General features: G+C 40.0%; 13 protein-coding genes across 13 annotated transcripts in view; 8 read left to right on the top strand and 5 right to left on the bottom strand.

The window, feature by feature from the left end:
* The window catches only part of tmem63a (transmembrane protein 63A), a 13165-nt gene extending 11054 nt beyond the window's left edge, over window positions 1-2111 (bottom strand). Inside the window, exon 1 of the mRNA XM_054618200.1 lies at window positions 2006-2111. The gene's annotated coding sequence lies outside the window, so the exon portion shown is untranslated. The remainder of the gene's footprint in view (window positions 1-2005) is intronic.
* A 29418-nt stretch (window positions 2112-31529) lies between these two features.
* Window positions 31530-32894, top strand: pou3f2a (POU class 3 homeobox 2a). The gene has a single exon (XM_054618873.1). It carries the CDS (start codon window positions 31530-31532, stop codon window positions 32892-32894), a length of 1365 nt encoding a protein of 454 aa, XP_054474848.1.
* A 15486-nt stretch (window positions 32895-48380) lies between these two features.
* faxca (failed axon connections homolog, metaxin like GST domain containing a) lies at window positions 48381-54799 on the bottom strand. The gene is made up of 6 exons (XM_054618970.1): window positions 54540-54799; window positions 51687-51822; window positions 51162-51358; window positions 50759-50976; window positions 49660-49776; window positions 48381-48766 (listed from the first exon to the last, which is right to left on the bottom strand). The coding sequence occupies exons 1-6, from the start codon at window positions 54797-54799 to the stop codon at window positions 48462-48464; spliced, it is 1233 nt and encodes a 410-aa protein (XP_054474945.1). The 3' UTR covers window positions 48381-48461.
* Window positions 54800-56892: 2093 nt separating this feature from the next.
* ccnc (cyclin C) lies at window positions 56893-65449 on the bottom strand. Its single transcript, XM_054618421.1, has 12 exons — window positions 65321-65449; window positions 65010-65116; window positions 64409-64493; window positions 63845-63914; window positions 63687-63738; window positions 63518-63573; window positions 61365-61400; window positions 61172-61263; window positions 60992-61059; window positions 60815-60894; window positions 59744-59862; window positions 56893-58732 (listed from the first exon to the last, which is right to left on the bottom strand). The coding sequence occupies exons 1-12, from the start codon at window positions 65350-65352 to the stop codon at window positions 58678-58680; spliced, it is 852 nt and encodes a 283-aa protein (XP_054474396.1). The 5' UTR covers window positions 65353-65449; the 3' UTR covers window positions 56893-58677.
* On the top strand, window positions 65239-70684 carry ngs (notochord granular surface). The gene is made up of 12 exons (XM_054618420.1): window positions 65239-65290; window positions 65858-66067; window positions 67176-67341; window positions 67634-67783; window positions 67880-67999; window positions 68107-68202; window positions 68614-68748; window positions 68882-68992; window positions 69079-69189; window positions 69321-69445; window positions 69592-69876; window positions 70393-70684. The coding sequence occupies exons 2-12, from the start codon at window positions 65874-65876 to the stop codon at window positions 70484-70486; spliced, it is 1587 nt and encodes a 528-aa protein (XP_054474395.1). The 5' UTR covers window positions 65239-65290; window positions 65858-65873; the 3' UTR covers window positions 70487-70684.
* A 123-nt stretch (window positions 70685-70807) lies between these two features.
* On the bottom strand, window positions 70808-76409 carry pgm3 (phosphoglucomutase 3). The gene is made up of 13 exons (XM_054618419.1): window positions 76346-76409; window positions 75536-75744; window positions 75059-75243; window positions 74801-74868; window positions 74536-74669; window positions 74193-74388; window positions 73624-73781; window positions 73455-73538; window positions 73275-73373; window positions 72969-73088; window positions 72743-72865; window positions 71589-71762; window positions 70808-71497 (listed from the first exon to the last, which is right to left on the bottom strand). Exons 2-13 carry the CDS (start codon window positions 75740-75742, stop codon window positions 71408-71410), a joined length of 1638 nt encoding a protein of 545 aa, XP_054474394.1. The 5' UTR covers window positions 75743-75744; window positions 76346-76409; the 3' UTR covers window positions 70808-71407.
* A 1705-nt stretch (window positions 76410-78114) lies between these two features.
* On the top strand, window positions 78115-100125 carry snap91b (synaptosome associated protein 91b). The gene is made up of 22 exons (XM_054618888.1): window positions 78115-78244; window positions 83544-83686; window positions 84202-84277; window positions 85022-85124; window positions 85284-85377; window positions 85481-85592; window positions 85688-85794; window positions 85916-85957; window positions 86431-86504; window positions 86694-86699; window positions 87252-87264; window positions 87361-87485; window positions 88016-88089; window positions 88258-88272; window positions 88856-89026; window positions 90400-90498; window positions 93643-93708; window positions 95894-95980; window positions 96409-96470; window positions 97525-97602; window positions 97716-97828; window positions 100077-100125. The coding sequence occupies exons 1-21, from the start codon at window positions 78115-78117 to the stop codon at window positions 97800-97802; spliced, it is 1764 nt and encodes a 587-aa protein (XP_054474863.1). The 3' UTR covers window positions 97803-97828; window positions 100077-100125.
* A 3161-nt stretch (window positions 100126-103286) lies between these two features.
* Window positions 103287-105323, bottom strand: LOC129107436 (serine protease 23-like). The gene is made up of 2 exons (XM_054618923.1): window positions 105309-105323; window positions 103287-104727 (listed from the first exon to the last, which is right to left on the bottom strand). Exon 2 carries the CDS (start codon window positions 104721-104723, stop codon window positions 103287-103289), a length of 1437 nt encoding a protein of 478 aa, XP_054474898.1. The 5' UTR covers window positions 104724-104727; window positions 105309-105323.
* Window positions 105324-106881: 1558 nt separating this feature from the next.
* Window positions 106882-107820, top strand: LOC129107566 (leukotriene B4 receptor 1-like). The gene has a single exon (XM_054619070.1). The coding sequence runs from the start codon at window positions 106882-106884 to the stop codon at window positions 107818-107820; it is 939 nt and encodes a 312-aa protein (XP_054475045.1).
* Window positions 107821-109194: 1374 nt separating this feature from the next.
* Window positions 109195-110142, top strand: LOC129107565 (leukotriene B4 receptor 1-like). The gene has a single exon (XM_054619069.1). It carries the CDS (start codon window positions 109195-109197, stop codon window positions 110140-110142), a length of 948 nt encoding a protein of 315 aa, XP_054475044.1.
* A 1964-nt stretch (window positions 110143-112106) lies between these two features.
* Window positions 112107-113045, top strand: LOC129107564 (leukotriene B4 receptor 1-like). Its single transcript, XM_054619068.1, has one exon. The coding sequence runs from the start codon at window positions 112107-112109 to the stop codon at window positions 113043-113045; it is 939 nt and encodes a 312-aa protein (XP_054475043.1).
* Window positions 113046-115093: 2048 nt separating this feature from the next.
* Window positions 115094-118433, top strand: LOC129107563 (leukotriene B4 receptor 1-like). Its single transcript, XM_054619067.1, has 2 exons — window positions 115094-115969; window positions 118251-118433. The coding sequence occupies exons 1-2, from the start codon at window positions 115094-115096 to the stop codon at window positions 118431-118433; spliced, it is 1059 nt and encodes a 352-aa protein (XP_054475042.1).
* Window positions 118434-137243: 18810 nt separating this feature from the next.
* LOC129107006 (terminal nucleotidyltransferase 5A-like) lies at window positions 137244-143369 on the top strand. The gene is made up of 2 exons (XM_054618329.1): window positions 137244-138306; window positions 139860-143369. Exons 1-2 carry the CDS (start codon window positions 137881-137883, stop codon window positions 140673-140675), a joined length of 1242 nt encoding a protein of 413 aa, XP_054474304.1. The 5' UTR covers window positions 137244-137880; the 3' UTR covers window positions 140676-143369.
* The last annotated feature ends 54 nt before the right edge of the window (window positions 143370-143423 follow it).

The following is a 143423-nucleotide window of genomic DNA, read 5'->3' as shown; positions in this document are numbered from 1 at the left end:
TCATTCCAACACCTAAAGATTAAATCAGATGATGTCAGTAATTAGTATACTTCAGACCAGCTAGGAGGAACGGTAAATATCAGATGTTTTCTTGATTGCACTGAAAGCCTAGCAGCTCTTGATACCAGAGGCGGAGGTAGTTTCAGTTTAGCAAAATTACTATGCAGAAATACAAAAAAGGAGTCCTGTCGTCTTAAGCTTAACTAAGCTCTGACATGATATATATCCCACCTGATTATACAGCAGGAGGGCTCTTCTGTTTTTTTTTAATAATATTTAATATCCTTGGATTATTTTTTTACAGATGAATATACTGTGAGCAGCTTTTTGTAGCTGGTGCAGCTGAAGCTGTATTACTTTACATGTTGTTGGGTAGTTTTTTATATAACGTTGCATTATATTTTACAAACTAACCACCTGTTTTGTATGTTGAATCTAATTCTTCAAAGTAGTTAGTCAATTTAGAGGTGGTAATAACCCTCATTATGATGAGCATTGTTTTTATTATTACGAAAATAAATTGTATATTAACATATATTTAAGAAACACCGCAAATTCCCATCATAAATGTTCGTAAATGTATTCAAACATCTTTTGAATTTGTAAATATTGAGTGAAATCTTAGCAGAACATTTATTCAACTCAAGTTTGTAAGTAGTCGAGCTTGAAATTAATAAAACAAATATAGTAACATGAAGTAAATAAGAAAAAAAGGTGATTCCACTAAGTTCCTGTATGCTTTTTTAAATTTTTATTTTATTTGTGAGCAGCTTTTTGTAGCTGGTGCAGCTGAAGCTGTATTACTTTACATGTTGTTGGGTAGTTTTTTATATAACAATACATTATATTTTACAAACTAACCACCTGTTTTGTATGTTGAATCTAATTCTTCAAAGCAGTTAGTACATTTAGAGATGGAATACGTACTATATTTACATCTGAATTGTAATCAAGAAGCACTACCTTGAGCCTTCCTCGTAGCACTTATTGCATTCGTATTTGTTTACTGCACTTATCCTATTCGTAGTAGTTTGTAGCACTTATTATATTCGTATTAGTCTGTTGCAATTATTGTTTTCGTAGTAATTTGCCTCTGCACTATACTTTTGCTCTGGCTTATGCTTTAAGATGCTTGTTTAAGAAAGGAGATGCACTTATGACTTCTGGTGACTAGTAGTTCTCTTGAATACCTATGTTGAATACACTCATTGTAAGTCGCTTTGGATAAAAGCGTCTGCTAAATGACTGTAACGTAATGTAATGTAATGTAATAGAGCAGCACACAAACATAAAAAGAAACACTGAAAAATCTAGTTAAGTACAGCAATTGAGTGCATTTATTATTTCTTCACTACACCACTGTTTGTTAAGTTTAAGACAACGTGTGTCTATTCTGAAGGACACGTGTATCATCAGAATTACTGCTGTGTTTTCTTCATTCTTCTGTGTTTGTACTCGGAGTTAGGACATTTGGTCATGCTCTGTGTGACTGTGTAGTTCCAGGACTGGAGTCCATATCAAATCCAACTCGTCACAAGTTATTAAGAAAAAGCTGCTCCATGAAGTAGATCAAGCACGCTCTTAAAGAGTCACGCGGGCTAGGTTAATAATAATAATAATACAATGTGACCGCTGACATTGTTTCTGTAAAAAACTGATGCGAAACAAAGAACACAGAACAGATACCTCATATATCCTCTTAGTTTGAAAGGGGCCATTTGTTCTTCCCTTTCTACAAAGTGAAACCAATGTTTTGTCTCAACAGCTGTTTTTCTTATTCTGAAAAATGTAACTGAACACACCCTGTGACCCTTAATAAATCCACCCAGCTCAAGGTGAAACAAACACGCATCCTTTAAAAGGTGTGTTAAGTCATACACGATATAACTTGCGCCAATGCTAATGAGGTAAGCAAAGGTTCTGCAAACAGGATATGTCAACATCCGCTTATTTAACTTCATGTACTATGTGTCCGGGTGGGTTTGTGTCATGTAGTCTGTCCTACCTGTAAGCTTGTTTTTTTTTTTTTGGTTTTTTTTTTTTTTATATTCCTGCGAGAGGGAAACTTCTTTCTACTGTAAATACTAGAAATGTGATGATCTCTGCTTCCTTCCCCTTTATGTTCCGCGTATGCGCAGACGCTGCAGATCATCGAGCCTCTACAGAGAGAGAGAGAGAGAGAGAGAGAGAGAGAGAGACACAGTAGGACCTCCCTCTCTTTCCCCTGTATACTTCTTACCCTTACACCAAGTAGTTGTAGGAGTTTCCACTGTCTTCAATATTAATCTACAATGTAGAAAAAAATAAAAATAAAGCAAAAACCATTGAATGAGAAAGTGTGTCCAAACTTTGAAGAATAATAATAATAAAACGATATTACTGCTTGTTGAGCATTAGGACCTCCTCTCTTTCCCCTGTATGTTTGTTTACCCTTAACCAATAGTTCCTTAGGAGTTTCCACTGTCTTCAATATTAATCTACAATGTAGAAAAAAATAAAAAAATAAAGCAAAAACCATGACTTTTGCTGGTACTGTACTTGATTATGATTATAAAATTAAGTAGGCCTACTTTAAAGTAACCTCCATTATGCAGCAGGATAGTCCCTGTCAGTGTGGATTAATATTACCCTAAATCTATGACAATGTATCATTCTTTATTACTTACTACTTCTTATAATAATAATAATAATAATAATAATAATAATAATAATAATAATAATAATAATAACACTTACTGCTATTTTTAATATTATTATTTTGTTATTTATGAAAACTTTTACAGATACTCGAAGACACTTTATTTTAGAAGCTAATTATATGTTTTATTATGTACACAAATAATACTTATGGTCATTGCAGTTGGTGCCACTTTTGTAGCTGAGTTACATAAACAACATGTGAGGTGGTAATAACCCTCATTATGATGAGCATTGTTTTTATTATTACGAAAATAAATTGTATATTAACATATATTTAAGAAACACCGCAAGTTCCCATCATAAATGTTCGTAAATGTATTCAAACATCTTTTGAATTTGTAAATATTGAGTGAAATCTTAGCAGAACATTTATTCAACTCAAGTTTGTAAGTAGTCGAGCTTGAAATTAATAAAACAAATATAGTAACATGAAGTAAATAAGAAAAAAAGGTGATTCCACTAAGTTCCTGTATGCTTTATTTTTTTTAAAGTGTCTTAATTTGGGATCATATTTAAGTAATTTATAGTTGCAATTTTTATTTTTTTTAAATAGAATACCCTCTGAAGGCAGATTTCTGTGAGTTTTTTTAGGGCAAAAACATTTTACCTTACACAACCACATCCCCAAGTGACACCTCACCGATGAGGCTAGCTGTTTCCCCCTGTTTCTAGTCTTTATGCTAAGCTACGCTAACAGACTTTGTGCTGTAGCTTTAAATTACCGTACAAATGTGAGAGTCGCATCCATCTTTTCATCTAACTCTAAAAGTAAATCATACTCACTGGTGATGTGTTTTGGAGAATTATTACGGTCAGATTATTTCCCACAAACCTTAGTTATAACTAGTCTTGAAGAAAAAAAATCTTGAAGTCAAAACAAATCTTCAAGCCTCATGAACAATTGAATGATTTATACATCGCAGACTCTGTGAAATTGGTATTTTCTCTTGTAATCTTGGCGGGAAAGGTGACCGAAACTGTTTCAACTGATGATCTGTTACTAGTATTTAGTGTTCAAAAGAAAAGTGCTTGTTTTGCATCTTTTGTAAAAATGAAACAGTTGGTGACTCATGGTGCTACTCATGTTTCTCTTCCTTAATTCTGATTAATGAAGAAAGAAGCAATTTTTCTGCGGTTGAGTTTTGTGTTCCTTGTAGGCCAAAAAGAGAAGAAAAGGAAAGTACGTGGCACGTTGTGTAAGACATACCATAAAAGGTCAAACATAAATCATTGCTATTTAATTGCTTTAATGTTAATACAGTGTACACAGCCACTCCTCCTGTAGCTCTGCAGACATTCATCTGAGTGATCCCACTCAAGGAAGTTAGCAACACTCACTGCCATTAATAGAAACCACAGCAGATCAGTCTGTCTTCTCCACTTTCAACCCGCTGAGCAGGAGCTATAATATGCTCTTTGTGCCTTCTCCCATCGCATCTGATCAGGGATTTGTCAATGCTTTGCTTTGCTGAGATATGAACAAGAATTATCATAACATCAGACACAGCGGGGAGAATCCGAATTGTTCCACATTTAAGACATCATAGAAGAGGTGTTGTTGTGGTTTGTAGGACAGAGCATTGCTAACCAATGTCACAGGCCCCTAGCAGATGTGCCAGTGGTCAAATTAACGAATCCAATGCAATTAGTCATTCAATTTACTGTGAGATTCTGGAGTTGCTCTGAGTATGTGTCTCTGCTTTTCTTTCTCTCTCTTCTCTGGTTTTCCATTATGGGATTTTCTATTTATCTGTTGTGGTGTCTTGACTGTTCATTTTTACTTCCCATGTCTTGCTGTGTGTATTTGTGTGTGTTTCTCGTCTCTGTGTGAATGTGAGCAAACAGTGATGTCCGTGTTGTCAGTGTGTATACACCAACATCAATCTGTGTGTGTGTGTGTGTGTGTGTGTGTGTGTGTGTGTGTGTGTAGTGACTGTTCATGCCTCACTGTGGGACGCGTTGATTAGCGCTCACCGCGGCTCAGCTCCCAGCTGTCCTTGCGGCTGGCTGCTGATTGAAACCAATCAGGCTTGCGATGGCCCCATCGCGGTGACCCCTCACCCCTCCCACCCCCGGCCTAATCACCTGCTGATTGGCCCACGCAGGGCCCCCTCCCGTTGGCACGGAAGGTTAATTTGACCGGTGGATGAAGGCTCCAGGAGGGAATAGGAACGTGCGCTGGGTGATATTGCATGGATATAGCCCACCTGTCAATCACCGCCACTTAAAGGGGAGCAGCAAGGGAAACACTGACAACCAGAGAGAGACAGATATGAAGGGAAGGGATGGTGATGTTGGTGTTAAAAACCTTTTTTTAGCAGAAGTTTAATCTTTGGAAGCAGCTTTGTTTTGTCATATGAAAACAAAGACAACAGTTGTCTTTCCAGACCATCTTGTTCTGTTAATCGTTAAATGTTTGCTCATTAATCTCAGTAAACAGTTAGAGTAGTCTGATATAATAACAACTGAGCCACCACCCTATACTATGGAAGACAGCAAGATGTAGTTGAAAGATCAGGTAAAAACTTGTGTGTAGGCATTATAGACAACGGTAGTTTCCAATATCAAGAATTAACTTTCATGCTTGTTTACTCTCTTTTTTATTTTTCTGTATTTTTTATTTTTTCACTAACTTCTCTCCTCTATCTCAACAGATGACTTAAATCATCTATACTTTTTGTTAGATTTTTGGAAATGGTTATTTTAAAATGAACTATTTGAATTCAGGAGATTTGAGCACAACAAAACTATAATCTTTTGACAATATTTCATAAAGTACAGTATCGTCACAAAAAACATACAAGTCACCAGAACAATAAATTATTACGTTAACGTGATCTTTTATTTATGAAGTGCATAGTGGTATAATGTTATGTTTTTTAATAGACAGCTTATAAACAAATATATTGATAAACTCACAGGATCTAAATTCCTAAGCCACACTTCCTCTTAACCACCATCCAGGTTACAGTGTCGATGTTTATCCAGAGGGTGGCAGTGTTGTATTCAATGTAAAAAGTTGCAGCCTGTGTAATAAAAGGTCTATTAATAGTCCACTACTTTATGGTCAACTTCTCTATTTGATACTATAGACTATATATATATTAATAATAATAATATTCTATATTTGAGCTCACAGGTTTATTCTTGACCTTGGAAAAATAGCTTGACAATTTATGTTTTTTAAAGTAAATGTCCACCTACTAGTTTTCTTGTCTTGGGGATCAGCGGATGAAGTTTGCTCAGTTGTCATCAAAAGCCTAATCACGGGAGCTGTATTTAACATTGTAAACATTAATAAAGCAGCAAACAACTATTTGCTATGTAAAGATATGCCGTGGAGTAATGTCTACCTGAGAGAATACAGTTATCAGAGCTTATCCTTGCTTTGCTTTCATAGCCGGGCTGGCTGTGAGCACTTTCATCATAGTTTGCACTGTTAGCGCTGTTAGCACTGTTAGCTATGAGTCGCCGGTCGACATGTTGAGAGCCGTTGAGAGTTAATCGAAATGCTCCCAATCTCGGAAATTTCAAAATTAACAATTTCTTTCATCACTTTTAATATTTAGATTTTCTTTTCCTCAAAGAGCAGCACTAATTTTCATTTTAAAGTTTTGAAAAGTGGTGCAGTTTGCCTTACAATTAACAATTTACTGCTTAAATGGTGTGTGTACTCAACTAAAGACACTTCCTCTCACCATCAACATTTTGACAACAGCACACCCCTTCCCCCACATTGGTCTTACCCTCTTCAGCCATGTCGGTCTATAGATTTCATCTTATCCCTGCACGTTTGTGTTTGTGTGTGTGTGTGTGTGTGTGTGTGTGTGTGTGTGTGTGTGTGTGTGTGCGTGTGTGTGTGTGTGTGTGTGTGTGTGTGTGTGTGTGTGTGTGTGTGTGTGTGTGTGTGTGTGCAGTTTGTGGCAGGTTCTTCTCCCTCCTAGTCTCTGGTGGGCAGAATAATGTTGCCAGATTACCATATCATTACCATATCATTTCCATGTCATTACCACACTTCTGCCTGCGATATGTGTCTGTTGTGTGTGTGTGTGTGCGTGCACGCCATGTGTGCATGCGTCTGAACTTTGCATCAGATCTTCAACTGTTTCTCTTTGTGTTGCTCTCAAACACACATGTTCACACACCCACACACACACAAACACGCACACACAATCTCCCATAGGAATACACACATCCCTCTGACACGCTCCCTCTGTTTCTCACTGTCATAGACTCTATCTCTCTATCGCTGTCCCACACCCATGTAAGCACATCATAATTCTCAATAATCTGCCATTCCTGATCCGTGTTTGTTTATTTGTTTCTGTTAATCTACATGACAATTAAAATGAACCTGTTAGTGAAAGGCAACAATTGCTAACACTTTTTTTAGAGAAAGAGGAGGACCTGTTTTGTTTCCCTATAATAGCAAGAATCACATTTTTGCTGGCTTAGTGATACTGTGTGTTTCTTAAGAAACTCCCTATTTAACTGTTATTGGAACTAAAACTATTCAAATTAATTGATAAAAATTTTAAATTTTCAATCAAACATGCCAGAAACCAATTGGTTCTGGCTTCACAAATATGAATATTTTCCCGAGTTTTCCATGATTGCATATTACGTATCTTTCGATTTAGAACTGTTGGTCTGAAAAAAACAGACATCCATGGAAGACGGGAATTTAGGCTTTGAGAAATTGTTGTTTTTGGTGGGCATGTTTCATTGTGGGTTTTTTTCAATTATAAGAATCAACAAATCAAGAATTTTTTTTGCAGATTAACAATATAATTGTAAATTTAAGCCATAAATTTTATTGATGGGTGAATGGAAAGATTTGGACCATTTGGATTCAGACGACATCAAAATTTGAGATTAGATACCCCTTTTAAAACATGTTTCAATGGTTCTGCATTTAAAAATAAAAATGTATTCAGTTGTCCTGATATTCCATCAAACGTTTCTTCATCTGTCTCCAGATGTGAACAAATGTTCAATTTAATTTAACCAGGAACCGCTGTTCCTTGCTCATCCATCCTCAAAGTGTTGGAGCGCTGAACTCACTGCTACTAACACATTTTTGGATAAATGACAACCGAACATCTTTTGTACACAGTCAGAAGTGCTGCAGTAATGAAGAACAGAAGACCTCCCCTGTAATACAGTCAGTCAGCCATTCTGGCTCCAGTTCGCACCCCACAAGGTCAGCCATTTTGGGGTCTGCAGCTGCCAGAGAGAGCCCATTTAGTGAGGGGAGCATGTTTGGGGTCGCGCCCTTGTTTACATGGAGAGCCAGAACTGATGGTTTTAAAATGGCGTCCAGATGGTGACAGAGGCTTGATTGCGGCAGAGGGGGCTTCTGTGTCCCGCCCACTCCTGCTGTCCGGCTACTTTAGCTAAAGCTGCATGTCTCTATCTGCTCCCTCTACACCTCCTATCATCAAGCTACCACTCCTGTTTTTATCACTCCCTCCATTATTCTGTGTGTTTCCTCTGTGGATGTGACTCCTTGCCTTTTATATTACACTCTCTGCTATCTCTGCCATCGTTTCCTTTCTTTGCCCCCTGTGTTTCCTACAGGTTCACTCTTATACTCAAACACACCACATCTAGAAAACGCACACACACACACACACACACACACTCTCGCCTGCAGGTGATGTATAGCAACCGTGTGTGTACATTGTCTGTGTGATGGATTGGACAAACCGTTGTGGAATTACACCGCCGCCACCGCCACCCTCCCCCTGAAAGAACAAGCTTAAATAAGAGTGTGCTGTATTAAGAAGGAAAGGAGGGAGAAAAAGAGGAGAAAAGAGGTTACACAGTGTGATGAAGGGAGACAGATGGAGAGGTGAAGCAAAGAAGAGTAGGGTGAGAGGGGTGTCAGTCTGGAGCTTTTCTATCTTCGATGTCTGCTTTATCGCTCCAGAAATGGCAAAAAGAAAGTGGACAGAGATGATAGAGAAGGAAGTGATAGAACACGATGGAAGGGGCAGCAGGGGATTGAGGTGAAGGATGCAAGGGGGGAGGTGAGGGGGAGGGAAGCTTCTGTGCACTGGAGGAAAAGGGGGGAGAAGAATGAGAGGGCGGGCCACAGCAGATACAGATGTTGTGATTGTGTTTGTGTCAGTGTGAAATATGATTACTGTTCTCTCTCATTAGGGAGCTGATCACCCTCGCGCCCACACACACACACACACACACACACACACACACACACACACACACACACACACACACACACACACACACACACACACACACACACACAGAAACAGAAACAGTAGGAAAGCAAAAGGCGCTAAACGGGTAAGCATGAGCGTGTCAGGATGTCTTCAATGTGACCTGCGTGTGTGTTTGCAAGTCTACATTTTGCACATTTTTTGACTTGCCAACGGGTTCGTCTGTATCCATGCATGCACACATTTGTGCCAAAGTGTCTGTGCGCATTTGATTTCTTGCATTTGTGTGTGTATGTGTGTGTGTGTGTGCACGTCGACATGTGTGTGTTCTCTCCCCCGTCGTGGTAGCTGGTAAGTGATTCCACAGGCTGTTGGCAGAGCTCCAGACCCGCTCAGAGAGGAGGGAAGGCAGAGAGAGGAGTGAAGGGAGAGGAGAAACAAGCACACAGAAAGAGAGGTAGAGGGAGAGAGGGAGAAAGAGGGTGAGAGAGAGAGACAGAGTCAGAGACAGAACGAGAGAGAGACAGAGAGAGAGAGAGAGAGGAAGAGAGAGGCAGTGGCTGTGTAATTAGAAGCAGGTTTTCTCAGCCCTCTACTTCTGTTTAATTAAAAATCTGAAAGAGGGAAAGAGGAAACAAGGAAGGAGAGGGAGCCCACAAGAGCAAAAGAGAGTTTTTGCATAGTTATTTTGTTTTTGCCAGGGGCAGGTGTGAGACCGGCGCTGGGAAAGTTGCCCAACAGCCCAAGGCATCTCCCACTAGGCTTTGGGAAGAATAGTTAAAGGGAGGAACCGCACCAACAGTTTGATTCATTCAGAAAGTGAATTAAAAGTGAATATGTTGGCTTTCTCTTTGAATGATAAACATGACGGATTTTTATCTGGTGCAGTCGTAGCGATGAGGCCGATGAGTGATAATGGAGGTGATGATGTTAGGGGCTTCTTCTTCTTCTTTTTTTTCTTCATCCTGCAGCTGTGTATATCCAGGCGATGATGACTCAGCGATATCGGCACCACTCAAGGTGCTGATGAAGAGTTCTCTCTCTGTCTTCACTAACCCAGGGCTATGGATCCATATTGCTGAGCACGCTCTTTCGCTTTCACCACAAACTCCTTTGTCTCTATACTCCACCTCAAGCTTATCACCAACTTTGTTGCTGTCATTAGTTTTGGCTTGTTGGGGATTGCCTTGTTTTTTCTGTTTCTCAATTTCTATATGTCCTTTGTGTTCCTGTTCTGTGCCTTTCCTTTATCTTCCTCCCTCTGGTCAGCCACATATAGAAGCTTTCACTATCAGGATTCTTCACACAGTTTTTTCACTTTCACACAATCCTCACCTTAATGAAACACAGAGGCAGAAGCTGCTGTAGTGTTGATTTCCCAGCTACCCACTCAAGATGTTTCAAAACCACCTTTTTTATTCCTATTAACCTGTACTAATTGTTAACGAATAACCATTTTTTTGGTCACAAGGGGGCAGCACAACAAGCTGTAAACACAGCATTGACATATTGTCAGCTTGGCAAGTTTTTATAACAAACATGTTCGCAAAGTCAATATTTACTCTCCTTTTAGCTCTGTTTTGGTCTCCACCAACTCCTGAGGGGACTTTTTGACCTTTTAGTTGAAAAATGCTCTGTACGTTTACCAGTTAATCTCCAACTCTGTCTGTCTGCTGTACGATGCTGCACAGGTAGTGTTTCGCCGCGAAAGGGAACCAAACCAGTGAAGGTGCGAGACGTAAATCCAAAGCTGAAAGATGCTGAAACTCTATGTAACACAGGGCAGCTCAGCTTTGGGTGATAATTATTTGTGAGTTTGTCACTACAAGCAACCCCTTTCACATTACACATACTGTGTAAACCATGGTAAATATAAAAAAAATGATTTGTGCAGCTTTAATGAGGTTAACTCTGGTTTAAAGCATATTTTTAAGATATCTGTCTCTGAATTATAATCAGCCTTCACCCCAAATACATTGAAAGCAAATGGAATTTCATTTGTGGTGCTCACACTGGATTAATCAAAGATGGCACTGTCAATAGTCATTGTTTAATTTAATTATAATTGTCATTATAACTACTTTCTACCAAAGAAAAATTCCCTATGAAAACGGTTCACAGTGTTTTCTGTGGATTAGAGAATCAGTGACACACTGTTTCTAGAAAGAAGGAATCACAGAAGCAGATATCTTAAAACAAAATGATCTTCTCAAGAAGAACGACAGCACCAGTGATTTCAGCAGGTGCCCCGAAACAACGTCACAGCAAAGGAGGAGTCAGGTGATTCTAAAGTCCATATGGAAGAAGTCAGGGTGGATGAATGGATTAACCAAACCTTGGACTTTAAAGCAGACAACAGTTCATTTCTCTGAACAATCAATGTTTGTGTATTTCAAACGCATTACTATGATCGTTCTTAACCTTCTTGTAACCATGAAAAAGACGTTCCCTTAACCCTAACAGAGTAGTTATTTCAACGCTTTCCTTAAACCTAAACCAAAACCTTACCCACATTGTCATATCACAAAACTGATTCCTTTTTCGTGATATGTAGCGGTTTTGCAAGGCACAGGTCCTGCCGATAGTGGCGTGAGATCAGAAAAAGTCTTCTACGTGTTGTTCTAGAGGGCACAAACAAATTAGGTATTTTGTTATTTAATTTGGAGGACTTGTTGCTTAAACCCTGGAGAGATTTAATCAAAACCATCCGCATAGCTATCAATACCACTACAAGTGAGAATATATATTTTTTAATTAGTGTGCATCAAACATTTTTTTCTTTTTGTGGTTACTTTATGGTAAGGGAGTAGATGAGTGGTGTGTTGCTGCAGAAATTCAAACACTTGGAGCTGCACAGCGAGTCTTGAGCTGCTGGAGATGGCTTACTGTATCTTAGTCACATTCCATTGATGCAGCCAAAACCCAGAAAACTACAGGCTACCTCTGCTCATCTTCTCTGTCTTTGCCTCTTCTCTTTCCTCTTCTCACTTTATATCAAAATATTTGTTTTTCTTTGTTCCATACAGTGATTTTTTTGAGGAGTAAAATGTCTCCATGACGTTCTCTGCCTCTCTTTCTACTCTTTGCATTTTCTCTTTCATCTTTTGAGTCTTCCCATCCTTAGAGGTAAATGAGAGAGACGAACCAGCTTTCGGTCAGGTAGAAAAATAAAGAGAGGAGGAAAATATTGATGGGGGAGAGAAAGAGAGAGAGAGAGAGAGAAGGGGAATAGAGGTAGAGAGAAGGGGAGGTGAGTTGTGGAGTGAGGAGCTGCTGCCAAAGCCAGTCAGGTGGAGGAGAGTGAGGAGTAGTGAGATAAGGAGACAGCCAGAGAGCGGGAGCTAGCAGGCACCCAAAAGAAAGACACCGATACCCCTCTCTCTCTCTCTCTCTCTCTCTCTCTCTCTCTCTCTCTCCCTCCACCCCATTGCCACCACCTCCTCCTCCCTTTCCTCCCTCTACTCCCAGCCTCCTCTGCTCCTTTGTGCAGTGTCTCAGTGGAGCTGCGTTTGAGTGGCAGGCCGTCACAGATCAGCTAGCAGCTAAAGCAGAGGGCTCTGTGTGTGTGTGTGTGTGTGTGTGTGTGTGTGTGTGTGTGTGTGTGTGTGTGTGTGTGTGTGTGTGTGTGTGTGTGTGTGTGTGTCAGCCAAGACAGGGGGCTGCCAGCCCAGAGCGAACAGATCAGGGGAGAGTCTAAGTGGGTTTATCAGCGCCGCCGAGAGCCAACACACACACACACACACACACACACACACACACACACACACACGCACACAAGGCATAAACATGAACGCACAACTGTCGCACACAACAGAAAGTAAAGAAACAAAGAAGTCGAGAGTATGACACACATACAGGCAGATTTCGGCATATGCTCATGTGTGCGCGCGCACACACACACACACACACACACACACACACACACACACACACACACACACACACACACACACACACACACATATACATACACATACAGGGAGAGAAAGGGGTATTAGACCCAACCAAAGCAAACCTGTGAGCGTGAAAGCGCCTTACTGCCTGCCTGCTAGCAAGAGATGTGACTGGATTCTTAAGCAGCCAGCTAGAGAGTGAGGGCTGCTAAGCACACTCAAACACACACACACACACACACACACACACACACACACACACACACACACACACACACACACACACACACACACACACACACACACACACACACACACACACACACACACACACACACTCCGCTCATATCTCAAGGTTCAGGCGAAGGCTCGTGCCTCATTCCTCTTGTAGCTTGGTGCCTCGGATGCCCCAGCATGCTTGTTGCTGTAACGATTAAGTGTGTTTGCTTGCTTCTGTCTGTGATTTCCCAAGGTAGCATATCTTTGTTTTGATCACATTTATTGACTTTTTTAAGACTATTTTAAGGAGGTAACATTTTTATTAGATGGCGCAGTTTAGATAGAGGTAGAGGAGGATGAAGAAGGGGGGACGTTAAAGTACATGCAAGGACATGTACTGAAACTAAACACACAGTTCTTCATAGCTTCTTCAATCAATGTTTTTATATTTGAAAAGGATGAAATTACTATTTGTATTTGAAAGGGGTCGCTTGTAGTGATGAACCCACAGACAATTATCACCCGGCTCTACGGAGCATTTTAGCATCTTCCAACTAATTATTGTATTTAGGCCCCACAACGTACCCATTTACTATCTCCACTCTCATAAGTGTAATTTACAGATGCAGAAATCGACTGTTATGAGAAACGTTCAGCACCAAACAGCAAACAGACAAAGTTAAAAGCAAGCTGGGGGAACATAGTGGAGCATTCAGCAGCTTTAGAACCAAATATTGCCCTCTGGAGTTGGTGGAGGCCAAAAACATAGCTAAAAGGAGAATGAAAGTTGTTCCACATCTGATGTGTAAATAAGCAACTGTTTGCTAACAACTTTTATACAGTGCTAATATATCAGTGTTGTTTTTCTGATGTCCCTAACCGTCCAAAAAATCATATTTGCAGGTTAAGGAAAAAATATATATTATTAAAGTATATTGGCTATTTTGAGAAACACACATTATTTTAAGAAAATTCTACAAATATAAAAGACAAGCCGAATTGCTGCAATTCAAACGCAACACAACAGAAGTTAGTTACAACACACAAGTTTCTGAGGGACTCTATGAGAATGATGATAAACACACTCCGTTATCTCTCAAAATCTGATGAGTGAGTGACAGAAAATCTTGCATTTGGGTCCTAATTTGCTTGCGTTTTATTTATTTGCATCATATTTTTCTCACGTGACATTTATGTTGTTAAAGCCGTTAAAACGTTGTTCTTTGAGTCTTATTCATTTGCATATATTTTCTTAAGCTGCAGCGCATTGAGTTCTCTATTGTGAAAATTCAACCCATAGCACGTAAAGCCAATAATAACCCATTATATTTGTTTCCACGTTGGTTTCCATATATGTTAAGTGTGCACGATTAATATGTTAATTAAAACGCGTGTGTGTGGGTTTTCTTGCCTGTGTGTGAACCTTCTTCCTCCTGGTGCACTGTGTGATATCTCTTTGTGTAGCAATGGAACAGGCAGGCCTAATTACGTCTTTAAGTGTGTAATTAGGAGCGAATGTAATTGGTGGTTTGCACACACAACACACTTCTGGTTGGAAAACACAAATCATGTCTGACACAATGCCCTAACATGGCTGTTTGCTGCAGCAATGACAGGTGGTATACGCACAAGCATGGAGGTTCTTTATACACATTAACACACATAAGCGCACACTCAGATGTATATGCACTATTTATTCGTAGTAAAGTAGGACTGAAGGATTTTTTTGCTGTGAAATTAAGTGTTGATTTTGTGGAGGACATGTGTTATTTATTTGATAGCTGAAAGTGTCAATACAGACAGAAAATGTGGGGGAATAGACGCATGACATGCAAAAAAAACCCTTGATATTGCATTTATTTGGTGTGTGTCTTAACCTCTAGGCCACCAGGACTGTTAGATTTTTTATTTCTTTTGACATGTTGATACATCCCTATCACATCTTAAAAAGCTTGTTTGGTGCAAACAAACTATATTCAATTTAGAATTATATGATACAAAGAAAGGCTTTAAATCCCACACTGAGAAGCTGGAACCATATAATGTTTGGTATTTTTGCTTGATAAATGACTCATTGGGATTTTCAACTCTAAAAAGCTTCTTTGATGGGTGTGTGTAGTTTCAAATCCTGTGAGATGATGAAACGTATCAAACACCAAAACTTTGCACAGAAGTTTGTAACTTGGTTGTAATTTTACAAAACTGGAGAGTTGCATATTTGTAGTTCGCCATGACACCTCATTGTTTTCATGCATAATGTCAAAAACCCATAATGCAACTCTGTAGTGTATTTCATGACTAGGAAGTGCCCCTGTCTTTCTAATTCCATGCATCCTACAGTTGTTAGTCACTTGCTCCGGCTGTTGCTTAGTCACGTGGATGCATTTAATTCGTGTCTCTACCACGAATAATGCTACTCATTAACTCTCCATTGGCATTATTTTCTTGCTGAGTGACACGAAAAAAACAGACAATTTGTGTCCCTGCACACAAACCAATAGATTGAATTTCGTCATTATTTCACGAACTTCCATGATACTGGGCTGCTACAGACCCACAAAAAACACCATACAACTATTTTAAAGGGCTGAGTAGCACTCCTCATGATGAGTAAACTGATCTTTAATCAAACATGACAGTTCTGATACTGTACTTTCGTGGAGAAGGACGGAGGGAGAGGTGAGGAGAGAGATATTGACGGAACAGGCCTCCAGCCTCTCTCCTGTCCACAGAAATGCTGTTTGTTTAGCGGAAATGACACGTGCTGCAGAGGAGGAAATGATCTGCTTGGCCCAATGTAAGATCCTCCCTGGCACCAAGACTACTGCACTCAGCTCTTTTTTTTTTCTACTCCAACACGCCCTCACACACACCCAGAGAGACACACATGCACACGCACGCACACACACCCCATTCGACCCTTTCTTCCCTTCATCTTCTCAGCTCTCCATCCATCGCGCGTCTGTCACGGCAGGAGTGCAGCCAATCCATCACGGGTCGGAGCTAGGCGAGCCGTTAGGGCATGTGTGTGTGTGTGTGTGTTGTGTCTTGTGTGTGTGTGTGTGTGTGTGTGTGTGTGTGTGTGTGTGTGTGTGTGTGTGTGTGTGTGTGTGTGTGTGTGTGTGTGTGTGTGTGTGTGTGTGTGTGTGTGTGTGCCTGTGTGTGTGTATGTGCGTGCGCGTGTGACTGAATATGTGACTTTTTGTTTGTGTATCAAAGTACCACTGTAGCCCACACTGAACACCCTCTGTGCGTGATTCCACTTTATGTTTGCATACAAGCTTTCACACTCTTTTCACACACACACACACACACACACACACACACACACACACACACACACACACACACACACACACACACACACACACACACACACACACACACACACACACACACACACACACCTTTCCTCACTCCTTCACCTTTAATAAACAGTGTGACTGGTATATGTGTGTGTTTGTGCTTGACACCAAGGAAGTGGATTGGCCCTGCTTTCCCTTTGCTCTGCTGACAGATCGTTGGACCATGGCAGGCTAGAAAGAGCCACACCACGCTGGGATGGAGACTTATGATGGAATATCAAATTATGTAGCAGAGGAGAGTCTGCGTGGGGGCTTGCATGCACACACTCACACATGCACACACACAATAAACCTAATCGAACTGTTGCTGTATTCCTCTATAAGTCTCCCACTGAGTCATTATGATCTGGTGGCGGCAACAAGCCAGCATTACTGATGGCCTGTTGTTTTATTTACATAATACATCTTCTTTAGGCTGCTGATGTGGTCTCTGTAAAACCACTTTGGATTTATGAGGCCATTTTCACGCTTGTTACCACAGGAAATATGAGTGTCTATCAGCATGTGTTAGAGAGGGAAAGAGTGAGAGTCCCAGCTACAAACAGCGCTGACAGCTTCACACACACCAATGTGTGAAGATACACACACACACACACACACACACACACACACAGGTCGCCGCACATTGTTTGCTTGTGACAGTGAATTGTAGCTGTGTGCTGAAAGCCAAATTCAGGCTCATAAAACATACCAGAGCTGAAGCTTTGCAGGGCCCTGTGGGAAGTGTGTGTATCATGAATGTGTGTGTGTGGATATATGTTGCAGGTTAACCACAGAGCATGTCTCCAAAGCCATCCAGGGGCCATAGGGATCAACCTAAGCCCAGCAGGGAGCTCTTGGCTGGGCATCAATATGCACCACCACAGCCTCTGCACTGGATTTCATCAGCCGAGTGCGTATGTGTTTGATGGTAAGTACGTCAGTTGTGTGTCTGTAATTATCTTATGTAAAAGCATCAATGTGTGATTTTGAGTGTTTGCACTTGTAACAACAATCAAGGCTGAAATGGGCATAGTGAGGTTCTTTGTAGAGAGTCATGATAGTATTAAGTCAATGGTTACCAACATAAGGGTTGGGACCCTGTCAAAGGGTCGCAAGATAAATCTGAGGGGTCACAGGATGATTCATGGGGCTGCAAAGTAGGAAAGCTTAGTTTGGTTGTACACATTTATATGTCCTCGTCATCATCTCAGAATTTTTCTGTGAAATGTAAAGATATAGTGGAGTAATGGCTAATTGAGCAAGGACACCATAAACACTGATCAACACTGTTAGCTCTGTCAGCACTGTTACCTTAGTTGCACAGTTAGCGCTGTTTGCATCGTTAGCTGCGAGCTGCGGGCTCAACCGTCGCCATGTTGATAGCCATGTTGATAGCCATGTTGATAGCTAGTTGATAGCCATGTTGAATCAATAGAAATGCTCTGAATTCTGTATTGAGCACTTTTTAACTCCCTCTGTCCTCTAACTATAACTGAAAAAAACTAAAAGACGTGCAATGTTGGTAAAGGGTCACAAGTCAACACTGAGGCACAGTATCTATCAACAAATTATATCAATCACATCATAGAATCATATCTTACATACCTCAAATATAAATGATGCAAGCAAGTGTTTGACAATTTGAACGAGGTATAAGAGGTAAACAAATTTCACATCATTCAATAAGCAAATACAATTAAAATGTATCACAAAATAAATCGTTGAGTGTGCTTATATATTGATGATTAATGACCAAAATCACAAACAGCATAATCTTAGAAACTTCAATCATCACTGCGTCAAAACAAAAAACAATCTCACCCCATTGTTTTGAGGAATAGGGAACAGCATGTTCTTCATCAGCAAGTGATATTTGCTCATTGTCATGGGATTGTTTTATTTTTTTCCCGAGCGCTTTAACATAAATTAGTTGTTGAGAAAAAATAGATATTTGAGCATCTACAGTTGTCATGAGATGTTGCAAATTCCATCTGCTGATGAAGATCATGTGTAATGAATGAAAGCTCCAGAATCGCTATGGACCTTGCGGTGAAATGTTTGGGCAACTGATGTTTCCAGAGTCGAGATTGAACCTCAAAACTTTGAAATTTGTTTTGGTATTTAATATGAATAGTTAAACATGGCTCATAAATGTTATTAATAATAATCACTATAATTTTTTTTAAATTAAAGTCAAACTAAATTTGTTTTTCATTCAACGTAATAGCATCATAACAGGAACCCTAGCCAATTTCATTTAGTAAATATCTGATATTAATTTGTATGAATTGGAATGGTTACTCCAGCTATACGCGAGCTGTGGGATTTATTTGCAAAACTCAAATTATGACAAGAAGATGACTGAAATGAGAATCAAATGCAGTTCATAGTGTTCACTAGGGAAACAAACACACGGAATCAAAAGCAATTTCATTATCGATGGCTCATGTTTCCATAAAAATCAATGGTGCTTGCCTTGTGTCAGGGAGGGTCAAGTCTCCAATTCAATTTCTCCTGAGGTAGAGCTGCATAGACAGGGGTTAGAGGGAGGAGGGTGTGTGTGTGTGTGTGTGTGTGTGTGTGTGTGTGTGTGTGTGTGTGTGTGTGTGTGTGTGTGTGTGTGTGTGTGTGTGCGTGTGAGAAAGACAGACAGAGTATGTGTGTGTCCTGAGATCACACACTAACACGTAGAAGACTAACATGGACTGGTCGTAATTGCCTCAATAAAACTCCTCCAATTGGCAGACAGCGACACTGATAACAGTGTTGTTTTTTTGCAAAGATACATTTTCATAGTCTGTAAAAAGAGCATATTTTTTATACTCTCCTGATATGTATTGTAGCTTACAGCTTATTTGGGTTTTACCCAGTTTTACAGTTGCTGTCATAAATCATGTTTTTTTATACGGCTATGAGCATTTAGCCTTAACGATTTGCTTATTTGAGAAGTTTAATAGAAAATTATGTAATCCATCAAAACAGCGTCTGACTACATTTGAGGCCAGAAATTGTGACGATTTTGCCAACTTTCTTAATTGTTTTTTTTTTTATGATGCAACATCACCCAATGAGAATCTCACCATTTTACAGGTAAGAATATAAACATCAGACAAACAAGAGTTCTCACATAAGCTTATAAACATTTTGGATAGTTGGATTTTAAAAAGTGAACTGATTGAGACCATACACTCAGTATTGGAGCTCCATGTAGGCGTAAAGCCTGGACTTCACTGTCTGCCCATTATTCCATGTTTTCTTCCTTTTTTTACGTCACAGGCTATTGTTTGTGTTGTCTGTCGTTTACAGAGCTAACATATTTTTTAGGGGAAACCAATACGAAGGTGCGATAAACTAGCAAACCTTTTAATGGCCATCAGCTTTTACGCTTTCGCAGTATGTTTTCTGTTCATGAAAGTTAATTGTAACATTTTGGTCGCTTAGAAATGTCGGTTGTACTAAAAATGTCGGCTGCAAAAAGCAAAGATTGCAATAATCAAAAACCAAGATGGAGGCAGCCAAAATGCTGAACTCCAGGCTTAAAAACCATAGTACACAAACCAATATGTTACGTCATAGTGACCATGTCCACTTCAGTCTAATCAATGTACACTTACGTCACTCCAGGCTCCTCTTGTGCTGTGAGAGTACCTGCTCGGAATAAGGAGCTAAAAAAAAATTCCTCATGGCGTCATTCTTGGAACTATGATCGTTCCTAGTTCCTTAGGTGTGAACAAAAAACAAAGAGGGATTCTTAGAACTATTAAGTAACAAATAACTAGGCTCACAGGATGTACAAAGTTCTTTCTTCATCTTCTTATATTTATATAGCCTGAAATTAATAATCACACATTTTTCAGAACATATGACACCCATGATTCAAGCTAGGAAAAACTCAACAACAACCTTTAAACCTTCTAAAAAAGAGTCAACTCAAGAAATGCCTGAACAGCTTTAATTCAAATCTGTTACAGTGAATGCACTAGCATGCATAGTTAGTGTTAGTATAAGACAAAAAGCATTACCTTCAGCAATACTCATCCTACAAAGAACCACATCACAGAATCAAACAACCACAGTATTGCTTTTACAACCTCGTATCCCACCCTCTCTGATATTTTTCCTTCAAGCTTAAGATTTTGTACAGAGGTCCCTGTAAGAATAAAATAGCAAGGTTACTTTACATCAATAATTCAATAACGTCTCCTCCATTCTTCTCTGCTGTACAATTGTCCCCATCATGTATTTCTCTGCTTGTCAATGCTGGAACAGCATTGGGCGTGTTTATGAAGGACAGCGCATTTGTAAGTCAAAGTTCAATTTATTTGAAAAGCGATGGCGCTGTGCCACTTGTCATTGAAAATAATGGTCTTACCCTATCCAAAGACTTGGATATTCGGTGTGAAGGGAGTTGCACGCTCTCTGTTCTCTTTCACAATACACATATTCATTAAACACAAAATCTGGGAATTGTTGAGGAATTGGCAAAAGGTTTTTAAATTGTCCCCTGGGCCCATGCGTACGAACAAAACACACACACACTCTAACATTCTTATACATTTGGGATGTGTTGTACAATTCTAATGGGCTGTATATTTACACATACAAAATACATCACAGATGAAATATAGCCCTTCAAAAGGATGGCAGAACACCTCCCACTTCCACTCAAAACCCTGATCTCTCTCTCTTACACACACATAGAGATACACTTTACCCTGGCTACGTGCTGATTGGACTTGGTCAGGGGTTTGCAAACAGAACTGCTTGTGACGGGAACTACACTGAGCGAGAGAGATGAGAGGAGCCCCTGCAGTGCTGAGGATTGGGCCGCAGTCCTTCGTGCTCTTTGCGATGAAAACATAAAAAAAAAAGAAACAAGACAAATTGGGGAGGACACAGACAGCAAACGTCTTCATGCACACATAAAAATTCTGTCAGTGGCCTTGGCGTTGGCAAGGTTTTTTCTGCACACCTTGTAAATCAGAATCTCTCTGATCATGTGAGTTTCAGGGGTTTATGAATGTTCAGGTGCTTTGAAGAAAGAAAAGGGGGAAAAGGAAAAGAAAGGTGTATGGATGACTGACCCCCAACCATCCCATTCCATTCAGATTGTGCTGCTATTTCCCGACTGATCTATGCCATCTGGCAGCGGATCTAAATTTTGGCACCCCATCCGTGTGGAATGCCCCATCGCACGACTCGGCTCGCAGTGAAATGAAGGGAAAATGAAAATGAAATGAGCTGAGCTTCTCTCCTGATCCTGGTCTCAGCTCCGTCCTCTGCTCAATCTCATCACCCCCTCCTTCCCCCCTCTGTATCATCATCCTCCTCCTCCATCCTCTCATCCCTCCCACCTCCCTCACCCTCCTCCTCCTCCTCCTCCACCCCTCCCGCCCGCCACCCCTGGGTAATCAGTGTGCTCTCTCATTCCGTGGCACACGGAGACACATTGATCTGGCAGTGTGCACTCACACACGCAGACACACACAAACACACACACACAGGGTTGTCTCTCACACACATAAACACACACACACACACACACACACATTGATCTGGCCCGCAGGTCAAGTTCAATAGGAACAGCCAAGCGGACCTTTTTTTTTTTTACAGACTGGCTCTGCGGTATACTGCAAGGAGCTCTCTCTTTCTCTCTCTCAATATCACACACATACACACCAATGCAATACATACACACTCTCTTTCTTTTCATTTTACGTGCACAGACCGTGGTAGCTGAATTTGACAAAAAAATACACCAAATAAATGAGCTCACATATAGCTGCATGATAAAATGACATTCTCAAGCATCCATCACCTCTAATTTTAACATCTTCAGTACCAAACAAGACAGAAAGAAATGACATATCCACGGGGTCATAATTCAAATTCAAGGTTAAAGGTTAGGATTAAACGTATTTTGGTTAATGTCATTGTGAATAAGTCTGGATAAGGTTTTGGTCATGGTTTAACTTAACATCTAAATAAAAAAACACCCGAGTTGGTCTGCTTCTGTTTTAGTACATATCAGACACAAAACATGTCTTTTATTTGAACAAATAAACACTTTTCCTGTGAAATCAGGTTGATAAGAACACACAAATGCTGCAAATACATGCATTGTACAACCAAAGACATACACAGAAAATCTGAGAAACACTCATAACACGCCTGAGACACATAAGCCAACATCTCAGTAAGCAAGAGCATGCTGGGATTGTTTGGGGAGGGGGAATCCCACTTGACTAAAATCTCTCTCTTCCTCTCCCTCTGTAATTTTTTTTTTTTTACTCTTTTATGATTCTGGAGTAATTTATCCCTCAGAGAGAGGGAGACAGACAGACAGACGGACACACAGAGAGCGAGCGACAGCAGGGAAGAGAGAGCGAGAGAGAGAGAGTCACATTTAGCACTACACTTTGATTTAGCGAAGTAAATTTAATTTGTTTGCTTGATGCAAAAAAGCAGAGTCGGCCTCGACTTCTGTTGATTTCCACTGGAGGCAGAAACATCGCTAATGGGAGCTAGCGCCGCACTCACCACAGCTACAGGGCTACGACACTAACCGAATTAGCCTCATGCATATATTTAATACAGACCTGCTACACAAATTAGCCGAGTAGTATGTAGCCTAGCACCTCTCCAGTGAGGCTTTGAGATCTGAGCTGCAAATTAATTGGCTAGGTTGCCTCCAAGAGTAGCTCCTCTGTTTTTCCTCCACCCTGAATTATGCCTTCCAATTGCACGAAACACATTTGATATGCATGGGTGGGAAAAAAAGCGTGCAAAGCAGTGTTCCTTCACAAAAAAGCAATGCTTGCTTTCGTTCCTTCACGTTTGTGCATCTGCCACTCAGAGCAGGGGTTATTTGTACATGCTTGATTTCCTGAACATATAGGCTAATAACGTGAATAAGTACAGGCCTGAAAATTCAAAAATAATCATATAGACCTACGGTGCTGCTTTAATTTAAAATTAGTTTCTGTGTATATTCATTAGGAGTCACACAAATTCCACATGCTGTGAGACACTGTAATTAATTTGAGCATCTGTATCCTGGTTACTAGTGACAGGAAATACTGAGGGGGTCTGTCACTGCAAAGTGGAGACACAAGAGAGGTTTAAAAAAATCTTGATGAGAAAGAGAGATACTACATTTGTGCGTATGTGTTAGATATTGAAAACAAGTAAGAGAAGAAGACAGGGAGTAGTTTGATTACCACTCTGAGAACAACCATTATTGCTCCCCGAGGTCTCTCCCCCATCCATCTTGGTTCGATCCCTGGACATACATCTTGGCTAAGTTTCAGGACAAGATCTTTAAATGTAGTTGTGGTTAAAGTAAAGCCTCACACCATTACAATTTTGGTAGGTCTCATTGTACTTTACATTTTGACCTTGAACATGACATTGGACAATGTTAAGACAAATTGGTAGCACTTGCGTTAATTTCAGTATGCCAATATTAGGTGCACAAAAAAAGGTCACTAGGATTGAATATAGATTATTAAGAATGACGACAAATAATAGTGTGATGTGGAGGAGCACAAAAAGTTTTTGGGTGCATTTTTTAACAGTAATTGAGGTTGACAGCTGCTATTTTATTTTCTGTGTAAATCCATGAGAACTTGTCTTGTTTCAACAAACTTCAGCTTTTAAATGTGGGCCTGCCGTGGGTGCTGCATGTTGCAATGGGCAGGCGGTCGGGGGGGTTGGGATTCTGTGTGTTTGTTAGCGTATTTAAAAGGGCAACACAAAAGTAAGAGGTCCATATAATAGAGGGCTCCCCTTAGACTTCTCCCCCACTTTGTAGACACATTGTGATGGAGGGACAGCTGGGGTCTCTGGTGGAGCGACGGAGAAGCAGGCTACAAGTGTGGTTAATGCAGAATAAACAATACAAATGATGAAGCACATTGCCTGGTTATAAAAATTAAGATTCTTCTCATTAATAAGTGTTTTCGTTTATTACATTTAATTCTATATTGTAGTTTTATTAATTTATCTTAATAGGGTGTAAACATAATTTTTATTGCAGTTTTTGTTACTTAATCTTGATGTATAAATGTCACATCATAAGTGTAATACAAAAACAAGCAAACTGTCAAATGAACACAAATTTCTATTGACACAAATAGAAATATACCCTGCTTTCCAGATACCAGTGGAGGAAGAAGTACTTTTTACTTAAATAAAATTAGTGATACAACAGTGTGGAAGTCCTCCGTTACAATTAAAAGTCCTGCAATAATAATGAGTAGCAGAAAATGGAAATGTAATTGCACTTTTTTACTTTCAATAGTTGCCAAAAACATTACGCAATAAAGTGAAGTGAAACTACAAATAATGTGTGAGTGAAGTGCCCAGCTTCACATGATTGACTACAGTGGCCCAGACCTCCATTCAAGATGCAACTCCCTCTTCCTCTTTTTTGACATCCTCCTCCTCTCCTTCATCTTACTTCCTCTCTCCACATCTCTCTGCATCAATCCATTCATCTCCAAAACAGGAGAGCTCACCTTAGCCCCCCCATGCTCTGGTTTTTAATTGACCAATTTAGTAACTAGTGTTTGCACCTGTGAGTCATCACAGTGGCCAATTGATCATTCCGCTTCAGTGTTTTTGAAGGACAATGCTCTCCGCACAAACACAAGAGACATTTGTTTGGAAGATTGTGTCAAATGGCGTAAATTGTGTGCAGGCATTTGAAAATAAAAAGCGTGATTTTGAATTGACATCTGAGTGAAAAGCGGTAAAATCTGCCTGTATTTTTTGGAGAACTGGTTTTAAGGTTTTAAAAGGAGGGTGTCAGATATTTGTTATTGTGTTTCAGGTTCATGGAAACAGTACAAACAGGAAATGAATTTAAACAGCTGTAAAACAACCAATACTTTGTTGAAAAATTTCTGTTGATGCCGATAATATTTCAACACTCATTTTAGCTTTGTTGCTGAGCGTCAGATCTGTGTGTGGTTAGCTTATCTTATCTTAGCATAAAGATAGTTAGTCTGGCTCTGTCGAAAAGGAACAACAATCAGCCCAGTAGCACCCCCGAAATCCCAAGTTAAATCTTTCATGAAGCATTCAAACGAAAAGTTTTGGTTTCATGCAAGGATAGCTGATTTTAGTCTTTGTGATAAGCTAGGCTAACCTGCTGCTTGCTGTAGCTTCATATTCAGCGTACAGTCATGAGTCGACATTATCAATTTGACTGTTTTTTGCTGAGAAATCTGGCTCTAACCATTTAAGAAAGAGACATACGTCTCTGCATTCGGTAGAATCAGCTGATCTGAATAAAGGTTAGAAGTGCAACAGTTTCTCCTTGCTGTTGTCTGTCCACAGCTACATTGATTGGTATCGGTAATTGATACGCACACCTGTGCTTGTAAGATCAATCGGAGCAGTGATGTCCGTCCTCTATTAGGGTGTGAAACAGTCAATCATGCTTGTCAGCTCTCTGTCTATAAGTCATTTTCTCCTCTATTATTGCTGGGCTGTGTGTGTATAACTGCATACTGTTTGTTTCTCTCTTCCACACACTTGCTGCACTTCCTCGCACACATTTATGAGAGCTTTACTCACTCTGCTCATCCCCATCGACGAGCCCAAATTTACTGCCTCAATCTCCTAACTAGACAGAGTGTATATTCACATAGATACAACTAGATATGTCGCAGCTGAAAGCCCATACGGCACTCATTCATATCGACTACACTTGCACGGTAACCCATTGTGTGTCCATTTGCATGGATAGCCTCAGATTTATCTGTACTGTAGGCCATAGTGCCGACTTGTGTATGGACATGTATGGAGATTTACTCCTGTTTTAACCCCAGGGTTAGCCATCAGTATTGATTGGAACAGACTTAGCCTGATTTTAATCCCTGCCTGGTCCAAGACTATCGATCAGGGCGCTGAGCTTTCAAGTGGGTTTAACGACCTACCTGCCCCTCCTCCCATCCCTCGCTCCCCTGTTTCTGATGCGCTTTTTGCCACTTGGGTAGAAAAAAGAGAGAGGTTTGTTATAACACCCCCAAAGAAGAAATGACGTGAGGTGTTAAGCTTGTACCCAGGGCCATGAGTCCACTCACTCCCTCTTCCAACACCAATCCATTACAGTAGGCTGGGACATCAAGCTGCCTGTAAAATATGACTGCACTCATACTTTTCCTATCTAGAGTTTGTGCTGGACATTATAAACCAGGAGGCGAGATGAATCTGTGCGCCGCGACAGCAATGTCACGGTAAAAATACCTGCTGGTGAGTTATGACCACTCACCTAGAGGTAGGAGCGTCCCTTTATGTCTTTATGGGTTCTCAGAAGACAGTTATATGGGACAACATGGGAAGTCTTGGTACCTTGGGAGTTGGGGAGTGTTGTGAATTTATAGTTCTCCTTAATGGTCACCACTCTGATTGGTCCAGGACAGTGACACTAGAAATGGAGAACCTAAGCTTTAAAAACTGTGTGTGTGATCATGCGCACGTATTTGCTTACCAGCCCTTTGCAGAAATACGAATTTGAGTGAATTTCTGCTTGTAGAAACATTTGTCATTGTGTTTATGGTGTGTGTGTGTGTGTGTGTGTGTGTGAGAGAGAGAGAGAGAGGGAGAGATAGAGAGAGTGTGAGAGATGGTTACTGTGCTTGGCGTTTCTCCTCCATTTGTCCTCCCAGAGGCAGATCAGGCGAAGGGGAAATAAATTGGAGAAAGAGAATAAATCAATGCTAAACTGAGCACCAGTGAGACCTCCTAACCCTGAAACTGTCACACACACACACACAATTACACGCACGCACACACACACACGCACACACACACACACACACACACACACACACAAAACCAGACACACAATGTGAAACGTGTCCAGGGAAAAATGGTGTGTAAGTCCACATAACCATACAAACCTTAACTCAAACCTACAAACAAGGAGAGAGAAAGGGGGTTGGTTGTGTTAGTTGCTGCACTGGTGTGTATTGCACTTACTTACACTTACACTTTTTACGGTGCACACACTTCAACTATCACTACCACTTCAACAGCTCCAGCAGAAATTATAAATGCACCCAGCCTCTACACACCAACTGACACTTCATCCAATTTTTTATTCTTCAATTGACATTTCAGCTTCTTTTACTTCTTGCCTACCAACTGACGCTTCAACTATTCACAGTGGGCTTTAATTATCTCTGCTACTTCGACTTCTGCTTTTTAGTGCTTACTTACACACTGATAGCTCAATTGTGAATAGTAACTTTCTGCCTCTACCCATCAACTGACACTTCATCTCATTTTTACTCTTCAGTTGACATTTCATTGGATTTTACTCCTTAAAATATAATTTAAATTTAAATTCAATTTGCTTTACAGTCAACTTTAAATTACTGCTTTCACTGCTTATGCTTACAGTGTTTTTTATGCACTTAAGAGCTTACATTTAAGAGCTTTGATTTTAAATTCTAGTCAACTGAAAGTTAAACTGCTTTCACTGCAGGATTAAAATTTCAAATGCTTTTAGAAATGTCACTTTCAAATGCCACTTCAAACCCTTTCAGTGCTTTAACTTCAGTGCACACTTCAACTGCTTTAAGTGCTGCAACTTAAATTGCAATCCTGTTCAACATCTGAGATACAAGCAATTAACATTTTAAGTTACTTTAACCTGTTAACAGTGTTTGCACCTGCATCTTTCACTAGCGAGCACAATTTAATCTGGCCTTTTCTAGTATGTTTTATAGGATTGTCTCACACAACACTTTCTCTCTCAAAAAACACCACCACAAAAACGCCTCAGTGCACAAGATATCTGTAGAAAAGAATGCCTTAGTGAGTGTGAGGAAACAAGTTGGATGTATATTCTGACCACAAAACCAAAACATTGAGCACCAAAACAGAACATCCTGAGATCGCTCTGCAGATTTCACAGACACAAACGGCACAGTATCGAGCTGAGGCTGCACAGTTCAGGCTACAGATGGGGCCGAGCACTGGCGGTTGTGGGGTAGAGGGAGTGTATAGATTGGGATTATGGGGGTGCATTGGGGAAAGGCTCTTCAGCGGGTTTTTCTATTCAGCCTAAGTCCTCTAAGACCTCCTCATCTCTTCTGAGAGCAGCAAGCTGAGATCTGATCTAATGCCGAGTGCCACATGCGAGTGTGTTTCTGGGAAAGACACAACACTTTGATGAGAGCCTGCTGGGGATGTGAGTGTGTAAAAGTAATGAACGAGTCCAGTGTGTGTGTGTGTGTGTGTGTTTGTGTGTATGCTTGTGTGCTTGCGTTTTGGAGTAATGAAGGAGTTCAGAGTTTATATTTTTCTGTGTGTGTGCCTTGTCACTTTGCACTCTCCCTCATCCCTGAAGGGCTGTTTAGGGTATTCTGTGCAGTTTCTTGCTCAGGGGGGAGGTGAGTTTCTTGGGGTCTTGCATTCAGACGTAATTAGCCCAGACAATGGCCTGGTTAAAGCTGGAATCCTTCGAGCCCCCTCTCCCTTTGATTGTTTGGGCCAGCTGTGGAGGAATGGCCATTATCTCCCTGTGTCCAGCAGCATAAAGAAGCCCCCCCACCTGCCCCAGTTACTCCTGTGTTAGTGTTCCCACAGGGGGAGGGACATGGGCCAGTAACACACTGGTCTGGAGAAAGTGAAAGCGACAAGAATACTGGTTTGCTTGCAAATATTCATTCACATAAATGGCTTCACCTCATGCTTGAACCACTGTTTCTAAAACTATCGACAGAAAGCAAGTCGCAATATTTACACATGAGCAAAAAAATGGCTTTTCAGATTTGGATTTGTCTTCAACACAGTTTCAGTGCTTTGCTTCTACACCAGAGGTAAATCACTCTTAAAATTGATATGTATAAAGCCACAGATGCTATAGGTGTATACAATGTGTGTGTGTGTGCGTGTGTGTTTGTTTGTTTTTGTTCCATCTGTGTGCGTCTCAATCATAAATATCTCATAGAGCGTGCTGCCTGCGCATAGGGACACTTAGGCCCATTAGACTTGCGAAGAAATTGAATCTTTACAGCACTGGGGCCATATAATTACTGTTAATTTAACGCTCAGATTCTTCATCATTAACTCTCACTCTTGAATGCAGAACGAGGGACACGGAAACACAGACGGTATACGTGTGTGGAACCTCTGCATGTGTTGACAGCATAGCCAGCCCTTTGACTGAATTAACAGCGACCTCTTCGTCTTGTAAGAACAGGATTCGCATCGTTTATGCGTTATTAAGCCCTGTAATTGGGCAGCCAGTAGTTTGCATATTAGTCTATTAGGGTAATATGTTTTGCCCCTCTCAACACACGGCTTGCCAGAGCCCCTGGCGACACATTTGGTAATTCTCAGAATTACACCCTAATCATAAACCAGTGTTCTTTCGATCCCCATAATTCAATGTGCGTCAGTTTATGTCTGTGCATCCTCTGCTTGATTACATTCAAAGTATTAATCAATTAACCTGTCTTTGCCAATTGGAACTTTACCATAGTATGGTTGTTAATTATCTGTATAAAGTGAATTATAGTGTCTTTGTGTGGATTGGGAATAGCTAGGACTTTAAAATTGACCCTACCCCCCAAAAAAATACACATATTTTGATTGGTGCCTGAGATGTTGAATGGCACTTGTTGAAGTTAAAACATGCATATTTTTTCATCCTTCAAGGTTCCTTTAACCTCCTAATAGCTCTATGTTTTTACAGCCGGTGTCCCACTTCGAGCCAATAAAATCACATCTCCTAAATACCAGTAGCGTTAGTTGCCAAAGTAGGTCCAGGGGCCCCCCAGGGGTCTAAAGGGTTTCAAGGGGGCTCAGCAGAATGAGGATTAGTTTAATTTCTGTATTGTTGCATTCATTTAAAGAGCATCAGCAAAAAGGATACTTTTATGAAAATGCACCTGTTATTTTCTTACCAACAGTGCCAAGAGACAAACATGTTGCATTACAATCAACAACTTAAAGGTCCTGTGTTGCAATGATACAAAGTCAGCACAAAGTAAAACTTGCATTACACCAGTGTGTTGGCAATACGCTTGATTATACCGAATCAACTGTTTGAGAGAGTAAAATTAATATATATGCTAATAGTGAAGCTAATAGTTACTAGTTTATGTATGTTGGGGTCGTTTAATCAAAGACAATTCATCATATCTGATGAAGGCCATCGTGTGTTTTGCATGTCTCCAGTTAGTCTGCAAAATAATTAGAAAAAAAAACATGCAGTGGAAGAAAAAAAAAATGTAATGGATTAGTAGAAGTAGAAATCAGTATAAATGGAAAACACTAAAGGAGCAGTAAAGGTATACACCTAAAAGTATCAATACTTACTCTCCAGCGCTATATGAGGCAGATATTTATGGAGTAAATTGGGAGCCCTTCTCTATTATTGTGCATTAGAGGAAAGCTATTTTTTTTTCTCCCTTCAAATAATTGAAAATCAAGGCCTGTTTCTGCCTCGCGTGCCACTGTGTGTGTGTAAATCCATCTCAAAGTTTACCCAACAAGCAGGTGGAAGGGGGCACGGTGCGCACAAGAGCGGGCTCAGGGATCCATTCTTCCAGCCTCCTCTCTTTAGCCCCTAGCTGCCCTCTCCGCTCGGCCCCAATGAGCCCTTTGGAACGAAAAGAAGGAGCGAATTGCAGCTGTGACGTGGGCGTTGTTGTTCCATTCACCGCTTTCGCCATGGTAACTGGGCAGAGGCCCCAGAAGCATGCAGCCCCTCTCTCTGGACAGCGTCCTGAGGGCAGAGAGGCAGCTGTAAGTTTCTCCCCATGATCACTGATTACTGTGTCTTGGCACAAAAGAAAAAAAAGTCCCAAATACTCTCCTTCAAATGCATGAATGTTGAATGAAAAAAAGGTTTTGCAGTTTTTAACATTTTGAGGCTCAAAAAAAAAGCATTAAAATCAGTTAATATGCGGATGATCTCTATCTTGGGTAACTTTTACGCACAGCTTTGACGCACGGAACTACTAATCGTGACCCACTGACCCAGATCAATGTCAATTAAGAACTTTTTTCTTTTTCCTCATGAGCTTAGTCAGTTCTTCCTCTTCACACTCTGCAGCCCGGGTTTTTTTTTTCCTCCCTCCACTTTGCACTCATGCATGCTGCAGGACTGCCAGTATTGTTGGGCAGAGTGATTGGGGTTTCTGTACAATCTCCCGTGACCAATGAGCGGGGTGCTGTCAGGGGTAACCACATCTGTCAACCATTCTTGGCCAATAAAGAGCGTTGCGAGGCGGACCACAGGTGCGCGCCTCTGCGTCCCCTTGGCACAGCGCCCGGGAGATGCTGGAGAGAGACGCCTATCTGCCCCGTGGCGCAAAAGAGTTACTGTCAAAGGCAGCAGCCTCCTTTTAACTCCAGCCATCACTCTGGCTCCGATAGTTATGGCGACCGCAACATCCAACCACTACAGCGTCCTCAGCACCCCCAGCAGCGCGCCGCCGCCTCACTCGGAGTCCGGGAGCATGCAGCAGCCGTACAGGGACGCGCACACCTTGCTCCAGACCGACTACAGCTCGTTACCGGGCGGTGGGCATCCTCTCAGCCATGCGCATCAGTGGCTGACTGCGCTGTCTCACGGTGACAGCGGGGCACCCTGGCCGTCGAGTCCCCTCGGAGAGCAGGACGTGAAGCCGGTGTTGCACGACAGTGACCGAGAGGAGCTGCAGACCTCCAGCAGTCTGCAGCAGCAGCAGCAGCAGCAACAGCGACACCCTCACCTCCCGCACCAGCAGGCACATCACGACGCCAGAGCATGGAGAACCAGCACCGGTATGGCGACGTCTGAGGGCCAGAGCCTGGTGTATTCCCAGTCCGGCTTCGGTCTGATGCCAGGTGGGGAGCAAGGGGGGATGCACCACCACCCCCTGCGGGACGAGGACCACCACAGCCACAGCCCGCACCTCAGTGACCACGGAGGCGGCCCTGGGGCCCACCAGCAGTCCCTCTCACACCATCACCAGCACGGGGGCCATCAGGACCACTCGGACGAGGACACACCGACCTCCGATGAGTTGGAGCAGTTCGCCAAACAGTTCAAACAGCGACGCATCAAGCTTGGTTTCACGCAGGCGGACGTGGGACTGGCTCTTGGGACGCTTTATGGAAACGTCTTTTCTCAGACCACCATTTGCAGGTTCGAGGCTCTTCAGCTCAGCTTCAAAAACATGTGTAAACTCAAGCCCTTGTTGAACAAGTGGCTGGAGGAGGCGGACTCCACCTCGGGGAGCCCGACTAGCCTGGATAAAATCGCCGCGCAGGGAAGGAAAAGGAAAAAGAGGACCTCCATCGAGGTGGGTGTCAAAGGGGCTCTGGAGAGCCATTTTCTTAAATGTCCAAAACCTGGAGCAGCGGAGATCACCTCCCTGGCGGACAGTCTGCAGCTGGAGAAGGAGGTGGTGAGGGTTTGGTTTTGTAACAGGCGGCAGAAGGAGAAGAGGATGACACCCGCTGGGGGACAGATAGCAGGAGGAGAGGACATGTACGGGGACACTCCTCCTCACCACGGAGGACAGACTCCCGTGCAGTGACCCCGGTCCAGAGCTGAGCAAACAGAACCTTAAAGGAGGAATAAAGCCTCCTCATGTGTTTGATTCTCCGTGATGGACCCACTCGGAACTGGACCCCAGCCAGTTTAAATGTTGGACCCACACACACACACACACACACACACAGAGTGGGGTGGGGGAGCACTGAAAATACGCATAGCAGAGGGCTGGATGGAGGTTTGAGCGTTTTTGGGGGATACGGCTGGTGTGTGCTAACCAAAAAAAAAAAAAAAAAAAAATATAGCGAGATTCACACGAAATGCTTTTCCATCCCTTCTACCGAGGCGCAGTGTGTCGTTATGTAATGTGTCATTTAGGAAAGGCAGAGTGGGATGTGGACATGAGGTGTCCGCAGGGCTGTGTGGGGGTGTGGGGGTGAAACAAGCTCCGGGCTCGATGATAAGTCGCAGTCAGTGTGGGTAAATAAACGCCATCTTTCCATCATAACAAAAGCAACAGGGGTTCTGAGATGGCAGACACCTGCTGTACAATGTTCAAAATCCAAGCTAATACCAGCCAACTGCTTTTATTATTATTCATATTATTATTATTATTATTATTATTATTATTATTATTATTATTATTATTATTATAAATGTAATTTGAATGTGCTGTATTGATTGTAGTGTCAACTACACCCATTATTTATTTAACATTTCTATCCTTGCTTTTACATTTTTCACTTTAAATAATAATAATAATAATTATAATAATAATAATAATGATAACAATGTTACCATAGAGACTGAGTATTGGTTTACTTACTTACTTGCTTTCCTTTCTGTGCAGACATGTCTGTGCGCCTGTTTACAGTGTGTTTTAGCTGTTTGTTATTTCTGTACTTTTCCAAAATGCTGTGAAGAAAAAGACCGAGACTGTCCGGCTGGAACACTCAAAGCAATCCAGCCCATTTTGCCTTCCTTTTACTAAGAAGAAAAAGAAAACTGAATATATCCTGGTACCAGCTCTGGCCGCAATGGCTATACTACTACTACTACTACTACTACTGTATGACTCATTCATCCACCCAGGAGACTATTTGTGGGATGTATCTCAAATCGTTTTTATGTATGGCTTCGTTTGTTTGTTCGTGTGTTTGTTTGTTTGTTTGTTTGTTTGCTCTGTTTTTCTTTCTCTGTCATTCTGTGCCAAAGCACAAACACAGACACGTGTTCTTGTGCCACTTAAACCCTGTGATTGATAACCTGATCTGATAGTGGATAGTGGGAAGGTATTGAGGGAAATCCACGAGTTGGGGGATAAAGTCTCTGACTGGAAAAAATAAAATAAACAACACTGAGAAACTAAAATCCACCTGAAGGATGTAGATTATTGGGGAGGAAATGTTATATTTTGATTGTATGAAAATGTGGACAATCTTTAAGAGACGTTTTGCATTTCAAAAACTGTCTGAATGTATTAGACCAAGTTTACAATGTCAAAGACACATTTTTTTGGATTAATTCATTGCCAATCATTAAGAATGAAGCATAGCAATATTGTACGCATTGTTTTGTAATTCGCCCACCACGGTATTTTACTTATTAAAGGGTACAGCTAATAATTCGCCCTAATTTTTTTTATTGTAACCAAAATTTATGGAATTCAAAAAAAAAAAAAACACCTATTATAATCCTGACTTTATCACAAGTAGGCTCATCCTTCAGCTGGATTTAAGTTTCTGAGGTTGACAAAAAAAAAAAAAAATCTAAACCAAAACAAAATAACATCGACCTGAAATCTGTGATCAAACGAAGAGGAAAAAAAAAGAAATCAACGATTGCACAATTTCTACATGCTTTTTTGTCATTAAATCGTATTTGTTTTCTACAACTCTGCAGTCTCTGCACGTTATTATGCCTCAGGGAAATTCGCAACTCTGGCGACAAGCTTCTTTATTTTTTTTTTTCTTGAACGCGGCCTTGTATTATAATTATGGATTTTATCAATCCGTCTCGGTTGCTTAAAATCGTCCTTCAGCTGTTTCGGTAAAGTGTTTACCACTGCTGATCTGCACTGACACTGTTGTGAGGCGAGTTATCCGTGAAGATGCTCAGACAGACGGCCAATGGCCTGGAATTGAAACACACCGTGTCGTTAACTAATATTTTCATCAGGATAAATGTAAGGAACTAATTGACGATTATGAGACGTTATTTAGAACATCAAAACAATTGAAGCTTGTCTGTTTGCACACATGCTTGCCTGTAAAAAAAACAAAAAAAAACTACAGATATAGGACAGAAGGTGATGCATTATAAACAAGCCTTATGAATGTGTTATGTGTAATCTGCCTTCATTATACATACAAAAATAATTATGAACATATGTTTATCATTTTGGTGTGAAATAATCTGAGTAATCGTAAAAAAAATGCTAAATAACACACTGAAATATTGAGTGGAAATTCAAATTGTTTTTCAAAAAGAGATCTGAGATACTTGTGACTGCAGTGTGCATTGGAAAGAGAAACAACAAATCTCACCCTTGTTTTCAGACCTTTTTCTGGAATTTGCTGCAGTAGGATTTCTGGTGCTAAACCTGTTAGAAATGAGCTTTCATACTCTTCAGCACATGTCCTTCCTCATGTTTGCTTTCTCATATGTTCTGCATGTTTGGGCTGATTGGTGGCCAAATCAGAAACAGTCTGCTGGTGCCACCTAGTGGCTGTTATAGGTCAAGACTTGGGTTGTATGGATGGTGGTTAATTCATCATAAATTAATGTTTGTATTTTTTTTTTTGATGTGACAATACTCCTGTCTTAATTCTAATTCATTGTTAGCTATACACTGAGTCTGAGTCATACGCTTTGCATTTTACTCTGAAATTTTAGGACATAATAGGAGTCATACTCTACAGTTAAAACGAACACCCTTCTTAGGCTGATTCCAATATTTTTCCATCAAAATGCTTCATTACTCCACCAGAATATAATTCTTGGCAGTGTGTGGAGGGAGTTTCCTAGAATATCATTTTGTAATCTGGTATTAATTAAGGGGAAAATAGAAACAAAGTTCAAAGAAACAATTATTTGTTTGGAGTTCAGTTACAGATTCAATTTTGTATCTATTTCAAATCCCTATTTAAACAACTAGAAAGAAATCAGGCGATGACAGACCTCAATTCCCCTATTAGGAACTGTGTTTTTTGAAAGCCTCATCTATACTTGTAATAACCAGGCTTTTATTATGCAATTTTAGACAAATTGTGCAATTTAAGAGAATATATATATATCATTTATATACTTTATAAAAACATTTTTTAGAAACATGAATATAAGTGGTTTGTGTGGGTGTAGATGTGTATGTATATCCGTGTGCGTTTGTTTGTGTGTTCTTTACACCAGGTCTAAACCCAGCTCTCTGGAGGACCCTGTTGCCTGGATTCTGTCCTATCAGCAGGCGACCATCTGCCCTCCTCCCGGCCCTCACGCTCGTACAGGCATCCTCTGCATTATTCATATTTTTTACACACACACACACACACACACACACACACACACACACACACACACACACACACACACACACACACACACACACACACACACACACACACACACACACAAAGGCACATTCACTCTTCCTGCACACAATGTCCCACCTCACACATCATCCACACAACCACGTGCTAGACAGCCAGCCCCACATGCACACACACAAACACACACAGCTGCTACCTCTGACACTGTATGCCTCTGACTCACCAGAGATGGTTTATGCTCTGGTGTCATTGTCAGTTCTGAATTGTCTCGTCTGTCTTGTGTGGGAGGACATCTCCCAGGGACTCTGCACAATGCCCACATGTGAGCCAAAATCATGAAATATCATTTGACTGTTTGTCTCCTTCTCTTTTCATGCCCTCTCCTCACCCAAACCACGTTCAGTCTCAGTGGTGCTCCCACGACTTTCTCTTTCTCTGCCCTCTTTTTTTTCTCTCCGTTTCTCCAGAGCTCCAGCACAAGCACAAAGAAAAGGGCAGAAGGCTTATTCTTCAGCATTGTTGGGTAGGCTTTATATTGTAATATGGTAGCAGGTACAGAGGGACAGGGATTACGTGCAAGATGTATGCCACCTCTAAGTGTTGATATCGAGCTGAGCTTTTCTCAGGGTTTCTTTTCATGTTCCATTTAAAAATTACAAACTAATTCAGAATCAATTTTCCAGTCTTCTCTGTAAATTTTGTAATCCATATTTAACTTTTTTATTTTGGTGGCTTTTAGAGCGTGTATATGTTCCCTCAGTCCTATTTTCCCTCAGTCCTTTGTTCCCTCAACCCTATGTTCCTTCAGCCGTATGTTCCCTAAGATCAGTACCTACACTGTCGCCACACCACTGCTCCAAATGCCGCTTGTTTCCGAAACCCAAATTTTCCAAAAATGACCCATTGGACCCAAAGCCCATTTGCCTTTGTCTTTAAAAGAATACTTAAAAAAAACAATTGTATACCATAAAAAAGGTCTTGTAAAAGTCAAAGTATAGTATGTCTTAGTAATGTTATTATAAAAAGTCATGGAATTAAAAGTAGAACTATTTAAAAGTTGTTTAAAAATGTAATGAAAAATACATGGTATAGTATGGTATAAAAAAGTCATAAAAAGTCATATTAGATGTCTTCAAATAGTCATAGTATATAAAGTCAGTATAGTCCGCCATAACAAAAGTCATAGTATTCTAAGTCATAAAAAAGTAATAAAATGTTAAAGAAAGTCATAGCATATTATGCTATCAGTCATAGAAAGTGTCATTGTAAAGTTTGCCATGAAAAGGATTTGAAGAAGTTATATTATAGTATAAAACAAAAAATGTAATAAGAAAGTCACAGTATAGTGTGTCATAACAAATGTAACTGAAAAAGTAATAGGGTAGAATGCCATAAAAAATTCATAGAAAAGTCAAGGTGCAGTATGCCATAACAAATATCACAAGACAATCATAGTAGCCATAAACCATGAATTTAAAAAGTCATTAAAAAAGTCAAAGTGACGTATAGTATACCATTGAATGTCAAAAAAAAAGTTGGAGTATACTATAGTGTATATTGAGCTTAAAATGGCATAGTATAGTATCCCAAAAAGAAATAGTAGAATAGTATGCCATAATAATGTCATAACTAGTCATAGTACGTGGCATAATAAATGTCAAAACAGTCATAGTATAGTATGACTGAAAAGAAGGTTGTGAAAAAATGTCATAATTTAGTATGCTACACATGCAAAAGTCATAATTAAGTAATTATTTAATTAGGTATGCCATAACAAAAGTCATAGTATTGTGGACCATTAAAATATCATACTATAGTCATAGTTTAAACCATAAAAAGTAATCAAAAGTCCTAGGATAGTATGTCATAGAAATTACATTTTAAAAGCCACAATATAGTTTTACAATAACAAAGCCATAGTAAAGTCACAATGTTATAGTCCATAAAAACATCTTTCAGAAGTCACAAAACGGTCATATTATTAAAAACAATAAATTATATTAACAGGTCATAGTTTAGTATGACATGAAACATTCATAATCAGAATCAACTTTATTGGCCAGGTTTGTTTACAATAACCAGGAATTTTACGCTGATAATTTTGTCTCTCTCTTTCTATGTACATACACAGATATAGAAATACAGCTAAAAAGCAAGGACAAGAAAGCTGTAGAAGAGTAAAGGAGGCCTTGAGAAGATCCCTGCCCAGGACATCTTCCAACCACCCAGCCAGACCAGCTCCATCATACACCACAGAGGGCACAATGACCATCTCAAAGGAAAGGGAGGAGAGCCTGGATGGGAGCTTCGCTCAGCTAGGTCCTAATGCTATTCCACTACCCAGTCTGCTCCTTGATTATGTTCATTCACAAAAATAAGATGGATTCAGTGAGACTCAGGCTAACCCAGAAATGAAAGATCAAAGACCGTCATGCCCACATTTTCAAAGAGACGTAGCATCACAGAGCATGCTACATTTGATGGTCCGACCTCAAGAAAAGGCGCAGGACTCCGATGGGACGTGAGGAAGAAGACTATATCTTCCCAGTGTTTCTATTCATGCTTTTTACATGTTGTAAAGTTTTTCTTTTGTAGCATCAAATGACAACAAATGTATTAATTGTGCAACCCTGTGTTGTAGACTGACAATAAATAATCCCTGACTGCTTGAAGAACAAAGTAGAAAAAAACGTTTTCATGGCCACGAAAAAGCCATGAAAATGTCTTAGTATAGAACATCGCAAAATCTAAAAAAAATGACATGAAAAAGTCTGATCATAGAGTGACAAAAAAATTCATTAAAAAAAGGGATAGTATGTTGAAAATTGTCATAAAATGTCATAGTGTATCATATGATAAAAGGTCTAAGTATAGTATGTTGAAAATTGTCATAAAAAGTCATAGTGTAGCATATGATAAAAGGTCTTCGTATGTCGGAAAAAGTCATAGTAAAGTATTTCGAAAAAAATCATCAAAAAGTCATAGTATAGTATGCTGAAAAAAATCATAGTATAGCATGTCGAAAAAAGTCATAAAAAAGTCATGGTATAGTATGGCGAAAAAAGTAAAAAAAAGTCATATTATAGTACGTCGAAAAAAGTAAAAAAAAACTCAGTATAGCAGGTCGAAAAAAGTCATAAAAAAGTCATAGTATAGTATGTCGAAAAAAGTTAAAAAAAAACCTCAGTATAGCAGGTCGAAAAAGGTCATAATAAAGTCATGATATAGTATGCTGAAAAATGTCATAGTATAGCATGTCGGAAAAAAGTAATAATAAAGTCATAGTATAGTATGCTGAAAAAAGTCATAAAAAGTAATAGTAATGTATGTCGAAAAAAGTCATAAAAAAGTCATAGTAATGTATGTAGAAAAAAGTAAAAAAAACTCATAGTATAGCATGTCGAAAAAAGTCATAAAAAAGTCATAGTATAGCATGTCGAAAAAAGTCATAGTATAGTATGTCGTCATAAAAAGTCATAAAAAAGTCATAGTATAGCATGTCGAAAAAAGTCATAAAAAAGTCATAGTATGGTATGGCGAAAAAAGTCATAATAAAGTCATAATATAGAATGCTGAAAAAAGTCATAGTATAGCATGTCAAAAAAAGTAAAAAAAAGTCATAGTATAGCATGTCGAAAAAAGTCATAAAAAAGTCATAGTATAGCACGTCGAAAAAAGTCATAGTATAGCATGTCGAAAAAATTCATAGTATAGTAAGTCGAAAAAAGTAAAAAAAAAACTCAGTATAGCAGGTCGAAAAAAGTCATAAAAAAGTCATAGTATAGTATGTCGGAAAAAAGTCATAATAAAGTCATAGTATAGTATGCTGAAAAAAGTCATAAAAAAGTAATAGTAATGTATGTCGAAAAAAGTCATAAAAAAGTCATAGTAATGTATGTCGAAAAAAGAAAAAGGTCATAAAAAAGTCATAGTATAGCATGTCGAAAAAAGTCATAAAAAAGTCATAGTATAGTATGTCGAAAAAAGTCATATAATCGAAAAAAGTCATAAAAAAGTATAGAGCATGTCGAAAAAAGTCATAAAAAAGTCATAGTATAGCATGTCGAAAAAAGTCATAATAAAGTCATAGTATAGAATGAAAAAAGTCATAGTATAGCATGTCAAAAAAAGTCATAAAAAAGTCATAGTATAGCATGTCGAAAAAAGTCATAAAAAAGTCATAGTATAGCATGTCGAAAAAAGTCATAGTATAGTAAGTCGAAAAAAGTTAAAAAAAAACTCAGTATAGCATGTCGTCATAAAAAAAAGTCATAAAAATGTCATAGTATAGCATGTCGGAAAAAAGTAATAATAAAGTCATAGTATAGTATGCTGAAAAAAGTCATAAAAAAGTAATAGTAATGTATGTCGAAAAAAGTCATAAAAAAGTATAGTATAAAATGTCGTCATAAAAAGTCGAAAAATAGTATAGTATGTCGAAAAAAGTCATAAAAAAGTCATAGTATAGCATGTCGAAAAAAGTCATAAAAAAGTCATAGTATAGTATGTCGAAAAAGGTCATAATAAAGTCATAATATAGTATGCTGAAAAAAGTCATAGTATAGCATGTCGAAAAAAGTCATAAAAAAGTCATAGTATAGCATGTCGAAAAAAGTCATAGTATAGCATGTCGAAAAAATTCATAGTATAGTAAGTCGAAAAAAGTTAAAAAAAAACTCAGTATAGCAGGTCGAAAAAAGTCATAAAAATGTCATAGTATAGCATGTCGGAAAAAAGTAATAATAAAGTCATAGTATAGTATGCTGAAAAAAGTCATAAAAAAGTAATATTTTAGTATGTCGAAAAAAGTCATAAAAAAGTCATAGTAATAATGTATGTCGAAAAAAGTCATAAAAAAGTCATAGTAAGTATGTAGAAAAAAAGTAAAAAAAAAAGTCATAGTATAGCATGTAAAAAAAGTCATAAAAAAGTCATAGTATAGTAAAGTCGAAAAAAGTCATAAAAAAGTCATAGTATAGCATGTCGAAAAAAGTAAAAAAACTCATAGTATAGCATGTCGAAAAAAGTCATAAAAAAGTCATAGTATAGCATGTCGTCATAAAAAAGTCATAGTATCATGTCGAAAAAAGTCATAATAAAGTCATAGTATAGTATGCTGAAAAATGTCATAGTATAGCATGTCGGAAAAAAAAAAAAGTCATAGTAATCGAAAAAATAGTATAAAAAAGTCATAGTATAGCATGTCGAAAAAAGTCATAGTATAGCATGTCGAAAAAAGTCATAGTATAGTAATGTCGAAAAAAGTCATAAAAAAAAATAGTATAGCATGTCGAAAAAAGTCATAAAAAAGTCATAGTATAGCATGTCGAAAAAAGTCATAGTATAGTATGTCAAAAAAGTCATAAAAAAATGTCATAAAAAAGTCATAGTATAGCATGTCGAAAAAAGTCATAAAAAAGTCATAGTATGTCGAAAAAAGTCATAAAAAGTCATATATAGCATGCGAAAAAAGTCATAATAAAGTCATCATAGTATAATGTCGAAAAAAGTCATAAAAAAGTCATAGTATAGCATGTCAAAAAAAGTCATAAAAAAGTCATAGTATAGCATGTCAAAAAAAGTCATAAAAAAGTCATAGTATAGCATGTCGAAAAAAGTCATAAAAAAGTCATAGTATAGCATGTGAAAAAAGTCATAGTATAGTATGTATCAAAAAAAGTAAAAAAAGTCATAGTATAGTCAAAAAGTCATAGTAAAAAAGTCATAGTATAGCATGTCAAAAAAAGTCATAAAAAAGTCATAGTATAGCATGTCGAAAAAAGTCATAAAAAAGTCATAGTATAGTATCGAAAAAAGTCATAGTATAGCATGTCGAAAAAAGTCATGTATAGTAATGTCGAAAAAAGTTAAAAAAAAAACTCAGTATAGCATGTCGAAAAAAGTCATAAAAATGTCATAGTATAGCATGTCGGAAAAAAGTAATAATAAAGTCATAGTATAGTATGCTGAAAAAAGTCATAAAAAAGTCATAGTAAGTATGTCGAAAAAAAAAAGTCATAAAAAAGTCATAGTAAGTATGTAGAAAAAAGTAAAAAAAGTCATAGTATAGCATGTCGAAAAAAGTCATAAAAAAGTCATAGTATAGCATGTCGAAAAAAGTCATAGTATAGTATGTCGAAAAAAGTCATAAAAAAGTCATAGTATAGCATGTGAAAAAAGTCATAAAAAAGTCATAGTATGTATCGAAAAAAGTCATAAAAAGTCATAGTATAGTATAATGCTGAAAAAAGTCATAGTATAGCATGTCAAAAAAAGTCAAAAAAAGTCATAGTATAGCATGTCGAAAAAAGTAAATAAAACTCATAGTATAGCATGTCGAAAAAAGTCATAAAAAAGTCATAGTATAGCATGTCGAAAAAAGTCATAAAAAATGTCATAGTATAGTATGCTGAAAAAAGTCAGTCATAGTATAGCATGTCGAAAAAAGTCATAAAAAAGTCATAGTATAGCATGTCGAAAAAAGTCATAGTATAGTATGTCGAAAAAAGTCATAAAAAAGTCATAGTATAGTATGCATGTCGAAAAAAGTCATAAAAAAGTCATAGTATGGTGTCGAAAAAAGTCATAAAAAAGTCATAGTATAGCATGTCGAAAAAAGTCAAAAAAAAGTCATAGTATAGTAATGTCGAAAAAAGTCATAAAAAAAAAGTCATAGTATAGCATGTCGAAAAAAGTCAAAAAGTCATAGTATAGCATGTCGGAAAAAAGTAATAAAAAAAAGTCATAGTATAGCATGTGAAAAAAGTCATAAAAAAGTCATAGTATAGCATGTCGAAAAAAAAAAGTCATAAAAAAGTCATAACTCATAGTATAGTATGTGAAAAAAGTCATAAAAAAGTCATAGTATAGCATGTCATAGTATAGCATGTCGAAAAAAAGTCATAAAAAAGTCATAGTATAGTATGTCGAAAAAAAAAAGTCATAAAAAAGTATAGTATAGCATGTCGAAAAAAATAAAAAAGTCATAGTATAGCATGTCGAAAAAAGTCATAAAAAAGTCATAGTATGAAAAAAGTCATGTCGAAAAAAGAAAAAAGTCATAGTAAAGTCGAAAAATGTCATAAAAAAGTATAATGTCTGAAAAAAGTCATAGTATAGCATGTCAAAAAAAGTAAAAAAAAGTCATAGTATAGCATGTCGAAAAAAGTAAAAAAAAGTCATAGTATAGTAAGTCGAAAAAAGTGAAAAAAACTCATTGTATAGCAGGTCGAAAAAAGTCATAAAAAACTCATAGTATAGTATGCTGAAAAAAATCATAGTATAGCATGTCGAAAAAAGTCATAAAAAAGTCATAGTATAGCATGTCGAAAAAAGTCATAGTATGGTATGTCGAAAAAAGTCATAGTATAATATGTCGAAAAAAGTCATAAAAAAGTCATAGTATAGCATGTCGAAAAAAGTCATAAAGTCATGGTATGGTATGGCGAAAAAAGTCATAATACAGTCATAATATAGTATGCTGAAAAAAGTCATAGTATAGTATGTCGAAAAAAGTCATAAAAAAGTCATAGTATAGCATGTCGAAAAAAGTAAAAAAAACTCATAGTATAGCATGTCGAAAAAAGTCATAAAAAACTCATAGTATAGCATGTCAAAAAAAGTAAAAAAAACTCATAGTATAGCATGTCGAAAAAAGTCATAAAAAAGTCATAGTATAGTATGTCGAAAAAAGTCATAGTATAGTATGTCGAAAAAAGTCATAAAAAAGTCATAGTATAGTATGTCGAAAAAAGTCATAATAAAGTCATGATATAGTATGCTGAAAAAAAGTATAGCATAAAAAAGTCATAAAGTCATAGTATGTATGAAAAAAGTAAAAAAAAGTCATAGTATAGTATGTCGAAAAAAGTCATAAAAAAGTCATAGTATAGCATGTCGAAAAAAGTAATAAAAAAGTCATAGTAATGTATGTCGAAAAAAGTCATAAAAAAGTCATAGTATAGCATGTCGAAAAAAGTCATAGTCATAGTATGGTATGTCGAAAAAAAAGTCATATGTCGAAAAAAGTCATAATAAAGTCAAAATATAGTATGCTGAAAAAAGTCATAGTATAGCATGTTGAAAAAAGTAATAATAAAGTCATAGTATAGTACCGGCAACATGCCGAGGTGTCCTTGAGCAAGACACCTAACCCCAAGTTGCTCCCGGGCGCTTCATTGCAGCCCACTGCTCCTCCGGGATGGGTTAAATGCAGAGAAATAATTTCCCCATTGTGGGACTAATAAAGGCTTAATTATTATTATTATTATTATGCTGAAAAAAGTCATAAAAAAGTCACAGTATATTAATGTCGAAAAAAGTCATAAAAAAGTTATGGTAAAGTATGTCGAAAAATGTCAAAAAAGTCAGAGTATAGTATGTCGAAAAATGTCAAAAAGAAAGTCACAGTAAAGTATTTCTAAAAAAGTCATAAAGTCATTAAAAAAGTCATATTAAAGTACAACTTAGAAAAAGCAAAAAAGCCATAATTTAGTATGTCGAGTCAAAGGTCATAGCATATGTCTGAAAAGGTTATATAATAGCATGTTGATTAAAGTCATATTAATTATTGTGTAGGACGTGGGTTTTCTTCCTTAGGAACTTAATGCACATTTCATCAATAAACACAATAACTGAAGCAAAACAAGAGGAAAATACCACAGCTATATTTAATGAAATAGAATGAGTAATCCATTGTCATACAGCTTTTTATCTCTAAGTATGATACATTCATAAGTATCCTTTTTTAATGAGTACAGAGCTATTTCATTTACATCGTGTTATTTAATTAGACTTTTTTTCCCCCTGGATCTCTTATTTACAATTTGATTAGATTTCACAAGTGTTTTAGTACACACAACACCGCGAGACAATATGGCTTCTATAGTCTACAAGCAGAAATCTCCATAGAGTGACATACACTGCCGGGCTGAACCCCGACCCCTGACCTCTAACTGCTGACGAACACTGAGACAATGAAGTAGCCAACAGACACTGATCTGGAAGGACAATTTCTCTTGTAATTGGTGAGCTTACAAGTAGGGAAGCTGATCATCAGCTGATCAGCAGGATGGCTGACCTCACCATGCTGATCTGAGCTCCTGCAGTCAGTTTGGTATTTCACCTTTTTATTGTTTTAACAGGAAATGAAGCTCTGCTGAGTAAAATGTTACACTTTCGACAGTAGAATTGGCAGCAAATGAGGGACTGTAATATTTTAACACAGCGACATCGATATAATGTTATGAATATCACATTTACCACATGACATCTCAAAGCATGGACATACATGCAATTACGGCAATGACTAGCAACGTGAAAATATGCACTTTGTTCAGTGGAAGTCAGACAAACCTACAGTATTGCACGAATACAAAGATCAATACACTTGATTGACTCTCGGCCATAGAAAGACAAAGAAAAACGTGTAAACAGAAGAAGTGCAAAATAATCAACAATATTATTGACTCTTAAATCAAAGCACATCCACCTTCAAAATCAATAAATATAAAAAAATAATTAAACAAATAAATATATAAATTAAACTGAATTAAGATGACATATAAAAACATAAGTCATATGCTGGCACTGAAATAAAGTAAACAGTTTAAGGAGTCAGGTTTCATAATCTGACTGATGATGAGAGAAGGCAAGAACATGCAGACGAGGAGTTTTAAGACACAGAATGAAATTCTTTCAGACTCTATTATTGTAATTAAATTCATCTGCAGCACACACACATAAAGGCTTTACTGTCTCCCTACCAGAGGCTTTGATTTGACGCCTAATGTATTCATGTTTTTGAAATTATAGTTAAACAGATAACCCAAAATGTCTTGAAATGAAGTAGGAGGGGAAAATGGTGATATTTGCCCTAAACAAAACATAATTATATTCGTCTTCACCATGCCACTGTCATCAACATCAACCTGATTATCCTATTTAAACAAATGACACCAGAGTCATAATGACGCCTTACTTATTTCACAATATACTGCTACATTAAAATGCTACTATTTCTTTCATTATCATTTTCAATTCATGTCGCATCTTCACAAGGAGAGCCTGACTGATGCTAGAGTTTAAAAAAAATAAACAAGCAATATTTTGGCCAATATTATTTTTTTAAACACATAAATTGATTTTTTAAATAATAATTCCTTAATTTGGTAATAAAATAATTGGTAAGATGTCCATTGAGGTGTCTATGTGACATTTTGCAGTTGTAATGAACTCATCAATGCTCTCTAGTGGACACATTATGTAATGGAGACTCTGTTTCTGAACTACCTCAAACATATTTTTGACAATTCTGTGCCGTTCTCATTCCCACACAAATCCTGTAAATCTGCAGGGATTTCAATTAATTCCGATGGATTCGAGTCCTGCCACCTAACTGGACAATATTAATATCATGACATTTTGCGAGCGTGTGCTTTTAGGCTCGGCTGTGACGCTTCATCAGTGGGCCGTCATTCGTACACAGAGGGTGACTCACCCGTGTGCATACATACTGCTTGCATCCATATTATAGCCTCACCACACAATGTGTTTTGTTATGTGCATTTGCTGAGTGACAAACACACAGATAACCTGCAACCATGACACCCCCCCAAACACCACGCAGCCTAGCATCACATTAACATGGGTCTGCTCTGTTATTGAGCCACATAACGTTTTCGGAGCAGTCCATCATTTTGAATCTTTACAAAACCAAACTGCTGAAAGGTGAAAAAAAAAACCTTTTTCAGGATCAATCGGCTACATCTTCATACGGCTGAATTGGTCCAAGCCATCTAGAGACAAACTGTACCATAAAACTTCATGAATAAGCCAGCTAAGAAATGTAAATAACATTATCTATGTGAAGTGTAAAGGGAGATTTCATTGGCACGTACCAGCCATGCACTTTCATTCAGACTGTATATCTATGTCATCTATTTCTACATGATAGTTTCACTCGCTCTCAATGCTTGAATGCATGTATAATGTCTGTTTGACCTAAAGCTGCTGTCCTCAATGGCAATCCAAACAAACACATGCGCCTGACAATGTATGTTGTCACATTATGGTTCTAACATAGGAAAATAAAATAAAATTGGCAAAATGATTGTATTAATAAGACAAAAGATAGTTTCAAAGTGCTAATGGCAGATTGCAGTTTAGTATCCACTACCTTCCATGAACTTTTACTGCACTATTTTTCAATTTGGGCTGCAGGCATCACTGTAATATCCCAGCTGTTTGGACAGATACATACAGTACAGGAGGTCATAGGGCTCCTCATACTGATCCTAGACCAGCAGAGTTGGTATTCATTAAGACTACTAGAAGACGATTGGAGTCATTGTGTCAAACAGAAAGGAGAAACACCTACAGTATATACACTTTATGACAGAGGGGGTGATTCTATATATGCAGGCTATCTATACTATTTATACTCATATATAAGCAAATATTCTATCTATTAAATCTAATCCATTTATATATTTACACTTCATTCACATGAATCCCTGTACAGAACCCTATGTGTCGATGTCATATCAATACAAGGCGTTAAGGGTTTAAGTTAGTCCAAACACACACAAGGCCGGGTGGTGCAAGTTGCTATGGGTGGACAAGGGGGGGGGGGGGGGTCACGCACACATATAGTTGCCATGGTTCCAGGCAACGTGACAACAGGTAGAAGTTGTGACTGCAGATGATGTCGACCACGTGGAGGAGTTTCTCAGCAATGGCGTCATTTACTCCTGGTTTTGAATGTTGCTCTGCTTCTCTTTTTCTCTTTTCCTCCACTGCAACTTTTCTGCTTTCTCGTTCTTTTTCCCTCCATCGGTCACTTTTGGTTTCCTTTTTGACCCGATCTTTCCTCCACTACAGTGGTGCAAGTTGGACCTCAACTTCTCCTCTGACACAGGAGGCACCAACAAAACTCCCCAGTTATTTTCTGTTCACAGAGGTAGGGTGGGGGGTGTGTGTGTGTGTGTGTGTGTACAGGTGGGGTGCTGCTCCCTCCCGTGCTGTGCGCTTATGTGGTGAGTAGCCTACTACACCTGCATGTTTTGTCAACACTTGAGCTGGTCCATTTCAGAGCACTCCGTGTCCATGTCAGAGTCATACAGCGAGTGACCTGTGGGGTCGCTGTCGGGCGACATAGGGTCCTTCGGCGTGTGCGTGTACGAGGTGTGCGTGTGCGTATCGTCCTGGAAAGTGTCTGTGCCGGAGTAGAGGCCCAAATCGGGGAGTCTAGAGCGCGAGTCGCTGCCCTCTGTGGTGTCGCTGTAGCAGAAGTCCTCCAGGTCCACGAACCACTCGGGCCAGAACCGCCGGCGGATGCGCTCGCAGTACATGGCCAGGTTGATGAGCTCACCTGGAGGAGGACACACATCTGAGTAAGGTGCTCTGAAAATGCTACACGATCCCTTTTGATAAAACACTGTAGAACTAAAATGATGTGTTTGTTGACAATGTTTCTGATCCCCCTCTGCATTGTGGAGATATTTCACTTATACAACCAGACTGTTAGGAATCCACTCCATGATGGTGCTTTTAAAGCCAGACGACTGGACACAGGCTATTCTAACTACCTACACTACTCTCACTGCAGAACACTGTACAGCACAATTGAACCTCGCACGTGAACTCCACTGGCAACTATGTTTTATAGGCACAGAGGAGGTTCTGTCATGGTTTGGGCCAGAGTGTGCTTGGGTTTCGTTCAGACCTACACGTGTTCAGCAGAGAATGCATAACGGCTGTAAGATTAAAGGTGAAATCCTGGTGCCTATTGTCTGACCATTTGCTGGCGCTGTTGGTGATGACTTCATCTTAATGCAAGATAAAGCACATCCACAGCTTGAACTTCCCTGAAGTATCTCTGCAATGGACTGTCTCTTGAGGTAAACCCAATCGAAAAATGCCTGAGAGATCCTTTCCAGGCGTGTTAGAATGGTAAAGTTAAGAATGGCAGCCAAAGCTCAAAATGACGTTGTATAGAACAACGTACAATCTATAATGCAGTTGATTTTTTTCTACTGCCAAATCAGGCCTCTGTCATCCATTCTTTTTAAAAGATACACTAGTATATGTCTCGATCTGTAGCCTACATTTAGTGCAAGAGTTACAATTTTAACCCAACAGCGTATACATTAAAAATTGATTCAGGAAGGAATTTGTTCTCACTTTATAAAAGTAAAAAGATAAAATAAGTACTATGTATACATCGAAACACATATTTTGTGGATTCCATTTTGATGAACTCACCTTTGATTAGCTGCTCCGGCCGGGTTCCTGGTAGCGTCCACATAGCAGGAGCCAGGTGACTGAACACTGCGGCGTCTACTGTTGAAAGCTTTGAGCCCATAAGATACTTCTTATCACCTTTAAACAGCACACAGAAAGAAAACGTATGTCAAATAACAACAAACAAATACAATCCATATGTGGAGACTTTCTTTTCCTCTTAAAGGAATAGTTCGACCTCTTGGGAAAATGCCCTTATTCATATTTTTGCTGAATAGACAAAAATACAACTAAAGAGCCAATTTGGCTGCATATTGAGCACTTTTCATAGATTTTTAGCATAGATTTACATGCTTACTTTTTACGCAAGTCAGATTCTGAATGCAGAACTTTTACTTGTAACAAAGTGTTTTTAAATTGTGGTATTAGTACTTTTACTTAAGTAAAAGAGTGTAATACTTCTTTCACTCCTGCCGTCCATACAACAATCACATCGAGCCACAAAGTAAAATGTATCAGAGAGCAATGGATGCCTTCAGGGTTATGAAACTTTAACCTTCGAAAGAACCATTTGTAAAGGTACAACACTTGCCACCACAGCTCTATTTATAATCTCTAAGATCTGTCTCTCTCGTATCTCCAACCATAAACAGCCAGAGGTTGTGTATTGATTCTAGGTTGCAATGTTAACTTTTCACCACAGGAGGTCAGTATTGTGCTGTTATTTGTACCAACAGACGTCCTTGTTATCGTTCTCATAGCACAGATTGAAAAGACATTGTTATTGTTCTACTTTTCCAATGAAGCTGTTCATCTGCTTCCAGAGTAAACAATGTGACCACACAACTTGTGACACAGTCTCACAGTTCTAAAGCTAATGACTGTTATTCTCTTTGCATACAGACTCATAAATGATCAAAAAAAAGAAACTCATTGTGCTGTACTGAAGACCTACACATGGTCAAATTTCAAATGACTGGCATGTTTTTTGTTAACTCACATTCTTTTCTGCAAATCACAATAACCCCCACAAATATATTATTATAGTTTCTAATCTTCCAAATGACGAGCATCATTATTTACAAGTTAAAAATGATTATTATATTTCCAGATTTGTCACCTAGTAGAGTGGCCAGGGTGCGCATGTCCTTCTCCATCAGGGAGTAAACCTCCTCTTCAGAGAAACGTCCGATCCCGTGTCCATACATCTCCCTCTTGACGATTCCACCCGTCAGGTGACTCAGGATCCACTTGAGCAGGTCACTCAGCGGCCCGCTCACAGACAGCATCTTCTGGGTCTCCTCCAGGTTGTCCACCCACTGACAGTATGCTATGGTCCTGCAAGAAAAAACAAACATGTGCATTTGTACAGACAAATATCACGATGAATATTTGAGAAAAAATAGAAAGTATCCTATTAGCCCTGTAGGAAAATAGGCTGCAAATTAGTTAAATATCAAATCATTTGTGAAAAGACTAATCTTTGAAACAAATGCTGTTTGAACTTTATGGTGGTTCCTCACCAGTAGAAATGCTCCTCCACCATTTTGGTGATGGCGCGAGACACGGCCTTCTCCTGTGGCGTCAGGCTCATGTTGAGGCTCACGCCCAGCCTCTCCTCCAGGAAGTCGATGATGAACTCCGAACCACACACCAGCTCCTGGTTGTATTCAATCCACGGCATCTTTCCCTGTGGGGAAAGCTTCCCATCAAAGTAGTTCTGCGAGAAAAGATATTCAGGAAAGAAGATACAAACAAAAAAAAATACAGAAATTAGAAAAGTAGTTGCTGATTGGTATTAAGTGAATTTTATTTTAATCAGACCCAGACAAAATATCTAATTATTCTTGCAGGAACTTGAGTGATGGTAGCAACAAACACAGTTGGAAAATAATTAATCACAGATAAAGTAATTACAACAAAAGAACAAGCTAAGAGGAAACAAAAATTGGGATTAAAACGTCCTCAAACTCAATTGTAAACATGCAGTTTAGGAGAATAAAATAGAAAACAGATGTAGTGATGCAGACACTTAATCACAGCTGTACCTTGTAGGGCAGGTCAACCATACGGAGGTACGTCTCCATCTTAAGGCAGAAAGGGGACAAGGACGGGACACCAGTTTTGGGCCTGGAGAACTGGTGAAGTATGATGGCATCTTTGGAGTCCAGCTCTTCATCTTTTCTGTGTGGAGGAGAAAAATGACAAGAGCTGCAGTTCACGCAGAAGGCTTGAAAAAACAACAACAAACGTGTGTGTGTGTGTGTGTGTGTGTGTGTGTGTGTGTGTGTGTGTGTGTGTGTGTGTGTGTGTGTGTGTGTGTGTGTGTGTGTGTGTGTGTGTGTGTGTGCGTTCTTATCTGGTTGCGGAAACATCATTCACGATTAATCAAGAAAAAAATAGTAAACTGAAAAAATATTCAGTTTACTATTAAAGAGGACTAAGAAGCTAGCAAATATTCACATTTAAAACCAGAACGAACACTGTAGTCAGTGAATCTTCTTCAGAAATGACTTCATCAATTAACCAGTTATCAAAGTAGTTGCAGATTAATTTTCTATCCATCAATTTATCATTTAATTGAATCATTTGGCCACTAGTAATGGCTAGACTAAACCAACCAGGCTCTCCTGCCAACTGCCGAAGGCCACAGTCCCAGAGGGGCCCATAAACTCCCAGGTGCTTTGCATGACAATTGGTTTTAATAATTAAGGGAATTGCAAATTTGCAAAACTTAATTATACTGTCAAGTCAACTTAACTTAATTTATTCATTCTTTTTTCTTGTCCCTTTCTTTTATAGAGGCTCCAAGTCCAGTTTTGCAACGTTTATTATTTTTGTTAGTATCGGGCTCCCATGATGCATAATAATGAATAAAGTTTTAATTAACTAAAACAGAAATTAAGTTGTACGGCCGTTGAACTGGAGACAAATGAAAATATTTTGGAATTAACAATATTTCTATTAGATGAGAGGATTGATACCGCTCTCACATCTGTGCGTTAAGCCAGCTAACCCGTTAGCTTAGTTTAGCAATAAGACCGGAAACATGGAAACACCTTGCCTGGCTACCGGTAACAAAATCCGTCAACCATCACCTCTAACATTAACTAATTAACACATTATATCTCACTGGTATACTCCTTGCAATCTCAAAGATTAAAAAAGTCAAAATTGTGGTTTTTACAAGGGTCAGACTCGACTCGTTGACCTCCTGGAGTCTCTGCACCCTCATATCACAATCATATGTATCTTATTATATCATCACAGCGCTATCACATCAATGAATAAATCTAATTATCTGTGACCGAGGTCCTTTAACCTGCCATGAGTGATTGCCATTTATACCACCCAAGGAATGACTGCAATGTCAAAACAATGAATCACACCCTGGTGAAAGATTATGGTGCACTCGTGGATACTATTTGAGGCTATTTCACAGACAAGGGCAGGCCCCCTGTAAATGGCAACAAACTAACGTGGGCACAATGCAGAATTAACCGGAGCTGTCCACTGGGTGAAGTGCTGAAATGTGGAAAAACAAGCCTCAGAGTGAAGGAGCTGTCTATCTCAGTGTGGTGCTGAACTGCGCACCCCTGCTCTTAAACAGGCTGGTTGTGGTGCAATAAACCTAAATCGAGGGTTCAGTACAATGAAGCCTACAGAGACAGAGCTGCATGTCCCGACAGCTGACCCGCAGGTCCGGATGACCTCCAGACACATTAATATTTAACTGCACAGCAGACAGCCTGTATTTCTGTATAAAAATCGACCTCGCATTAATGGCAGCTATAGTACAACGGCATAATGTAGACGACCTACACACACCAGAGTGTCAGTTAAGTTAAAATCATACCCTTTATAAATAATTATAATATTCAAAGGAGGCTTTTATTTTGATACCGACTGTTGTAGCAGGCCTATTGCTGTAGGCCTGGACTGCAGGTAACCCGAGATATGTTAAAGACAAAAGACTCCAATCGCATTCCTGACAGTGAACAATCAATAATAATAATAATAATAATAATAATAATAATAAACACAAATACATTAGTAATCCATCATTTTATCATTTTGTAAATATCAGTATGTTTGGGGGCTTTGGTGGTAAGCTGTTTACATTGAAGGTTGTTTTTTTTTTCTTCTTCACATAACTGCAGTGCTTTTCTGACTGAAACCAAACACCGGATCGTGTGTGTGTGTGTGTGTGTGTGTGTGTGTGTGTGTGTGTGTGTGTGTGTGTGTGTGGAGCAGGAGGGGGGGGGATCACTATAAAGCAAACACAAGATGAACCTACATGTCACCTCGCCCTTGAGAATGCAGACAAATGAAAGTGACCTCCTGTCAAAGTCTATAATGTCAAGTCATGTGACAACAGAGCTGTTTTACAATAGGCCAAAAGACGAACCTCTCCGACAAAACAACAACACTATAAATTACCCATTATCTTTTTTTTTTAAACAGCTTTGAATGACCTAGTCCGAAACAAAGCCTAAGCCATGACCCCCTTTGCTGTATTATCACCTCTGTTATTAATCCACATTTTAAGCCAATAAATAAAAATGTCCTCATGTTTGTTTGTGAACAGAGAGCTGGGGGGGGGTGATGGAGGGGTCTGTTACATCACAATCCACCCACTCACGACTCTTTATTCTCCAGTGACTCCGCTCTCCCCCCCCACCAGCCTGATAAGATTAAGTAACATCAAACCCCAGAGAGGAATAAAAAGGACCTGAGAGGTTTGGAGTGAAAACATGAACACAATAAGATGAGTTTTGGGGGGGATTGATCTGGCCCATGGAGGCCTGATCTCTGCAGCTGACACCTCCTCATCATCCTCATCCTCCTCCTCATCCTCATCCTCCTCCTCTCCTCCTCCGGCCTCCCTGTGTTGTTGGTACCTGATTGCCATCAATTCGTGCAGCAGATAAGCAGCAGCAGCGAGCAGAGCCCCTCCGGTCAAATACAGCGTCTTCCTCCACCACGAGTCCGAGCCCAGAGCTGACATGATCCCGCCGTAGTCCTGCAGAGGGTAGGCGACGATGTACCCATAAAACGAGAGCTGCTCATCGGAGCCCAGCAGGCCGGAGGAGAAGCTCTGGTTCTGGCTAAGATCGACCACACAAGACCGCGTCCAGGCAAACCCGACGCGCCAGTACATGCTCTCTGTCTCGGGCCACTTTCCGCCTCTCTCTGGCAGCTCGGGGCTTCATCAGCGGGGGCTTCATGGGTGCAGGGAGCGGAGGGTGCGGAGGGTGCGGGTCGGCCGGAGGGTCCCGCCCGGAGCTTGTCCCCGCAGCGGGGTAGACATCCTCCGCAAGCCCGCTCGGAGCTCGCTGCTTGGCTGTAGGGTCGCACCTAACACTAGTCAAGTCAGGCACAATAAGAAAACAGTGCTTCTGGTTTATGTTTCAAAATAAAAGTAGATGTGTAGAGACTTGGATGGGCCCCCTAACTCAAATTGTCAAGAGAAAATGGACATCAATATATAAATACAGCTTCATCCTGCAGCCTGCATGTAGGTTACACAGTTTGTATTAAGATAAGATAAGATGAAATAAGATAAGATGAAATAAGATAATCCTTTATTAGTCCCGCAGCGGGGACATTTACAGGAAGGAGGCTCTGCTCCCAGTAGACAACATGACACTAATACACTGTGCAATACAATATATATAATATTTATAATATTTATAATACTTATTTTTGATCTTGTTTTTCTTTAAAATAAGATAAAATAAGATAATCCTTTATTAGTCCCGCAGCGGGGAAATTTACAGCAGCAAAGAGGATAGTGCAAACAAGAGACATAGTAAAGGATTCTCTATTGTTCTTTACTGTTTTTTACTGCTCATTTGCTTATTTATAATACTTATTTTTGATCTTGTTTTTCTTTTTTACTATGTCTCTTGTTTTGCACTATCCTCTATGCTGCTGTAATCCTGTACATTTCCCCACTGCGGGACTAATAAAGGCTTATCTATTATCTATATCTATTATTTTAAAGAAAAACAAGATCAAAAATAAGTAAGTATTATAAATAAGCAAATGAGCAATAAAAAAACAGTAAAAAATTTACAGTAACTGAAATATTATATATACAGACAGAAACTATTATAACTATTGTATTGAACAGTGTATTAGTGTCAGTGTATTAGTGTCATGTTGTCTACTGGGAGCAGAGCTGGTTGTGCAACCTGACAGCAGCAGGAAGGAAGGACCTGTGGTACCTCTCCTTCACACACTAGAAATGGGCATTACTTACCAGTCAAACTGATCCTGGACTCATGACAACACAGTAGCCACAAAAGTCCTTGGTTTACTTTTGATGGGTTGTGCTAATTTGACAAACACCAAACCTAGAGTTTGATTGATACAAAAAAATGATGGCAATAACACCGATACAAAGTAATACATAGTGTAGGCCTATAGATCCACTGCTACTACTATGATGACAATAACTATGTATCAAAACAAGCAGGAAAATACTTTTGAGAGTAAAAAGTAACGAATAAAACAACTTTATAATAAAGAAATTGGCTGTTTTAGGTTAAAAAAAAAAGTCAATGTTATCCTTTGATGTGGCACAGATGCTGCATATATTGTTTGGCTTGAAATGTCTCTACCCACACAGCATTCTCCCCAATTCACTGTGTTAAAAATCTATGCTACTGTAACATGAATAAGGCCTACCAGTTGATCTCTACATTTTTACTCCTTATTCAATCTGATAATTCTGCTGGTTTTGCTTCTTTACTTTTTTCTCCACTGAAGTAAAAAAAAAAAAAAAAAAAAAAAAAAAAAAAGATTGGTTTTATTTTGAAGGGAACATGCTGCAGCTTGCGGTGACGTTAATCTCTGCTGGCTTCATGCACCTAAAGTGACGTCACGGGTACTGACTGTTCTCATAGTACCATCTCCTGGAGGACACTACATGTAAACACATCCTCTGATGCCATCCAGTGAATTAACTCACATTCTCTGAACCAAAAACAAGGGGAAATGGGTCATTTATTGTGTGAACTATGACTACTTTAACTCCAACCTCTCAGTTATGAAAAATATACTTTTCTAAAATGTCATAACTGATATTAATTATTATGTTACGTATTCTCTGTTTCTGCCACTAGGGGTCCTTGTGTTGAAGTGACATTGAAGTTAGGTAATGGGACTGAAGATGACTTTTGTAACATGCTGGAAGATTCCCATAAGACCAGCTTGAATAACATCAGTGAACCACTTTGTTATGCACATCATACATATTTATTACCATAAATGATCATCAAAAATGATAAACAGAAATGTTCAAGTAGTTAAAACAATTTTGGAAAATGTGTTTTTAGGATTATTTAGACGGGGGTGAAGCCCTTTGAATTTTCAAGCCCATTAATGTGCACAGTCATGTAACAGATGGAAGGGGAGAAAAAATGTCAGACGGCAAAGCAGAACAAGGCTGCATCCAACTCGCCTCAGTGGCTTCTGACTCACTTGTCTCTTTAACTCAGAGTGTGAAAGTGAAGGGATAGTGGCATTTAACACCATGTTTTTGTACCTTTTCTGTTGTTTTTCCAATATCGACAATAAGACACGTTCAGGAAACCATAAAAGGAATAAAAATGTGAAGATGCATCCAAGCAATGCAACGACATTCAACCCTAAAATGCCTTTTTCTAGCTTGCCTGAAAGGGACAGTGTGCTTTAACGAAGGGTGTTCTCTGTAACCAGCAGCTTTCATTTTTGTAAGGCTTTCAAGCACCTTGTTTCGAGTACAGCCACACACAGCTCCCAATGTATTACATCACAAAAATAAAGAGACATCTACAGGTATATGCACAGATATATTGACACAATAAAGCGATTGAATAGATGGCAAACCGGTAGATTTAAAATAAAAATGTACAACCAAAAGTTTGCAACAAATCTAGAACGATTGTAATTTGCGTTTTGGCCACAAAAAAAAAAAAAAAAAGAAGACCTTTCTTGACAAATAAAGAAATAAAAAAAAAAATTACACAAAAACCTTTAGGCAACTTATTCTACAACTAAAGCTTAATAGTTTAAATTATACTTGGAATAAATTGAAGAATAAGCTTTCCTGCAGACAAACAGAAGCATGATGGTGAAACAAAAAAGACGCCCTTTTAATTGATGCTCTAGCAAAAAAGCTAAACTAGCTCATGATTTCCATTTAAGTTTCCTTAATTAAGCCAAAACATGAAAGATAAAATGAACAGAATTATAAGGCTATTTACAAAAGGGAGGAGGGAGGGGATGGAAGAGTCGTAGTTGTCATGATTCAAAACAGCAAAACATTGTGTTCAAAGAATTCATTTCTACCATAACAGGGACCCTCTCTTGGGATTTCTTTCCTGCCATGGTTCATGATCAACCAGCAGAGACCTGACAGGGCCGGGGTATCCAATCACATCACAGTTGCACAGGGTGATATCCAATCAGATCTGCACAGGATCCAACCATTTTACAGAGAAGACTACTAAAGTCCCTGAGGAATGAAAACCCACCCAGACTGGCCACTCACATTGTTCACATTGTACACACACACACACACACACACACGCACACACACACGCACACACACACACACACACAGTACTTGTGATCCCACGGAGCTCCACATGAAAGGACTCGCTCCTCTGGGCTGTTCAAGGATGTCAGGATCATCACAATTAAAGCAGGTTTCTTCTGAACCATCACATCTGCTCTACCATTTTCTGCCACATTCACAGCTCCCCTCCCGCTTACCTTTAAATGTTCCTCAGTTTTTAAGTTTATTTCAAGTCCGGAGCAGAGTACAGAACCTCATGGAGATATTTCAGAGGCTACTCGCTCAATCCATTAACCCATGATGATCAGAGAAGGGAAGAGCAAAGACGTGGTCTTTCAGAGTTTGTTGGGGGGGGGTTTGGTCAAAGATGAGGGGGCAGCTTACATCACAAAAGGTCGCGCTGTGTGACATTTAAAGGATTCCCCCTTCTCTACATCAGCATTATGGATTCCCACAGAAATATAGACGCCACGCTAGGACTGGCTGTAGGAGTTGCTTTGGTTCCCGTTGGAGCTCTGGTCACTCTCACTGTGGACAGACGGAAGAAATAATTACATACAGCTCATTTAGATACAGAAGGCCTTGGTGTGTGCGTGTGTGTGTGTGTGTGTGTGTGTGTGTGTGTGTGTGTGTGTGTGTGTGTGCGTGTGTGTGTTTTAGCAAAATGCAATATAGTTGTAGGATACTATGACACCAAGTAAATGCAGCTTTGTGTTCACTGGTGGGCCTCAGCGGAGGTACTGCCAAATGGTTAGAGTCTATTAGAAATTAAATGACTTCCTAATTTATAAAGCTATCAATTGTGTACTTCTAAATGTGCTCAACAATTCACATAAATAAAACAAAACGTCAAGTTAAAATGCATAATGTTACATTTGAATATTACCTAGCCAATAATGACACATCAGCAGGTAAAAACAAACGTGTTCTGCTGCTGCTAGCTAAGGTTTCCTTGCATGCAGTGACAAATAAAGAATATTGATGTGAGAGACAAGACAACCCTGCACTAATAAATGTTACACAGCGTGTGGTGATGTAAAGTGACTCTGAATACATTGAATTTGGATTCATACAGCATGCAGTGATGCTGAGCACAGTGCAATAAGTGTGGTGAAATTCTGTCAATTTAGGTGCTAAAACCATTAAAGCTCCAGAGAGACTTTAAAACAAAGCACCAGTGCTGTGTTGGTAAGTCAAAAGATTATTTCTAAAGGGAGAAGGGACGGCTTCAGGCACAACAGGAAGTCATAAACACATTAACAACTCCGTCAAAGGCCTCTTAAAAAGCAAGCTAAATGATTGCCGCTTGTGTAGCTCGCAGCAAGAAACTTCTTGCAATCAAAGGTCAGCTTATCTTGCCTCATGCTTTGGATATGTGCTTATTTTACTATGTCTCTTATTATCTCAGTTTAGTTTAGTTATTCAACTTTTTTTTGTCATGTTATTTTTTTTTATCCAATTTATTTGGTGAGGTGTTCCTTTATTTTTTTTTTAACATTTATGATGGCAGGGTTACACACCGAGCAGGGTCAGGTTTACCTGTTCGGAGGAGGTTTGGGCTTGGGCATCTTGTTTAGCACGGCAGCGATCTCCTTTCTGTCGTCAAAGTTCTTCCACTGGTCGTAGAGCTTCAGAATGACACGGATGATCTCCAGGATCTTGACGGAAAAACAAAAAACTGAAGTTAACTTATGTGGATGCACAGCTGCTCGATACAAAGTAGTCCAAAAGTAAAATGGGTTCTCTCCCAGTATTTATTGTACAAGTATGTTAATAAAACAGTCACTGTTGTGCCTATAAGCCCTTTCAAATGAACAATGAATGCTGGTTAACCTGGCTTTGATCTAGCTCAACATTGAATCTGTCAGTCACAGTTAGATGTTCTTCAATTTCAATCATTATTCAACTTTTCTGATGTTAAAATACTTGATGTGGATGGAGTACATTATACAGTATATTGTCAGTCTGACTGTGTGTGTGTGTGTGTGTGTGTGTGTGTGTGTGTGTGTGTGTGTGTGTGTGTGTGTGTGTGTGTGTGTGTGTGTGTGTTAAATGCCTAAATCCCAATTTAATAGGCCATTTTATTTATTTTTGTTGGCTTTTAAAGGCCTACGCAATTACGTGTGTTTGTAATCCTTATGACAAACACACCGACCATAAAACACACAGCAGGAAACCAGACTGTGGCTACAGGAACAGTCAATCTAAATGGGCAAACCCAATTACAAAACAGAGATGAAATCACCTAGTTTTCTAAAACACAGACTGCCTGCATTCATCATCTGCAAATCAAAAGCTGAGGTGAATTTTGGGATAGCAGTAAGCACAGCCTCACACTGGATGCTGCCCATGAAGATGATCATCCTGGGCACTAGGAGCTAACTAACCTGGCACTGCGCTGCTTTAAAAGTGAAAGGTTGCACAATGCAACTTTTTTTCTTAAAAAGGGATTCTTGGTGTTAATTTCTCTTCACCAGAAGTATGTGACAATGTGAGAGAAATGTATTGATTTATCAAAGATGCATGTGGATGTGACTCAACATTTAATTAGTTGAGATTCTACAAAACCAAAACATTTAAAAAGGGATTTTTTTTTTGCGACATTCTTACTTTGTCCATGTCAACAGAAAGCTCTGCAAACCACTGCCTGGCATCTTTCTGCTGTACCACACAGGCAACATGCAGACAGGCTGTGAGAGGGAAAAGGAGCTTATTATTATTATTATTTTAAGTCAGTAACTACATTAAATGGCTGCAATGAGAAAAACGCATGGGGACAAATCTTACCCAAGGCAATCATGAAGGGCGGGTAGAGCAGACACAGATCCGTCCTGTATGTGTCATTCACTATTCGCCTGGTTCAGAGAGATAACAGCACAGACACTGGGTAAGTCTACCAACAACAGCTAAATCTGGTATTCAAGGACGTCAAAAGAGACGGATAACTCTACACAGACAGTATCGTACCAGGCCAGGGGCAGCAGCATGTCTTCCTGTCCCATATCCTGCACATACTGCAAGAGTGGTCTGTAGGGGTGGTACACTATCAGGCAGCAGTCCTGAAAAAAAGAAAACAATAAGTAATCCGAACAAGCATCTAATCAATCAAATATACAGCCTACAGTACAGTGGCAATGACACAAAGCTCCCGAAAACTCACCATCAACTCCAGAAGGTAGAACTCACATTCTAATATCTGTAAAAGACACAAATTTAAAAATTGTATTCAACATAGCAGACCAGTTACAATACAAAAACTACTAGATTGATACTTTCTTCATAGGGTCTAACAAAAATGTATTGTATATGGCAGGTATAAACCTATTAATTTATGATTATGTGATACTGTCTCATATTAGGCCTATCTGCTTCAGAGCTTGTCTCTATCTGCCGACAGTGGAATGCAGCCTTCGGCTTCTATTCAAGCCTTTTTCTTCTTTATGGAAGCCCCCAGCATTGCCTTCTATATTTAGCGACACCATTTCCAAACAGTCGGCAGAAAAGGGAATTCTTAGCTAGTATGACAACTCTTCTTTCATTCAACAAATTAAAAAGAAAACAAACAAAAAGGTATCCGGCTCTCAATACCTTCAATCTTTGCAAAACCCTCTGTAATAGAGAAAACCTTAAAACAATCAAAGACTCAACTTATTTATTGTCTAAATGTTATTAAGGTTTGACAGAGGCTTTTCCAGACAATACTCCTTCTACCAAGAGAATATGGGAAGTTGATCTTGAGGAAAACGTTGACTGTGGAGGAGTGGTCACAGATTTGTTTAAATGTACACTCCAACTCATCCAACCCAATATTAGTTAACCCTTTACTTTAACAGACGGAGGCAGAAAAAGACACTCCAGACATGAGGTTATGAATCTAGAAAACGAACCACGGTGTGTTTAAGGACACCTGCCAAGTATCTTTATCTGAACTTCATTCAGTATCTCTTGCTCTTCCCATACCGGTGAGGTTACAGATCCAAATTTGCAAAGTGAACCTTATTTATTGCATTAAAACACTGAAAGACAGATGCTATCTTTTATTTTTTATATTTTATTACAGTGTATATATCTATTTCACCAGTATAGATGCATCCTTGACAGGCCGAAAATAATGCTTCAAGTAGAGCATTTCTTTGGGTAGTTTTTTGTGTTTCGTTCACTGTAAGCAGTGCATGTATAACAGTCTGTTATGAAGTGGAATTTCAATGCTTACACTCCCTCACTGAATCATACTCAAATCAAATACTTACTGCATAACTAGAAAAATCTACATTTTGTTTTAAATATTTTTTTTTACATATGTACTTTTTACATCACAAATGTTGGACACAAACTTTTTAATTACCCTCTACAATGCGAGGCGTGTGTTACATTACATTACATTACATTGCTATATTGCCCCGTTTGTCCCCATGCCACAATAACTTTACCATGTCTGCAGGTTGGACATGAATAATTATATGTAGGATTTGCAGCACCCCGCTATCTCATTCTCTGCTATGTGAATCACTCCCTTCTTTTATCGCTCTGCGGTGACTCACTATAAATAATAGTTTACACAGCTTTCAGACAGGCAGCATGTCTGAACAGCCCCAATGACCTCCTGGCAACTCGATGGAGATGCTGGATGTATAAAACACTGACGGTGGACACCACTTGAGACCATAGTGAGAAATGCTGCCCAGAACAATTGCATGCATGCGGGTAGCCGTGGTCGAAGCCAACTCCCACAGCAACAAGATTTTTATCGTAGGTTTGCGAACATTAGTTGTGGAATCTCACGCATTGATGGACACCGACATGGCAACACTGTGTTATACAGTGTAGGAGGCTCTCGGTATACTGTAATGTAGCAAGGCGGTGCATAAATAACTTTGCAGAGGAAGCAGAAAAACAATCAGGTAGTTGATTCATAGCAGAGCTGATCCACTAGCATACGGTTATCTCCGTGGTGAACTATATGGTTTGTTTGAATAACAGTCCATCTCTTTCACTATAAAGCTCAAACACATCGGTTTCAACTCTGCTTTGCCCTCAACCTCAAGCCCTCCTATCAAGTCTAATCCTTGTTTAAACTTGGTTAGTGTCATGTGCATTCCTTAAACATTTGGACACCAATTAGTCACATGTCTTAGTCCTTGTGTAATTACATTGCTGACGGGGTTAAGACTTTTTTTGTCCACATTACGTTGCTGCATTTACTGTTTAACAAATGTTATTTCTAAAGCTTTTTTTGTTGCATTTAGTGAAGGTTGCTCTGGATAACAGCACCTAAATGCCTAAAATCGATTGTTACACAAATACTTTACTTACATGATTCATTCTGTAAGGGAACTCCTTTGGAAAGGCATAGGAAAATCTTGTTTTCACTGTTGGAGAAAATAAACATGATTATACCATCTCCACTGCAGAAGAAACACAATTTGGGCGATTTGTACCATTTTCAAGTTTAGGAAATATGTGACGAAAAAGAGCGACTTACACACAGATGTTGCTGCAGAGATTAGCCTGGTATTGGACACAACTCCAAATTCCTAAATGGACATTAAAGTTTGAGCGAAGAACAGATAAACAGAGCACATATACAAGAGAAACTACGACAAAATTCTGGTCTCAATTGCGCCACAGAATTTTCCATACCTCAACTTTAGAAGCCAAGAAAACACAGGTAGGAGCCATGAGCACTGGATCTATACTTTTCAGGGAATACCTGCAAACAAAAGGAGATAAAGAGTTATTAGCTTTGGGCAAGTGCAGTTTAAGCAAAAAGAACGCAGTGGAGATTACGTGACAATGACAATTATACTGCACTGATCAGAGCTAAAATAAGCATTATACATTAAAGGATAAGGGAAAGGTGGGCATTAACTCCAAGTTTAACTGAGCCTATGTTATATTGACAATATCACAACATTAATGCCTCCCTAGTTTAAAATAATAATGGGATATATCTTGGACATAATCATAATAGTGTGTTAAGTCAGAAACTTAACTAGAGGTGGGTGATATGGTTTCAAATAAATAAATAAATAGCATTAGCAATGTGGATATGATGGTCAAATAGACACTTATTCACCTACGCTGATAAGAATGTCAGTTAAGTTTGCTAAATGTTGTAAATTGCAGAACGCCTTTGTGCAACCAAATTACTCTAACCACAGTCCCATATGACATGTATTCTTATATCACATGATATAATAATACCTGGCGTAGAAGCGTTTGAAGTAAACAGTTGCCGTAGCAATGACCTGCTGCCGGAGCTTCAGGTGTTCCCCCAAAGCCTGGATCACTGAAAGAGACAGAATTACACATTAAATAACTTCAAGTATGATAAGATAAGTTAAGATAAGATAAAATAAGATAATCCTTTATTAGTCCCACAGCGGGGACATTTACAGGATTACAGCAGCAAAGAGGATAGTGCAAACAAGAGACATCGTAAAATAAAAACAAGATAAAATAAAATAAAAACAAGTATTATAAATAAGCAATAAAAACAGTAAAGAATCCACAATAACTTAAATATTATATGTACAGACAGAAAAACTATTATAACTATAATTGCACAGTGTATCTAAGACTACATTATGTAGTTAAAGGGGGGGAAAGGGTTGAGAATTACAGAATTCATAGTAGTAATAGTCATGTTTAGAAAGTAGAAAACACAATTTAAAACATTTCAGTTGGACTGTAAGTAACATAGATATGATGCTGTGATATGTCATGTAATCTAAGGATTCATCAGGTATTGTAAATTGTAAAAACTCAAGACTATGAGATGCCGTGACACAAACTTAACAAATACCATTGGCAAAGAAGATCTGCAGCTTCCAGTACTCCTCTTCTGAGAGAAACTTCAGGTCCTTCTGGCGCTCCTTCATCAGGTCCTGCTTGTCCAGAACCCACTGCAGACTTAAAACAATGAACACAAACTGTCATCAACCAATAAACCTGTCTGTTAGCCTCCCATACTGCTGCAGCAAAGCATGCACATCATAGCACACAGTCTAAATAGTACGCTGAGACCGAACAGGCACATCTACCACTAGGCCTCACAACACAGACGGGGATTTGCAAAATAAACAGGTAAAATGTCAAATTTATATAAAAACTTACTAATGAGAACTTTGCCAGAAGTTTCCCGCCATTTCGTAGCTGTTGAGGTAGAAAACGACACTTGTTTTATTGATATAAGTTGCCTACAAAGAAGCGTGTAGCGCAGCCAATGTTGTTATGCTTAGCAGACACCGGAGTGACGTCAAAAGCGCGCCGGAGTAGCACAGAGAACTGGATGGAAGGTTCCGGAATTTAAGTTCCGCCTTTAAAACGTCAAAAAAAATAATAATTCTACAACAAGATTATATAGATGAATTCTCATTGAATCAGCATAATTTGATTACTTTAATATGTGCAGTATATGTGGGCACACACATTCCTATGCATGTTAGTCAACAGATAATGTCTTATAAAATGAGGATTATTTCAAGCCCCTGTAATAAATTAATTGACGCAACCTTGATAAATGTTTGTAGGGACATTCATTCTTGGGTTGGGAAGGCTCCACATTCCTGTGTATTGTTCAGGGAAGGGCTGGTAAAGTGAGCCTATAAAGACCCCACCACAGGCTAAAAGGTGTGAGTGACCAGTGTCTAGTCCCCAGCTGAAGGACATGAGCCGCAGTCCAGAGAGGATGTCTTCATACCGCCGGCACTTCGAGGGGATCCCTGCGGCTCCTCCTGCCTGCAAGCTCCGGGTGTGCAGTCCGTCTCCCACCCGGAGGGAGAGCCGACACCGGTCTGCAAGCTTCACCCGGAGTGGGACGATGGGGCGCAGAGCCGTCTCCAACAAGTCTCGCATGACCAGGTGAGTCACCTTTAGGGAAATATCATCTTTTTTATTAAGTAAAAATACAAAAAAAGTAATTAGATTAAAATTAAATGTGCTAAAAGTAAAGTAAAACGGGTTAAGAATAATGTACAGTACCAGTTAAAAGTTTGGACACACCTTCTCATTCAATGTTTTTTCTTTATTTTTTATTTTTTTCTACATTGTAGATTAATATTGAAGACATCCAAACTATGAAGGAACACATATGACGTCAATGAAGTCAAAAGTTTGGACACACCTTCTCATTCAACTACTTTGAAGAATGTAAAATATAAAACATATTCTGGTTTGTTGAGCATTTGTTTGTTTACCACATAATTCCATATGTGTTCCTTCATAGTTTGGATGTCTTCAATATTAATCTACAATGTAGAAAAAAAATAAAAATAAAGAAAAACTATTGAATGAGAAGGTGTGTCCAAACTTTTGACTGGTACTGTATATTATAATTTTGAATAATGAGTATCGATGCATTCATGTTTACAATACTTTACTGTAGCCGCTGGTAAAGATGGGCTTATTTATTACTAAATTGCTTTAGAATTTCACCAAAGTATCAATATAGTCTTCTCTTTATCAAAAATACATCATAATGTATTTTTGCTTATACTTTGTATTACTATACTCTTAATCTGCAAAGTAACTGGTCACTAAATGTATCAAATAAATGTTGTGGAGTAAAAAGAAGAATAATTCCCTCTGAAATGCAGTGGAGTGGAAGTATAAAGTAAAATGTAAAAATGTACTTAAAGTGCAATATTTGAGTAAATGTACCTGGTTACTTCACCATCACTGATAACTAATAAGTCATAATGTTGCCTTACATTCACTTGCATTTGATTTTTATTTGTGCGCTAAAATGTATTACTAGTATTAATCTAAATCACTTAATTTATCTTCTTAAGTGTTCATGCTTCTTAAGCAACTTTAATGAGAAATTCAATCTGATAGTTATTACAGTGTGCATTCATGATAAACATTGAATGTGTGCAGATGTGTCAAAATGAAAGAAGAAAAAAAACATCCATAAAATCGAAACAATCAAATTTATCAACTGAAAACTCTTTTCTGGTCCCGTCTCCAGCAGTGCGAGTATGGGAGCGCTGTGCTTTGGCATGTCCATGGGGCTAGGGCCAAAACTGGACCTGGATGCGGCCGCAGCAGATAACCAGGCCTTTATGACGACCCGCACCACTGAGAGGCAGGAGATGGTAGCCCTCAACGACCGCCTGGCAGCGTATATTGAAAAGGTCAGAGGACCAACCGCAAACAGACACACTATTGCACATGTGCTCATGTTTCACTCCTTAAATGCCACGGAAATAATCATATTCATTTCTTGACTTCTGAACTTTGCAATCTGACTTCTTCCTGGCTTTTCCACCCTGAACCCTTTAGATCTTCAGCCCAGTCTTTCTTCAATTCTTCAATTCAATTAATTTAAAAAGAAATACATGTATAAAAAACTGTAATTACTTTTTTTTTTTACATTCAGCTTGTAATCACCAGGTTCGTCCCCATCTCTTGCATTTCTTCTTGTAGGTGCGAAACCTGGAGTCAAAAAACAAGCTGCTGGAGGCTGAGATTGATGGTCTGAAGAGCCGCCATATGGGACCATCAGGCCTCAGGCAGCTGTACGAGTCTCAGCTGAAGGAACTCAACAGGGACGCAGAGAGAATGAGAATCCAGAGGGTGAGGGAGGTCATATCTCCGGACTGCAACATATTTAGATCATGGTTTGATGTGATCACGGTTGATATTTGATCATTGTTTAACTGATTTGTGCAGGATATGTCTTTGGCAGCCAAGGAGGCAATGTTGGGCCAGTTGGACATTCTGAAGGCCAAATACAATGAGGCTGTGGATGCACGGCAAAAAGCAGAGTATGATATTGAGAATCTCCGTCCGGTAAGAAACTTGTAGAGAAAATTCAAAGCTCTAAATTAATATACAAGGCTTGTGAACATAATTTGCTTTTTTTTTTCAATCAAACCGGATGTGTTTCAATGTCCCAGGACGTGGATAAAGCAACTTCAGCGCGGATTGCGCTGGAGAAACAGGGTGAAAACCTGGAGATTGAGCTGGCCTTCCTGCAGAGAGTTCAAAAGGAGGTAACGCATGCTTGTCTCTCCGTCCACTGCATACTAAGTGTCTGAGTCAGTGGCTGGTGGCTGGCATGCCTTTCATATTATCATTAATGGTTTAATGGGCTGGTAATTATTACAATGACAGGTTAAACTTAGAAGAGACCTCGTTGATGGATAGAGTGAGTAAGGCTGCAAACGTGGCAATTATCAGCATGGTGTGAAGGGCTCATAGGAAGCTAAAGGGGAAAGCTGGGACTGACGTGTGGTGCAGAATGGTCGCGTGAACCACATAAATACATGTTTGTATATTACTTATCCAGATCAAATAACTGTTGTATTTCTAAAATCTTATCAAAGACAGTAATACAGGCCACAGTTTTAGTGCTGCATCTATCGCTATTCCTCTAACTCTGGCTGTTTGTGGTCCGCTGAAAGGAAATCGAGGAGCTGGTGCAAAAGATCTTTTCAGCAACCAACAAGCTGGACCTGACCTTTGGCCTCCCGGACCTCTCCTCTGCTCTCCGACAGATTCAGTCTCAGTATGACAGCATTGCTGCTAAAAACCTGCAGGTAGGGTGCAAAAATGAATTAAGGAACTGTGAAGTAATGATACGTCGTTATCATTACTGACAGCATGAACTACAAAGGCTATACAAAAGAGTAATAATCTATTCAAACACTATAAATGTTTGTTGTTTTCCAGGAAATGGACACTTGGTACAAGACAAAGTTTCAGGACCTGAGCAGCACCTCGACCAAACGCGTTCAAAGCACTCGTAGTATGAGAGAGGAAATCGCAGGTCATAAGAAGGATGTGAGTATGATGCTCTGTTCTTGTTTATGTTGACTACAACCACCTATTAGCATTAAACAAGTGTGTGTATTTATATGTGTATATAGCTTCTCACCAAGGAACGTGAATTGGAGGCACTGAAGACCAAGAATGAGTATTTGGAGGCTCAGATTCGTGATGCAGTGGAAAAGTACAAGAAGGAGGAGGAGAACTTGCAGGTGACATGATGTGCCTTTGCACATACATATGAGATATCATTTAAATTAATATAAAGATCTTCTCTAGTCATCCTCTGGCCTTTAAATCCTTAAAATAAAACAAATCTGTTGTATTCTCTCTATTGCAACAGGAGCGTATAGAGGCAATTAAACTGGATCTGAAGGTGACCAAGGAGAAGATCGCTCTGCTGATGCGGGAATACCAGGAACTGCTGAATGTAAAGATGGCTCTGGAAATTGAGATCACCACCTACAGGTGAACAAAACACACCCTCATGCCATTTCCAGAGTATGTAACCCTGACTGTTTTACATTTGGTAGAAAATATATGTCACACCCGGTGGTTTGTACTTTCGTATGAAGCATTTATACAAACTTAATTCCTTTCTGTTTGTTTGTCAGGAAGCTGATTGAGGGGGAAGACAGCCGTCTGGAAAGTATGGCCAAAAACCTGTCCCTCACTGGAGGACTGCGTCTCACCTCCGGTGTTTGCATGCACGCTGCCTCGGCCTCTGACAGCTCAGCCCCTGCAGCCACTTCGAAGCTAGACGGGGCCTCGACCAGCGGCGGGGCTGAGAAAGCTCCGGCTGCTGCCCGAGTGGAGGTTTCCTCATCAGACAACCAGACAGACGGTTACTTTGAGGAGCAGTCAACCGAGACGTCTGAGAGGAAGACTGTCCTAATCAGGTAGAGGGTGACTGTGGAACAGAATGTCTCTTGTCTGACTTTGGCATTTCATTTTTAGCAATATTATTTGTTAATATCACTACTACTTTTCTAATTTATTTTCTATCAATTTCAAATATACACACACTCATACACAAACACCGTGTGAGTGTGTGCATGTACCCTTCCTTTAGAAACAATGAAAGGTTTGCATATTTATAATAGCAATAATATTTGTTTTTGTTTTGAGTTTTGTTTTCATTTGTTATGCTTTGTTTTGTCTTGTTTCGCCAATATTTCTGTTTCTTTCTATTCTCATTTATTCTGTACATGTTGTGTATTTTGTCCCTTTTTTGTCTACAACCCTTTGCAGAAAAAACTTAAATGAATAATAATTATTATTATTATAAATTATTTTATTTTTTAAATTATGCATTTAAAATGATATTAATAATAATAACATTTGTATTTTGTTCTCAATCAGAATCTCTAACTTATACGGTAAAACTTCTTTATTCTCCACCCCTTTTTTCCCAGAACAGTTAAGACAGATGAGGACACTTATGAGAGCGACACACAAGAGTGCACCATCACCATTTCTGGAGCAGCGGACGACACAGATGAAGAATAGATTGCTAATCGACCCCAGATCTCACTCAGCTACACTTGCTAACTATATGCTGTGAAAAAACATTCTATGTTATTATATTATTAGAGTTTCTTAGAAAAACCCAGAATTCAATATTGATTTGAAGAGAACTGTGTCAAGTCACTCTGCTCTGCCTGCTCCTAATTCTCTGTAAACCTAACTCTGCTTTTCTGCTCATTTAATCCTCCTGTGTGTCAAATATGTGTCTTTCAAAGTAACAAAATAAACAGCAAGAAATCATAGTTGTGGTTTTCATTTAAATCAAAAGAGACACCTACACAGACACTATCTCTTTTTTCGTTTCTGTTATTTATTCAAACAAAAGTAGCAAAGGTTTTTCAACGGACAAGAACAATCTCTACAACTCCCCTCAAGTAAACTTGTGATTTCACTGTTTCAAAAAGCAAATAATCACATATAGTAACCGGTCAAAAAGATTTAGTACCAAATGATAACCAAAAGTTAATTTAAACCATAAAGACTTTCTTAATTTGTTAAAGAAGACAATTTATGTTTTAATTATGGCTTACATAAAGTAAAGTAGTTGTTAATATATATAGAAACCCATCATATATATAGAAACCCATCATGATTATTTCTGTGGCATAGCAGCCTGTTTAAAACACAATAACATTACATGAGAAGAATTACTTAAAGTAGCATAAAATCCCTTCATTGTCTCCCCGTTTGTACCATATCTTTACATGACAGATAAATACAAAAAAATAGAGTGAACTAGAGTGAAGGACCAAGTGCAATTAATGGTACAAAACCATTTGGCACCTTCCCCAAAATAAGCAATTTTGATAAATTACAACTTAAGAAAACAATGTTGTCAACTGGAATTGCATTTAAAAAGCACAGATTGATTAGTTATTGTAGTGTGATTGTGCGTAAGTGTTTCTATTGCAGTGGTTTGGGTTCACCCCCCGTTCCCCCGGCGAGACGATACACCGCAAGGCTGACTTCATGTGCAAGGTCGTCAGCGCTGTCCTAAAACACAGACACAACACCTACATGTATCACAGACGAAAGCAAAAGGAGAGGAAAATGTCCAAAAGAGTAACAAAAAGAAAAGTCCCACCTGTGTTTCTGCCTCGGCGTAAACTCTCACCACGTCCTCGGTGCCGGAGGGTCTCACAAAGGAGCGGGCCTTTCTATACTTCTTCACTAAACTGTCGATGGTCTCCTGGAGTCCTTCTGGGCTCACTGCCCGTCTCTCTGCGTCTGTGGTGTCTATCACCCTGCGGTCCGACACCTGCAGAAAAAAAAAATCAGGAAAAGATACAGCTGTCTGTGACTTCTTATGTCGAGTATATCCATGTAGAAGTGGAGTATATCCATGTAGAAGTGGAGTATATCCATGTAGAAGTGGAGTATATCCATGTAGAAGTGGCAGCAATGGGAGAAGAGATTATGTACAAAACAGCAAAAGAGGTCGATTTAAAGTAACAACTCTGCTTTCCTGCAGTCTTTGAAAGTGTTCTTGAGCAAGAAACTGACACCCTACCAAGTCTTGGGTTACTGCCATCACAGGTATATCAAATTTAAGTACTTTTTTATTGATAATAAGCGCTGCGATGGTCAAATTTGAGGGCTCGTAATGAATGTCATGTTTGAGTAAGACCTGCCGTTGGTCAAAACCAGAAAAGGAGGCCTAATTTCATGCTCATGAACTTGTCAAATCAGGAAATCACAACAAAGCTGTAACTTTAAAACTGCTATTATGTATATAATTAATAATAATAATTGAACAAAGCTGTAACTTTAAAATCAATCACCCATTCACACCCATTACACTGATGCCACCTGCACATCAGAACCCTAACTAACATTCATCATACATACACCACAGGAACAGCCTGCGGGAGCAATTTGGGGTTAAGTGTCTTGCCCAAGGACACATCGATGGACTGCCGGAGCTAGGGATCGAACCGCCGATCCTCTGATTAAACCCTGCTCTCCACTGAGCCACAGCCGGTCTATCAGAAGCAGCTCTTCAAGATGTGAAGGATGGAGAGAGCTAACTGAGGCATAATTATTAAACTAGGTACAATATTTTCACATCTATAATATATCCATTCAAATTTAAAACTACACATTTTCCCTAAAATTCAAGGACATTTAAGGTCTGTTTTTTAGCAGCGCTGGACTTCCAAGGGGGCAGAGAAAAACAATTTCCCCACAGAATTTGGTATGAGAAATTTTGTACATTATATTACATCAATGAATGAGCACCTTGACTTTGAGTTGCCTGTTTGGCAGGTCATTGTAGATGGCGTCCCACTGATGGATAGTCATACCCTTGATGGCTAATATGGCTTCGATCAGCAGCATGTCAGAAATGGCATCACCGACAGTCTTCAGAAGATAAAAACACATCAGATGAGTAGCTCATTAGAACTGTGAGTGACTTTTATAATACTGCTGTGTTTGCTTTAAGGGTTCAGTGAAATGTGTCCACCTGGTTGATGACGTTGATGGTGTTCAGCAGCAGGAGAGCTGCTCTCTTCCTCTCGTCGTCGGTGCTGGAGTCCTCAGCGAGCTGCTGGATCTTCTCTTCAGCTGCCTTACTGAACAAGACCTGAACGCAACACAAACACATCATGACACAAGCCTCAACACATCACACCAATGTTGAGATTCAAACGACTAATTCATTAATGACACCAGATATAATAAAACATTGACAGAGAAAATTGTGTTTTTTTTATTATTGTGCTAGCTTTGTGATTTATGTGATCTGTTTAAATGTGTCTGATCTACTCACAGTTCCATGACCGTTGGCCTCGAAGTACACACCAATATCAAAATCCTGGGCTGCATGACAAAGGTGCTTCACTCCAGTTTTAGTACACCTCACGACCACCTAGGTCACAAGAAAATGTGTGAACTTATTCACATAAAAGAAAAACAAAGAAATAAAAGAAACCCACTTGTGTTTTCTCACCTTCATAGTGTCTTCCAAATAGTTTGTTGAGCTCCCATTAGCATAAGCAGTTTGCACCACTGCTATCTCCAGGTCTAGACCAGCCTGTGTTAAAAGAAACAAACTATTTACTAAAGGTTTGTGTACATATGCGTATTTATTGTTGACAGGTTTGTATTTGTGAGTATACCTGTGTGAGCAGCTCTTTAAGATAAGTGCTGATCAAAGTAGCGACTTTATCTCCGTCCAGCAGGTGAAACTGTCCTGCAGAGTCAGTGTAGTAGTAAACTATTCGATCAGCGTCACCGTCAAAGGAACAGCAACGCTCCCCAGAGTTTATCTTCATGCCTTTACAGAGAGAGAGAGAGAGAGAGAGGAGAGAGGGAGAGATGCAAGATGGAAGCAGGGAATTAAAAACAGTACTTATCTTTCTATTCTTTAAGTTTTCTCTTGGTCACATACGTGTATTTGGCTCTTCTCTAACAAAAAGCTGCATTTACAGGCACACAGAACTTGGCACAGATGTCATATTAAGAGTGTAACTGTGAGTGTAAAACCAGAATTTAAAGTAATGTTTTTGGGCTATTTGTGATAAACAGTCTCCATCTTGTGGTCAAATATTGCATCTATGATATCACATACAATAAGCAACAGAAACAATATATATGGAAAACTATTTTCCTTTTGTAGACAAATCATTTTAATCTGCATCACAATCTATACTGCTTCTTCTGACAAGCCTAGAAAGCACAGTCGCACCTGTTGGAGGTTTTTGCTGCACTTTGACAAAGTCCGCCCCACACTGGTGGTTGAGCTTTCCTGTACTGCCGTCGTTGAACAGCGATATGTGCAGCTCCTTCTTCAGGTGACTCTCCATCTCACGCACCTTTAGGGCCCCAATGCCATTAGCGCCGTCCACAGAGAGGTGCTTCTGGTCGTCTGTACAATTGGACGCCTACCAGGGAGAAAAAGATGGAGGTAATAAGAAAGAGCTGACTCCTGCATGAATGGATATATTGCAAAACACTACACAACACACACACCCAAATGTACAGAGCTTAGATGATGTCACAAGAACACATGACACAACCTGTTTTCTTACATTCTTTGTGAGCTGAATGAAAGCTTTGCAGAGTTTCTGATAGTATCCCTCCACGGTGGCTTCTCCATATTTACCCTGAGTGTTCTGACAGCAAACCATGTAGTGGAGCTGCGGGGTGGTCACCAAACCGTAGTCTGATGAATCAGATGAGAGTGTCAGAGGGCAGATAAAGAACAAGATGAAAATAAAGGCATAGAAATGAATAAAACTAAGTAAGTAAACAAATTAGTTTAATATGAGTACAAACAAGTTTAATTAACCCCACCTTTGCTGTGACCACCGAGTGAAGACACCCCATCCAATACTGACTTTGAAAGGCTCACACTGCTGCTTCTATAATTAGATGACACGTGTGTGGTTTAGTCTTTTGTAAAGTTAAAGTTAAAAAAATTGCTGCCTGACAACACTAAGAGGCATAAAAAGTCATAAAAATATGTGTTCGTCAAGCTTTCTGCACTGTTACCTGGATGTCCTAGGTGTATCTATGAAAACCAAACAAGAAAAAATTATGAATATCAAATACCTGGTGTCTTTGCCCACAAACACGTTGGCCTCCTGGCTCATGTTTATGGCCTCCTTCTCTATAATGTCCTTAAGAGCGGCGAGCAAGTCTTCCTGCTCCGCGTTGGCCAGCTGGGTGGCGTAGCCCTCCCATGTCGGATTAACCATCTCCCCCATGGGGTCAATCAGCTTCACCCCGTTGTCCTCCTACACAAGTACAGATATAAAGAGAGAGACAGGAGGAAGTTGGAGGGGAGGATTATGATTATGATGTGTTTATAGGTTTGTATATAATGGCAAGATCACATGAAATTAGCCAAGGGTAAGTGAGAGGTTGACAATTTTCAAATACAAATATGAAAGATAACAACATTATGAGGTCAATTAAACAGAGTAATGACAAAACAATAATCTAAAACATCAACGCAGAATTCAAACTAAATCATAGATCTATGGCAAGACCCAAATAGACATTAATATTTCTGCCTGCTTTTCTCACCTCAGGGTTGTGTGATGCAGTGACCATGACTCCAATGGTGGCTTTGGTCTTTTTGGAGCGTATGGTGGCCAATAGTCCCATCCTGAACATGATGTGGTCCAGCAGTTTGGCGTTGGTCCTGAAGCCAGCGGTACCATACGGCAAAACTAGCCCTGCAGGTTTAGGGCGCAGACCAGACTGCTTTGATACTTCCTGAAACTGGGCCATCCCTGAGACACAATATAAAAGACATAAGAAACAGACCAGTCAGTAGTGGGGAAAGAAATAAGGTCCAGTAAAGCAATGCAAAGATAAAATTCAAACAATAAAATGCTTTTTATTCATTTACAGTACAGAGGTATCAAACAATAAAATGCAAGTATCAAAAGTAAAGTACTTGTTATGCAGCAAAATGATCATTTATATCATCATATTCTAGGTTCATCCTCAGTTTATAACACTACTGTTACTGCATAAAGAAGTTTTTTGATATAGCTGGTTTTTGGATGAATTTGAACTTTGTTTCACATAGAGAATATACTGAGAAATCTATAAGCTTTATTAGATTCATGGAAACATGAGTGAAAACAACGCCCAGACTAAGCTTTTACATAACGTGTCAAAGGACAAGACGAGGGCAAAGTTTGCTGGAAAATGACAGCCGCAGTCTGTCAAACCCAATGTATTGAATGAGCAGCTTACTTTAATTGACATTAAATAACTTAAAAACACATTAACACACAGCAGATACGGGTTCTTTCACCGCTTAACGTTAGAGACAACCCACAGTTATAAGTTAAAGAGCATGAAGTTGTTTGTTAATTCACTTACTGTCTAGTTTTATGGCCTGTTCAGCTGCTCAGCTGTGCAGCGAATGAAACACTTCCTGGTTGAGGGAAGGCTGATGACGTGGCACGGTTCAGCGTACGTCATGTGACGTGACGCAAGCACGTACGGCGTGCCTTTTCTCAATGCACGTATTTCTACCATTACTCTGATGCAGGGTCCTTCTGAACACCACAACCAAGCCAAATAACCATATGATTTATTTATTTATTTATTTTTCCTGTATTTGAAATAAAAAAAGCTTTTTGTTTTTAGTGCATTTTAGTTAAACCCATTTTTTTTTAGCCAAAAATGATTTCCAAGAAAATTGTGGTCCGAAATAAACCCCGGATCTGTAGGCTGCCATGTATGTTCAGTTTATATATTCAAGAACATGTTTCCCCTTCATCATCTGTCACTTTGCACATTGTGCGCGCAAACCTGATGCATATAATATAATATAATATAATATAATATAATATAATATAATATAATATAATATAAGATAAGATAAGATAAGATAAGATAATCCTTTATTAGTCCTGCAGCGGGGAAATGTACAGGATTACAGCAGCATAGAGGATAGTGCAAAACAAGAGACATAGTAAAAAAAAAACAAGATCAAAATAAGTATTATAAATAAGCAAATGAGCAATAAAAAACAGTAAAGAATTCACAGTAACTGAAATATTATATATACAGACAGAAACTATTATAACTATTGTATTGCACAGTGTATTTGTATTGCAGGGTGTGTGTTTTTTAGTGTCATATCCTACATGCAGCAGCAAATAAGCCACAGTCACGCTTCTTACATAGTGACTCCCCTTTAAGAGACGTGTGTCATCCAACCCTGGTGTAGGAGAGTCTAGATGGACGTATAGATAGGCCAGATAAATAAACAAACGACGGAGACAGAGAGAGAGAGAGAGAGAGAGAGAGAGAGAGAGAGGGGGAGGAAAAAAAAAGGAAAAGGAAATTCCCTTCTGTCTGTTCCTCTTCTTCTTCCCGAGCATCTTGCGCTGCGCAGTGTTGGCGACACCAGCGGGGAGCGGTGCGCATTTTCTGTGGATCCGAGGAGCGGAGCGTCTGAAGCGGCCGAAACGTGAACGATTAACCGCAATCTGAACACCGAGAGAGGGGGAAATAACGCTGCTTCTCTTATTCTGAAAGCCTTTTTTATTTTATTTTTTTATTATAATGCAACCCGATGCCCTCTCTAAACGGGATATTTGAGCGTCCTATGGTGTGTTGATTTACAATCCGTCATTTCTAAAGAATATTTTCTGCAGGAGCCTCGTTTTCACTGCATTTTTTTTTTCCATTGGCTCATTTTTTTTTTTTTTTTTTTTTTAAATATTTGCTGCGTGAGAAATAATAATAATAATAATAATAATAAAATAGCTTTCATTGCCAGTCGGGTGTTACATAACCGAGTGGCTTTAGCTGTCCAAGGTGCTGAACTGCACGGCCGGAGCCTATAACGGGACCAGCAGAGGGGTGGAGGGGGGGTGGAGAGATTCACAACCTTGCGTAAGTCTCCTCATGCCACCGCGCAGATATCACCAACGATTTGGTGCGTAAAATACAAGGTTTATGTGGTGGGTTGAGCTCATTTTGTGTGCTTTTTTTTTTGGTTGTTGTTCGTCCAACACAGAAGGTCACAGGCCTGTCAGTCGAGGAAGAGGACCAGCCGTGGTCACATTCATACATTTTCCTTCATCGTCCCTGGGTGAAATACATTCCTGAAGTGGTCGATTCAACGGAGAGAGAAAATGTCGGGGCAAACGCTCACGGATCGCATCGCCGCTGCGCAATACCAGCTGACGGGATCAGACATGGCCCGGGCTGTCTGCAAAGCCACCACTCATGAAGTGATGGCGCCCAAGAAAAAGCACCTGGAGTGTAAGTGTGGTCCTTCTTCCTCTTTCCTTTATGCACATGGCTGGCCTTATACAGGGCCCATAGCCTCACACACCACATCCACCAAGACCACATGCCCTTACTGGGATGTAATTATGGCATCATCGTCCTTTCTTAATTCTCTAAGCTTTAAATGGGTGTGGTGCCTTAAGGAATTGATGCAGCCATGGTGGTAACCCCCCTCTGGTGACCTATTGTGTCAGCCTCCCAGTAAAAATGATGGAAACCCAGAGGGAGAAAGGGAGAGTGTAGGAGAGAGGGAGGGAGAAAAGGTCATATTTTAAGCTAGAATGACAAGTCATCCTCAGAACAAGGCCATTCAATTTCCCTTTTGCATGTGCTCCTGCAAAACCACTTCCCTTCACTTCACATTGAGGATTTACTGTACCTGCACTGCTAAAGACCTCCAGGTCTGGTTAATGAAGGAAGTGTAATTGTTACACATATTAAATTAAAATGTAAATTCCAAGGTAATGCTGCCGGAACGTGGCCAAGAGACCAATTCGGGTTTGCTATAGTCTATCAGTGAGTTTAGGCCATAAAGTCATAGCTGAATAACATTATCAAACCTCACAGCTTTATTGACACATCTCCAGATGACAGCAGGGGCCACCTTATGACAACTTGTGATTAATCACTGTCATCTACTGCAAATAGTGAGTCAGGCCGGAGCAATGGCGTGGCGCTGCATACGGATGACGGGCTGGTCTGAACGGTTCTCCATGTCTTCCCTTTTTTTTGTGTGTCCGTCTGTGTCTGTGCAGACGCCGGACAGGTCTGGTCCTGTGTCTTGGGGTAGGACCTTATATCTTGTGATCCGCTCCCCTGCTGAATAATTTAATAATCAGCCAATGACTGCCTTGCATTATTTACACAGCCAAAGGTGACAATGCTAATGCTAGCAGTGCACCAGAGACCATGGCTGCCTCACTCTCTCTGCTGTGTGTCTCGAACTTTTGACTGTTCAGACTTAAACTGTCACAAGCCATGACCTCTTCATCAAACTAAGGGAGACCGACTCTACTCACCACAAACACATTGACATATTCTTATACACAGTATTTGTGAGAAAATACAGCTACAAATAGAATACATAGTAAACACAAATATGGGTTTTTAGTCTATGAGGTTATGCTGTATCAATTTCTAGGGCAATTCAACAACCATCTTGTATGTAGGCTACTCAAAAAAAACCTAAATGTTCATGATACACACCCACACACACACACACACACACACACACACACACACACACACACACACACACACACACACACACACACACAAACACACATATACATAAAAAACAATAGGTTGAGGTTATAGGTCGTATTTTTTCCTTTGTCACAGTGTGACACCGACACAGTTTGTGACCCTTGGGGTGGGCGTGTGTATATTGTCCGAGGCGGTTGTGGTAGTGGTGGTGGTGCAGTGGAGTTGCCATGGCAACAGATTGAGAGTGTCGGGGGATGGCACTGTAATGACACAGGGCAATTGTAGATTGAAGAGACAGTCATAAATGACTGTATATTTGCTGTATAACTGGAACCAATACACTGATTGTATTAGTAATGGTTTCTCAGTGCAGATAAATATTATACTAATGCGCTTTCAGTAGGACAAATGGCAATTACTGTCTTCTGAATGAACATGGCAAAATGTAAATGATGAACAGCCTTAAGTGGTTGATGAGGATGTTTCACAGGTGCCTTTTGACACATGATTCAACCACAAAATAAAAGCTCCAAAGGCAACATATGTATGCAGGACTTTCCTTTGTATGGAGAGCAAACTTTCTTTTTGTTTTGCCTTTGATGCCTGCATTTAATGTCTTGCTGAATGGGGCCTACAGGAAATGAAATTGTCGTGTCAAAGGTGTGGTATTTCTTGCTTTTGAATTTCCTATTCCTGTTTATTTAGTAGTATACTGTATTTAGACACAGACTGCGGCCATCTACTGTGTCACACAGTGGATAGTGAAAAGGACACTTGAGGGTGCGTGTTACAAATTTCTAGAGAACATGTGGTCCACGCAAGGTCAACAAAGCAGAGTTCACTCAACACTAAAGGCAATAAGTTTAAATTAATCTGAGGTCATGTTGTAAATAGACATGTAGGTCATGCAGAAAATAGCTATTTAGAGGAGCGGAAACAATGTACCGAAGCTAACGGGGAAGCTAATGACCACATGTACACGAGCATAGTTAGATTATGTATCCTGTCTATTGTATGATGTGTACATGTGTGACACTTTTATTGTAGCCACAGTTAACATCTATGGATGTCAAGTCAAATTAAATAAATTGCATAGCCTTAAAGGAATAGTTCATCTCTTTGGAAATTTACTCTTATTTCCTTTCTTGCTGAAAGATGAGAACACAATACCACGCTCCTATCTTTCTGTTAAATATGAATTTAAAGCCAGAAGCTGGTTAGCTTAGCTTAGCTTAGCATAAAGACTGGAAACAGCTAGCCCGGCTGTGTCTGAATGTAGCAAATTCCACAAACCAGTAACTCTAAAGCTCACCAATCAACACGTTGCATTTCTTTAAATTTAGACTACACAAAAACTGTGTGCAATAATGACGCACTGCTGTTTTACAAGGGGTTATGTCCCAAATTATTTCTCAATGGGAGTAGTAACTACCTGATGTCTTCATGTCATCGCTGTTGTAGTCACTGTTAACGAGGGAGTTCTGTCTCTAATTTTATCTGGAATATTCTGGCTACCACGAGAGCTGTTTGTTGTGCAACTATAAAAAACGATTAGCGCAGACACAGACTAGATAAAGACACACACATACACTCGCACAGTATGAGGCCTTGGTTCATTCTTAGAGCTCTCCTGTGGGCCGTGGATTACCGTCTAGAGGCTTTATTTAGCTCGGCCAATCCTCATTAGACACACACACACACACTTGTATGTCAATATGTGTTTGTTTCAGGTATTGATACACAACAGAAGGCATGGATTAGTTCCATATACACATACAAGAGGCCAGTAAACAGATGTGATTACACACATGCATAGCTATTGTTGGGTTTTATGAGCTGATGAGTCTGAGAATGGCAGTGGATAGCGCTGTGTTCATCGTGCTAGTATGAATATTAACTTGTAGCTGTGCCAGGGACATGATAATGTTACATAATCATATTTCAGCCATAGTGGACCATGTCTCTATGTGTGTGTGTCATTTTTAAAAGGCTGCAGGGAGATATAATCTTCAGCCATTTGACAGAGAAGTTAGATGAGGGAAGCTAAATGAGGGGGAATTTTTTTTGAAAACTATAAAGTAGAGGATGAAATAATTGGGTATCTTCAATTTTGATAATGTCTATTTTATTTTGTGCTAGGTAGATAATAAGATAAACCTGAATAATTACACTGACGGACGGCACTTGTGACGTGTTAGACGATGAGCATGGTGTGAATCAGCTGGTGTCAAGACAGGTGTGTATGTATGTTTGCTGTACGGGGGATGGGCAGTGGAAAGACCAGGACCAGTGATTAGTAATAATCTGTTTACAACATCCCCCCCCCAACCCTCTCTGTCCAACCTGCCACCCTGTCATGACCTTGAAAACAGCCTCACCGCTCCAACTCTTCATTTCCTACACATTCATTGTGTACAGTAGTGCGCCTCATCAGGGATAGACTTAAAAAAATAGATATGTTTCAGGGCCTTTATGATTGGCAAAAGTTCTGCAATATACCTCATTAGTAAAATATCATCTATTCTTTTTTTCTAAAGTGTTACCTCCTCTGCCTGATCAAATCATCTCGCTCTCTTATTATATTTGCGTGGCTTTTTCTGTGGCCATCTGTTTGCCTGTCTCTCTCTCTCTCTAATTCTCTATCAAAGAAGAAACTCCCACGCCAGACAAAGAATAAATGAAATGTTAGATATGATGATTATCTGTTGAAGTCAGGGGCCTGCTCACATGCACATTGTAATGGTTTCGGCGTAATTTTGCAAAAATGACTATTTCTCTTGCAAGAAATACACTGAGCGGGATTTATGTGTCGAAATGAAAAGAGTCAAAATGATCGAGAATAAATTACCTACTGTTACAAACCGCAGCTTTCATGTTGCAAATTGGGGAAGCAAAACTGTGTATATACTATAGTATGGAGTGTAAAACGATTAGTCAATTATTGAATTATTGATTAAGCGATAGGAATGTCATTGGCAGCTATTTTGACAAGTGATGAGTTGTTTAAAGACCTTTTTCAGGTAAAAATCATAAAACTACCAATAAGTAGATAACATTTAAACTAAAATAATGTAGGTTAAATGATAACTACACAAAATAATCGTTAACGCAACGTGTTCTTCAGTCAGGTCTTTTGTTTTTGTCTTTACTGATCCTGCCCCAGTATCAGCCATAACCACAAAATATAGCGTAAAAAGATAAGTTCCCTGAAGAAGATCTCCTCCTGCTTCCTTTCAACTGGCTAACATAAGACTCACTGCGAAGCTATGCCTGTGCAAATGTATTGGTAATCATTGGCTCATCTGATTTTGCGGAGAGTTGATATTAGCAACAGGCATTAAGAATAACTATACAGAAATAACCAATCTTCTCGCTGATGGTCTCGTTTACTTATGTAGGTGATGTAGAGGCATCAGTGTTATATGAGACCGTTTCATAGCCAGTTAAAAAATCCTTGTGGGAACTTTTCAGACCTCATATGAAGTTTGTTATGCACAAAAATAATATATTTATCTAGAATAAACTTAAATGTTCTCAACAATGACAAATGAGAGAGATTAGTCGCTGTCTTCAATGACGTGTTTGACCCAGAGAAGTACGTTTCTTCATCCTTGAGAGCAGAAAATACTTTTATTCCACCTTGTGTTAGACACCTCTCTGTCTGTCTGTCTGTGTCTGAATGGCATCCAGGGAGGAGAGCTGACAAAGCATTATTCTGACTTTTTGTGTCAGTGTGCGTGTGCTTGCATATCTGTGTGTGTGGGTGTGTAGGCTTGTGCACTAACTTCATTTCGTATGTACGTCAGGTCTCTTTCTCCTAGCTTAATATTCTCATGGGTGTCTGGAGCAGCTCTGCAGTGAACACTGAGCCTGCCCACTTAATCAAAGTTTAATAAGAGCTTTTCAAACTGTGTAGGCATTTGTCTAAGACTAAACCAACAGTGGACCTCCTCTTTTGTGCCACATGGTCTGAAATTTCCCTTCTATAAAACTACTTCATGTCATCAGACCTCTACACTTCCCACGATGTCAATGATGATGATGTTTCTTTGTGGCTTTGTTGCAGACCTGGTGTCAGCCACCAACACCACCAACGTGAACATCCCTCAGATGGCTGACACACTGTTTGAGCGAGCCACCAACGCCAGCTGGGTGGTCGTCTTCAAGGCCCTCGTCACCAGTCATCACATGTGTGTCCACGGCAACGAGGTTGGTCCCAGGAAGACCAATTTCATCTGGTGCAATTAAGTTCAAGCTTGAATCCAGAGATAAATACAACATATAAAATAAAATAAATTGGGGTGGAATAAATAATGGAAATGACTGAATTGCTAATTTATCCCCCAGCTTAAATGTATTACAAATGTCTTGATAGTTAACTTGTGAGGTTTTCACTTTGAAGAGCTCAAATTGCTCTTGTGAGTGCTTTGAGGGTTTTTTTGGGTTGTGTGTGGTGCTGAGGAAAGCTAGACAACAAAGGCTTTGACCACAATTCCTCAAATTAATGAAAAGAGTCCTGTGGGTTAAGTGTGTGAGCAATCATCCATGAAATAAGATCTGTAAATGCTGCTATTTGATAGAGTGAAATGCCATTTAAAAATGAGAAGAAACTTTGTAAATACGGGTGTTAAAGTGTTTTGTTGTCGTGTTTAGCTTTAAATTAATTTCTCTCCTCCATTTCCCTTGATAATGGCTTAACGTTTTTTTTTCTTTCTCTTCCTCAGAGGTTCATTCAGTACTTGGCTTCCAGGACCTCCCTGTTTAACCTCAGCAACTTTATCGACAAAACCGGCTCTCACGGTAAGAACAATATCACAGTATCTGGCAAAAAAAACAAAACAGGAAGAGATAAACACAATGAAAGCTGACTGGCGTCAACATAGGGAGGGACTAGACATGATCACACACTCAAACTCATTAATGCATGCATGCAAACAGATGCTGGAATGTCTGTCTTGAATTCTAATGTTTTATGTTTAAATAGGCTCTCATATATTTATACACGTTATCTCCTTATTTTTCATTCTTAGTGACCACATGCCCTGGAGTTTTTTCTTTTTTTCTTTGCAAAATATGAGAAATTGAATCTACAACCTCAATTGAGATGTTCTAAAGAACATAATAGAAGGCTTGCTTTATCCCAAAAATTACCATTGTGTTTGAAATGTTGTCATGTCCATGTGGGATAAAAAAAGAAATTGGTAACAAGGAAGCTGTGTGCGGGGTTTTCGCACTTCTTAATGGTTCTGGCTTAATTTCATCAAATTTCATGAAACGTGTAGAATTACTTTTCAGCTTTTTAAGGCTTGTTGTTTTTCTTGAAACAAAGGAACAGAATAGTTGACAGTGATTCTTACGTAGATTTTATCTTCTCATGTTGTGAAAAAGTCTTATATAACCTGCTGCAGGAAGCCACTGTCGAGCCCAGTTTTTAAGCTTAGGCTTAAGAGCAAAAATGAGGAGAAAGATTTATGAAATTAATTATATACAAATTTAAAAAAACAACAACGCTTTTTATATTTCTGACATCAATTACCTGTTTAGGCTACGATATGTCTACATTCATCAGACGGTATGGACGATACCTGAACGAGAAAGCCTTCGCTTACCGCCAGATGGCTTTTGATTTCACCAGAGTCAAGAAAGGGTAAGTTCAACATAGTGTTCAGAGAGGTTGTACTTATAGGCCTTTGCTTACTTACTCCTCTACTTTCTGCCATCCAGGCTTTTTTTAAATGTATTGTGCTATGTCCAATGGCTGTTCTCATCCCTGCGGAGCCTCTAACACTCTGTTGTATTATTTCAGTGCTGAGGGTGTGATGAGGACCATGACCACTGAGAAGCTGTTGAAAGGCATGCCTGTTCTGCAGACTCAGATTGACACACTCCTGGAGTTTGATGTGAGTCGGACTTTGGCTTGATATCTGAACCTTATTTTAACAGAGCCGTGCAGCAACACCAGACAAGGCTTCCAATTCTCACATGTTCTCTCTCTTCTCTCAGATTCATCCCAAGGAGCTGAACAATGGGATCATCAATGCTGCATTCCTGCTTCTCTTCAAGGACCTGGTCAAACTGTTTGCGTCCTACAATGACGGAGTCATCAACTTATTAGGTCAGTGGTCCGGGAGTATCTTTCATTTGGCATCACAGGGTTAGAAAATCATGCAATGCAGAGAATCTGAACCTGCAAAAACTCTTGTTTTGCAGAGAAATACTTCAAGATGAAGAAGAGTGACTGCAAGGAGGCCTTGGAGATCTACAAGAGGTTCCTGACCAGGGTGACAAAGATTGGAGAATTCATGAAGCTGGCCGAGGTAAGAGGCAACAAAGAGCCCTTAAAACCACCTTCATAATGATGCATATACGTCATGACGAAGCAGTGTGGGGACTGTGAAGTGTGGTAACGCAGATTTTAAACTCCGCTTCCTTCAACAGACAGTCGGAGTTGAAAAGAACGACATTCCTGACATCAACTACGTAAGTTAAAACACATCAATCTTTTCTTTTTTCCTGGAAGGATTGCGAAAGAGAGTGTTAATGCACATAAATACCACTCATCCCACCCCACACACACTCAGAAACACCCACGACTCACCCACGATAAATCTCCCCACCCCAGTGTCTCCACCCGGGGGTAGTAGTGGATCTAGCAGACTCAGACGACGAAGACTGTCCTTTTACACCTCTCGAAGACCCGGTAACCACAGAAACACAGGGTGCCCTGGCTGAGTGCCTGTTTACAGGATGAAGTGTCGGCATGTTGATGCTAATTGAACACAAATCACAAGTGTGTGTTTATACATGCATGTGGGTATTGCAGTGTGATTTGCCACTCTTATTTTTAACCAATTTCTTTTTTTAAACATGGACTTTCAAAGCCTGACATTGCGATGCAAGGAGCCAAGTGGAAACAGTTATGTATTCATAACTCCACTTTTTTCTTTTTTCAGGCTCCCAGCAGTATTCTGGAGAGTCTGGAAACACACATGAACGGACTGGAAGATGTGAAGGGTGGAAAGAAGGGGTAAGACAATTTCAGTTTGTGTGCTTCTTATGACACTCTGTGTGGGGATTAGAATAATTGTGATGAAAAAACAACAAAGGTAGAAGAAGTTGAGATCTGAGAACAGGCCAAAACAAGTGCTATAATTCTACTATTTCCTTTAACCCTTCCTCTCTTTTATCCCCCTTTATGTTCATTTGGAATCACCAGTGAAGGGTGAGCATACTGTATGTTTTTTGTTTGGAGTTTCCTAACCTCTTAGAAAACTGTGTAGATTTATTTTACTGTCACTTCCCCCAACCCCCTCCGGGTAAATTTACAAATTATTCACATGTAAATTACAGTATGAAGGTGATCTCCATGTGAATAGAAACATAACTACATCACCGCCAACTAGGTTGTGGAAATGTGTGTATTGATGTGATAACATGTGAGAACCACATGTTCTGATAAACAGTAAGTCCCCTCATGTGTATCATCACATCCTGACATGCAATGTGAATTAGTATATGAAGTTTCTTTTTCGAAAGTTAAATTGATAAATTGCACAAATCTAAATATTTGTTGCCAAAATTAGTATTTAAACAATTGGACTTAAAGTGTATTGCTTTGGAAATGAACTCTTCATATGATCACATATGATGCAATGTCTCTTGCATATTTGTTCTTGAGATTTTTTTACCTTTAAAAATAGTCCCATTAAAAAAAAATGATTTTCTATTTTATTCAAAAGAACTAACTACTTCCTCAACTCTCTCACTCTTTCAGGTCTCCAACAAAGGTGAGCTGCACATTCTAAACAGTCCATATCTTTATTGAGCTCTTCCAGTCTGATGCACTGCTGAAAATTGGGCTTCTCTGTCTTCTATCTTTTAAGGGGTCTCCGACGAACAATGTGTCTCCAACATCGACTCCAGCCAAATCTTCAAACGCTGTTCCGACTCTGCAGCCTCCTCCTGGGGAAAGTGCTGCTGCTGCTGCTGCTGCTGAGCCAGCTGAAGAGTGAGTGCCTGTAAACTCCGTGACCTCTTCTCTCTTCTCCCTCTTTTTATGACTCTCAACATTTGGCAATGAATGGTCCTTGCAACCTTTAAAAAACTGGCCTTAAAAGCTCATTTTGCAGCAATTATTTGGACTTGGAGTATTTGATAAGCCCTAAAAGCCTTATTTTTAGTCATACTAGCATTGTGGCTCTAGGGATGTAAATTGGTCCACAACTTTGGTCCAGACAGAAATATCTCAACAACTATTATTTGGATTGCATTCATGGTTCCTAGTGGCCCCAACTGTTGGATTGATTTTAATGGACATTCCCATTGGCCTCGGCTGAAGCTTGTGTTTAGTGCTTGTTAGCAAATGTCAACCATCGTCAAGTATGGCTTCACTGAACGAAGTCCTTTAGTTATGTTAGTGTCTGATAAGAATATATTATACATTAACTTCTTTCTGCAAAGAGCAAATGTGAAAGAATTACCTTCTGCAAAGGACGATGAATTAAATGTTGTTCGCTATGTTTCTACCTCATTCTCCAGTTCCTTGTTGGACCTGGATCCACTGTCCTCCTCGGGTCCCTCAGGACAATCAGCTGCCCCCACGTCTTGGGGAGGTAAGTCTACCTCCTTCCTGTCAACTCAGCTGCTGGTTCATCTGAAAGAATGCAAATCCACATTCTTGCATTAAATAACAGTATATCAATCCACCGTATAAGTATTCTATTTTTCAGTATGAACTAACATGTATTTCCCTTGTTTTTTGTTTTTTTTGGCTTCCATAGATCTTCTTGGATCAGGTGAGTGTCACTCTTTCCACTTCACTTCCAGCCTCTAGTCTAGACTGTTGTAGTCTTAAATCCTCCTCCAGGATACCTCAATGTCATTGACTTTCTTACTGAAAAAACTGAAACAAACTCAAATCTCAATGTTTTAATTCATATTAAAAGTAGTCCTATAGATAGACTTTTATGTACAAATGTCACATGGTTACCTCCCTGTTTGTCTCCTCAAGTTGTTCTCTTTAGGCTGAGTAGTCTCTTTGTTTCCCTTCTGCCTTCTCTCTCCCTTCCCTCCACATTGTCCATTGTCTGTTTTTGGTTTACAACGGGGGCTATTTTGGTTGGTTGTTTATTTTATTTGTTGGTTATGACCGGATGGTGTTGGATTATTTAACTTTAATTTGGTTAAAACTTGGATTTTGCTTTGCTTGGTCAACTCCAAAATTTCTTTATTGGCTTTAATTTGAATTTTACCTTTGTTTTTGGATTGCTTTTTGTTCACTCTTTAACGGTGACTCAACTGGTTATTTTGGTTACTCTTTTGGGGTTTATTTTGGTACCTTTTTTGGGGGCTTTTCGAACACCCCGTTGGTGCTCGCAGAAATGGGCGATTCCTTGCTATCTGAACCCACCCTCACGGCAGAGCCCGCCCCCTCCTCTGCAGCAGCAACGCCCACTCCTGCAGCGGCAGAACCTGGAGTCTCTCTAGCTCCTCCCACTAGCACAGCAGCCGCCACCTCCACTGGCGCCGCCAATATGGATCTATTGGGAGGTCAGTGGGCTTCCAGAAAATTCTCTACGAAAGAATCACTCTGGGAAGCTCAACCCTAAAACCATCACACAAATACGATAACACAAACACGACTGCATGCTCAAACACATACAGAACTTTGCTGATTTATCACTGACAGTGTCTGTATTCTGCTAACAAAGTTGCATCATCAAAAACAGTCAAGTCTTAATGATGCATTGATGCACACCTCCATCATTTTCAGCTATTAACTGTCTAGTATGCTTACAAAATTATTCAATGTTAAATAAATAGTTCTGAAATAAATAAGCATATGAATAAATTGTGTAAAATTTCTAAATTAAGAAAAACACGAGAAATGAGGAGTAACTTTTTATAGGATATCATAAGAACTGTTGTATAAGAATACTGTGATTACTAACTTCCATTATACTTCACACAACAAGGCTGCCTGTGTTATTTGCCCAGGGAAAAACATTACGAAAATAGATTATTACTCAGCATCAGAGTGAAGATTAGCGGTGTTAGCTAGCTCCGGTTAGCTGGACTGAGAGGTAGTCTGTCTTTTTGCTCTCTGCTCAACTCTACCATTGGTAAAAATGACATTAAGAAATTAAAACAACTTTGGTAAAAAAGGACATAAAACTGTACTATGAAAAGTATGAAAGTTGTTTTTCAATTATTTATTTTATGTCACAAATTACTGCTCCATTTATTAGTTTTACACAATGTAGTCATATGATTATATTATTTTACATATATCATTTATTTATCTAATAATAACCACTTTGGGGCTCCATAACAAATAGATCGGGCAGGATGATAATTAACAGAAACACACAATCTAATTTTCTTATTTGCACAAACACACACAGACACAATACTGGACAAATACTACACATACTCACAGAAATTTCTGCATTATGGCTTCAGGCTTGCACGTAAACATACTGCTACATTCATTCTCCACATGCGTCTTGTTTGATAGGCCGACGTGCTTTTCTTTGATCTCAGTGAAAAGCAATTCTATCAAACCCTGTCACATGGTCACAGCTACAGATGGCAGCTGTAACACTCGTAGATTTCAGGCTTACTCTGTTCGTTGTGCTGTAGATTAACCCTCGCTGTAGTGCCTCCTGTCTGTATTCCCATTTGTCCATTCACCTGTCAATCATTAATGTCCTATATCAACGCGGCAAACTACCATATTTTACAGTTGAAAACTTAGTGTCACAACTAGTGCTGATAATGCTCGAAGCGTACCTTTATTTTCCTAGTGCTTTCTTTTCCTCCTCATGTTTTTTGACTCCTGATTTTCTCTTTTCATCTCTACTTCATCTGTCTCTGTCTCTCTGGGCGTCTCTGTCCTCTGCTGGTGTTTGTGTGAACCAAAGATGCCTTTTCAACACCTGTTCCTGCCACCGAGGCCTCTGGGGCAGCCGCTGAAGGTGGGGCCGCCGCCACGTCCACCCCTGCTGCCAGCGCTGGAGCTGGTGGGTGACAGAAAGTTTTTCTCTGTGTCCGTCTGTTTGTGTGAGTGAGTTCGAGTCAGTGGTGGAAAGTAACTCAGAACAGTAGCGTATACCTACAATTGAACTAGCGCTACACTTCTGTTTCTTTATTCCCATGTTTTCTATTTCATTTTGTTTTTTTAAATAATCATAACAGATTTTTAAACCACAAACGTGTACCCAACTTAGTAAATAAATAGGCCTTCACTCTTTCACAATACACTATTAGGAATAAAATAGTAAAAAAATCAGAGAATACTCACCAGAATGTATTCAAAATGGCCGCCACTGAGAGAAATTGTAATATATCATGTTGGTCACATGAGTTTGGGACAAACCATTTTTTGTTGTTGCACAGGGATATTCTAAAGGTAACACATTTGACAGAACTGTTTTGGACATATAACGATATATGTGAAATTCAATTTATGAAAATATTTTGTAAAGTATTAAGAATTTAATGCTAACTTTAATGTTTTTTAATAATTATTTTGAGGCCAAGATATGCTCATTTGAAACATGAACATTGCTTTCCAGTAATTCCTAAATGTGATTATTTATTTATGAAAATAGAGAAAATATCATTAGCATCAGTGTGAAAAACCTGATGGCAATCGGGGGGTCCCGCCCTACCTAGTGCTCCAGTGTTATGCTGTAGTCTTGTACAGACTTATAACCGGATATACAGAATTTCATGGATGCAAGCCAAGGCCAATAACTAGGCTACAGCCTACACACTTTGCACACACATCACCATGGCTAATATCATTAAGAAAATGGCCATTCACACAACAACCATGCAGCAACTACGCCCGCATAAAACCCACAAAATCTTTCACGCTGATCCTTTTAGTAAAGGATCTGAATACTTTTTCCACCACTGTTTCGAGTGCCGTGACTGTGACTGTACAGATGTTTAATAACTCACAGACCTGTTAGTGTCGGCGTGTACAGTATGTGTGAACTTCTGGTTGGTCTCAAGTTTTATTCAGGGTTTCTTCTCAAGGCTTTGTGTGTACGGACAGGAGGTGTTCAGATTTGCTGTTTATTACTGCTGGTGTCTGGAGAGAACTATTGTTGTTACCATGGCGATCGAGGACAATGCTCTTACTTGTCTCTCATCTTTTTGGCGTCTGATTTGTGCTTTTCATATTATGGAGCCTGTGGCAGTCCTTTGGTTTTAGTTGTAGTTACATTGCGGTTTGTTCCTCTGGTTAATACACTTTGAAGTTGTTTCATATTCACTTCATTTTTTACATTTTTTTTCCATCACAGATGCTATTTTCAGTTGTTTCTACTGACAGCAGGGGTGTATTGGAGCTCTACACATTCCCTCCTTTAATTCCTCTCAGATTCTTTTTCTCCTCAGCTTTCATGTTTAAAGCAGTATTATCATCATCATCATCATCACATAAAACGTGTGTATTCTGTGCTGTATTAAATCCACTGACTAACATCATCCCTTCCTCCTCACCCCCCCCCTTCACCCTACTTCTTCCCCATAAAGACCCCTTTGCTCCCCCGGACAGCAGCACCAACGCAGGTCTAGACCTTTTCGGCATGATGACAGTGGAGAATAATAATCTGGGTAGTTCGCTGGATGCCTGTTTTAGCTCTGCGGTGCCCCAGCCTTCCCCCTCCCCTTCCCCTTCACCGCTCTTCACCTCCGCACCCAGCGCCATCACCACCACCATCGCAACCATTTCAGCTCCCAGCGCCGCCAGCCCCGCGACTGACCTCTTCAGCGGTAAATGTTAAGAGACGTGTGTGGTTCGTTTTTTTAATCTCCACAGCCTTGTGCTCTTATTCATATTGATCAGCATCCTCCTGAGTCCCCCAACCCCCCCATCTGATGCTGCCTGTCATCTTCTCCTCGCTTTTGTTCTTCTTCATTGGTGTCATCAGACTAATGTGCACATATTGAAGGCCCTTTTTTAGTTGGCTGCTGTGTGTGAGTCAGAGTCCTCAGCGTGCGTTTGAGCATTTTTATATATTCCTCTCTCTGGGTGCGCATGTGTTCCTAGATCTCTTTGATTCCATGCCAGACACGAGCTTCACCAAAGCAGACTCCACTCCCAGTGTTGACTTGTTTACAGCAGGTACACTATTGCGCCTCCTCTGCCGTCTCTCACGAGCTCTCCCTCTCATATCCTGTCTTGCCGTGTCTGTTTTTCAGCTTTGTCCTTGGCTTTGATTAGGGAAGGGGGAAGAAGAAAAGGAAATGAGATGGCTCGCTTGAGGGTTCGCTAAAAGCTATTGAGCTGTCGGAAATGTTTTGCTCTTACCTACTTTCCCGTTCCAGCATGTACTGCGTGCACTGCGGATGCAATTGATGAATGTGCATTATAATCAGACAAATACGTTTGTGTGTATTTTGTGTGAGTGTGTGTTCGGGCTCTAAACACCATCTCCAACTCCCCAGCGGATGTGTTCAGCTCCCCCGCCCCCGTCCTCTCCTCCGCACCCCCACCCAAAATTGACACGGGAGCCATCATGAACCTGTTTGGTGGTGGGTAACATCACATGACTGCCTGCCTCTCACTCTTCCTTCCCCCCCCGTTCATGAATGCATCGTCAGAGAAGAGGAGTAGAATCTGGGGAAGATCAGATTAAACAACTCATATTGATATCAGGCTTCATCAATGGTCAAAAATACTGGGTATTTATGTTGTTGCATATTATAGATTTTTGTTGAAACTCATATATATATATATGTTGTAACAATGGGAATTCTTCTTTGTGGGTCAATCATGGCAGTTTTACAAGCAGATACCTGAGATGAAGCTTGATCATGTTAAAATAGACAAATTATTTATAAACTTCTTTTTTACTTTCCTCTTTCTTCCTGGCCTGTTTGAAAATGCACATGGAGTCTTTACTGCGACTGTAAAATGAGTACGGCATTATATGAGACGTGTTCATATGAGTGTGTGTTTCCTGGTTTATTGTGTATTCAGCCTTCCTATCTAACTCTAAGCAATTTGTTTGGCATCACCAGCGTGAAACCGAAGGCTGACTATTACCCCTTCTTTGCCCTCCTTATGCTGCGATGGGAATGGCTAATCAACCTACTTTGGACCTGGCATGGTATGGTATGGTATGGTATATTTTGATTTGACCTGCCAGAGTCCACAGGAGGAGATGCAACAGCCGCTGCTGCTCCTGCTGCCACCGGCGCTGAGCTCATGTCAGGTAAAAAAAATAAAATAATATATATATTTATATGTAAAATGATTTTGTCATTCTGCATGAATAGTGTGTGCAGTGAAGGGAATATAACCATGTTACAGACATGCAACTGCTTGCAACATATTTTCACATGTTGGTATTCCCTCACACACGGTGCTGTAGCCATGGATGGATTACATAACGGGTTTACAGAGCACAGGTCAAGGGGTCATAGGGTGCCCTGGGTCAGAGCCACTGTATGAGGTGACTGTTGTTCCTGGTCAGAGATTGTGTTTTTTGCTTCTCATCCTGATCATAGTTTTTTTGATATTCAGTGTCTGTTAACCAAATCCAGTATACAACGCCAACACATTATACTGAGGCTTCAGCAGCATGTCATTAAAATACCCTCACATCAGTAAATTTGAATCAATGCTTATATAAAATATATCCTGCATTTTATGCTTTCTTTGAAGGTTTCCTACATTTTTTATAGTGAGGTTTATTCGTCTCCAGTGTGAACTGAATACTGAAGTTCAGCTGGAGTATATCAATAAAAAGCAGAACCTGAGAGTTTTATGGTTCACCTGCAAAATGTTGTTGAAATAGGCACAACATCGTTTATTGTCGTTTGTTTGTTCAGTCTAGGAGGAGGGGGTGGGGGTGGGGGGGTACTCAGGGGCCCATTGCCTTATAATCCATCAATGACTGTCGCTATTTAAAATTCACCTGTAATTGCATGACACCTTGTTATTGTCCTTACAATATCGTGCACTTCACAGCCACTTTATTGTCATCTTCCTTTCAACTGTTCATGAAATGGTTAATGAAATAATTAGCTGTTAGCTAATCTACACTTTTTTTTTGTTGCTCATTATCACACTGAATACCTAATGGTTATTCAGTTAAAAGCTTGGGCGTGATTTTCATTTTGACTGCTTGTCATTTGTTCAGTATCAAAGCAAAGTCACTGTTGAGTTCTGTGGATTCAAACTATGTCCACTTGTGGTTATGTTAACGTCATCACTGCATCATCTCATTTGCATAGTGCTACCCTTGTCATTAGTCCGGGGGGAATTCCTCCGCACTTTGCCACCTTTCGAGTAACCGTGGTAACCGTTACCATGGCAACATGAACCCCTGCTCACCTGGTTCCCAGTCATCTCCTGTCCCGTGCCATTGGTCTTCATGTTATATAACTGACGGTCTGCAATACTACTGCTTTAAAGCTTAACTCTTTCTTCCCCCCTCTCTTTTCTATCATTCATGCAATAAACTGGTTTCACTGTCACCCGCTCCTTTAAAACCTCATTGCATTTTTCTCTCCCTCTCTCTCTTTGGCATCTGTGCATTTTACTTTCCTCTCTCTCTCTCTTTCTTTCTTTCTCTCTCTCTCGTTCTCTTTCCCTCACTCTCCCTCTCCATCTGGCTCTTGGGCTGGCTCATTGCTTGCTTCCTGCCATTTGATTGGGTGAGTCTCCTTGCTCTTTAACACGCTAATTTCCCACAGTGCACTGCTGCATTGCAGTGGTGAGGTGCCAGGCAAGCTCAGTTGCACTGTCCCTTCAACCACGAGATGTTTGACGCTTGCAGAGAGTGTGTGAACTAACAGTTTTATTTAGTGCTTCTTTAGCTATTAAACCAGCTTCACTGTAGCTGCAGTGCTTTTGCCCTCATCATAATTTCATTTTTGCTGCAATCACATACAAACAGTAAAAGCCTCGACATAATTCAAATTGACCAACAAGCACTGAAAAATCTTGACATTGTGCATGTTGTTTTGGTAGTGCAATGTGCTACTATTTGTCAAATATATGGTCACAAATTCTGTTTTATATACAGTTCTTATTTCCGATTCCCACATTACAAATTACCATAGTAGCAGCCAACCTGACAGATGTCTCCTCTAGCAGATTACACACATGCAATAAAAGTAAAACTATTTATCATCATCATATTACTCTGAAATTGTCTGATTTACTATTTGCTGTTGATGCAATTTAATTTCTTATTTGATAGTATTAACCTGCTCTCCAGCTCACATTCCAATGCCCCGTCTCTTCTCACTGTTGTCATGGAGACATCTATCGGTTGTCATGGTAATCCCCAGGCTGCTAGTGTGAGGATCCCTTGCTTGGAAAGACGCTAATATCTCCCTCCTTCTCCCTCCTTGGCCCCCCCTCCCCCCTTCCTTTCCTCCCTTCCGTAGTATTTGATGGACTAGGGGATGTAATGAAGCCCACTTTGACCCCTCAGGCGGGGGATGTTGACACCTCCATGGCCAACATGGCGAGTAGTAAGTAGTCATTTTAGATGCTGATTTAAATACTTGGGGGCAATACGCTTATTATTTGTGAGAGTTAGATGAGAAGATTGATGCCACCTTCATGTCTCTCCACTTAATATATATGCTTTATTCTAATCATAACCACAACTCTTAACAAAATCTGCCAAGTAGCACATATAAAGCTCATTCATTAAAACATGACATCTTGTTTGTTTAATCCGTACAATAACCAATGTGTAAATTTGACTGTTCAACCCGTTTTATGACATAGCATCGATCTTCTTATTAAAAAAGCTAGGACGGTTTTCTCTAACTATATAGTTGATTTAACTTATTTTGTAACCTCTTTATTCATCCTATGTGGTCATTATAATGTCCTTAAATGAAAACAGTGAGTTTGCATTACCTCCCTCTCTCTCTCTCTCTCTCCCTCTCAGATCTCTCAATGGGAACCTCAGCGGCACCTCAGGTAGCTCCCCCCTGTTGGGGTGCTCCCATGGTAAATGTTGTCTGTGTATATTAGCATGGAGTGGAGCCGCATGGCAGCGACAGACAGGGCCTAGCAGCAATCACAAGCATTGCCTTCATCTGGCTCTCCAGGTTCCAGGTCCAATCATAGACCCAGGAAACTGAGAGGCTTAGAGGGGCAGTCGAGAAAGGAAACAAGACTAATAGCAACCTGTAGAAAACTATAAGCTACTGGTTTTATTTCACCTCTTGCATTGGTTGTAAATGATTAGAAAATGGTCCAAACCAACGACCAAATAGCAGGTTTCAACATGCAATCTGGCCCAAGATCATTTTTATTTTTTATGGAATAACTACTGGAGAGTGATGAAGTGGGTTATTGTAGTGCCAAATTAAGAAGTTGTTGCTTGGAAACGGCTTCTTCTTCTCTTAAGTTTCTTTTAAGCCTGTTAAAGTCAAAGCAAGCCAGTTCTCTCCCTCATAGCCGAAAAGCTTTATTGACACTTTTGCTACTTCTGGAGATTTCAGTTGTCTTTTTGGCAACAACAAAAATGTCATACCAATCTGAAGGATACCAGCAAAAAGCTTCGTCTCTGCTCTCTAAATTAGCGTGCATGGGTAAATCAAGGACTATTTTTATTAACTATTAAGATAAGTAAGGGCTCTTGTGTTGTTTTTTTGTCCAAGTTTGGCGTTTCTGTCCGTCTCAACTATCAATGTCCTGTATTGCTAGACTTCTTTTACGTATTGTGTCATTTTTTGGGAGATTTATGTTTGTGTATTGTTTTGCAGTGTGTGTGTATGTCTGTCTTATATGTAGTGTAGTAACATCCCATCACCTCCTCTCCCTCCCCTCCACACCTTTAGACCGTACCCATGGGTGTTCCTCATTTTATGGGGACTCACCCCAGCTTCAGCATGGTAAGACCACCAGTCCAGTAACGGTCTAGTAATGCCCCCCAAACCAGTTTGGACATTACTGGACATTTATGGACAATTCCCTCTTTCGGTGGCCCTCACACCCATTAAATGGACAACATTGTGTCTTACCGTCTCTTTTTTTCATCCGTCTTTCTCTATGTAAGTCTGGGGCACCAGGAGCTCCCATGATGCCGATGGTGAGGCCAGGCTTCCCCTCCACCGGAGCAACCCCAGGAGCACCGGTAACACACTCACCCTGCATTGGATTATACACACTCTGACACTGACAATTTCATCCATAAAGGTCACAGCTGCTCTGAAAAAAAGGAGTTTAAGTGCTAAATTGTGTCTGCAGATGTCTCCCGGAGCGGCCCAGAGCCCCAGAAAGCCTCCACCACCGAGGAACGCTCTGGATGACCTCAACATTAAGGACTTCATGTAGACGGACTGACCCTGTAAACCCCCAAGGTACGTAGAAACAGAAAATTGAAAGATGCAACTTAAAGCATAAAGATGTTTTTCTCGTGGTTGTCATGTGATAGAAAAAGGTTGTGGAGCAGAATCCTCCGTTGCATCAGCCACATGTCAGACATGTTTAATCCTGCAGTCTTGGCTATAATAAACTATAATGCGCCCTGAATGTGACGTTCCAAGAAAAAAATCTGTAATGCCAGAAGACGATTACAGGGACGTTTTTTCCCTTTATTTCCTGTTATGTGAATTACTGGATACTTTTGCCTATTTTGGTCTTTAACAATACTACAAATAATACTTTTTAGTTGAACTGCTCGCAACCCATATCCGCACTAAAGACATACGCTGTGACAAAAGATCCAGAGTAGACATCATCTCTTTGTTAAGGAGAAATTATAAAGGTCTGTTTACTCATCAAAAGGAGTACCTGTGATAGCAGTTGTATAATGTATTCTGTAGCCCTGGATGGAGCTTTGTCAGGTCTTAGAGGATAACCTCTGATTATATCAAAGTGCTGTCATCAGGGTAATTTCAGTTTGGCCTTGGAGAATAGAAATTTATAAATGAGAGCCAGTTTTACAAACTGGAGGTGTGTAAACACATGAATTTACCAGGTTGGGAGCATCCAATGAAAAGACACTATTGGTTGCATTACAGGAAATACAGGATCCAGCTTGACACACACTACTACGATATTACTTCCTCTACTGCTTCAGCTTTGACCATTCCTTCCATCTCTTTGTGAGTCCCCGAACTTAATGGACAGCATGTTCCCACTCCCAACTCGTCAATTACAGATGCTTGGTCAGTGGCTCTAAGCTTCAAACCATGACGCTCTAGGTACCCATCTAGTGTCAGCTGATGACATGGAAGAGACTGTGGCCGTTTCTCAATAAGTGAACTTCTCTGTACTTGTGTCCTCCTGAACTTGTGAAACGTCATCTAGCGCGGCCCAAGTACTGTTCCAATACACAAGTTCGCATTCAGCCAAGTACGGTCCAAATACCCGGAAGTGTCCTTGCTCCGCCCATTATATCGGGGATGCATCGGAGGAGACTTGTGTGGACTTTGGACAGCCAAGTATCCCAGAATGCATTTCACCAGCAAACAAGAGACGACAATGTCAGTTATCATTGTCTAAATACTGCTGTTGCTGTGTAACGGAATTTAGTTTTAAGATGTTTTTAAGCAAGAATGTAGTTGTTAAGACTTAAAATATGCGGTCAATTTATCAAGATAGAGCCTGTTTGAAAACAGCGCCGACGTTTGTCGGAGATATGAGAGGTCCAGAGAGGAGACCGGGCGGTGATGCTCATGTAGCCCGCTGACAGCAGCCTGATCTCGGCAAGGCCTCTCCAGATGTGCCGCTGGCTCCGGTGTCTCTGTGGTTGTGGTTGCAGATGTAACACAAAACATATACATATTAATATTTTAATATTTTCTAAATGAAAACGAAAAAAGGCAGGGTTGTGTTTTATATCATATTTCGTTTTATTGTCAATATATATGACTGAAGATAACCGGCGTAGGCGGGACCGACGAGCTGAGTTGGTGACGTCGTGACGTTGGTGACGTCATCAAGTTCGCTGCTGTTCCAATTGCAAAATGACCGTACTGCGTCCTCCCATCCTCGGGAGTTTGTACTCCCGAGTCGAACTATCCAAGTCTGAACTTGCAAGTTTGCAAGTCCACACTTGACCATACTTGGTATTGAGAAACGGCCTGTGTTTCAGTTTCCGCTTGTTACATGCATAGTTACTTTTCCAAAAACACACCCGTCTTCACAGGAAGTTATATTATGGCTGAGTCAGGTTTAGGAAAAGTGACTATGTGTAGACTAATGTGACTTATGAGACAAAATTTAAACGTTTACTTTTAGTTTTGTACGGGACACGAGCAGCGGTCTCCTAGACAACAGGTCTGTGTTTGTTTGACCCATCTACCTCGCTCCTTATACGTCTACTAGATCTGAACGTCCAATAATGACGTGGGTGGGTTAATTAAAAGTGCAGTGCATCGGTTTCAGACGCCAAGGGTCACTGACCGACCGTGGGTAGTTGACGAGTTGGGAGTGAGACCCGCTAGTAAGGGTTAGGGTTTCCAATCTAAACTTAGCTAATCGTCCCCACGTTTCTGGGTTTTTCTTTTCCGTTTTCTCAGAGCATACATAATTAGATTTCACCTATTTCTATCGAGTCCACTTGTTTTTAATCAGGTCTCATTTTCTCTGCCACCACTGCAGGTTTGTCATTGTGTCTGGAGCTCTGTGGATGTGGATGTCTGCACTTCCCCCCACTGACTTCCCCTTCAGTCATGCCCCAGCTCCTTCATCCAACCAGCCGTTACATCTATACGTTCTTTGCCCTCTGACCTCTAACCAGCCGCGACCCCTAAAAAAAACTAAAAAAAACCTGCCCTCCTTATCTAATGTTGTAGCACAACTGTGAATGTGAACCCTAGATACAGAAAAACAAAACTCTGTTTATGTGTGTGTGGGTGTGTGTGTAATTCAGTGTTAACCTTTACTTAATATACTATGGAAAAATTAACAAAAAAAATAAATAAATGTGTATTTAGATTCATTCTGGTTTTTCGCATATCAGCTGACTTGGAATGGTGGATAAATGTTGGTTTCTTCGCGCATCTCTCAGATGAGGACTGTGTTGTTAAATGTGGACTGTGTTCGGTGTGTGTAACTTCACTGGCCAACCCCCACTCCCACTCCTCCACCCCTGTTGTCCAAACTAATACTGAGCTATGTTTATGTCATTAAAAACTTGGTTGTACCTATATCTGCTTGGCCATTCATCCTCCCACTTGTCTACTTTCACGTTTTTTGGAGAACAGTTCAAATTGTACCCGAAAACAACTTGCACTGCAAATCTGGACTTATCATCGAACACATCGAATTGTGTTCAGTTTAATATTTGTTTTTTTTTAAGATTGTATGAAACATGCAAAAATTGGTGAACTGTGTTCAAATTGACTTATGCATTTTAAGACTATTTTAAATGATAGATTAAACATATTTTCTTTATTCTTTATTTTGAGAGAAAAAAATGTATCATATATTTTTAGTTATGTCAAATGATATGGTTGAAATAAGGCAAGTAGACAAGAAAAAAAAAGAAAATCCCGCCTTCTTTGTATATACCTCTCAATCTGTAATCAGAGGCAGTATTGAACAGAAACTTTGCCCCTGTTGCTCCCTCAGCTGGTTTGGAGTGATACTGCATCATAGCATCAATCACAGGTCAATCTAGGATGCATTCTAAAACTCTCAGAGAGCTCCTTTCCTTGTCTCCACACAAGATGACTTCATATTAGGGTTGAAATCAAAGGGACAAAGAGGCACTTGTGTATTTGATTGGGATGTGGCCTCAGTCCTCTTTGAGTGACGCAGCAGCGGTCGGTACATCGTTCATGTACTACCACTGGAAGTCTTGAGGACTCTCACTGTAAAGCACTCAAGTGTACGCTGGATGTTTTGTGTGTTGTTTATTTCCAAAAGTGACTGTATCTTAACCCATTGTGGCATTAACGAAGTGTTGAAAGAAAAATAAAGATGACTATGACACATAAAAAAATAAATAAAAAGAATGTGGATAAATAATGTTTGCTAAGTATTCAAATGAAGGCTGTGTTGTTTTTTTCTGGAGGTTATTATGGACGGCATCGTTCTTTCTCCCTCACCCCCCACCTGCATGTGAGTCCAAATGAGATGCAATAAAAGACAAATACACTGATCCAAACTACCCTCACGGCTCATCACTTATCTCTGTTCTGATTTTGTCGACTTGTTGTTTAAAAATTCTAATTTATTTATTTGTTATAAGCATGAATTATTACTTTTGACAAGAAATGTGTTTGTGGCATGAACATTTCTGTTCAATAACAGACAAAATTACAATACAAGATATGAAACATCAGATAATACATATATATATATGTTGTGTAGAGTAGACTTAGTATTTATTTAACATTAAGTAAAATGAGGACCAACAGGTTTTACTTATTTACTTACTTACTACCATAATTGTGCAACGTAGGAGAAAGACATTTCCTTCACATAGTTACAGTTTCAGTGATGTAAGTTAGGTGTTTCAAAGACAGACAAACAAATGTGATGTTTCGAAAAGGTAACAATACATTTCTCTCACAAACTGAAGAACATATGTCAAATTCAAATACTTTGTCATGTTCTCAGCTATTTTTGAATCCTTCACAAGGATTTCCTACCGACTCTAAATTAACTGATAAATGGCTGAATAGGCCACAGATCCAGAACCAGGGACATGTGCAGGATTCCTGGGTTATAGTTTTGCCTGACAAACTGTCACTGAGATGTTCAACTGGTCTCAGATAAGCATTTCTGGGCCGGTATGTATAAAGCTGCTACAAGTTAATTTTTTGTCTTAAATGTCAATAATAACATAGGTTACAGTTATTTTGCTCTTTTTCTTACAGTTAAGAAAAAGAGCAAAAGTTACAGTTAAATCTTAAAATTAAGTCCCTCTATCCACACTCTTAACATGAAAAAGCTAATTATAGCAGTTTTTTTGGCTGAAACAATAAACAATAATGTACTCATATAAGCATTGTACGAGAACTCCACAGATGAGTATCACATACAATGCTTATTATATCCTTATTGAACTCATTTAAGATTTCTAAATGTAACATTGTCATTATAACTGTAGTGGAAATTGTCATTATAACCGTAGTGGAAAAATCTTCTATAAGCTTTCTTCTTGCATGTAGCAATACATTGAAGCCTATATTATGTTTGACACAATGAATGATGGGTAGACTTAAAGGTTCTCATGATATTCAGAGCCCTAATATATCAGCAAATAACAATCAGGAATGTAAAGATATAGAGGAGCGCCCCCCCCCTATCTCGTGGCCGCCATTCTGCAAAGCGTTCATACAGCAGTTACAGTTGAAATTGCTGTTGTCATGAAAGCGTACCGCCCACCCTCTGGTTCTCACCCTCAGGTAAACACTGTTAGCTCTGTAAGCACTGTTGCCGTTATTTGCGCTGTTAGCACTGTTAGCTGCAAGCCGCTGACTAGCCATTGCCATGTTGAGAGCCGAGTGAAGGCAATAGCTATGCGCTCCATTTCTGCTTAAGCACGTTTAATTAACATACAAACATTTTCACTTCAAATATTTACAATATTATGTCAAATGGATTGACATGACTGTAGTCCTTAACTGATAAGACTGCAGTCTGCACTTAGGACTCACACTTATACTTTGCTAAAAGTTAGCTTCTTTGTGCGAAGCTTCTAAATCCTATTTTTACGAAAATAAATTCAACAAATAAGTCAAAGATGAGGACCATTCTTTCGACAATTTTTTTTTATTAAAGCAAAGTTTTATACACACACGCCAAGAGTCTTTTTGAAACAGACACAATCTTATTTTTTTAAGATCAATTGCTTTGCAGTCAAACCTCTTTACAGAGATTTGGATCTCCATGGATCCAGTGACAGATCTGCGCATATTTGGGTGGTGTAATCCTCACTGCAACATTAAACTCCCTCTGCTCACCTCCTTCCCCCTCCACCCACTGATGGCCTGAAAACACCCCAATCACCCTCCGCTGCCACTTCCCCTTCCTGCCTCCATCTCCCGCTGCCTTTCGCAGACGAACGTAAACACCTGCACCTGTGGCGCCCTGCTGAGCGTCGCAGTGCTGGTACATCAAATCATTAGACTGGTTTGCCACCGAACAAAACCGGTAAACCACCTTCTCATTTCCACGCCCGTCCAGCAGGCTTTTATCGAAGTCATAGCCTGAGAAATGGATCCGTGCCGAAGGGGTCGCAGAGGGCGCCACTCCCAGCTCCATGTACTTTTGTTTGAGGGGTCGTCTCAGCTCCAGAAGAGCGTAGTTGTAGTCGGGGGACACTGAGCTTGCGGAGCTCTTGGTGTGGATCCAGCCTTGAGGGACTTTGGTCTGTTTAACTCGTGTCCAACGGAAGACCGACTCCTTCCTGGGTTCTGCACTACGTCGTATACGGCTGATACTTTTTTGGTTCCCTCTTCCTCCCCCTCTCTCTAAGTCACCTGTGCTCCTATGATCAGCCACATCCTCCTTACCCTCTTTTCTTACCCTGCGCCTCCTGCCTTTGCCTCCCTGTCTCCCTCTCGCTACATCTCCATCAAGACTATTCTTCTCCTCACCTTCCTCCATTATCTGCTCCTCAACTATCTCCCCCACTTCTTTCATCCCACTCCTCCGCCGCCCTCCTCTCCTCCCAACCCTTGTTATCATTTTAGTCTTGAGCTGCAACACCCCAACTCTAAGCCTTCTGGTACTCTCTAAGTAGTCCTTCCCATTATGGATGCAGTGTGCCGCTGTAAGCACATGTTTCGGGGATATTAGGACTCCGGAGCAGCCTGTGGAGAGGCGAACAGCGGTAGAGAACGGATAGTTGGTGATGAAATGCGAATCAGAGATCACAAAGCGTCCATCTGCTCCGTAAACCTGTCGTTTCCTGCGGGTGCGAGCTGGTGAGTGGGCCGGTGTTCCTGCAGACGTCTCGTTAAAACCCCACAAACTGACATCTGTATGAGTGCGAGTGCCATTCTCGTTCATTGTCTCATATCCCAGAATCCTCTCTTGCTCAGTCTGGTCCATAGGTGGTAGGCTGCTTTGACACTCTATTCCACAGAGTGTCTCTGTCCGGCCTCCGTGCTCATCCTCCTCCTGCCCGCTGAACAAAGGTGTGTTTAGAGGCTCTGTGTGTGTGTCCAGCAGCACCGGGAGGCTCTGCCTGGTCCACCTGCGCACCTCTGTGTTCTCATCTTTACCAAAAACTTCAGAAACTGTCAGGGCTACTGCACAGAGCAGCAGACACAGATAGTGATTGAATCCCATCCCACTGAAAAGAAAGGGAAACCAAGATAGAAATTGCAAATACCAACGTGTAACAGAGATATACCATGGATCAAAATCTCTTAACAATTCTTAATTTATCGTCTCACATCTCACACTAGTAGCGTGCATGTTGATCCTAAAACCAGCAGAGGGCGCACAAGCTCAATTTCTAAACAAACCACCGAACAGTAAAGCGTTACTGTGATATTTAACATTAAATTAACTTGAAGTGTCTGCAATTTAATTCATGAATATATAGCTCAAAATGCTGGTAATGCTATCGTTATTACAACCTGTGACATCAATTCAGTGAGAAAAAGAACATTTCTGACATTAGTTGACTATATTCATATATTTATATATAAAGTCTAGAGGTCTGATTCTATTTATGTTTCTATTTTTATTCTATTAGCTTATTGAAAGAGTTTCACATCTTAGAAAAGAAGTAAGAAATAATTAGGAAACAGTTCTGATAGACAAAAAGAAGATACAGATAAAACATGGCTTTTTTAAAACAATATTAAGAGAAAAGGTGTGACTTTAGTTTGAGAAGATTTGTCAAGCAATACAAAAGTCTCTTCCTACCTCCAAACATTAAAAAACAACCCCAAAACTTCCAGTAAATGTTCTCTGTCTCATCAATAAAAAATCCTCTCCATACAAACGGCTCCCAGCTGACTGGCTTCCATCATTTAATGGGCTAAATAAAAAACTGGAGTGCAAGGAGAAGCTTTGTGCAAGATCCTCATAGAAATCTACATCCCACTCTGATGCAGGAAAAAGCAACGAGCAAACAGGCAGAAAGGGGGAGTCAGCTTAGAGGGGGCAAGCATGAATGAAGATTATGATCATGTGATGAAGTTACATTTTGGGTCAAGTGGAGCCATGAGAAGAGAATTTTGAGTATTTTTTTTGCAGATTCTGCAAATATTGTGATTACGTCAGAAATATGCACAGAACAGTGATGGTTTCAATAAAAGGAAACTAACTTAGATGTTAAGTTATTTTACAGCGGGATTCACTGACATTTTTCTTTGCCTTTGAGAGTGTTTATCTGGTGCTTTTGCGTTCAAAAATCTAAGTTTAGATGTATGTCAAGTGACATTTAAATGTGTCCAGACATACACCCACACTTGGCTACACCTTCTGTTGGTTTATTTTAACAAGTTTCTCTCTGCTTGCTGCAACAAGAGTTCATTCAGAGCAGTAACTCCACCTTTCTCCTTGATTAGATGTTGCAACAACAACACACTCATGCAACCACAGGCACGCACATAAATCAATCAGAGGCTCAATTATGAGGTTACCGTTATACTGCATTTTGCAAGGATAGCAGGGTTTAGTTTAGTGTTTAGCCATTAACCGTTAGCTCTTAGCTGTTAGCCATTAGCAAAACAAACCATACAAAACAATAAAAGTGTACCGCAGAAAAGCGGCCTAGAGGTATTACGCAGCAGTGTGTGCACTGTTAGTTCTGTTAGCTGTTAGCCAAACACACCGCTGACTGTTACCCACCGACTGTGGGCACTGAGATGCAGATAGAGGGTTCAGAGATGCACACAGCTGTGTTATCACTAACAGGGCGGTTTAAGAGTAGAGAGTGAGATTAGCCTGGCGTAAATAGTAAGTGCATTCAACCCTGTGGATGAAACTCCACAATTGCAAGAATGGTAGCTAGTGCAGGGTGCTGAGGAGAACTTGGGTACGTTGGAGACCAGCCATGTTGCCGCATTCTGTTGAGCTGCAGAGTTAGGACAGCACATTTAGGCACACCAGCACGGAGGGAGTTGCGTTGTCTAGGCGGGAGATAAGAAGAGCCTGAACCTGAACCTCTCCTGCTTCCTGGGTGCAGAACAGACATAGCCTCATGATGTTGAGTTGATTGATTGAACCTGCAATAGTCGTTTTACAGAGCGATGTTGGCAGTGAAGGACAGCTGGTGATCCAGCGTCACAAGTTCCCAACCGAGGACACCATAGAGTTCTCAATAGTGATGGAGAGGCCTGGATAACTTGTGATACATTATCATCAATCAGTACAATTGTTATTTGTTCCTCTTTAAACAAAGGAGAACATCTTGTTCCTCTAAATGATGAGTGCAGTTTCCAACATCACGTGCTCAGTGCACAGTTTGACAGATGCCAGCAGGTTTTACAGCATGGAACAACTCAACTCCTCTGTTGTCCTGTCTAATATCTCCTCCTCTCCTGGACATCCACGTTCTGACTCCTGGGTCTCCACCGGTCTGATCCCTGCGTTGGTGCTGTCCCTCTGCTTCCTGCTGGGAGTTCCTGGAAACATCCTTGTGATCATCCTCAGACCAAACTGGCAGCACCTGTCCAGTCTGAGCCAGAGTTTGATGCTGAACTTGGCCGTATCAGACCTGCTCTGCCTGCTCCCCCTGCCCCTGTGGATTTACACTTTACTGTACGGCTGGACCCTCGGTCTGGTGACCTGTAAGCTCCTGACGTATCTCATGTACTGCAGCCTTTATGGCAGCCTGCTGACTGTGACGGCACTGAGTGTCCAGCGCTACATACAGGTGGTGAAACTGCAGAAATGCTTTGATCAGGTAGGAAAGAAGAGGCTGCTGGTTTTGTTCTGGATGATTGCGATGATCCTGTCCATCCCTTCTTTAGTGGTTCAACAGCCGACCACGACCCAGCACTGGAAAACCTGCGAATCTCACTTCTCTTCCCCGGCCCAGCAGATGGCCGTGCTGCTGACAGAGACTCTGGCGGGATTTGCTTCCTTAACCGTTGTGGTGTTTTCATACATCAGCCTCCACAGGAAAGTGAACCAGGCAGCTTTCTTCAACAACCCACAGACGACCAGGCTGATCACAAGCATCATCGTGACCTTTTTTGTTCTATGGATGCCATACCTTATCACAAATATAGTTGGCGTGGCAGCTATTTCACTCAACAATGACAGCCTGTTGAAGTTTTGTATGGACAGGTTAAACATTGTTGGAGCATTGGTATTTGTAAATAGCTCCCTGAATCCACTCCTTTATGCATTTGCTTCTAGAAACATTTGCACTCTGTGCCAAAATGGGAACATGGATGCTGTTGTTAATGGGGAAGCTCACATGTGACACGTCTAATTATAGTATGATCGATGTAAAACCACCCTTTTTGTCCTGTCTATACCTTGAAAAGACTCGCTACTCAGTTTGTAACTCCATCCATCCATCTTCCGTAACCGCTTATCCAGTTAAGGGTCGCGGGGGTGCTGGAGCCGATCCCAGCTGTCAATGGGCGAAGGCAGGGTTCACCTGGACAGGTCGCCAGCCTATCACAGGGCTGACATATATAGACAGACAACCACTCACACTCACATTCACACCTACGGGCAATTTCAGAGTCATCAATTAACCTAACCTGCATGTCTTTGGACTGTGGGAGGAAGCCGGAGAACCCGGAGAGAACCCACGCTGACACAGGGAGAACATGCAAACTCCACACAGAAGGTTGTCTGGCCCGGGAATTGAACCCGGGCCCCTCTTGCTGTGAGGCGACAGTGCTAACCACTACACCACCGTGCAGCCCAGTTTGTAACTCAAATGATGAATTTGAAAAGATGTGGCGACCTTTTCTGAAAAACTTTCAGAATCTGTAAACAAACTATAGACTTAGTTTCTCACTCTCTTTTTGTCTTTCGTCTTTCTGTAGATTATCGGTGAAACAATCTGTATATGTTATCAATTTCTGAACACCCCCTCCCTTGTTTTATTTCTTTATTTGTTTACTGACTGGCTAGTGGAGGTGAGGGATGAGTGGGGCTTGACTGTGCATTACGCTCCCATATAGTAGAGTTGCTCTGTTAATTTGGCATCTGTTGTGCACTGTGCGTATTTCTTTTGTGTTTATTTGTTGACTCTTTCAAAAATGTAATAATGTACGGTTTATTGTATGCTAATTGGTCCTCAGCTAGATTTGTAAAAATACAGATTTGAATCAATCAGGCAAAGATTCAAAAGAGCAACTTGGAAAAGATATATGCACACATACATCAATCCAATGATCAATTGCAGTATTACTGTTCTCATACTGACAGATGATTTTTTCATCACTTTAAGGGCCTTTCAAATGTCAAACAAAGTCTTCTGTCAGCTGCTGTTAACAAGGGCATAAGTGATCCCCGAATCTCAATTTTTTTTCTCAGGACAAAACTAAGAAGAACATCCTCAATCAGAATGAGAGCTTTTGACTAAAATATATTTTTTTGCAGCTCTACAAGAAAAAAAGGAATTTCTCTCGTTTCATTTTTTCATCAAGTAACAGCACTCGTCACTGGTATTTTGTGGTTTTAGATCGATCATACTATGGTTAGACTTGTGACATGCGAGCTTCCCCATTAACAACAGCATCCATGTTCCCTTTTTCAGTCCTCTTAAAGACTGACAGAGTTTCTTTCATCCCCTGCTCAGTGCACAGTTGTTAGCTTTTCTGCCAGCAGGTTTTACAGCATGGAACAACTCAACTCCTCTGTTGTCCCGTCTAATATCTCCTCCTCTCCTGGACCTCCACCTTCTGCCTCCTGGGTCTTCACCGGTCTGATCCCTGCATTGGTGCTGTCCCTCTGCTTCCTGCTGGGAGTTCCTGGAAACATCGCTGTGATCATCCTCAGACCAAACTGGCAGCACCTGTCCAGTCTGAGCCAGAGTTTGATGCTGAACTTGGCCGTATCAGACCTGCTCTGCCTGCTCCCCCTGCCCCTGTGGATTTACACTTTACTGTACGGCTGGACCCTCGGTCTGGTGACCTGTAAGCTCCTGACGTATCTCGTGTACTGCAGCGTTTATGGCAGCCTGCTGACTGTGACGGCACTGAGTGTCCAGCGCTACATACAGGTGGTGAAACTGCAGAAATGCTTTGATCAGGTAGGAAAGAAGAGGCTGCTGGTTTTGTTCTGGATGATTGCGATGATCCTGTCCATCCCTTCTTTAGTGGTTCGTCAGCCGACCACGACCCAGCACTGGAAAACCTGCACATCTCACTTCTCTTCCCCGGCCCAGCAGATCGCCGTGCTGCTGACAGAGACTCTGGAGGGATTTGCTTCCTTAACCGTTGTGGTGTTTTCATACATCGGCCTCCACAGGAAAGTGAACCAGGCAGCTTTCTTCAACAACCCACAGACGACCCGGCTGGTCACAAGCATTATCGTGACCTTTTTTGTTCTATGGATGCCATACCTTATCACAAATATAGTTGGCGTGGCAGCTATTTCACTCAACAATGACAGCCTGTTGAAGTCTTGCACGGACAGCTTGTACATTGTTAGAGCATTGGTATTTGTAAATAGCTCCCTGAATCCACTCCTTTATGCATTTGCTTCTAGAAACATTTGCACTCTGTGCCAAAAAAGGAACATGGATGCTGTTGTTAATGGGGAAGCTCACATTACACATGTCTAATCATAGTATGATCGATGAAAAACTACAAAATACCAGTGAAGAGTGCTGATCCTTGATGAAAATATGAAACTAGAAAAATATTTTGGTTCTTGTAGAGCTGCAGAAAAAAAGGTTTTAGTCTAAAGCTCTCATGCTTATTGAGGATGTGGTTCTTAGTTTTGTCCTGAGAGCTGCAGATGAGTTGTTGTTAAATGATGAATATAAACTGTGTACATCCGCGTTCTATGACACATGCTCATCTAGACAAAAATGAAAACTGCTTCGCACAACGTATGGGACTCTCTCTTTAAACTGATACATTCAGCACCCCTCTGTGCTTGTCACTGTCTGATACAGTTTAAGGTTGTGCAAAGGGCCAATGTGACCAAAGACAAACTATCCCGTATGTACCCAGTAGTGAATCTCTGCAGTGACAAATATAAAGGAGGTTAGGCTTCTCTTATCCACATGTTCTGGAAACCAACCCTCTTGTTGTCCTTTTTGGCACCACTCCAGAAGAAGACATGCGTCTGGCTCCCAGCCATCGCGGCACACTGTCCTATGCCTCTCTTTTGTCCAAGCATGCAGTATATTATTAAGATGGAGAGATGCTAACCCACCCACCCTCAGTGACTGAGGGACTTTTTGTCCTGTCTATACCTTGAAAAGACTCGCTACTCAGTTTGTAACTCAAATGATGAATTGAAAAAGTGTTGGGTCCTTTACTTAAATACTGTAAAAACCCGTAAACAGACCATTGACTTAGTTTCTCACTCTCTTTTTGTCTTTTGTCTCTCTGTAGATTATCAGTGAAACAATCTGTATATGTTATCAATTTCTGAACACCCCTCCCTTGTTTTATTTCTTTATTTATTTACTGACTGGCTAGTGGAGGTGAGGGATGAGTGGGGCTTGACTGTGCGTTACGCTCCTCTATGGTAGATTTGCTCTGTTCATTTGACATATCTGTTGTGCTCTGTGCAAATTTCTTGTGTGTTTATTTTGTTGATTCTTTTAAAAATGTAATAAAGATATTCATGAGAAAAAAACAAACTTGTGTGCTGATCGGTTCTCAACTAGATTTGTAAAAATACAGATGTGTATCAATCAGGCAAAGAGTCAAAAGAGCAACTTAGTAATGAAACATGTACACATACATCAATACAATGATCAATTACAGTATTACTGTTCTCATACTGACAGTTGATTTTCTGATCAGTTTATGGGCTTCTCAAATGTCAAACAACGTTTTCTGTCAGCTTCTGTTTCCAAGGGCATAAGTGATCCCTGAATCTCAAATCTGAAGCCAAAATAGCCAAAAGGAAATCCTTAAAGGGCCCATAAAATAAAGAAATTTGAATATCTACAATTCCATGACAAGTGGGAAAACTCCATCTGCAGATGAAGATCATATGATATGACTGAAGACTCTAGTACAGCTACTAAACAGCTACTGAATAGACTTAATGGAGAGATTTCTTTGTCAAAATATGCAAGGTTGTATTTAAATATTATCGCAATTATCGTGTTAAATGTTTTTTACAAAATGGATATGTAGCATGTAGGCAGAACTCATATGTTGTTTTAAACATATTGTTTATTATTATTTACTGGGAAATGCTTTTACTTTAAAATCCTCTTTGAATATGTAGAGTCCTCACTGTTGCAGTAGATCTACATTTTAAAAATAGTCCTTAGATTCTTACTTCCCTGGAGTTGTTGTGGTGAAAGCTCTCTGTGCAGGAAACAGAATGCATGAAAATGCAAAAGATAATGACGACATATGCAAAACCATGCAGCCATGATGAAACATGTGATATCCGGGTACAATTTTAGTTCATTATCATCGATTGGTTCATTTGTTATTCGTTGCTCTTTGAACACATCAAAGGATAACATCTTGTTCCTCTGACGGACTGACAGAGTTTCCTTCATCCCCTGCTCAGTGGACAGTAGTTACCTTTTCTGCCAGCAGGTTTTACAGCATGGAACAACTCAACTCCTCTGTTGTCCCGTCTAATATCTCCTCCTCTCCTGGACCTCCACCTTCTGCCTCCTGGGTCATCATCGGTCTGATCCCTGCATTGGTGCTGTCCCTCTGCTTCCTGCTGGGAGTTCCTGGAAACATCGCTGTGATCATCCTCAGACCAAACTGGCAGCACCTGTCCAGTCTGAGCCAGAGTTTGATGCTGAATTTGGCCGTATCAGACCTGCTCTGCCTGCTCCCCCTGCCCCTGTGGATTTACACTTTACTGTACGGCTGGACCCTCGGTCTGGTGACCTGTAAGCTCCTGCCGTATCTCGTGTACTGCAGCGTTTATGACAGCCTGCTGACTGTGACGGCACTGAGTGTCCAGCGCTACATACAGGTGGTGAAACTGCAGAAATGCTTCGATCAGGTAGGAAAGAAGAGGCTGCTGGTTTTATTCTGGATGATTGCGATGATCCTGTCCATCCCTTCTTTAGTGGTTCGTCAGCTGACCACGACCCAGCACTGGACAGCCTGCACATCTCACTTCTCTTTCCCGGCCCAGCAGATCGGCGTGATGCTGACAAATTCTCTGGCGGGATTTGCTTCCTTAACCGTTGTGGTGTTTTCATACATCAGCCTCCACAGGAAAGTGAACCAGGCAGCTTTCTTCAACAACCCACAGACGACCAGGCTGATCACAAGCATCATCGTGACCTTTTTTGTTATATGGATGCCATACCTTATCACAAATATAGTTGGCGTGGCAGCTATTTCACTCAACAATGACAGCCTGTTGAAATCTTGCACGGACAGCTTGTACATTGTTAGTGCATTGGTATTTGTAAATAGCTCCCTGAATCCACTGCTTTATGCATTTGCTTCTAGAAACATTTGCACTCTGTGCCAAAAAAGGAACATGGATGCTGTTGTTAATGGGGAAGCTCGCATGTGACACGTCTAATCATAGTATGATCGATGAAAAACTACAAAATACCAGTGAAGAGTGCTGATCCTTGATGAAAATATGAAACTAGAAAAATATTTTGGTTCTTGTAGAGCTGCAAATAAAAAGGTTTTAGTCTAAAGCTCTCATGCTTATTGAGGATGTGGTTCTTAGTTTTGTCCTGAGAGCTGCAGATGAGTTGTTGTTAAATGATGAAAATAAACTGTGTGCATTCGCGTTCTATGACACATCTAGACAAAAATGAAAACTGCTTCGCACAACGTATGGGACTCTCTCTTTAAACTGATACATTCAGCACCCCTCTGTGCTTGTCACTGTCTGATACAGTTTAAGGTTGTGCAAAGGGCCAATGTGACCAAAGACAAACTATCCCGTATGTACCCAGTAGTGAATCTCTGCAGTGACAAATATAAAGGAGGTTAGGCTTCTCTTATCCACATGTTCTGGAAACCAACCCTCTTGTTGCCCTTTTTGGCACCACTCCAGAAGAAGACATGCGTCTGGCTCCCAGCCATCGCGGCACACTGTCCTATGCCTCTCTTTTGTCCAAGCATGCAGTATATTATTAAGATGGAGAGATGCTAACCCACCCACCCTCAGTGACTGAGGGACTTTTTGTCCTGCCTAAACCTTGAAAAGACTCGCTACTCAGTTTGTAACTCAAATTATGAATTGAAAAAGTGTTGGGTCCTTTACTTAAATACTTTAAAAACCCGTAAACAGACTATTGACTTAGTTTCTCACTCTCTTTTTGTCTTTTGTCTCTCTGTAGATTATCAGTGAAACAATCTGTATATGTTATCAATTTCTGAACACCCCCTCCCTTGTTTTATTTCTTTATTTGTTCACTGACTGGCTAGTGAAGGTGAGGGACAAGTGGGGCTTGACTGTGCGTTACGCTCCTCTATGGTAGATTTGCTCTGTTCATTTGACATATCTGTTGTGCACTGTGCAAATTTCTTGTGTGTTTATTTTGTTGATTCTTTCAAAAATGTAATAAAGATATTCCTGAGAAAAAAAAACAACTTGTGTGCTGATCGGTTCTCAACTAGATTTGTAAAAATACAGATGTGTATCAATCAGGCAAAGAGTCAAAAGAGCAACTTAGTAATGATACATGTACACATACATCAATCCAATGATCAATTACAGTATTACTGTTCTCATACTGACAGTTGATTTTCTGATCAGTTTATGGGCCTCTCAAATGTCAAACAAAGTCTTCTGTCAGCTTCTGTCTCCAAGGGCATAAGTGATCCCTGAATCTCAAATCTGAAGCCAAAATAGACAGGAAATCCTTAAAGGGCCCATAAAATAAAGAAATTTGAATATCTACAATTCCATGACAAGTGGGAAAACTCCATCTGCAGATGAAGATCATATGATATGACTGAAGACTCTAGTACAGCTACTAAACAGCTACTTAATGGACTTTGTGGAGAGATTCTTTTGTCAAAATATGCAAGGTTTTATTTAAATATTATCGCAATTATCGTGTTAAATGTTTTTTACAAAATGGATATGTAGCATGTAGGCAGAACTCATATGTTGTTTTAAACATATTGTTGTTATTATTATTTACTGGGAAATGCTTTTACTTTAAAATCCTCTTTGAATATGTAGAGTCCTCACTGTTGCAGTAGATCTACATTTTAAAAATAGTCCTTAGGTTCTTACTTCCCTGGAGTTGTTGTGGTGAAAGCTCTCTGTGCAGGAAACACAATGCATGAAAATGCAAAAGCTAATGACGACATATGCAAAACCATGCAGCCATGATGAAACATGTGATATCCGGGTACAATTTTAGTTTATTATCATCGATTGGTTCATTTGTTATTGTTGTTGCTCTTTGAACATCAAAGGATAACATCTTGATATCCTCAATTTTGTTTATTATCATCGATTGGTTCATTTGTAATTTGTTCCTCTTTGAACAAATCAAAGGATAACATCTTGTTCCTCTGACAGACTGACAGTTTCTTTCATCCCCTGCTCAGTGCACAGTAGTTAGCTTTTCTGCCAGCAGGTTTTACAGCATGGAACAACTCAACTCCTCTGTTGTCCCGTCTAATATCTCCTCCTCTCCTGGACCTCCACCTTCTGCCTCCTGGGTCTTCACCGGTCTGATCCGTGTGTTGGTGATGTCCCTCTGCTTCCTGCTGGGAGTTCCTGGAAACATCGCTGTGATCATCCTCAGACCAAACTGGCAGCACCTGTCCAGTCTGAGCCAGAGTTTGATGCTGAACTTGGCCGTATCAGACCTGCTCGGCCTGCTCACCCTGCCCCTGTGGATTTACGCTTCACTGTACGGCTGGACCCTCGGTCTGGTGACCTGTAAGCTTCTGGCGTATCTCGTGTACTGCAGCGTTTATGGCAGCCTGCTGACTGTGACGGCGCTGAGTGTCCAGCGCTACATACAGGTGGTGAAACTGCAGAAATGCTTTGATCAGGTAGGAAAGAAGAGGCTGCTGGTTTTGTTCTGGCTGATTGCGATGATCCTGTCCATCCCTTCTTTAGTGGTTCGTCAGCTGATCACGGATGAGCACTGGACAACCTGCGAATCCTACTTCTCTTCCTCTTCCCAGCAGATCGCCGTGCTGCTGACAGAGAGTCTGACCGGATTTGCTTCAATAACTGTTGTGGTGTTTTCATACATCAGCCTCCACAGGAAAGTGAACCAGGCAGCTTTCTTCAACAACCCACAGACGACCAGGCTGGTCACAAGCATCATTGTGACCTTTTTTGTTCTATGGATGCCATACCATATCACAAATGTGCTTGGTGTGGCAGCTATTTGGCTAAAAAATAACAGTCTGTTGAAGTCTTGCATGGACAGCATGTACATTGTTAGAGCATTGGTATTTGTAAATAGCTCCCTGAATCCACTCCTTTATGCATTTGCTTTTAGAAACGTGCACTCTGTGCTAAAAAAGGAACATGGATGCTGTTGTTAATGGGGAAGCTCACATGTCACAAGTCTAATCACAGTATGATCGATGTAAAACCACAAAATACCAGTGAAGAGTGCTGATCCTTGATGAAGATATGAAACTAGAGAAATTACTTTTGTTCTTGTAGAGCTGGAAAAACATTTTTTTTCTCAAAAGCTCTGATGCTGGTCGAGGATGTGGTTCTTAGTTTTTTCCTGAGAGCTGCAGATGAGTTGTTATTAAATGATGAAAATAAACTGTGTACATTCGCGTTCTATGACAAGCTGGGAGGCATAACACATGCCCATCTAGACAAAAATGAAAACTGCTTCGCACAACGTATGGGACTCTCTCTTTAAACTGATACATTCAGCACCCCTCTGTGCTTGTCACTGTCTGATACAGTTTAAGGTTGTGCAAAGGGCCAATGTGACCAAAGACAAACTATCCCGTATGTACCCAGTAGTGAATCTCTGCAGTGACAAATATAAAGGAGGTTAGGCTTCTCTTATCCACATGTTCTGGAAACCAACCCTCTTGTTGCCCTTTTTGGCACCACTCCAGAAGAAGACATGCGTCTGGCTCCCAGCCATCGCGGCACACTGTCCTATGCCTCTGTTTTGTCCAAGCATGCAGTATATTATTAAGATGGAGAGATGCTAACCCACCCACCCTCAGTGACTGAGGGACTTTTTGTCCTGTCTATACCTTGAAAAGACTCGCTACTCAGTTTGTAACTCAAATGATTGAAAAAGTGTTGGGACCTTTACTTAAATACTTTAAAAACCCGTAAACACACTAAAGACTTAGTTTCTCACTCTCTTTTTGTCTATTGTGTTTCTGTAGATTATCAGTGAAACAATCTGTATATGTTATCAATTTCTGAACACCCCCTCTCTTGTTTATTTCTTCATTTGTTTACTGACTGGCTAGTGGAGGTGAGGGAAGAGTGGGGCTTGACTGTGCGTTACGCTTCTATATGGTAGATTTGCTCTGTTCATTTGACATATCTGTTGTGCACTGTAAACATTTCTTTTTATTTTATTTTGTTGACTCTTTCAAAAATGTAATAAAGATATTCCTGAGAAAAAACAAAACGTTTATGCTGATTGCTCCTCAGCTAGATTTGTAAAAATACAGATTTGAATCAATCAGGCAAAGATTCAAAAGAGCAACTTGGTAATGATACATCCACACATACAAATACAATTTGGCATCACGAACAGGATCCATAGAAGATCGTCCTGAGGTGGCGGAGGAACCATGACTGGCCATCCAGGAGGAAATCTCCTGCCTCTACCTTGACATTGAGAGACGAGAGGACCGATCCACCGACGACTCTGGGCCATCTCTACTGTGATCCAAAGGACCTGATTGAGTCCACGAATCAACAAAAACCGTGTGAGACGTTGAAATTCTGATCTGTGATTTATAGAAAAAAGAATCAGTAAATAGAGTGGTTTTCAAGGGTTGTAATTATTCACCTCGGTTTTGGTAATATCTGGGTCATTGTGAATTTTAGTTAATTTAACCTTCCTGAATTGTTTTGGCTTTTGTGACATCTTACGTCCCTCATATCCTTTCGATGAGGATAGGTTAAAAGGAGAACTGGAAAAGAGAAACGGACGTTCAGGTTAATTAAAATCTGGGTGTTGTCGTTCTTGACCTAAGAAACATTTGTGTAAAGGTGACCATTGTTCACACACAGTGTTTAAAGGAGAAGTGACAGTGCAAAAGGAAAAAAAAGGCGCACTCATTTTCTGCCGTAGCTTTGTCTTGGTTGAGCTATAGTAATCGAGGCTTCACTGGGACGCCCGTGTTGTAAAGGTCAAAAGTGTATACACACATCCGAATTATGGGTTCGGGTGAGAGTAAGATTCAGGTTTCTCCTCCTGCAGGGGGGTGTATTGATGTCATGGGGTCCAAATATGGAACGGGGAGCATAGATTGTGTTGGTGTATGGATACAAGAATATGGGTTTTCTCCAGGAGGATCATTTAGCATAGCTCAAATAGGAAAATTAGAAACAAAATTGAAGGAAGAGCAGAAAAGAGTATGGGGAACAAAGATAATCAACGTTAAGGATTTAGAAGAGATAGAAAAACATAGCGAGTGTTTGAAAATGTGGAAGGATGAAGCAGAGCGTAGGGAAAGAAGGAAAACACTCAAACAATTGCCTCAACTCACTCCAAAGACATCCCCCCCTGGAGTGAATGAGTTGCCTAAAGTACCAGATGCACCACCTTATTCTTCTCTGTTTAAGGAACTGTCTAAGCTGTGTAAAGTGGACCCTGATCTGGACACCCATCCTCCCCCATACAGCCCTCCACTGACAGCACCAATAGCCGCAGACGAGGAGGAAGAAGAGAAAAACCACAAGCCTCAACCTCAGCCTCAGGCCCAGTCTCAGGCCCTAAAGCAGGACCCTCCAGCTCATCCGTCCTAGGAGGGGGCTCAACCTCCTCTAAAGGAGCGGGTGAAGCCGGCGGAGGGCCCACAGCTGCAACAACTCGATCAAAGACCAAGAAGAAGAAAGCTGAGCATTTTTTTGCTGACAATACAAAAAAACAGCTAAATGCAATTCCTGACTGTAGCATTATGATAATATAACTTGAATCGTCTCGAATTGTTATATTTGATCTGAAAATTTAGGTTTTAGTTATACTGTGTGATTTATATTTGTGTATGTTTGAAGATATACTGTGTAACGGATTTATGTCCACAGGCCAGTAGATATACTAAATCAGAACAGAGTCTGCAGACACTGAAATGTAGCCTTGATCAACCCTGTCCTGGTTTGTCCTTTACATTCCGAGTATGAAGGTTTCATGTGAACACATTTACCTTCACGCCTGCATGATCATCTTCTTCTCAGCCTTGCCTTATTACTCACTTCTCAGGCTTCTCAAAAATGTAACATAGCAGACATAACAAGACATTTGTGTTATGTCTGCTTTAACAAGACGTCCTTGTTAAAGCATATATATATCAGAGTGTGAAACCTTTCTCTTCAGTGCATTACTTTGCAGGCTTGCCAGTACATACTTTGTTGTGTTCTGTGTGATCCTGTAAACCTTTCAAACGTGACCCCCGAATCTCAAATTTGAAGCCAAAATAGAAAGGCAATACTTAAAGTGCCGACAAAATAAAGAAATTTGAATATCTACAATTCCATGATAAGTGGGAAAATATGACTGAAGACTCTAGTACAGCTACTAAACAGCTGCTTAATGGACTTCGTGGAGAGATTTTTTTGTCCAGCCTGTTGAAGTCTTGCATTGACAGCTGGAACATTGTTGGAACATTTGTATTTGTAATTAGCTTCCTGAATCCACTCCTTTATGCATTTGCTTCTAGAAAGATGTGCACTCTTTGCCAAAAAGGGAACATGGATGCTGTTGTTAATGGGGAAGCTCGCATGTCCCAAGTCTAATCATAGTATGATCGAAGAGAAACCACAAAATACCAGTGAAGAGTGCTGATCCTTGATGAAGACACCATCGCACAACGTATTGGACTCTCTTTAAACTGATACATTCAACACCCCTCATACAGTTTACAAGCATGCAGTATATTATTAAGATGGAGAGATGCTAACCCACCCACCCTCAGTGACTGAGGGACGTTTTGTCCTGTCTAAGCCTTGAAAAAATTCGCTACTCAGTTTGATAAGTAATGATACATGCACAGATACATCAATCCAATGATCAATTGCAGTATTACTGTTCTCATACTGACAGTTGATGTTTACGGATAGGATTAATTAGAGTAAATGACCTGAAGGTTTCTATTGCAAACAAAAAGTTGAGAATCAAAGTTCATCGTTGGCCTTTGGAAAAGCATTCTTAGAGCTTTCAATCGTATCACGTGACATTATTAAGTAGATGGAGTTTATAACAATACATTACCAGTATTTAAAAAGAAAGCTATCTTTCTTTATGAAAAATGTGCTTTTGTTCTTTCGTGGTTAAAAGTTGTATTATCTGCAAAAAAATATCTCACTGTAAAAATACTCCAAGTAAAAGTTCTGCTTTGAAAATGTAATGTAACGGTAAATATGAAGGTGCAACCATCAGCTTGCTAACTTAGCTTAGCACAAAGACAAGGAAACAGCTGGGGACAGCTAGTAAAGCTGGTAGATGGCTTTTGTTCCCTTTGGACAAAGCCAGGCTAGCTATTTTTCTCCTGTGTTAATGCTAAACTAAGCTAACCAGCTTATCGTACAGGCATGAGAGTGGTATAAATATTTTTCTCCAACTCTCGACAAGAAAGCTACATAATTATTGGTGTAAGTATTATCAGGGAAATGCACTTAAAGTATGAATATTTTTATAAGCTCATCATGTGTTTTGTATGTAACTAACAGCTGTCAAATAATGGTAGTGTGGTTAAAAAGTACAATATTCATTTTTTAACTGAAATGCACTAGAGTTATAAAGTGGCATGAAACGGATATACTCAAGTAAAGTACAAATACGTCAAATTTGTTCTTATGGTCAGTATTGAGTACACGCCACACTGTTTATTATCCACTATTGGTCTGACATGTGTGCTCATATTCTGTTGGTCGTCATTGTTATGTCTTCTTGACGTTATATGAACAGTGCCCCCCGCATAGTAGGAGTATGTTTCCAAAGATAACTTCCAGAGAATTTCTCTGTTGTTGTTAAATGTTTCACTTAATTGTCTGTACAGCCTGTGTGATTTTGCTCAGTCGCTGTTCAAATAATGTACAATAAAGCTCTTTGTTGTTTGTCTACTGATGTGTCTCATGATAGTTGGCTTCATCCATCACTGCATCTTTGTGTTCTGCTTCCCTTTGCACTCTCTCCAGCCTTCACCTTTTGTGCTTTCTTTTCATTCATTTCCGGCAGGACTCGAACTGACACTGTGATATGTTTGGTGAACCAGGAGGTCCAGGGGGGTCTTTCCCCTGTGTATGTGGCTGAGAAAAGTGCCTTTAACTCTGCCGGTCGTGCCCTCGGAAGCTGAGGAAACGCCATCATTAACGCTCTCTCCTCCGGCTGTGTGGACAGCAGGCCGGTTCAACTCACAACTCTTTTTGTGCTGATCTCTGTCTAGACACCACTGTTAATAAAAAAAATAAAACAGTCCAACCGAAGGGTCAAGACTGCTGCGGGAGAGACTTTGTGAACATGCTGTTTGTGACTCAGTATTTCCCCCCAGCTGTTCCTTTGGGCCCAGGCAGGGTTTTCTCTGGCCGCCTCTCAACAAAGAAAGCATCCCTTTCCCATGCAAGGTCGACTTCCCCTCCAAATTCAGTGTATGTACCGCTGCCAAAATGCTTGCTTACAATTTTTGGTGATGTGTAACACACACTTTTGGTCATAGAAGGGGGTTATCTTGACCCTCGGCAGACAAAGGAAGAAATCATCTGAGACAGAATCAGGTTTAAGTGTGTGTGCATGCTGAGAGGCTTGTGTAGCAGTGTGTTTAATTGTTTGTGAGCATGAAAAGTAATATTTTTATTATTTCTCTGTTAATGCACTACATTCAGCATGGTGAAGAGATGCAGTTAAGTCATGTAGTCATCAAAAATAAATGATGGTTTAATTATGGGTATGATGCCTATAAATCACATCCAGGGCTTTAAATTACTGTTCAAATTCTAATTAGATTCTAGTCACTCATTGCACAATGATGAATTCCAACTCACTGCTAAATCCGTCTAATCAGAGAGTGTTTACTATGGAGCAGAGCTCAGTCCTGGTTTTGCTCAACAGTCTAATTAATAATTAATCTACATTTTGGAAAACTCCCTTATTCACTTTCTTGCTGAGAGTTGGCTGAGAAGATTGATACCACTCTCATGGTTATACGGTAGATATGCAGTTTCAGCTAGGAGACGGTTAGCTTAGCTTAGCACAACTGGACTTATCTCTGTGTCTTTGAAAAAGTAATAATTGTGGTTTCATTTAAAGGCCAACAACCAACAGAACATGCAGTGAGTTAAATTCAATAAAAATGCTTTTATTATCCTAGATAATTAAATAACGCAAGATGTGGGAAGCAAGCAATTGGAAATAAGCTGAGATCATGAGAATTCTTTTAATAAGTTGGGTCAAGTCTGTGGAGGACTAGTAATAGCAGTTACATTATTGCTCTGGGATGCTAGATGACTCATTGTTGCCTGCTAATTCCTCTTTTTCTCACGCATCTAAGATTTGCTGTTGTTTCCCCCTCTCCCCATCCTCCAGTTACTAATCTCACCCGCCAGTCTTTTTATTGAATTTAATTAAAAGATGACTTTCTTTCGTTCTTTCTCTCTCTACTCTCCTTCACGTTTCTTCCAGCTGGCAATATCCACATGGAAGCCAGTGCTAGAGAGAGTGCTGAAAAAGCATGGAGGAGAAGAGGAGCTGGTTTATCTTGGCTCTCTTGTTATAGAGCTTTGCTGGTTCCTGTCCAACCATAATTCCCATTTTAAGTGGAATTTTGCTGCTAAGCTGAAAGGTCCCCCTTTGGCACCAGTCTAATTGGAATATCCAGAATATAATCAGGCCTTCGGATGCTCTGATATCTCCAGCTGCGAGTATAAATCAACGACTTACGACAAATTGGGCAACTTCCATCGCCCTTGCTAAAACCACACCAATCTTCAAAGTACAATAACACACCTAAAGTTTCATGACTGCATCTTTCAAGGTTGGGAAGCTATAAAATCTATCCACAGACAGACATAAAGACACATAAACACCTGGCTGAGTGCTAAAAACAGCTTCTTCCGCTTCAGTAGGTGTAACCAGGAACACACACACACACACACACACACACACACACACACACACACACACACACACACACACACACACACACACACACACACACACACACACACACACACACACACACACAACAATAACAATACCAGCCAGGCAAAGCTATGTAAATATAGTGACTTGTTGTAAACCTCCAGTGTTTAGCTCCTTTATTTATTTATTTTAAGTTTGTTTGGGGAGAAAAGTTTGTTGGATGAATCAATCAGAAAAATGTGGTGTGTATGAATGTTTGGTTACTTCTTCGTGTGCTTTTGTTTTTTGTGTGGGTTGTTTTACATAGGCAGAGCCTTCCAAACAAACAGAAGTTTTAAGTGCATGCACTGAAAGCTATAATCATGCGATAGCATTAAGTGCCTACCAAAATACACCACAATATTGGATGAAACACATTTACAACATTGCTAGCAGCGTTCACAACAATACTATTTCTCTGACAAAGCCTGGAGGGATCCATGGAGGATCTGTGGCTTCTTCTTTGTTTACTTTCCAGAGTATGCAGGATATGTCTCGAGAAAAACAAATCTCTAAAAAGTCAACTTTTCATGAGTTGCAATTAAAGCTGTTTTTTTTTTTTACAAATGTAGTGAAGTAAAAAGCACAATATTTGTCTCTGAGATATATAAAGTTGCATAAAACAGAAAAGCTCAAGGAAAGGAATTAAAACTTAAAGACAAGATGCTTGAAAAATGCCGTTTTAACCTTTTAGATCACATCTCCAGCGGTTTATTTAAAATCCAATAATATTTTGTTCCTGTAAAACTTATTTCATGAAATCCATTCATTAATCAATCTGCAACTTATTAGGGATACAGATTAGATTTAAATCCCTGTTTGTAACTGTACGACGTTGAAATACTTAGTTTAACTGGAGAATACGTCACAGCACAAAAGCTAAGGATGCTTTAACTTCCATTTTACGTGCATATTTTTTTAAGTGCAGCACTTGAGTTAATATACCTAAATTACATTCCACGACTGGACATAATGCAAACACATGTTGAAGCACTCATTAGTTCAGCAGACTGTGGCCTCGTGCAGGTGCCAATGCATTTGACTGGAGTAATGGTGAATGCAAATGCTCTAGATGCACACGCACGATGTCGCCACACTGAAAGCAAATAACATGCAAATGGACAACTCAAGGTATTCCTGGGAATTTTGACACACAGACAATAAAGGTTCATTGACACACCATTTACAGTGTACTGCTTTGAATTCCTATTTTGAAACCATAAACTTCCGCGTAATCAAAACCTGCTTTTGTAAATAAAGTGATAGAGATTAAGCTTGGTGTGTTGAGCTGTCAAATGTTACGCTTTAGTGAGTGCGCCTTTTTTTTCTTTTTGCGCTGTCACTTCTCCTTTAAACACTGTGTGTGAACAATGGTCACCTTTACACAAATGTTTCTTAGGTCAAGAACGACAACACCCAGATTTTAATTAACCTGAACATCCGTTTCTCTTTTCCAGTTCTCCTTTTAACCTATACTCATCGAAAGGATATGAGGGACTGTAGAACAGAACAGTGTAGCTTTCCAGAAACTCTTGTTTTCACTTGAATGAGATCTGATGTTTTCTAAAACACCATTTTGGGACATTTAGCTTGAGTTTCAACAGTGGATTTCCCACCGTAAATCACCCACAGCTCTGAATTGAATGGAGAACATCAATGTTATGGGCAATTTGAGCTCACTGTGTTTTCTGTCTCTCCGCAGCCTCAGATAAGGATTTATATAGCAGGCCAAGGGAATGGCTGTTCTGTAAAAATAAGGGTATATTTTCTTGGGCAGTGTAGTTCTCAGCTAACAGAACACAATGCTGTGATGTGGACTAAACCGGAGAGGATAAAGACAGCAGATGTAGACACTGAGAATCCTTCCCAATACTTAACAAATGTTTCAGGTTATATGTGAGTAAAAGATTGGACATGAATATATAAATTGTCGCATTTAATTTGATCAATGTTCATAGTGAGTAGGTTTATATATTCTTTTTGGAAAGTATGAGAAATGCTAATGCCTAGGAATTGATAGAATTTCATAGGTTACTTATATATAGTTTTCTAAAACTGTTAGACACTAACAAAATTGTTTTTCCTTAACCTGCTAAACATGATACTAAAAATGCTGAAATCGTCTTGTACATCTGACATGGCGAACATTGCGTTGCAGTAGATATGGTTCACCTTAATATTCAATTAAAGTTCAATATACACTTAGCTCTGCTTTTGGTCTCCACTACCTCCGGAGGGAAATATCTGGCTCTTTAGCTGCTAAACGTTCACCAGCTAGTTTGTTGTTTTGTCTGACTATTTAGGTTGCAGGGCAGTTGCCGTAGCGACAGCTGTTGCTGGAAACTATGATTTTGAGAGGGCTCAGATAGATTAAAAAACATTATCAACAGGATCAAGTGTCCATTTACAAGGAATAATGCCAGACTCTATCTTTAAAAGTTCAATAAACATTGCTTGGTATTAATACTACTATATTATTACAGCTGCCTTTTTTTATACTAGCCTTAGTTTGATTTTAATCAGCAGTATGGGACACATCTAAACTCATCCTCCTTTACGTTATCAAGTCTTCACACACATGAAGGTGACTTAAAGTCAAATTAACCATTATGTGATGACATTTCACTCTGAGAACATCTGTGAAGCCTCCGTGTCCCCTTTGTGCTCCAATAAGCAAAGTTCTGATAAACAAGCTGACGTGTGCTCTGACTCTCCCAGTGTTATCACTCCAACAGGAGGAGGTTTTGTTCTATTATTCCAAATCAAAACAGATGTGTGCATCTGTGGAGGCATTTGTTTGTCAGGCTTGGACGTCCATACTGCTGTTTATATATATATATATATATGTGTGTGTGTGTGTGTGTGTGTGTGTGTGTGTGTGTGTGTGTGTGTGTGTGTGTGTGTGTGTGTGTGTGTGTGTGTGTGTGTGTGTGTGTGTGTGTGATTAAGCAATAAAAAAAATAAAGTTCTCAGTGCTAAATGATCTCCAGTATGCCAACAGTAATAATAAAACCCACAATATAGCCCGTTTTTTTTAATGAAAATCTAATAATCACGCAATCGTGCACTGCATGACCCCCCGTACAAAGAAACTTGGAGACAGATTTGAACAGACATACCTCAACGAAATCACATGAGAAAGCTGTGCAGGGTCAGGATGCGGGGTGTGTGTGTTTCAATCTGTCCATGTGTTCCAGAATAAGTGTGTGTGGTCTGCAGTTTCTGTTTATAGACTCTCTGCCATGATAAGGGTCAATGGTTTGTGCTGTTGTTTTATTTACTGTCTTTTATCACTCAGCGTTGCGTATCACAAATCTGATAACCACATGTTCAGCAGTACAGCAGATCTGATGACATGTTATCCTTAGCTGAACCTAGAGAACTGATGCGTGGCAAGACAGGCCAGTCCTCTCTAAGAAAAAAGCAGGTTTATGGTCTGGTGTAAGCAAGAAAATGACCTTGAATAAGCCTCTGACTTACTACCAGCTTCAGAAAAATTGATCTATGCTCCACAATTCATTGTGACTTCCCCATACTAACCAACCTTTTTTGATTGCGACCCTTTGTAGCAAAGCAATGCATACTATCTATAAGATGTGTGTTTCCAACTTTGCAGCAATAATTTGGGAGGACGGCCCTTTTACTGCTTCAACAATAGGTTGCATTAAGCCAGGTCCATTCAGAGAAGATTGTTGTGGAAGAACTTGGCTGGCCTGCACAGAGCTCTGAAATCAACCTCCTCCAACACCTTTGTGATTAACTGGAACGCGGTGTGCGAAACAGGCCTTTAAGATCAGCATCAGTGTCCGACCTCATTAATGCTTTTATGAATAAAATAGAGCAAATCCCTGCATCCTGGTTACTTCTCAAAAAAGAGGCTGTTAAAGAAGTCTATTTATGCTCATAGTTTTGAGATGATTCGTTCAATAATCACATCCTCAATGTCTCCCTACATGTTCGCCAAAAGGTGAAACAGTTGACTACTTGTTACTGTAATGAACGAGGACTGGAGTCACGCACCATTTACTTACTCCTGCCCTGTTAAAATGAGAAGTTAATTGGATCCCCATTCGTCAGTAGCTCCAATTCATCAGCTAGGGAGTTGTAGTCTTGGTGTAATTACAGCATCTGACATCTTTGGAAAGTGAAATCAGTGCATTATATCGAAAGCATATGCAGAATTTAGAATTCTGAGGAAAAAACAATTGTCTGTAATGAGTTTTCCTTAGAAACTAATCTGGGACCAGTTACTTTTTGTTAGGGTTTGATTCAAAGGCAGGGGCCAAATATTTTTCCTGGACGTATACTTTGTAGGCTGCATTTTATCTGAGGGTGCGTTGCTACATAACACGTGTTGTTAGCATGATTATGAGGATTTAGTTTTTCGAAACCCACAGTGAGACTACTAGCTTGCATCAGTGTTATTTAAGGGCACTTTGCTTCTTGGTGATCTCACTGCAGACACAACGTCCTCTGACACTCAAATTTCGAGCTTGTTGCTTCTGTTTTAACCCTTAACTTATCCAGTTAAGGGTCGCGGGGGTGCTGGAGCCGATCTCAGCTGTCAATGGGCGAAGGCAGGGTACACCCTGGACAGGTCGCCAGCCTATCACAGGGCAGACATATAGAGACAGACAACCACTCACGCTCACACTCACATCCACACCTACGGGCAATTTAGAGTCTTCAATTAACCTAACCTGCATGTCTTTGGACTGTGGGAGGAAGCCGGAGAACCCGGAGAGAACCCACGCTGACACGGGGAGAACATGCAAACTCCACACAGAAGGTTGTCTGGCCCGGGAATTGAACCCGGGCCCCTCTTGCTGTGAGGCGACAGTGCTAACCACTACACCGCCGTGCAGCCCTGTTTTAACTCCAAAAAGGGAAATATGAGAAGTTGATGGCAGACATACTTTTTTTAAACTTCTGGGGAAACTTTGCAGCTCAGATTTAATTTAAATGTGTAAACAACCGCCACATGTCTCTTTTACGCGTGTATTAAAAATGCATGCTTTTAAACTGGGTTGGATGAAGAACTGGCACATCTAATGGTTACTATGAGATGTGTTTACCAGCACACAGTCTGTGCATTCTGAATCTTAGGCGTTATTTTAATGCAACCTACCTGGCTTGATATCTGAGCTGCATAAAACAGACCTAGTCATTGTCTTTTTTATTTCTGTGTTTGTATCGTTGATTAGCAGCTGTGTGTTACATCATGCTATATGCTTTGACAGCAGAAAATGTCCCTCAGTCATATGAGATAGTGTAAAAGTGTTTGGCAAAGGAACAGCATACATAATGATGCATGGATAAATCACCAACCTATCTACTATATGTTTTTATCGTCTTTGTCTCTGGGTGGATCCATCTCTGTGGAAAAGATGGTTAGCTTTGTAGCCAAGTTTCACAACACACAAACAACCGGAGTTGCAGCCAAAGATAATGTCATTTCATCACTTGATTTGCGATGTTTCTGTCCTTGTGTGACCTCCGTATGTTCACTCCTCGTTCTCTCAATCGCTGTATTGTCAAAGAACTGTAGATACCAAAATGATGCAACAGATTTTCATAAACCCCTCAGTTGGAGAGAATTCAAACTACCAAAACTTTTTTCTTAAGGTTACAATATTCTTTTAGCTTTTAGCTTAGTAACTGTTTTTCCCATTTCAAGTTAAAATCCAACCGAAACAACACAAAAACGTAGATATGCATACATTGCCTTGTGTTTCCACTTTAAGACTTCCATTAGCTAAGATTAACAGTAAAACTCTTTAATTCCTTCTGCAGCTCTCAACTAACCAGTAGGTGCATTTCATCCAGTTGTTTATGAGCATTTTCAATTGCAGCGTAAATAAATTATAAAAAATACCCCAAATAATCCAACAAATTGTTTCAAGTTAGGCTGCGGTGAAAAAGTTTGTGTAATTGATAAAATCAAAATGTGAAAAAATGCAATGTAAACAGACTTGATGAATTAATTAGTTAATTAAAATTAACGCAACATTTGGAGAGAAACCTGGCTTTTCTTCTGTGAGAAAAAAAAAAGAGCACAAACACACATTCAAGATCCAAATTCAAGATCTCCAATTAAGTTAGATTAAATTGTCGATAAATACATAGACTGATGTAAAGGAAAATGCAATTTTGCGATATAAAATTTGGTTGAAAAGAGAATAAAATGAGTTAGAAAAACAGCTACAGAGAGAACAAAACACCATTTCCTTTACACTGCTGATGCAGATACTTAACCTGAAAATGGCTGAGACTCTTTATGCAGAACGATAATGAAGTGAAATAACCTGCAGCTGTTGATCTTAATCTATCTTTTTATACACAAATCTTTTGCACGTTCCCAAGATTGGCTTTCACAAAAACCCCATCAGCCAGCTGGCAGGAAATCTTGATTGATTTGATTTTAAACATTGATATGCATTAAATGTGCCTTCATTAGTTTCATTATTTTGCAGCTTGACAAAGGTGAGATGATGTATTTACTCATTGATATTTACTGTAAGGATAAAAACAACAAGATGGATCACTGCATATAAATCAGCTGTTGTAAACTCAGCATGTTCTGGCTACACTGTGAAGTAATCTGCAAATTGTTTTCGGTTAAAGACATTCCCTCTGGTGTATTTTCTGGCTATTTCTTACGCACCACACACAGACACACTTCTCTCCGACAACAATCGACCCTTAAGTGTATTTTCCTCTCCGCTCCAAACAGGAAGGGCTCTGATTGTAAACACACAGCAATTTTTTATGAGGCAACAGCAAAGAATTCAGTCCAATAAATAGTTTTTGTGAAACACAGTCCAGGAATGATAAATTCAAAATAATCACTGAAAGCTGTTGGATACAGATTGATTGTAAGAAAAATATTTTGAAATTCACCCTTACAAATCATACAGTCACACAAAAAGAAGCACACACACACGTTTTCAAAGAAATATAATAATTATACTGCTAGCATGAGAAAATGCAGAGCCTGTCAACACACATGACATTAGCTCTGGTTGTACATCTTATGTAGCTAGTATTATCATTACATTCAAGTCACAGCTCTATGCATCTGATTTTCTAAAAAAATATACACCCAATTTTTTTAAACATACTTGTAGAGCTCCACACGTACAACTCCCTTGTCGCCAGAAGTTGCAGATCGATTGATGGCTGGATGTGGGGATAATATCGGTTGAAGTTGGTCGGTACTAGCTTACGTAAGCACATTTTTTTCTTCTTCACATTTTCAGAATTATAAGCTAAATATCGTTGTTTTTTCTGTTGTACAAAAAGAGCAAGGACACATGTAATTTCCGGCTCCTTGAATTCGGAAATATAAATCAGTGTTTTAGTTATTTTAATGTTGTGCAGTCGACAGAAAACTTTTTAATCCAGATGAAAAGAAGAGTCTTTGAGGATACGTTTAAAAATGGGTTTCTTCATTTACTTTTCAGAAAATGCAATGCTTAGGTCTTGTGTTTTTTAAACCTGCATCAAATCCCAGCTGTTATGGATGTTCCTTTAATTACGAGTAACTTTTTTACTGATTCAATAAATACTTTTCTGGTTCAATGAAGGACATTTGCAACGAGAGGAAGTGCCGGCAGGAGCTAAAAGTTGGCTCAGGAGGAAAAGATGAAGGGGTAGAAAGTTGAAACAAAGTCAAGAAGAGACATGGGCCACCGTGAGAAGAGAAAAAGTGCTCTCTAAATAGATAAGGCTGCGGTGTCTTACATCAGACCTGGATGGACCCAAACAGCTGGATGCTGTATGTGAGGCTGTGACGTGGTCCTCTGTTGAGTTAGCAATTTGAATCCAGGCTCTTCATCATTTTATCCACCTCTGCTCCTAATGTTTTGTTTATGTTTTTCAGCCCCCTCCTTTTTCCCCACCCTTTCTCAGATGTCCAACTCATCATTCTCTCTTCTTCCAAGACCTCAATTATGCACCAGAGACTATTTTTATCGTTTAATCTTTCATTCTCTGTCTTCTTCCCTCCCATCGCCCACCACTTGTCTGCTTGGTGGGAGTAAGATAAAGAACACCTCACAATAAATCACTCTTCACCACGGCCGTACTCTAAAAGACGTCGAGACAGAAGAGCGGAGGAGGTGAGCTCCACCCTAAACCTTTCACGATAAGAGCCAAATGACTGACTTCGGCTCAAAATCACTGCCACATCACCTGCAGCTGCAGGATTCACCACTAAGACCGTCTCCGTTCGTCTGGGGGCAAACACATCTCCATAAATCCCATCCTGAACCTGATCTAAGCTGTAAACTGGCATATGTTGATCCTATGAGCTGTCTGTCAGCAGGAGGATGTGACTGCACATGTGTTTGCAGTGCTTTTATTTTCTGTGCCATTTCAGCATATCTTATGAACGAGGCCACTCGTGATGGAAGCAAACAGGTTGCAGATGCAAAAGCCCAGTGGAAATGACATCTTCCACCCTGTTTACATCTGCACATGAAGAAAATACAGACTGATGATGTCAATAATCAGTAACCATTCCAGTGGTCTCAGAAATGTGCACACACAACTTTGATGATCGCTCAAAGGCAATCGTTTCTACTTTTTGCATCGCCATTAATCATTCTACGGAGTCAAAACAAAGCTCAGTCTAAGCATTCACCAGCCGTTTGAGTCATCCGTCCCAAAGTCGAGGAACAGGCAAAGATGTGAGCTGTTGCTGTGGCAACATAATAATGCTGACACAGGTCCCAGAGACGACGAAAAAACTCTCGAAAAAGTACAAATATGTTGAATGTTGCTGAGACAACGGTAAATCAATCATGCAATCGGAATGACACAAAGATAATATCCCACAGCAGATAACTCCAAAATCTGTAAAGTCAGCATTATTCTGATCAGAACAAGAGCTATGTCTCACTCTGAATCACACATATGATGCACATGTGAGGAGAGACGGAGACGCTGTGAATGATCGATAACTGACTTTGGTTATGTTGTCATGGTTGCATGTTTTTCATTAGTGTTACTTTAGTAATTTGCCGCATTAAAGGATAGAATGAACTAACTTGGCTCTTGGATGACTCTGTTTACCCAACACAGCTGTACAAATACACGTGCAAGCATTTCAGTGCAGTCTGGAGTGTGGGAAAGAGAGAATAAGAGAGGAAGGATAGGATGAGTGTATAGAGTTTAAGCAATATGAAAAGAGCACCACCTACTGAGATGTCAGAGTCAGCATGTATCCAAAAAATGCGGTACAACACAGGTTGTGTCCTAAAATATCCAGCAGATGGCACCGTAGTACCTTCATGCTGTGTGACCTGCGATGAGACTATTCAGGGGTTTTCCAGTTTCCCCATGAAACTGGAAAAGAAGTGAGATGAGACTTAATCTACTGCAAATAACTTACTTATATTTTGTAATTTTAGAAATATTACAAAGTATCTACAATTAACTCAACAATTGCCAGTCATTTTATTTATTTTGTATTATTAAATTGGCACAACAATTTAAACTTGGAGTGCCTGGCTGGTAATCCAGCCTTGAATATACATGATATATATCCATTATAACCAGTTCAGCTAAAGTCTTATTACTCCTGTTTGGTTTCAGTTATCTTTAATAGGCTTGAAATGCCTGAATAAGTTATGCATATTGAGATCAGAAAATATTAGAGAAGATGGACAGATATTTGTGATGGAGATTTTTTTTCTGCTTTCCCATCATGTTTTATTCTCAGGACCCCTCAGATTTATTTATTTGCGACCACTTCTGGTGTCCCAGGTCCCTAGGTTGGGAAACATCTTATAAAACTCATTTTTTATTCACAGCAGGGAGTACATCAATAATGTATGTTGGTGCATGTGTTTGTGGCTGCATGTGTCTGTTTACATGGGACAGAAGAGTCAGTGTGGTAGTGACATCGACGACCACAGTATCATACAGGAAGCTGAGTCACAGACACAGCAATTCACTTCCTGTTTATTTTGTCACAGAAGCTTGCAGCCCTCAGTCGTGACAGGTCAGAAAAGCAGAACAATCTTTGGCCAAAATGTTGGAACATATATGTAGGAGGATTGTATGAGCCTCTGGGGCTGCATTAAAATACCGAGTTTAGTTCACAGGATGTTTTTGTAAAAATAACATCTGCTTTGGGATTATTAAGTGATAGACAACTTTTATACCTCTTTATTTCATGCTGTTTGCATTGTATGACTGCATGGACTTTTATGAGCATTTTTATACAAACAACATGTGTGTTTTCTCTTCAACCATGTACGTCTGTGAACATATGCATAGTCAAGTGTGGTCGGACAATTATCTAATTGGTGATAAACTCAGAAACATCTTGTGCAAGTTAAATGTAAAGATGGAAACGATTGCAAAGCTGTGTGTGTTCCTGTAACTCGAATGTTTTGAAAAATAAATGTGATATGAAAACCAGCTGTTTAACTCTCGACTTCCCTGTTCCGTCTTCTTTTCAACGTGATATTCTTGTAGTTTCTATGCGTCATTAACATACTACCACAAGGAGCACCTTCTTGGAGAGCTGCAGGATGGCTTACAGTGCAGGGCACGTCAGCGAATCTCATTAGTGGCTGTGGAAGAGTTTAGTGGGGGCTTACACTACTACTCAGCAAAGGTCTCTTACTGAGGTCAGGGTTAAAACTGTTTGGAGATACTGTTGAGGTTCGTCTTTGCATGCATACAATGTCATTAGCTACATCGGCTACTATGTGCTTTACATCCAGGCTACTATACAGTATATGTGTGTCAAAGGGAAATGGACTGAGAATGTGAATTTCATGCGTAGTAGCAAAACAGGAAGGTGTGTAACTGTTGATGCATGATGCATCTTTATTTGTTCTTAAGTACAAGTTAGCAGCTTCAACAGTTATTGTAGGACAATCAGCATGAACCAGTATGAGCAGGCTGCAACTATTTCTGCAACCTCTACGGATTATTTCTGCAATCCTTTGATATAGCAACTGCGTTACACAAATAAGATAAGAATTGTTGGTTCCCAACCAAAAACAATGAGTTCAAAGATCAGAATCCCTTGACAATAAAATATTGTTACATAAGAATATTTTATTATACGGGCATATAACAAGAGAAATTATGGCAAAGTAGAGTGTTCAATATTTATTTTTGTTTTGATCAAAGGAGGTCGACATGGGTATGAAGTTTTTATGAAGTGTTGACAATGGGAGACATGAGGTAAATCTTGGTTGAAGCCAACCCAGTGACTTACGTCCCATCTTCCAGCTCACGCTTTTCGTGCTGCTGTTGCTAGCTAACCTCTCTGGGCCTCATCCAAGAACATTTTCGTATTCTTATCTAAAAATTTCTCAAAACTTCAGAAAACACTGAAAACTTCAGAAAACTTTGTAGATGACCAGTGTAAACATTATGAATGCCATATGTGTGTGTAAAGGGGAAAAACTTTCCACTAATTCCTGCTGGAGTAGTGGCTTCAGCTAGCAGCAACTTTGTGAAGAATTGAACAATACGAGCTGATGCAAGATGGTGGACGACTAAGCGTCTCTACGCATGACGTAAGGAACTAGCTGGGCAGCCATGTGGATTGTCCTACGTCTTACATAAAGTCTGCATTATTATATAATAAAAATACATTCTTTTTAACAGCGTTAGCAGCAGAATTAAGGGTCCGGCTAAAGTCACGGAAGGGGACATATCCAGTGCTGTTCATGCCGCGTCACCTTAGCGTTCGTACTATCACTGAATTAAAGAAGAAATGGTTCCATATAAAAATGGCTTGAAAAAAAGCAAGGCGACGGATGACTGCAGCCGGAGGGAGTCAAGGTGAATCCTCCATCCCGAAGATGGACAAAGAATACGTTCGATACTAGGTTGCACTGTCAGGAATTGTAACAGAAGATATTACCGTGTGAACAGCGACTTGCATAAGCCTGCATGAGAAGAACCATCCATCTGTCTCCACCAATATCAGGACGCTGTCTAAAGACACACTCTTTTCCAAAGGCCTGACACGCTAACCCATCCAAAAGAAATAACATTGACCCTATTATGGCAAATTAACCTTAAAATAGTGCAAAGTTAAAGTCCTTTCGGAGCTTGCGATATTGATATCAAAATGATATTGTAGTGTTATAAAATATTAGCAACCTGGTGAAGGTGGTAAGAGCACATTTTTTTCTCTCCATAGAGCAGCTATACTCTTACCTTAAAATAAAATGTCAATGTTCATGCAATCTGGCTCAACGTTAACTGTAAACACTGATGGACAACAATGCACTAAAACGCCACATTGGACCTTCCTCTGTTGCCTTGTGGACAGTAAAAACACAAATTAGAGAGAAACATCATTAGATGGCCCAAGTAAAGAATGCATCTTCGGTAAACATGGACTCACAGACACGTTGTATGTCTCTACTAATGGAGAATCCAGACGCGTAAATGAAAATAGTAGAAGGTGTTGAGTGAGTGAGTGGACAGACGAAGGAGAGTGGAGGCACGTTCAGCTAACGGGTTCACTGTAATCTCTTAATGAACTTCTACGTGTGGGAATGGCGAAAAGGGGAACGAGCTAAAAAGAGGAAGAGTGGGTTAGGACGGACTGCGACAGAGGGCGGGGTTAAGAGATTGAAAGCCATAGACGGGTGAACAGGGTGAAGGAGACACTTTAGACGTGATTAGAAAGCAGGCAGCCCGAGATCAAAAGGATTTGTTCACACTGTCTGACTTTTTGAATGAAGCTCTTAGTTTCATTCACTATCATGTTTCTGAGTATAAAGGGGGGATTTACGCACATTCAGCTCATTTACACACATTTGTTTTCCATCCTTTATAAAGCTCAATGAAGGGTCCGTCTGAAATCCCCTTTGCAATCCTCCTGATGTCGTCAGACATTGGAAACCAAGCCAGTGTCATCCACTTGACAAGTCAGAGATCATGTAAGTAGCAGCTTCATGGTAAGCGTCCCCAGCAGTAAGCCGGACATTGAGCCTGTTAGTGAATGGGGAAAGTGCAGAGTGTGACTGTGTGACTGACCCGCAGTCTTGTGTCAAACTACAGAGCAACGTCGTCTAAAAATGTTGATTCAAAATGATCTTTAACTCACTTTGACTCTTCAGGTTTTCTTTTTTTTCTTGATGTGACATTTGTTTACCACTCATTTCTAGTTCTTAGTAGCTGCTGCCCTGCTCACAGTTTACCCAATGAGACTGAAAGAAGCAATACCAACAAGTGAAAACCGCTCCCACACATTCTACTAAATAAACAGACGTCACTAAAACTAAAATTAGTTCTCGCTAAACTTGACCTAAATGCCATATTTTGTTAAATTATATAGAACATGCATCATATAACATGCGATATCTGTCCCTTTATGGCTCAAATGGTTGACAGATGACGTGCTACCAGATAACATATACAGAGTATATATTCGGAAACTACTGTATGTTTAGTATGTAGTACCATACCATTTTTTCAATGTTTTCTGATCTGAGCATGCACCGATCATGCAGTTACAATACCTTTAAGTGGCATATGCATTGCATTATCTGCAGAGGTGTGAGTGTGAATGCATACCTGAGCATACATGCATGTGTGTGTGTTTCTCTGTTAATGTGTGGCCCTGCTCATACAGGGTAATCTGCGGTAAGCTGGTTTATGGATCTCGTCTGCAGTGACGCAGATATCCGCGCCAAGCTCTGCACTGATGGATTCTTCATGACAACTGAGCTGAAGACTATATGGCCTATACCCTACATGCTGACGGACGGCCTACATCCTACATATCAGAGGTGGGCATCAGAGACTCAGAATACAGCTATTTTTGTTGTTGATTGGATAAATATGACATTAAATATACATAGAGGTACAAGTCTGCAAATGAAACCACTGATTGGTGCACACAAAAACCATGCAGGACCAAATGACGGTGGGTGAAAAATCCCTAGAGGGTGAAACATCAGACTTCCTAGTAATATGAGGGTGAAATGATTTGCATTTGTGATGCTGTTATGCAGAGTGAACTACAAAAGACCAACTGCTCAGCATACATTGTGATAGCCTGACAATTATTGTACAAAAGTAGAAGTTCATCACACTCTCCATCAACCATTAGGTGTCTACTTGTTAAAATAAGCTGCACAGATAAGAGCAACTTCATCATCACTGCAATGAGCAAACTGAACGATGTGCAACAGGAATGCGACCTATTGATAATGGAAAATAGAGGATTTTTGGAGAGGAAATCGATCCAAGGCGAGTTTTGTGGAGGAGTCCGCCTCCACTCTGTCTGCTTTCCTTCCCTCATCACGCCTATTCTCCAGACACGCCTCTGTCTCAGGACTTGCACAACACAAAGTAACTATGGGGAACTATTAGTGGGTGTGGGCTGTCAATCAAACCGACCCGCCCCAACGCCTCTCAGACGGGAAGCGCTCTGGTCACAACTTCTCCAGCAGCTGTGGAGTGGGACCTCTGTGGCATCACGCAGTACCGACGAGCAACAAACGGGCAAAATGTAAAGGGAAAAGCAGCCTTACACCACTTTTCGAAAGTAGGTGTGCAGTGGGGGAAAGTATAGGAGTCTTTAAACGCGTGCGTAAAGTTGTCGTTACGCAGCAGGGACGCGCAATAATCTGCGCGTAAAAAGTGAGTCAAAGTGGACAGAAGTAAAAGAAAAAACTTTCACGAAGCGATGGATGCGTCAGTGAGCCTTTTGGGACGTAATGAAGAGCTGACAGTGTGAGGGACATTCGTTTCGACCATTTACAGTCGGTGTCCATGCCTTTCCAGAGTTTGGAGACAGCAGATCCTGAGCAGTGACTAAGCCGCACGGCTGGGAAGCTAAAATAAATTGAATTTGTCTGGACTTCAGAGTTTATGTAAGAAGTAGGACAAGCACAACAACGCACGACTCGTTCCGTCCGTCGTGCGTAAAGACGCGTCGCCGTCCGGCAGCATCTTGTTGTAATGACAGACGTCGGCTCTGAACCTCCAATTCTTCACAAAGTCGCAGCCAGCTGATGCCACGACTCCAGCAGGAGTTTGTGGAAAGTTTTTTTCTCGTTTACATCCTTCCCGTCTATACCTCTTCTCAACATGGACGAAGGTGTGGAGGCTGCTGCGGCCGACGGCTGCTCGGACGGGGAGAGCATCAACCTCAGCGTGCTCAACTGGGAGCAAGTGCAGAGGCTGGACACCATCCTCACCAGCTCCATCCCCATCCACGGCCGCTGGAGCTTCCCCACTCTGGAGGTGAAGCCAAGAGACATCGTCAAGGTGGTCCGGAGCCGCATGGAGGAGAAGCGGATCCACGTCCGGGAGGTGCGTCTGAACGGCTCCGCAGCCAGCTACGTCCTGCACGAGGACAGCGGTCTAGGGTGGAAAGATCTGGACTTAATATTCTGCGCCGATCTGAAAGGAGAGATGGAGTTTCAGATAGTGAAAGATATCGTGCTGGCCTCTCTTCTGGACTTCTTGCCAGAGGGAGTGAATAAGAAAAAGATCACACCAGTGACCTTAAAGGTAGTGTATGGAGTTTTATGTCGGATCATATGATTGTGTGTGTTAAAACTTTCTACACTGCTCTGGAAGAAAGTGAACATATTTTTTTTTTTATTGCATACACTTATGATGAAATGTACAAACAAGATTTAGTTTGTGGGGTTGTATTTGTGTCTTTATTATGCATCAAACAGAGTAGGTTCAAACTTTCAACAGTGCAATCCAAATGTTTTTAATTTCAAGTAAATGTGTAATTAAACATATGTTAATGCAAACACAACATTTTTGCTTGCTGGTGAATCTCGTGGGCGGGGCTTGTGAGACTATATTGGCCAATCTCGAGCACAGTGACAGTTTAGCAACATTTGACAGTGTAGTTATAATGTAGATTATAGACCCCATCAGGGTGATGCAAGACCTCCATGTTGGGGGTTCATTTCACAGCAATGACCTGCTCGCTGTAAATGACTACCTACAGAATCTACAATTTGACACAAATATATTTTATTTGAAAATGAAGTCTATGATCATAGCAACGGTCTGTTATTTGTAAATTACGGATGGTAAATGCCATGATTGACCATTCATAATCAAGTAATCAACAAAGAGTGTCCTACATTTTGTTGTTTTGTCAAAATAGGTCCCGCCCACGAGAATCAGCTCAACACCAAAGAAAACCTTTGGATTTGCATTAATACAATTTTAATCACAAATTGATTTGACTTGTTTTACTTTTTCCTTTAATTACAGTGTTGATGGTTTTTCTCTAAAACCTAATCTGTTTGATTTCGTAATAAAGAAACAGAAGTACCCCCATATGAGATGTGCCCTGAATATATCCAACCAGCACAGACATATAAGCCTTCAAATAGTGAAAAAGGATGGATTCTGTCTAATCCAATTGCTGTCAGATCCACATTAATAAGTCGGCTCTCAGTTACCTGGATACCAAAGACTTCCTGGGCTAGTAATGGCCCACCAACAGATGTGATCAACAAAACATCACAACTAACAGACCTAATCCCCAGATCTTTATCTGGCACAAATAGCATTAATGTCCAGTTGTTGGAGTCTGCTCAGACTGGTTTAGAATATTCTATATCCAGTAGATCCCCGTGTAAGACCCACAGTGCAATCATTCTTGAACATCACCAGCAGTTCATGTGTGGTTTTCAGAAGAGTGATGCACTGGTGCAAGAACTAACACCATATTATAGCTGTGAAAGGAGGTGCAAGAGAGGAGGAGAAGAGACAAAAAGAAGGCAGAAAGCCTCCGTGTGACGAAAAAAAAGAACATCTGACACTCATCACTGTAACCTACTGTTTGCTCTGATTATGTTGCAGTGGATGTTATAAGTATAGGAAACACATAGCCAAATGTTTTTATGATGATTTGTGGTTAACTTAATGCATGTATGTTTTTCTGATTCATGAGCTATGGAAGTAAAATCTATATCCATCTATAAGAACCTTATACCTCCAACAATGTCTTCAATTACTTGCCTTCAGTTTTCAGTCATTGACTTAAACTTAGTCCATGACGTCGCCTAATGTTTCCCTTGTGTATGTTTTAGGAGGCTTACGTGCAAAAGATGGTGAAAGTGTGCAATGACTCGGACCGCTGGAGTCTCATCTCCCTCTCCAACAACCGCGGCAAGAACGTGGAGCTCAAGTTCGTTGACTCTCTTAGGCGGCAGTTTGAGTTCAGCGTGGACTCCTTCCAGATCCGCCTGGACTCACTTCTGCTCTTCTACGAGTGCTCGGAGCACCCCATGGCCGCCACCTTCCACCCCACGATTCTCGGGGAGAGCGTTTACGGCGACTTCCCCACCGCCCTCGATCACCTGCGCAAGCGCCTCATCTGCACCCGGAGCCCCGAGGAGATCCGAGGCGGGGGTCTGCTGAAGTACTGCCACCTGCTGGTGCGTGGTTTCCGTGCCGCTTTCGACACCGAGATGAAGCTGCTGCAGCGCTACATGTGCTCGCGCTTCTTCATAGACTTCCCCGACGTGAGCGAGCAGAGGCGGAAGCTGGAGTCCTACCTGCAGAACCACTTTGTGGACCTGGAGGACAGGAAGTACGACTATCTGGCCACGCTGTACGAAGTGGTGCAGGAGAGCACCGTGTGCCTGATGGGCCATGAGAGGCGTCAGACGCTCAGCCTCATCTCCTCGCTGGCGCTGCGGGTCCTGGCCGAGCAGAACGCCATCCCCAACGCCGCCAACGTCACCTGCTTCTACCAGCCGGCTCCTTACGTCTCGGACGGCAACTTCAGCAACTATTACGTAGCGCAGGTTCAGCCGATCTACCCCTGTCCGCCCTCCTTTCCCCAGCATTACGTTCCTCCTCAGCACCATCCTATGTACGGCACCTGGTTACCCTGTAACTAAACTCCGTGTGGGTTCATGCACTTTTGTGTAACTGGTGGAACCTCCTTAATAGGTGGTGAATGGTAATCATTTTATCTCTTTCTTGAGATGGGAAATTGAGGGAAATGAGAGAAGGAAGAACATGGGAATTAGACAGATAAAAGGAGAGAATACGGAAGCACAGGAAATGAGGGTAAGGAACCTGGATCAGGGCAGAGGGCCAGAGAAAGGCTTTTCCCCGGGGGCAGAGTGCCACAGCAGGAGGAGCTGAGGCACAGGGAAGGATGCCAGTAAGGGAGGCTGACCAATTTCTGTGTGGGGTTCTCTCCTGGAAGATCTATTTGGTAGATCATCGAGGTGAACAACAGCCTGTATACGGTGATATGTTTCTTGTCTGCTGTGAGTTACGGCTCGGAGGAACTCACATTTGAAAAGATAAACGTGTGAGATCCGCATCCTCTTCACATGAGAAACCAAAACTATCTCACATTCACCCGCAGAGAGTAGCCGAGGACACATGACATGCAGAAGATGTCGATTCAAGTTCAATCAACGGCGAGTTTCTGACATTGTCCATTTGCACTGTGTTTCTACGGGACTCCTTTTCACAGACAATGCAAAATGAGGAATTGGATACTGTTTACTTTTCCAAAGATCTACTTTGATACTCAACTTTATCTGAATTCTGAGACCAAAAAAAACAACAAAACAATGCATGCTTTATTTCTGTACAGGAATAATTTTCTTTAAGTGCCTAGATGAAGCCTAAAGGGAAGAGATATTTTATTGTGATTCTTTATCTGTTGATTTTTAAGGTGATAATGAATGTACAGTGGAACAGAGAGTTTACCCATGCAAGAGTAAGGGTCTCTTACACTGAGGCAAGTTTTAGCTTTACCAGCTGATTATTATTTTTTTGACCATGTTTAGCTAAAGACTCTGCTCTTATCTGCAGTCCCGCTCGACGAACACACATCCTGATTACCAAAGAGGAAGTAGCAACATAATCTCATCATCGCTAGTGAGAGGGGGGAGGTGGAGGTTGGGTCAAAATGCTTATTAGAGTATGAGAGAAGTGAAGAAAAGAATTAGGTTTGGCAGCAAGAGAGAAAACGAGAGAGAATAAACTGCTCTTATCTGCAGTTTTATTGGATTGCCAAATTAGGTACTCAAGTGCTCAGCTTGATAAAATGAAAAAGATAAGAAAAGAGATAATGTGATCATCTGTCGGGGACAATGAAAGGTATTTGGATATGTGTAAGATTTGCTCCTTATGCATTTCAAAATGCATCTCCATCACGTGGAGTCTATGTCAAAATGTTCTTGTGAAACTGTAATCCATATTAATTAACAGATCTGAAATGTACAACTCACGCTTAATTAAAAGGTACCCTGAGAAGTTTTCATGTAAAGAACAAAAGTTATGTTTACATTAAGTCTCACCAAAACGCTTTGTGTGATTCTTTTGATACTTTTAATAACTACATAAGTGTTAAGGTTACTTTCTTCTGTTTAAAATTTTTGCAAAGATGATTTTTGGAATATTTTAAACATAGCAGGCTTTTTCTTCACTGCCTATTATGGGAGGATGAGTAATCCATGAAATAGTGTTAAATTGATACGCATGGTTACACATTTTCATGTACCTCAGGGGCCCACTGGTTAAAAAAAGAGAAAAAAAAAGACATCACTCCATAGCGATACTAGTGGTGAAAACTTTACAGGGCACCTTTAAGATTCAATAAATATGAAACGTTAAAAAAGCACCAATTTGTTTGAAATTGATTCTGAAACAGGGACAACCAGTTTCCTCAAATTACACTGGAAAGTTATTATTTTCTTCTTCTTATCAAATATATACAATTATGATTTTTCAACATAATTTGTACACAGTTTAGAAATATTTTGACATGCTGTATGCACTGTAAACATGTGCATACTTTCCACGTGTAAGAGAAAAAAAAAAGGGATGTCTGCAAACATCTGCAGGGAAAAACAAACTGCATGTTTGTCGGTGGCGTTGATGTTGGAGTAGAAGCATACTATTGGCAGAGTTAGAGGCCAAGCAGAGGAGAATATTTTCAGAGAATGTGCTTCATGTCGCCTATAAAGTTTAAATACAATTTTGGAATGTGTGGAAATTTGGGCTGCATGAGCAGATCATATCTGTTGAAATGTCATCTCCTTTGAACATTGATAAGCACCAAACAATGAGGAAATAATGCAAAAAATTTACAGATAAAGACCATCACATGGATTTTTGAAAATCAATATGAAAAATAGTTTTTTTACACGATGATCTTGAAAAAAAAAACGGTTTTCAAGTTTAAGACACTCAGCGTATTCTCTCGAACATGTCAGATCTCCTATTTTTCTATCAATTCTCTATTTTTGTACAGTTTGTGTTTGGCTGATGTAGCAGGCAGATTCAAAGCTGTGTAGTTGAGTATTTTGTGATGTGTGTGCGAATTTGTGTTTTATTTTGGCTGCTGCAGAGCAGTACAGGTGGACATGGAGGCTATGCTGAGATGCAGAATTAGCTTGTGTTCATTGTATGTGTGCCCTGAGCTGTTTCATATGGGTTTTCTGTTGCTCTAAAGAGATTGTTTCACTGTTCTTCTTATTTTTAACTGCTGTCCTGTTGGGACATGAAAATAATGATCTGATAATTGTGTCAAAGGTGGCAAACTTCAGAATTAAAAAGCAAAAATACCAGCAGACAAGAGTTGTTCAGTTTGTTTTTTTGTTAGCATTCTCGTCACACACACT

The sequence above is a fragment of the Anoplopoma fimbria genome, chromosome 18 (assembly GCF_027596085.1).
Source record: "Anoplopoma fimbria isolate UVic2021 breed Golden Eagle Sablefish chromosome 18, Afim_UVic_2022, whole genome shotgun sequence".
Taxonomy (NCBI): Eukaryota; Metazoa; Chordata; class Actinopteri; order Perciformes; family Anoplopomatidae; genus Anoplopoma; species Anoplopoma fimbria.
Note: the sequence above shows the minus strand (reverse complement) of the source record. Positions and strands in the feature narration are given on the sequence as shown.

Coding starts and splice junctions, on each gene's coding strand:
- pou3f2a (XM_054618873.1), top strand. CDS start 31,530: ATGAGCGGGGTGCTGTCAGGGGTAACCACATCTGTCAACCATTCTTGG.
- faxca (XM_054618970.1), bottom strand. CDS start 54,799: ATGTACTGGCGCGTCGGGTTTGCCTGGACGCGGTCTTGTGTGGTCGAT. Junction 50,977..51,161: donor GTGGAGGAGCATTTCTACTG/GTGAGGAACCAC, acceptor TTTTTCTTGCAG/GACCATAGCATACTGTCAGT. Junction 48,767..49,659: donor GCCGGAGCAGCTAATCAAAG/GTGAGTTCATCA, acceptor GTCCTCCTCCAG/GTGAGCTCATCAACCTGGCC.
- ccnc (XM_054618421.1), bottom strand. CDS start 65,352: ATGGCGGGAAACTTCTGGCAAAGTTCTCATTA. Junction 63,739..63,844: donor TCTTGGCTTCTAAAGTTGAG/GTATGGAAAATT, acceptor ATGTCCATTTAG/GAATTTGGAGTTGTGTCCAA. Junction 58,733..59,743: donor CCCAAACCTCCTCCGAACAG/GTAAACCTGACC, acceptor GTCTGTCCACAG/TGAGAGTGACCAGAGCTCCA.
- ngs (XM_054618420.1), top strand. CDS start 65,874: ATGAGCCGCAGTCCAGAGAGGATGTCTTCATACCGCCGGCACTTCGAG. Junction 67,784..67,879: donor AGAGAATGAGAATCCAGAGG/GTGAGGGAGGTC, acceptor TGATTTGTGCAG/GATATGTCTTTGGCAGCCAA. Junction 69,190..69,320: donor AGGAGGAGGAGAACTTGCAG/GTGACATGATGT, acceptor CTATTGCAACAG/GAGCGTATAGAGGCAATTAA.
- pgm3 (XM_054618419.1), bottom strand. CDS start 75,742: ATGGCCCAGTTTCAGGAAGTATCAAAGCAGTCTGGTCTGCGCCCTAAA. Junction 74,389..74,535: donor TCATTCAGCTCACAAAGAAT/GTAAGAAAACAG, acceptor TCTCCCTGGTAG/GCGTCCAATTGTACAGACGA. Junction 73,374..73,454: donor ATTTGGAAGACACTATGAAG/GTGAGAAAACAC, acceptor CTTGTGACCTAG/GTGGTCGTGAGGTGTACTAA.
- snap91b (XM_054618888.1), top strand. CDS start 78,115: ATGTCGGGGCAAACGCTCACGGATCGCATCGCCGCTGCGCAATACCAG. Junction 85,378..85,480: donor ACACACTCCTGGAGTTTGAT/GTGAGTCGGACT, acceptor CTCTTCTCTCAG/ATTCATCCCAAGGAGCTGAA. Junction 95,981..96,408: donor CATGGCCAACATGGCGAGTA/GTAAGTAGTCAT, acceptor TCTCCCTCTCAG/ATCTCTCAATGGGAACCTCA.
- LOC129107436 (XM_054618923.1), bottom strand. CDS start 104,723: ATGGGATTCAATCACTATCTGTGTCTGCTGCTCTGTGCAGTAGCCCTG.
- LOC129107566 (XM_054619070.1), top strand. CDS start 106,882: ATGGAACAACTCAACTCCTCTGTTGTCCTGTCTAATATCTCCTCCTCT.
- LOC129107565 (XM_054619069.1), top strand. CDS start 109,195: ATGGAACAACTCAACTCCTCTGTTGTCCCGTCTAATATCTCCTCCTCT.
- LOC129107564 (XM_054619068.1), top strand. CDS start 112,107: ATGGAACAACTCAACTCCTCTGTTGTCCCGTCTAATATCTCCTCCTCT.
- LOC129107563 (XM_054619067.1), top strand. CDS start 115,094: ATGGAACAACTCAACTCCTCTGTTGTCCCGTCTAATATCTCCTCCTCT. Junction 115,970..118,250: donor ATGCATTTGCTTTTAGAAAC/GTGCACTCTGTG, acceptor TCTCTGTTTAAG/GAACTGTCTAAGCTGTGTAA.
- LOC129107006 (XM_054618329.1), top strand. CDS start 137,881: ATGGACGAAGGTGTGGAGGCTGCTGCGGCCGACGGCTGCTCGGACGGG. Junction 138,307..139,859: donor TCACACCAGTGACCTTAAAG/GTAGTGTATGGA, acceptor TGTATGTTTTAG/GAGGCTTACGTGCAAAAGAT.